Below are 119,602 nucleotides of genomic sequence, written 5' to 3'. Positions count from 1 at the left end.
TAGTTTGTAAGCATAAAAGTTTCAGTTTAAACTTTAAGAAATCTGAGAATCTGAGAAAATAAAGGTTAGGTTCATTTTATGGGTTTTTTTGATCCCCGGAGGGCTAGGTGTTGGCGGCAGGGGGGTAGCTTTACTTTAACAAAATTTTTCATTCACAAAGTAGAAATTTAAGCTAAAGTATATTTCTTAGGGGGTTTTTGAGCCCAGGGTGGCTATGGGGTGGGTGACTTCTAAAATAAAATTTAGTTTATAACCATATATCTGCCAAACAAAGTAGTTTATAGTCTAGGGTTGGGCCGGATACTTTTTTGGCCGGATATCGGATACCGGATATCCGGCTGATTTCAAATGCCGGATATCCGGTAACCGGCCAGATATCCGGCCGGATAACCGGCCAAATTACCAGATATTAAAGTAGTAAAAAAAAATTTCTTCAGAAATCTTATATAAATTTACATAAAGTTAAACTTATTCAGAAAAAATGTTCTTCTAGCTTCAATAATAAGAAAATTATAGCCATTTAAGATTTTAAAAAGCAGAGATTTTTGGTGTAAAGTATAAAAAATTATAGAGCCGGATATCCGGCCGGATAGTTTCAATATCCGGTATCCGGCCACACCGGATATCCGGCCCAACCCTAGTTTATACACATAAAAAATCATCTCCATTGATCAAATGGTTTCTGAGAAATTAAGGTTAGGTTCATTATTAGGGTTTTTGAGCCCCGTAGGGCTAAGGGTTGGCGGCAGGGGGGTGACTTCTAAACCAAAAGTTAGTTTATAACCATAAAAGCTTAAGTTTGAAAAATCATCTCTATTGATCAAATGGTTTCTGAGAAAATTAAGGTTAGGTTCATTTATAGGTTTTTTTTGGAGCCCTGCAGGGCTAGGGGTTGGCGGCAGTGGGGTGACTTCTAAACTAGAAGTTAGTTTATTAGCTTTTTAAATTAAGTTTAAGCAATTATCTCTATTGATCAAATGGTTTCTGAGAAAATTAAGGTTAGGTTCATTTTTAGGGTTTTTTTGGAGCCCCAGAGGGCTAAGGGTTGGCGGCAGTGGGATGACTTCTAAACTAGAAGTTAGTTTATTAGCTTTTTAAATTAAGTTTAAGCAATTATCTCTATTGATCAAATGGTTTCTGAGAAAATTAAAGTTAGGTTCAATTTAGGGTTTTTTGGAGCCCCGGAGAGCTAGGGGAGTGACCTATTAACTATAAGTTAGTTTATAAGCAAAAAAGCTTAAGTTTAAGAAATCATCTCTATTGATCAAATAGTTTCTGAGAAAATAAAGGTTAGGTTCATTTTATAGGTTTTTTTTGATCCCCGGAGGGCTAGGGGTTGGCGGCAGGGGGGTGACTTCTAGACCAAAATTTAGTTTATAACCATAAAAGCTTAAGTTTAAGAAATCATCTCAATTGGTCGAATGGTTTCTGAGAAAATTAAGGTTAGGTTAATTTTCAGGTTTTTTTTGAGTCACTTAGGGCTAGTGGTTGGCGGGTTTAGGGTTTTTTTGGAGCCCCGGAGGGCTAGGGGTTGGCGGCAGGGGGGTGACTTCTAGACCAAAAGCTAGTTTGTACCCATAAAAGCTTAAGTTAAAGAAATCATCTCTATTGGTCAAATGGTTTCTGAGAAAATAAAGGTTAGGTTCATTTTATAGGTTTTTTTATCCCCAGAGGGCTAGGGGTTGGCGGCAGAGGGGTGACTTCTAAACCAAAATTTAGTTTATAACCATAAAAGCTTAAGTTTAAGACATCATCTCAATTGGTCGAACGGTTTCAGAGAAAATTAAGGTTAGGTTAATTTTCAGGTTTTTTTTGAGTCACTTAGGGCTAGGGGTTGGCGGCATGGGAGTAACTTTTAAACTAGAAGTTAGTTTATAACCATAAGAGCCTAAGTTTAAGATATCATCTCTATTGGTTGAATGCTTTCTGAGAAAAATAAGGTTAGGTCAATTTCTAGGGTTTTTTTGATTCCCGGAGGGCAAGGGGTTAGCGCAGGAGGGGTGACTTCTATACATAAAGTTAGTTTATAAGCATAAAAGCTTAAGTTTAAGAAATCATCTCTATTGATTAAATGGTTTCTGAGAAAATAAAGGTTAGGTTCATTTTTATGGGTTTTTTTGATCCCGGGAGGCCTAGTGGTTGGCGGCAGGGGGGTAACTACAAAACTAGAAGAAGACTTTGAAACCATTAGATGATCATACCCATAAAAGCTTAACCCCTCTAGTTTTTTCAATCTCATTTTTTTTGTAGGTAAGATGAAGTGCTGTGACTTCATGACTTTTTAAGTTTAGTAATTATACGTCGGCAAGAGTTGATTTTATTAGGATATCTGGTCTGTGTCGGTCGTGGTGTCCGGTCAAAGTCGGTTGGGTAGCACCAAAATTAGAAAAAAAATTCTAAATAAATCTTAATTTCTACATTTTGACTTTTGTGTATAAGGAGAAACCTAAAATTTTTTTGGTGAATACTTAGATATCAATGACCTTCTGTGAAAAGTTGTGTTATGACCGTTTGACCGCTTCCTGACTGACTTTATGACCGATTTTTGTCCGGCTTTTACTACAGACATATATCATGAATATCGTGGCTTCTATTACAGCTAGAGACCTATACTTTTTTTTGGTAAATCCTTGAGCAACAACAAACTGATAAAAATATTAATTGGCGCCGCCAACCGCCGTTTTACCGCCGTAACCGCCGAAAATGGCGGTTTCCGTTATTTGCCGTTTTTCGGCGATGATCAGAAAAAGTAATTTTTTTGTTATGAAAAATCATAGTTCGTCCTAAAATTTGGTCAACCTAGCTGCAAAATTGGCCTCTCTACAGCTGTTTTAAAATTTAGCAGCTGGCCGTTAAAAAGCGGCTAAGGAGCGGCCTGGCCGCTATGACTAGTAAAAGTAATTTTCTCTAAAAATACACATGAACCACCAGAATAAAAATTTACGTCTTTATCTGTAACAGGAGCCGAGATAGAGGGGGGGTCTTGGAGCCCCCCCCCCCCCCCCCCCGATCTATTAGGGTGGGAATTGGGGCCCGAGCTGTAAGGGTTAAGTCCAAAAAATTTACACGGTTCATCAAGTGGTTACTGAGAAACCCCCCCCCCCTGCATCAAAAAAGCTTCAGTTACGTCCCCCTTTTACTCATATTAGCAACTATTGAAGCTTTATGAAGAAATATGTAAAAAAAAATCGTAAAAAGTTAGCTTTTTTGTGTAACACAAGAGAAATAAATTGTTAAAAGTTAGCTTTTTTGTTTAACACAAGAGAGAAAAAATACATGATGTCAAGTTCTTATTTCTGTATACAAACTTTAAATGAAGATAGCTAGACTTTGAATAAAGGTAATAACACAAAATCAAAAGTTTTTTTGAAAATTAGGTTATTGTTGTTTATATCTGTAAAAAAAGGGGGGAGGCGGATGTGCCACTTTTTGAAACCAAAAGTAAAACATGCATGATCTCAGCCCATAAAAGAGTTACAGCTCTAAAATTCAGCTCAGCAGTTGCTTTTGTGGAGAACAATATTGAATTGTGAAGAAACGGCGACAGAACCGCCGCTCCCGCCAAATTTTTTTTGCATTTTTTCGCCAAATTAGTCAGTTCTCAATCAACTGAGATAAACTTTTTTCTCATTAAGTGTAAAATCTTATAAGTGTCAAGGCAAAAGAAATTTCGGCGGGAAACAGCGGTTTTCGAAGGGAGCGGCTGTTCCGCCGCCGTTTCTTCACAGTTCCATTTTGTTCTCCACAAAAGCAACTGCTGTGCCGAATTTTAGAGCTGTAACTCTTTTATGGGCTGAGATAATGCACGTTTTACTTTTGGTTTCAAAAAGTGTCACATCCGCCTCCCCCCTTTAAAACATGCATTTTAAGTGTCCTATTTTACTTATACTAGGCCTACCTAAAAATACCGGGACTCGAACTGGGCGCACCTGACGCTATATTCTTTAACACAAACTTTGTTTGCATATAAGAAATATTTACATAGACGTTGATTTTGCTAAAATATTCCTACGTTGATTTTGCTAAAATATTCCTATCCTAACTAAAATTATGATAATTTATAGATTTTTTAAAAATAGGGTAGCTTCGCTCCTCCAAAACAGCCAGACGTGCTTACCAAATGCACATTAGAAGTTAACAGAAGCAAATTTAAGTTATTTCCGAGCTTAAGCAAAAAAATTACATCATTTCTTCAAATACAAGCCTAGATATTGAAGTTTACTTTTGTCTAAATATCGCAATGTGTAGTATAGAGAACTAAAATCAAAGAGGTTTCTCCTCTTTTTTAGAGGTTGGCCCCTCCTTTTTAATGTGGTGGCCCCTCCTTTTCAAGGTTATAACACCTTAAAATAGAACATAATTCTAATCTATAATACAAATTAGAACGATGTCTGTCTGTCTGTTTGTTTGTAGAGAAGGATCTCGTTAACCGCTGAACCGATCGGGTATTCCTTTACAGGGTAGCTTCTCATAGGTCCCGGGAAGGTTTATAACTATTTTCTTGTGGGGTAGGACACCCCCAACCCCTCCAAAAATAGTGGGGTCGACTACCCCCCCCCCAAAAAAAAAAGCCTCCCCCCCAAAAAAAAGTCTCCCCCCCCAAAAAAATTTTTTTTTTTTTAATTTCCTTTAAATCTAAAATACGAAAAATTAGTTTGATCTAACCGCTTGGGGCAAAGCCCCTAGAGGCTAGGGGTGAAGCCGCTACTTATTTAATAAAGAATCATAATATAAAGAACTAAAATAAGAGGTTGCTCCTCTTTTTTAGAGGTTGGCCCCTCATTTTAGGGGGGTGGCCCCTCCTTTTTAATGGAGTGGCCCTACCTTTTCAGGGTTAAAACACCTCAAAATAGAACATAATTCTGATTATTTAATAAAGAATCATAATATAAAGAACTAAAATAAGAGGTTGCTCCTCTTTTTTAGAGGTTGGCCCCTCATTTTAGGGGGGTGGCCCCTCCTTTTTAGGGAATTGCCCCACCTTTTTAGGGGGGTTGCCCCTCCTTTGTAATGGGGTTGCCCCTCGTTTTCAGGGTTATAACACCTTAAAATAGAACATAATTCTGATTATTTAATTAGGAATCATAAAAAGAAGTAAAATAAGAGGTTGCTCCTCTTTTTTAGAGGTTGTTCAGGGTTAAAACACCTCAAAATAGAACATAATTCTGATTATTTAATAAAGCATCATAATATAAAGAACTAAAATAAGAGGTTGCTCCTCTTTTTTAGAGGTTGGCCCCTCATTTTAGGGGGGGTGGCCCCTCCTTTTTAGGGGATGGCCCCTCTTTTTTTGGGGGGTGGCCCCTCCTTTTTGGGGTTGGCCCCTCCTTGCGAGGAGGGTGGCCCCTCATTTTACTAGGATGGCCCTTCATAAGGAGGAGAAAAGTTGGGTTCCAGTTGGGTTCCAAGAACCCAACTACTGCATGTATGCTTTTAATCAATATAAATAAAGTCTTAAACCATTTATAATATCATACTTCCAGTTTGTCAAGGGGCTGTCTGTTTGTTACTTAAAATATTATTTTTTTAATGGAAAAAATCAAACTTAACCTTAAAAGATAAAATTCCCTAGTGAAAAAAGTCCACAGGCATTATTAAGAAAAATACACGAAATAGTTATTTCTCGCATCGTATTATAAACAGCTTTCCGCGGATGTAAAATGAACAATTATAAAATCAAAACCAGTTTTTATAGCCCCGAGATGCCGAAGGCACAGGCTAGAAAAACAGGTTTTAATATTATGATTGTAGATTTTTATATTCTGAGAAAGCTGAATATAATACGATGCTAGACATAGCTTTTTCGTATGGATGAGAACTGGTTCCTATCCACCGGATTCGAATGAATACGAGAAAAATTCTTACCGTAACCAGATTGAGTTAAGAAGGTGTTAGAATTGTTGACACCCAATGGTCTTGGCACTTGTTGTTTGTTATCATCAGTCAGGTATGATTGGTACTGCGCATCTGTCCACTGCAGAACTCCTTCGGAACTCACTCCATGCTCTACCTTTAGAACAATAACAGCATTTTATTCATGAATATTTTAAATTTATGTGACTGTGAGAATTACATTAATATTTGAAACGCAATGCTGTTTAATATTTATTAAAAAAGAAAGTATATATATTGAAAGATCAATTATTTCTCAACCAAAATTATTTGAAGATACAAAAGACGAAACATTGTACAGGGGATATTTATTTTCAATTTACAAATTCTTCTATTTCACTACAAAATGGTTTAATTGGAAATCTGAACGGATGCATAACTTACTTTCAATCGTGCGATGATAAGTTTTAGTTCATCGTAGGTGATATCTCCTAGGCCTGCCAGTTCCAATTCGTGCTTTATTGGGCTCAACCTGTATTAGAAATATGAAGTGATTATAAATAGCAAAGAAAAACTGAGTCTTCTGACGCTCAAAAAGTGTTAATAAATCCCTCTATGAACCCAATATTCACCCCCCCCCCCCTTCATAAAAGTAATAGTCGAATTGTCAAATTTGTTCACCATAATCGGTTTAATAGTAAAAAATAATTTTGCCTTGAAACGTCTGAGTTCACTGCCTCATGGTGAATGATTCTGGCCACCTTGGCAACTACGTCTGGGGTGACACCAAGGACGGCAATATCCACGTCAACCCCCTTCTCAATAGCCATTGCTAGGTGGGCGGCTATAGTGCCTGGTTTAACGCCTCTTTCGACAGCTACGAGTTCAAGCGACAATTTCTCCTTAAAAAAAACAATTGAATCAAATACATATATAACCTTATGTATTAGGGGAATAGTAAAAGAAACTTAATAAATATATACCTACCTTTTATTATTTGTACATTCTCATAAAAAAAACTCTTCATTAGATTTCCCTTTTTTTATGAGATATTTTACAACGGCTGCGAATAGTGTTTGGGACCATATGGATAATGTGGAAAAAGACGCAAAAAAATAGTTACCTTGTAAAGAGCATATGATATTTTAACTGTTTCTGACAACATATGAACTCCAGGATCATCATCCACTGTACTTGATGCATCCACAAAGTTATCCATCCTATTTTTATGCATACATTATAACAAAAAATACTATTTGAATAATAAAACTACCTAACAATTTTAATGAAAATCACATGACATTGTGGAGTTTTCCCAAGAAATACATACCTTGCGTTTGGATTATTTTTGGCAAAATTAGAAATGGCTTGCAGAAATCTTTGACCATATTTAGCAATCTTGGCTTCTGTGAAACCTTGCACACGCCTAAAAGAGTTAATAAAGATTGTTAGTTTCACTTTTAGTCGCATATAAAAATATCTTTTTTAGACCAACAGCGTGTCTTGGACACTTTTTATTAGAAGATGTTATAAAATGGGACGTCATATCTCATAGCTTAATCAACTACAACTTCAGTAATCAACATTCCAATATATACAATCGAAATCGATTAATATCCGCTAGATTAAAACTGGTTCTTAGCCATACTGAAAAATCATGTGTAACATCGTATAACAGCCGATTTTTTTTATAAATAATAAACATAATTCATAAAATTAATACCAATCTTGTTAGCCCGGGACTTCTATTACAATCCGCGGAAAGTTGTCTATAATACGATGCGATAAATAACAATTATCAGACATTTGGGTAGTTAAAACTTGCATCATATCATGAACGGTTGACAAAATTGCTTAACTTTAACCACCCTGTTGTCAATTTTTGGTTAAACATCTTTTATGGAACTTCCTCTGTGAGGCATACAAAAATAGAACTCAATTAATTGCAAACCTTAAAGAATCATCATTAGATGGAAGAGTGGCCGCTAGTTGCATGACAGTCTGTTCCGTCATGACCATGTACGGTGGGAGAGAATGTTCAGCGGCCAACTGACTACGCAAGGTCATCAGCTTGTCGTACAGCTGATTACGCAGGGTGTCCAACACAGAGATTTGTGCTCCAAACCGGGGTGTGATCACTACAGGTTTCACAATTGCCTTCTTTTCCACGAGATCACCTTTAATAGAAAAGTATGCATATAAAGAACCTTTCTAATTAATGATAATAATTTCATAAGTGAAATATTAAGTTCTTATTAACTTTAAAATTAATTTATTTTCATAATTATGCAAATCCTAAATCGGCCCTACTAACTCTTACTTAACGTAAATTAACCTGAAATAAGCACCATAAAGCTTGTTTGTGGTTTTTTTCAGTTTGGGGGAAATAAGGGCGCAATTTAATTTACCTGTTGCTGCAAGAATAAGTTTCTCAGAGCTTTTAAGGAACTGTGCTCCCTTGACAGGCACTGTGCACGCCATGTAAGATCTTCTTCCAGCGAACCCACTACCAAACTGTTCCATGACTTCCTAGTTTAAAAGGCAAGAAATGAAAAACATAGTTTAGCACGACGACATTTTATGAAATGAAAACAGAAACGCGGCTTTTTACAATAATCAATATATGATAACTAACAGCTTCGCTTCTAGAGGTCTCTAGGGGCACTTGAGGAGGGGAAAGTTAAATCCCAAAACCCATTTTTAATTCAGATTTTTTTTTTTTTTTGGGGGGGGGGCGTAATTTATTTCTAGGGGGCAATTTCTTTCGGGAGGGTGGTCGTAACCTCCCCCAAAATAGCTATAAACCTTTCCGGGACCTATGAGAAGCATCCCTGTTAAGGAGAACCCGATCAGTTCAGCAGTTAGCGAGATCCTTAGGAACAAACAAACAGACACAGAAATACATCGTTCTACTTTGTATTATAGTTATACCTGAACATAACCTTTGGATATGAGTGTCCTTCCAAGTGCAGTCCAGTATTTGTCACTCTTTCCCTTGCCCTGTCCATACAATTTGTGTTTCATCCATCTTTCTGCCATTTTAGAATCCTTCAAACCACGCACGACCTGTTTAAAAGAAATTTCAAAGACTGTCAAAACATTTCGATATAATATTAAATAGGTTACGGGACCATAGATATGAACGGATCAACAAGATTTTATGATAGCAGTATTGCAACTAGGGTTGGAAATCCGCCCAATTTTTTGGTCGGAATCCTAACCTAAAAAATAGCATGAAAAGCAACTGTGAATATGAAATAGGTACTAAAAAACTCCCACCCACCATTTTACCTGAAATTAATATACAATAAAATACTTTTTTATAGCCACAATTTAAATTTTTAGAGTGCTACAAAAGTCATAAAAATTAAAAATCCAAATCCGCAATTTCAACGTACCTTTACAATAGTCCCAAGGCCCCTTTTATCACCGATAAGTTGTAGGGCACCAATAAATAATCTGGCATCTTCACTGAAATCTTTATGGTCATCGGTGGTCTCGGCAGATGAACCTACTTTTCCTCCCTATGAAACAAAAAGTAAATAAAAATATTTAATACCACCGTAATTTTATAGAAAAGTAGTAGGTAAACAATTTTTGTCTGAAGCAAATAATTTTAACTTCATACCATTGCATTGGGATTAAATTGGTCTTTTCAATAAAACTTCATTGTGTTTTTGGGATGATTATGCTTTTTTCTTACTCAGAGATAAACTGCGTTTTCTTCATATTTTATTATATTATTAAGTATAAAATTCAACATAACTAGGTAGTTAAACAAAAAAATGGTTTTGACTGCACCTTTAGAATATGGTTTGTACAGCTATCACAACAGTTCTTAGTCCTGGATATACCCAAGCTGCTTCCTGTCTGTCCTAGGAAATAAAACATCATGAACAATAATCTAATCCTTGAAATGTGGAATCCCCATGGAAAAAGCCAGTTAGGAAAAAATACAACCTGAGGTAGATTCTAAAAAAAATAAGGTCGCTGCATCGCTTGTAAGGCAAATTTGTTTTTGTGAAGAATCCTCCAAAATCACATAAAAAATCTAAAAAACTAATTAGAATCTTATGTTATTATATGCCGCTTCCAAAAACTATTGAAGTAACATTGCCCGTGGCCTGCGCTTTTATAAGAGATAAATTGTAATGATGATGACAGATAATTTTTAATTTTCTGGTGAAGAAGGAAAAACTTACCAGGTTCAAAATGAGACAGCAGAGCGAGACGCCTGCATTTTTCTGAGTTATTAAGGAAAAGCTCCATTTGATAAATCATCTCTGATCTATGCGCCCTCCATTCCTCGCCCTGTAAAAATTGAAATTATATTTCATATGAGAGAGGGGGGGATTCATTTTATTCTTTATTTTATTCATTTTTGTTATCCCTCTCATAGGTATATTTTTCTGCTTTTTCCCCATGGAAATATAAGATTATATATTATTTTTTGACTAATAATATTGGAATGTGCACGCCACTGATGTAATATGAAGTTTTTACCTGTGTTTCAAGTAGAAAATGTCGATGCGTCGCAAAATCTGAAAAAAAAGATAACATAAACTAGGATGATTGACAACATTCATAAAAGCAGAGCTCTAAAATATGAGGGTAAAACAAACATTAATACTTGTAGAGCGTTATAACTTGTTAGCAAAATATTTTAATTTACAAGTTGAAACAAAATTGTATAGGTATTAAAAGTTGCAAAAATGTGTAGGTAAATACAGGATACTGTTAAAGGACATACTGCAATTTTCGGTCTTGATTATAGAGATATTAACATAAAATAAAATAAGAACTAATATTGTACATACCTGGCTGTGCCCAATAAATTCTACAAGTAGAGTTTAGACCATCTCTTCCTGCTCTACCAATTTCCTGGGGTTTTAATTGCATTAAATTACTTTGAAACCTAATGAAGGAGAAGCTCCATACAAGGGAGTGGATATACTTTATGTAAAAAATTAAGATCTACTGCAGTTCACGGTAAAATATTGCTGGTAACGAATATTGCCAAAAATCTATGAATTTTAAAGGCTGCTAGCTGCCAAACGGCTAAATGTACAGATCATGCCCGCACACTGTTTTCAGCGGCATAAGAAGGCCTTCAAATAATCTGGAATAGCCATAAATCAATAATACATAACTATCTCGCAGTGCAGAGAAATGCGCAAAAAAGAACTATTTTAAGCGGTTTTTCTTCAATATTCGTTACCAGCAATATTTTACCATGAACTGCAGTAGATCCAAAAATTATAAAAATTGGAAGATTTTCTTTTAAAATTTGGAACATTTTTTTAATTTCTAAATGAAGATTTTAGGTCCTATTTTAGTATATTTATATAACATTGGGTAAAATCACATTTTCTAGGTAGAAATGAAAGATATATATACTCTGAATAAACTTCTGATTAACTGAGGAAAAATGAGATTACTAATGTTTGGTTTAATCCATTCCATATTTAACTTTGTTAAATAGTAGTAACGCATTTATTCCTGATAATACGACTCCATATCTTTAGGAGCTCCCCAGTGGACTACACAACGAACATCTGGCTTGTCGATGCCCATTCCAAAGGCGATGGTGGCAACCACAACCTGCACTTCGTCGTAAAGGAATGCTTTGTGGGCATCCTAGTAATAAAAATAACATATTCAGTCTTAATTTAAATAATTTTCTCGTATTCATTCGAAACCGATTAATATCCAGTGGACTAGAACCAGCTCTCATCCATACGAAAAAAAAACTATGTCTAGTATCGTATTATATCCAGTTTTCTACAAATATAAAAATGTACAATCATAAGATTAAGCCATTTTTTTTAGTCCGTGCCTTTTATATCCGCGGAAAGCTGTTTATAATATGATGCGAGAAATAACTATTCTATTTATTTATTTACTTAAAATATTTCCATTTTTTCAATTTTTTACATGAGATTAAATCATGCTTGTTTATCTCATTAATTTGAATTGCTGTTTTTCATGAGTTTATTATTACTCTTGACTCTTGTTAATTTTTTTAATTTGTGTTGTCTTTCCTTATACCTACCTTTCTTTGTTTTAGTGATCTTCCAGCATGGTAAATAACGCAGGATACGCCATGAGCGGTCAACTCTTCATATACTTTTTCTACATCCTAAAAACTATAATTATATATTTTGAAAGGGTGGTAGGATGTATGTCTATCTGGTTTGTCTCTGATTTTCAAATTATATTATTTAAGATCAAACTAAAACTGAATGCAAGATTATTTTTATTCTTTTTTTATTGAAATATGAAGCTATTTGTTTCTAAAATACTGCAATTTTTGAATTAAATGGTGGAAAATTCCATACCTTTTTAGTGGGACAGTACACTATGGTGGGGCCAGGAAATTTCTTAGCCTCTCCAGGTTCCTTAGCAGGCTCCATCATTTGCTCCAGGTCTCTCCATGGACTAGACTTAGGGCGGACCTTTAAAGATAAGGGTTAGGATAAAACTTATTTCTTAATCTATAATACAAAGTCCGTCTGTTCCTTAAGATCTCGGTAACCACTGAACCGATTGGATTCTACTCTTCAGGGAATATATCTACTGGTCCTGTGGTGGTTTTAATCTATTTTTTGGGGGGGTTAGGACCTCTCCCCAAATATGAAAATTTCCCCACTCCCAAAAAAATTGTTTTCTGCGGAACATTAAACTACGGGCAGCACCAGTATTACTGTAACTTTTTTTTATTTTATTTTTTTATAATTTTTTTAATTACCTCTTTGGGCAAAGCCCCTAGAGGCCCTGGGCGAAGCCGCTAGTATTATATAAACTATATAGCAGATGAGCCCCTAGCAATAAGAGGCTCTATTTTATACGAAGGAATTTTGAAGGACAGAAAAAAGCCTAAAACCATCTTAGGACCTATAAGAAGCCTTACTGTAAAGGAGAACAATATCGGTTCAGCGGTTATCGAGATCCTTCGCTACAGACAATAAAAGCTTACTACTTTGAATAAAAGAATAATTGTTAATAATATTTACCTCTAAATACAGGTTTGGTCTGTTGAAGGAAGTTCTTGTCATTTGAGGGTTTTTAAGATTCAAAGACTAAAAAAAAATTTATACAGTTATATAAAATTTCATTAAAAACAACAATATTTTGAGGAAAACAACTATATTTTACTAACCACAAATACGTACGTTCATAATTTTTTTATAGAACGTTTGTCTCTGTCTTTAAGATGTGTGTTTGTCTGTGAGGTCTTTTTAATGTCCTTTTTAAGACAAAGATAAAATGTTCAACACACCTATAGTTCGATTTTGAGTCCTGTCCTTTTAAATGTCTGAATACCATGTAAAAAACTACTGACATTCTATCAATGTATAAGTTTAATAGTTTATGCCGACAACATAACTTTGATTAAAAGATCGTTGCTGACACAATATCGACAAGATATTTTTGAAATAAATAATTGACATTATTAAAGTTTTAAAAAAAAATTAAGTATAATTTTGTCAAAACTTATATATTAAAATTTAGTATATTCAGTTCTGACATTCTACAAGAGTTAATGTTCGGCTGTCATACCGTTTCAAAGCTTCGCTTTTATGGATGTCATCCTTTTCATTGACATAGAGCCTTACGGTAAAATAGTTTCCATATCTCTATTAATACAAAAAATAAAAACATAAGAGCAAATAAAAACCAACCTTGCAAATATCAGCTTGGATGTGAGGAGTGGCAGTGGCTGTTAAAGCTATCACAGGTACACCAGGGAAATATTTCTTCACAGAACTTTACAAGGGGATAGTTGCATGAAGTGAATTTCAGAATATGGTTACAAGCATAAGTTACAAGAATACCATCTAACACATATTGTTTTGTATTGCAATAAATACCAAAAAAAATACATAAAAATAACTTATATAAAAAAATACGCTTTTCAAGTCTTGATATTTTTAAAACTACGTGGTAGAAAATTTAAATTTCTATAGATACAGTTTTTTACCATTGAACAGGAAAAAATATGAGGTTAACTAAATTCAAGTTTAAATACATTTCGTGCAACTAACCCTTAACAGTATTTGTGCATGTAATAATTTCAAATGAATTTTCCTATTTGATAATAACTATACAATTGACTATCTGAATAGTAGTAGTGTTTTACTTCTAAAAGCCCGATGTTATAAAATAAGGATGACAACATCAATAAAACCGAAAATAAATAAATCCATACTCCATATAAATTGTACATAATCGCTAAAGGAATCATCAAGCCTAGTTTGAAATAAATTCTAGCATGCTAAAATCTTCTATGATATAAGAGCTATCCATTATGGACGTACATACTGACCCTAAACGTAGAAAAACTTTGATTTTAAAAATTCTACCTCAGTGCTCTGTATGAAGTTCTGAAATCATGACCCCACTGTGACACACAATGAGCCTCGTCCACCGCTATGGCAGAAATGGCGGACAAGTCAGGAACATTTTGGGTTATTAGCTCAGGATTTAGGGTCATAAACTCAGGAGTAACATACAGAAGGTTCAGTTTTCCTCGTGAGAGATCACTTAAAACCTTAAAAATAAACAATATTTTATAAATCAAGGTATTTTTTTATTAGGTACCTGCCTATAAACGAAAAGGTGAAATTTTTATATATAAGTTAATCAAAGAAAAAGAAATTAAATTGTATTATTTCTCATCATTTTTATAATTTATCTAGAACTTGGCTAGGACCTACCCAAGAAATCCTTGAAAGTTGTAAACGTAGCTGCACGCGGTTTACAACACCCATAAAAACACCCTCCTAATACTTAAGTATATACAATAAAATGTAGAGTTCTTACTTTTGCCGTTTGTGTTTGTGCAGAACCTAGAAACTCCGCTGCAATTCCAGAAGAATTTAAGCCCAGAACCTGGTCCTCCATTAGAGATATCAACGGTGATATTACTATGCACACTTTATGCTGAAAAAAAAATTCTAGTTTATTTAAAGATAGGTAAAAAATTTTTTTTTTGAATTAACCTCTAACATTTCTTACAGGTCTAATAGAAAATTATTCCCATGTATCACTATCCACACTAAACAGTATTTCTAAGAAGTCAAGGTGTGCCCCGAGTTTTTTTTGTTTAGATTTATGAAAGTATATTGGTGTGGAACACCTGACATATAATTAATTTTACTGAAAGTATAATAACTGGGCGGGTATAGAGTCTTAAATGAAATATATCATGTCTCCCTATGGTTGTGTATATTATCCGTGTACATAAGATTTATTTACATTACTTAATTTCTAACCTGATAAACAGGCTGAAACTGGAAGCACAAAGATTTTCCATAACCTGTGGGCATAACCACACACTGATCTCTTCTGTCTTTCATAACAGATCGAATAATTCGCCACTGCAAAGGCTTGAAGCTAAATAATATAAGTATTACATTAATTTTTAAAAATGAATTAAAATAAATTTTATACACAATTATTGTTACGCCAGCAAAAATTTTAAAGGAGTTTTAAGCAGGGTTCTGGAGCCGGAGCCGGGAGCAGCAACATTTTTGGTGGATCCGGAGCCGGATCCGTATTTTTCGTTAAAAACGGCTCCGGCTCCGGACTAGCTAAAAATAATTTTTTAAAGTAATATTATAATTTGGCAACGGTCTATTTCCATATAATAAACTGAAAAACTATTGTTACTTAACAAATAGACACACATCCTTCTACTTTTATATAGCTTTAATCAAATAAAAGCAAAATATTTTATATTATTTATTTTATTTTATCAAATTCAATAATGAAAAAAAAATTTATATATTAATTTTAAGGTAGGAGCCGGAGCCGGAGCCGTATTTCCAAATACGGCTCCGCGGAGCCGGAGCCGCATCAAAATTATACGGCTCCGGCACCCTGGTTTTAAGTTCTGGTATTATACCTGGAATGTCCAAAATTAGCAGAAAGTGCTGCCTCCTCTTCTGGAGAAGGTGGCTCCAAGTTGAGAGATTCAAAATCATCTGAATCTGCTTTGGATTTTACCTCCACTTCGCCTTATTAAAATAAAACAGTTGAGCTATTTTAAGTATTTTGATCTAAAATTGTGACATTTTAAAGTAATTTTGTTTTTAAAAAGTAGATTTAACTTTATTTAAAACTAGCGGCTACGCCTCTAGGGGCACGTAAAATGTTTTCTTTTCAATCTATGTTAAGATCAGTTGTTTACCAAAAAAATAGCTATAAACCTTCCATGGACTTATGAGAAGCTACTCAGCAAATGAGAACCATATGGGTTCAGCGGTTGGTGAAATCAATAAGGAAATTAGGGCGATTTTTTTGCAATATTAAAATACTATATCGAGAGATACCATGATCTATTGATAATTTGACAACTATACCTTGATCTTGACTGACACAATCATCAAGAGTATTGAAACAGTCATCCTCGCCATCATCTAGAAGACTTTGGTCTACTTTTAGTTCAGTTACTAACAAATTAAAATAAGTCATCAATAATTTTAACAAGAGCGAAAGTATGTTTTAATGTTGTTGGTAAAGCTTGATGTTAGAATAGTCGTATTGATTCCAAACCTTGCATAAAAATTCTGTGACAATTCGTTAACAGAGGGTTTATGTTAAATATATCTCTTGTTATTCAAGTACATTGATTTAAAAAGCTTAGTATCACTGAATTATCATATTTAAGTTATCAATTACCTGAATTATTTAGCGAAGAATCAGCTTGATCTGCTATAGCACAAAGTTCATTATCATCAAGAAGATCGTCATCAAACGCTGTAGAAGCATCAGCTTCGTCACCTAGAGCAGCTGTAGAAGTATCAGCCTCGTCGGCTAGGGCACATAGCTCATTTTCGTCAATATCATCACCCCACTCATCCATTATCACATTATTATAGTACACGTTTCTGAAATCAACTACTAAAGATGCTTATTTGTCATTCAAATACAATTTGAACGAGTGTAGGTTGGAAAGCTTCCTTTATTCTATAATTTTATCATTTTGTGATCAAAAGGGGGGGGGGGGGGGGGTTAATGCAACCATCTCGTAATCAATGTATAAATGGCACTTGGAATTCGAATTTCGATCTGAAATTTTGCATGAGTAATTCTTGGTAGGTCTATTTTCCCTAAATCGAACAAAAAGTTGGAAAAGTAACGGCTAACGGCTGCCGGCTCAGACGTTTAGCCGTTTTGCGTTTTCCAACTTTTTATTCGATTTAGGGAAAATAGACCTACCAAGGATTACTCATGCAAAATTTCAGATCGAAATTCGAATTCTAAGTGCCATTTATGGACTGTAAACGATATTATTTTCGAATTTAATAAAGAGCTTTCGACCTTAAAATTACCAAAATTAACCCATAGATGTATTTTCAGCCTAAATTCTCATATTCCATATTAATATTATCTGAAAATTACAAAGAACAATGAGTTTGTATTCACAATCATTTTATTATTTTTAATAACTATTTTAAACACAAATAAAAGTTGATTTATTTGATATTGTACACAAAGAAGAAGAAAATAAAAAACAATACAGATGTCATTATTCACAAAGTTTTTAAATGATACAAATGTTGTATGAGTTTGTATGTCTCTCTACTTGGGTGTGCAATGCGCTATGGTGCAGCGCTCTCATGTAGCTGAGACAGTATTACAGTATTTATAAGGTACTATAATTATGTCCCCCGTAAGTGCAATGCATTTATATATATGCTTTTATTGGGAGACCTGGAGAGGTTTCGAGATTTAACATTGTAGCTTACTAACAATCATTTTATAAAATAAAGTTGAAAAAAAAATACGCGGGAAACACAAAATGAGAAATAGGAAGCCACAATATTTTATAAATGTACAAAAAATGTCTCCAGAGTGCAATGCATAACAATAATGCTAGGAGAGAGATAACAGAGAGACAACAACAAATTTCAGAGATTTTTTTTCTTTCTTATTTCTTGGCAAAAGAAATCTTCATGGCGGTGGTGGGCGTGATCTTGAACCCTTGCAGGGCGTCACGGGCAGCAGCGGACTGCATCTCGTTCTCGAACTCGACGAAGGCAATGTCATGTCGACCAGGCACAAGACGAACCTAAAGTATATTTGTTGAGTATTTTGGTAAATACAATTTACATTCAAGACATGACCAAAAAAATAACCATATTGCAGTAAACTGATTAAATAATATCTAATAAGATTTGTCTATAGGGAATAAATTAAAACCTAATTCTCAGGATGATTACATGTAGATAGTTTCAACTTCCCCACAAAAAAGCCAAAAACTACCCTGAATCAACACTAAAACGATCTATCAGCCGGTTGCATGATATTACTGGATAAACAGACATGCAGCAGCAAAAAAACTACCAACCTCCTTGAATCCAGGGAACTGGTTGAACAACATGCTCAACATCATCTCATTGGTCTCCTGTGGCAGGTTGGTCAAGAACAGAATCTGGTTGGGCGGAGCGTTATCCACGCCCTGCACAGACGGCGCGCCTCCAATAGGTCCGCCCATGGGGGCAACAGCGCCCTTGCCCTTCTTACCCTTCTTGCGGTCAACAACGGCCCTCTTGGGCCTCTCTGTAAAGGTACCCTTGATCTTGGCAATGAGGTCGGAGTCAGTCTTGCTGTACGCGATTCTCATGGGTTTGTCGTAGAAGGGAAAACCTTTAAAAATAAGGAATTGAAAATTATATGATTAACAAGTACATTCATGTTGAAAGATTGTACAAAAAAGTAAACTGAACCAAAATGTAAAAAGTAAACTGAACCAAAAAATATAAATCTAATCAAGTCATATTTAGTAATTGGAACGACGAAAAAAAATAAGGTAAACTCTTTGAATCTTAAGTACACTTTAATTTTCGTCATGTTAATGAGAAAATGCGCAGATAAACTGTGCACAGAAAATATTAAAAGTTAAACTTCACTCTTTGCGAACTGACGTATCTCAAATGCAGAAAAGCTACGCTAATAACAATACTAACCTTGCATGGATCTGAGGGCGTTCGTAGCACTGTTAATCTCCTTAAAGATAACAAAAGCCTGTCCTCTCATCTTCAATGTTTTTAGTGCCACAATGTCCAGAATCTGGCCAAACTGTGAGAAGATGGCGTACAGAGACTTCTTCAGGTCCTCCTTCTTGATCTTCTCGTTCAGGTTGTTGATGTAGATGGTGTGGTTAGGTCTGTTGTCCATTTTTGGTACGTTTATAATTATCTGCAACATATTTTTTTGTATTATAATGAATATAAAAATTTACCTATACAACAATGTTAAACTTCACAACAAAAGCAACATAAAAAAATTTATAGTTCTTAATAGTAAACAAGAGTATCACAGCTTTATGAAAAGTTGATATACAACAACTTTATAATCATTACTATAAAATTAATCTTATAGCAAATGATTTAAGCTTTGTTCAAATATCTTTCTTAGAACATCAAAACCTCAAAAAATGGCATAAGGCATTGAGGTAAAGGACATTAGGAGTTAAACAATTTTTTACTCCCAACTATGTTTTCTGGTAAAAACAATAGTTTATCAGCCAACAGATGTCCCGTTTTTATTTATTACATTACAGCTAAAAAGCATTTGATGCCTTTTCTTTGGCAATTAAAATCATGGAAGCAGATCAATACCAAACTCCTCCATTTCATCATTATCAATCTCGATGTCCCAGTCATCGTTGAAGTTGTTGTAGAGCTCGAACTGGTGCCCAGTGTCCGCCTGGACCCAGCCCTCAGAGTCAAAGTCAATGGTGTACAGGGCAGATCTGGAGGTTTTGTTGGCCCATGCAGTTTTTAGTCCAAGTCTTTCAGCCTATAAAGCACATTTTTTATTTCAATAGTGGTTACTTTCCTATCTTCAATATAGGGGCTCTGTATTAAAAGGGGTAGGTTGAGGCAAAAATACTGCCTAATGCCATGCCGAAATGAAATAGCCTAAAAGCTTTTCTAAAATTGGAAAAACAAAAAAAACTTTCCTTCTTTATAAAATAGAAAAACAAGGAACATTTATCATTTCAATTAGCGGCTTTAAGGAGAGGTTTTACCAAACACTTAGAATAACATAAAACACCCGGCCCTTTACCAGGAAAGGAAAGCCTACTTACATTACAAGCCAATTACAAATATGCTGCCATTTCCAGTAGTCTTGCTTTAAACAAAGATATCCTTACCATAAGACAACATAAAGATAAAAACTAAAAAGATTATCATTTGATTTCTGTAGTGGTTTAAAATTGCGTTGGTTAGCGGTAGGGGGTTGTCAACATCACCCTTAAAATCGAAATTGAGAAGGCCTGCCTTCTCCCTTTTCACATCCACGTGGTGAATACAATATATCGCTATACACGCCACTGCACTGGTCACTTAATAATGGAACCCACCTTGACAGCAATGTTTGCCCAAGCTTCATCAGACCCTGCCCAGCTAGCAACATCACGCAGTATCTTAACAAATGTAAATAAAGTAAAAAAACAATGGTAGAGTTTTTAAGTTAGTTATTATTTATCATACTTTTAATTAAAGGGGTAGTTGCACTTATTTAGGTTAGTCAACTCATTATTTTTTCTATTCTATGACGTCATCTGAATTATAAAGCATAAAATGAAAAAATCAAATTTTTCTTTTAAATACCTGTATTGCTAACCACCTGATTAATATTATCATAATCTATAAAGAATATTTTAAGGTTTACTAATCCGATTATCTCAATTCGGTAAATGCACTTCATTCAACTATCCCTTTAGATTAATCTATACCTATTCATTGTTTCAGAGCCTACAAAATCTTATTTTAATTAGGTAATAGTAATATAAATAATAAGTTTCTTACCTCTAAATTTGGACAACTGGAAAGGAAAAATTCTGCAAGCTTGGATGTCAACCCACTAAAATTTAAAATATATTTTATACCAGCGACACCTTATCCAATCCATAAAGGGACTGAATATTCAGGGTTTATGTTTCATAAAAATAGCTTTAAACTTTCTAAATGCATGATTAAAGCTTTAATTAAAAGATCAAACCAATCGGCCTCGCTGTTTTGAAATCTGGTATTTAAAATCAGTTAGGTAAGCATTTTATGTTCAAGAAAAATATAAAATTTTCTTCAAAATAAAAAAGAAATTTCTTGAAACAAAACAGACCTGTTAGACATACAGAAAGGAGATAGGAATTCAATACATTTGAGGTGGCTCATGTGAGATCTAACTTGGTTTAATTTGACTAGAAGACTTGCTTCAGAAACCTTGATTCCAGATTGGCTAGAGTGGATCTAAAATAAAAAAAAATTATTATATATGAATGTTTGTAATCCAAAAAGAAAGTTTTACGAAATGCAATTAAGTGAGCCAAATGTTATTTTTTATAAAAAGAACTAAAATCAAAAAGTAATATGTTAAAAAGAGATTCAAATTTCTACAACCTAATTATTTTTCAAAATATCAACACTTGAAAATCGTTATCATATGATAAACTTCATAATAATTCAAAAGACACATTTGTACATAATATCCGAGAAGAAAAATAATTCTACCTTCAAAGTTTCTAATTGATTTGTGTATGTGAAAATATCTCCAAGAACATGGATCAACAATCCTTCCACGGTTAACGAAGAAAATCCAGGATCAACCTCCAATGCAAAATCCTTTAGATTCTTCCAAGGCCGCTCAATAAACCTGGTGTCTACCGGCACCTTCCTGCTGGCTCTGGCAGACAGCTCCAGGTATTCCAGATTAGGAAACTGGTACATAAAGTATTCAGGCCGGATGTCGGTTTCCGCCGAAAGCCTTTTCACTTTGGCACCAAATTCTGACATGAGCTTGTAAAAATCACCCTTTAATTCTTGTGCTTCAAAAGTTCTTGTTGAAATGGACACAGTGTTCTCCCCACCACCCAACACGGAATGATTGCTGAAGAACGAATGCTTGTGGTTATCAATGTCCACGTAGGTGTCGTAGAACAGGTCGATGTCCACGTCAGAGTTGAAGCAACGGTTGATGTTGCGTATCACAGTTCTGTAGTTGTCGCTGCGTCGCAAGGACATTATCAACTTCTTGGTTTTTACACGGTACCTGGGAAAAACAACAGTAATAACTATTTGTCCTAGAATGGGTATTAAATAATAAGAACAATTTTATTGTTTTTTTTAGTACATTAAAAAAATTCTCAGGAGTCAATGGATCTAAAGGGATAAGACAATAGCCGATAAATTGAGATACATCTCCACGATAGTACAAAATTACACCTTCTGTAGATTACAATTAGTGGTTGAAACGTTAGGACACTCAACTCAGGTAACCAATTAGAAATTAATATAAGACGCCAAAGTTGTTAAGCTAACGAATAAGAAAACGTAATTGTTGAACTTTGCGGACTAGTGTAAGATAGAGCCCAATGTCCCCTCCCTTACTGCAGAAATTTTAAAAACATACCTACACATTTTAAAAGGACTACCGTTCTCACCTGGAATTACACCAATGTAAGTACGGACTCTCACAGGATTCTATTTTTAAACATTCCAGGTTTTCACATTTTGATATGGCACGTTGTATATCCTAAATATTAAAATATTTTGTTATATTCTATTTTATTTTTAAAACAACATTTTATAGAAGGAGAATTTAAGTTTTTTTTCAGGGGAAAAAAAGTTATGTTACCTTTGAAAGTTTTTCAGAGAATGGTTGGTCTTTGCTATCCAGAATAAATATTCGCAGAGAAGACTTAAATTTTGTGATGATTCTAAAATAAAAATTATAAAAACAACAAGGGCATGAAAATGAAAGAAAAAAAATATGAGAACATTTATGATTTACCTACACAATAAACTTAATACTTATCTATTTATCTTGAGTACTTACTTGGGAATAAGATCAATATCTTTTGTCAACATTGACTTTCTTTGTCGACATAATATCAATTCTTTCAGTTCAACATCGAGATCCTAAAAAAGTGAATGTTGTTTTTTATTTTATCTTGTAATGAATTTAGCCTTTTTTTGGGGCAAGGCTTTCTCAAATCTTACAATAAATGTCGCGCACTTGACTTACATCAATATTAACAATTTAATGCCTTTCCATTATGACAAACTTTTGCCTTCCAGTCTACTAATGCATTCATTTAATATTTAAGCAGGTAAAAATGGAGGTATATATCATATGCTAAGATAAATAAAATCATGTATACATTCTCTTGATTTACATGAATGGATGTATGCAATTGTAGAAAATAAGGGATATTATGACAGGCAAAAAATTTGTCAATTTAGGTTGCCAACATGGAACTCGTTTATTGGTCAGTTCGTTCATCCATTAGGGGGAAGGGGGGAATGTGGTAAAGGAAGTTGAAGGGGACATCGTTATTTTAGCCCGCTACGAGTCCAGGTAATAATATATCCATTCTTACATGAATAATTTTGAAGAAATGTTCAGCTGCCCAGAAATGAAGTTCAATAGACTGGAGGTAGTGCATGGTTGGTAACAGTTTCGCCCACAGCGGGGCATTTAACTCCCTGTGGTTATTTGTTTATCACTTTATATCAAGAGTATGAAGTTTCTTTTCCCTCATACATTTGCAGCTACCTTCTTAAATACAACACTTGGATTTGATATTTCACGAGTCCTTATGTTAAACCCCTGAAAAGCCATGACTATTGTTCTAATATATTTTTGTGATCAAGGGGTCAAATCATTCCCCCATACGATTAACCCACAGGTAAGACAGAAGCAATAAAGACCATATCAATGTAACGTCTTTAGTGTGACGCGTTGTTATGGAGACTTAAACCTAGCAACTAGCACTTATGTCTTAATTATTTAACAAGTGGCCATTTTCAGTGGAGATTTCTGTTTGGAGATGCCCTACCAAAATATTAAAAAAAACTTTCCTGGACTTGTAAGTATATTACACATATATACAGCCAACCATCTTATTACTTTTATACAAGGATAGCATTACTATGTGATAACAAATTCCTGAATGTTCCAATGAGAAGGACCTTCTGAATGTTTGCAAGGATTTTCTGTGATTGTGCTAAGGAAGATTCAATAGCTCTAAAAAAAAATTAAAATAAACCTTTATTTTAGAAAAGTTAAACTACTTAGGCAGTATAATGACCAAGGGGGGGGGGAGAAGTTTTGACACATTTGCGTAAACCTGGCACCTAGGCTTTATCTTTGGACTGAGAGGATAGATTATTAATGATAAAATCATTCTTATAAGATGAATTTCACGAAGTTTTAAGATTTTATGGATAGGCCTCCAGGATTCGGAGCTCCAGGCCTCCAGGTGGTCTCTGTACAGGTAAGAATGAAAAAAAAAATTAAAAGTTACAAATCAACTTATAAAACAAAATAGGCATCTTTTTTCTTCAAATATGTGAATAATATTAAAAAAGATGCATATTTTGTTTTATAAGTTGACATGTAACTTTAAAAAAAATTTTTTTTCATTTTTACCTGTACAGAGACCACCTGGAGGCCTGGAGCTCCAGAACCTGGAGGCCTATCCAAAAAATCTTAAAACTTCGTGAAATTCATCATATAAAAATGATTTTATCACTAATAACTTATCCTCTCAGTTGAAAGATAAAGCCTAGGTGCCAGGTTTACGCAAATGTGTCAAAACTCCCCCCCCCCCCCCCCTTAACTTATTTAGGGCCTTAATCATTCTAAGTTTATGTTAATTTTATAATACTGATACAATAGGTAAAAAAAAATCTTAAAGCATTTTTTTCATAAATGTTCATTATCAACTAGCCCAATGTTTTGAGTTGAAACTGGCAATTAAAAATCGGAAAAAATTGAAAAAGTGTAAATAACAATTTTTATATCGTTACCTTAATTGATTATTTCTAAAAATATCTCTGGAAGTGGTAGAAAGATTGAACATGTTATCCTCCCACAAATAACTTTCATTATAATTCTCCATGAATGGAAGAAGGTCTAATGTTGTTGAATGTGTGCCCTAAATAAGTGTTAGTTTTACATTAAGGATCATTTTACTAGATTTTTTTTACATTTTTTTTAGTAATAGTGGCATTTTAAATTAGTACACTATTTAAGTGAAACTCTGAAACATACCCCTATGGGAATAAAAGATGGGGAAATTGTTTCCAATTTTCATTATTTAACAAATATTGACCTGTAAAATCCTCCAAATAGGCACCAGATCCTCTTTATTAACTCTGAATGCAGATTCATGTAGGCCAGGGCATTCCTCCGGATATGTGCAGCATAAGTTGTTATCAAACATTTGCCTAGGAAATTATAATAAGATGCATATTTTATGACAGAGAGGGTTCCCTTATGAAAGATACCAAAAGTTTGGGTAATTGTGGTTTTTTTTTTATTACCCAATTATCTCTTACTAGCGGCTTCGCCCCTAGCCTCTAGGCACTTTACCCAAAAAGTAATTTTTAAAAAATTAAGTATTTCTGGTGCTGCCATTTATTTTGAAGTAGTTTCCCCAGAATTTTTTTTTTTTTTTGGGGGGGGGGGTGAGGGAATCCCACCCCCAAGAAAATAGCTTAAAACCACCACAGGACCAATAGGTATATACCCTGAAGAGTAAAATCCGATCGGTTTAGTTGTTACGAAGATCTTTAGCTTCAGACGGACAGAAATCAAGCTACTTTGTATTATAGATAGTAAAGTATTAGCACCAAAAATAAAAAATGCTGTTATATCACGACACAGAACGCAACAATACCCCCCCCCCCCCCCCCTAAGGTATTTAATTAATGTACCTGTCTATCATGGTTTTTTGTGCCTGTCTGTATGAATACCAGTTTCCACCAGAAAATAAATGTTTCAATATATCTGACTTTAGGTGACTTGGTAACACACTTAAATACCTAAAAAAGTAAATTATTAGATACTAGATTAGCCATTTTTCGCATTTTATTTGGACAGCTTTCCGCGGAAATTAAAATGAACATAACAATTATATTAAAACCTGTTTTGTTAGACCGAAGGCCCATGATATTTTATGATTTTTATTTTAATATTCGTGGGAAATTATCTGTAATGCGATGATATAAATAATTTTTTCAGTCGACTAGGAACCGGTTCTAATCCTGCGGATATTAATTGGTTTTGAAGTCATTCTTGAAACATTACTTAAATTCTAATTTAAATATAAAAAATCTTACTTTTCCATTTGTTTTTTAGTAGATTTGTTTCTTAAAGTTGGAAAATTGAGCGGCTTTTTTATTGTTTCCTACAAAAATATAAGAGTTTTTGTTAATATTACACAATTCGCATGTAGTAATGTCATTAGAAAAATATTTAAGCCGTGAAAACTTTGATATTATGCCGAAAAGAATATAAAAAAGTCATAAATAGACTTGTAAGGAAACTAGAACGGTAAAATTGTCAATAAATCATAACAAATGAGGATAATATAGTCAGATGTATTTGAAAAATAAATTTACCTCCGTATGAAGATATCTTCTGAGTACCACCCTCATACTCAGCATATACAGCGTTGTGGGCGGTTCTCTGCATTTACGAAAACAATATGGCCGACTTAGAACAGGCTTACTAACTCCACCCCCTTCTTGCGCAACTTCTTCCCCACCCCCTCCTTCATCTTGTCCCCCTTCTACAAACCCCTCCCCCGGATTATCCATCCCTTCTGCACCATCAGCCTGACCTTCCTCTTGTTCTCCGAGCTGACCGTCTCCAGCGACATTTTGTTGTTCCATCTCTGTAAGAATATTTTGTTTTTATCACGCGTATCAAGAAAAGAATACAATTCTATAATTGTACAATAGCATTTCAATACAAATATTAAATTCCCCAAAACGTTCATTGGAAGATAATTACCTAACCTTTCATTTAAAACTAATTTTGAGATTTTAATAAAAACACCGATTAAGTTTATCTACATACATATTTTTGCAAAGCAAAACCAATAACAACAATAATTAAAGAAAATTTCGATTTGTTGGGGGGTAAGGGTTTAACTTCGATTGATCTTACCCTAGAATGTTTTTGTTTTGTAAAAAAAATAAAGATTTATAAAATACTTTCAACCCTCTGAAATTTAGATTAATAGCATAAATACAATATTTATAATTTTGAAATTGCTTCTTAGTTGACAACCACAGGTACCGAAGAGGCATCGCCTCCCAATTCATCCTTCGCCTTTCCCCTGCCTTTCGGCATTTTCTTCATAGTTGAATCCTCCAACTCCCTGGCCTTGTAGTAGTGTGGAGCAACCTCCAGCAACCATTTGTTCTCAATCTCAATTGTGTTTCGCATGTACTCTTTTGTAGTAAACACCAACTCATGGTAGATCACCCATCGCGGCAGATCTTCAAATAGGGACGAGTTTGGATGGATCATGACGTGTTGATTGTGCTTCACAGTTTTGTAATTACCCCCCTTGCTCAGCCTAGCCGTGTGGTAGAAATAACCAGCAGTAATGGCTTTTCTAATATTTTGAGTGTCAAGTGGATTTGATGATATTTCAATTTCAACACGTTCCATTAGGGCTTCAATTTGATCTCGAATATCACGGGCTCGTTTCATACTCCTAAAAAATATATTGTTAAAAACAAACGGATGAATCTTGACAATTAGGTAGGGAAGAAAGTTAATATATAATATAAAAAATGGGGTAGTTTCCATCACACAGCATCTGGGCCACAAATGAATTTTTGACAATAGCGTACATTTGATGCTTATTTTAGGTTAAGGTTATAAAAAAGGGAGAGGGTTTAAGTGGTCAAAGAAAAGATTTGAAGGAAAGCATCCATATTCAATTCATCCTATTTTATTTAATGTTTATGTATAAGTTTTTTATCTATGACAGCAACATGACTTCGTCAAAATAACAATGAAAATTTGTTCAACGGTAGCGCAGCAACAAACAAGCAGGGACAAGGGAAGGTTTCTCTGACCAAAAAGTCTATTAAAATCATGCAATCTAATCACGAAACCTTTATGAGTGTGTAATATTATCGATGATTCAACTATTATTAAAAGGGGCGTTGCTACAAAAGACCAACTCTACAAAAGACCAACTCTACAAAAGACCAACTAGTCGGTTCTACAAAAGACCAACCCTACAAAAGACCAATGCCTACAAAAGACCAACGACTACAAAAAATCGTAGAGCTGGAAGGTCTATAGCTGCAACTGGTGTAGCATCTAGGGATGGGAATCCGTCGAATTTTTGGGCCGGATTCGGATTCCGGATTCTGAAGGAATCCGTCAAAAAAAGTGACGGATTCTTGCGGATTTCGGATTCTTATTTTTGGCGGATTCCGGATTCGGATTCCGGATTCTAGCAGTATTTTAAAGGGCCGTCCGTCACAGAGGGATGGCTTTTTTCGTTAATTTATCACTATGTTACTTGGTTGAAGCCTTGATTTGTTTAAAGTGTTGACTTCCAGCATTACTAAAACATTTACATCACATTAGTAAATTTAAAAATTTAAGTGCTACGTATGTCCTAAAAATGTGCTTGGTATTTTCTAACCTATTTAAATTAAATTTAGCCTACCAATTTAGAATCCGGAATCCGCTATAAAAAAACGGATTCCGGATCCGGATTCGGATTCCAAAATTGGCCGAAAATTGGGCGGATTCCAGATTCCGGATTCGGATTCCGGATCCGGATTCCCATCACTAGTAGCATCATATTTGTATTTATCAAATTAATAAATATAATGTATGCTTTAAATAGGAGATTTTAAGCAACACAATTACAAGAAAAAAATTGTAAGGGGGGGGAAGTTTTGACACTTTCGCTTACTCCGTGATTATTGGGCTAGGTATTAAAGTTAGACTATAGGTTATTTGGGATAAAAGTTTACTTTTGGTTAGTACTTCACGGATTTTTAATCATTTTTTGGATAACCCCACCCCCTAGCCCCCCGGGGCTCAAAATCCCCCTAAAAATTAACCTAACCTTAATTTTCTCAGGAACCATTTGACCAAAAGAGATGATTTCTTTAACTTAAGCTTTTATGCTTATAAACTAACTTCTGATTTAGAAGTCACCCCCCTGCCACCAACCCCTAGCCCTCCGGGGCTCAAAAAACCCTAAAAATGAACCTAACTTTAATTTTCTCAGGAACCATTTGACCAACAGAGATGATTTCTTAAACTTAAGCTTTTATGCTTATAAACTAACTTCTAGTTTAGAAGTCAGCCCCCTGCCATCAACCCCTAGCCCTCCGGGGCTCAAAAAAACCCTAACAATGAACCTAACCTTAATTTTCTCAGGAACCATTTGACCAACAGAGATGATTTCTTAAACTTAAGCTTTTATGCTTATAAACTAACTTCTAGTTTACAAGTCAGCCCCCTGCCGCCAACCATTTGCCCTCCGGGGCTCAAAAAAAACCTAAAAATGAACCTAACCTTACTTTTCTCAGCAACCATTTGACCAACAAAGATGATTTCTTAAACTTAAGCTTTTATGCTTATAAACTGACTTCTAGTTTAGAAGTCTCACCCCCCTACCGCCAACCCCTAGCCCTCTGGGGCTCAAAAAAACTCTAAAAATGAACCTAACCTTAATTTTCTCAGGAACCATTTGACCAACAGAGATGATTTCTTAAACTTAAGCTTTTATGCTTATAAACTAACTTCTAGTTTAGAAGTCAACCCCCTGCTGCCAACCCCTAGCCCTCCGGGGCTCAAAAAAACCCTAAAAATGAACCTAACCTTAATTTTCTCAGGAACCATTTGACCAACAGAAATGATTTCTTAAACTTAAGCTTTTATGCTTATAAACTAACTTCTAGTTTACAAGTCAGCCCCCTGCCACCAACCCCTAGCCCCCTGGGGCTCAAAAAAACCCTAAAAATGAACCTAACCTTAATTTAAATTTCTTATTTGTAGAGTTAGAGGTACACTTATTAGACCAAATATGCTTATTTTTGGATGTTATTGACATATTTCCAGTTATTAGAATCCGCCTCCAGGTTCAGGTGCTGCAGGCCTCCAGGTCCACTCAGGAGACAGGTAAAAATTTTATTTTCTTATTTGATGGTTTAGAGGTACACTTATTAAACCAAATATGCATCTTTTTGGATGTTATTGACATATCTGCTGAAAAAATTAGAATCAGCCTCCAGGTTCAGGTGCTGCAGACCTCCAGGTCCACTCTGGAGACAGGTAAAAATTAAAATTTCTTTTTTGAAGAATTAGAGGTAAACTTATTAAACCAAATATGCATCTTTTTGGATGTTATTGACATATTTTTGAAAAAATTAGAATTGGCCTCCAGGTTCAGGTGCTGCAGGCCTCCAGTTCAAAACAGTTTTCAGATCTGTAATCAGCATTTCAATGCGGTCATTTTGATATGCAACATGCGTGTGTTTGAAGGAATTTCAATTTTTGGTTTTATAAGGGGGCGGGCACATTTTAAACCCTTCGTGCGCCCGTTGTTTTTGGATTTAAAAACCTCTTTCAAGTTTCTCAGGGTTTTATATTGGCCTAGTAACCCTTACCAATGTCTACTAATGTGAAATTCCAAAATCGACCCACCTTAAGTAAGTTGTATTTTTTGTATTTTTTAACAAATAATTTAATCTGCAAGGTATTTTTTTCAGAGTTCTAAAATGGCGACAATATTGCTCACTGGAAATAAGTAGCTATCATATAGGATAAATTTAGATTTTTTATACCTTGATTAAGTTTCTTGTTGTACATATTTTTTATTTCTATTTAGTAACCTTTCATCTTAATTCAAACATTACACATAAGGATTTTTACCTGTTAAGCAGGCTCCTGGAGCCTGTCGGAAACACATATTGAAGCCATAAACAATAAATTTGACTATATTATTTACTTTAACCTTATTCTATTTAAATACCTTTCCTCTAAATTCCAAACTAACCATTTTTAGATATTCACCTGAACCTGGAGGCCGATTCTAATTTTTTCAGCAGACATATGTCAATAACATCCAAAAAGAAGCATATTTGGTTAAATAAGTGTACCTCTAACTCTTTAAATAAGAAATTTTAATTTTCACCTGTCGAGAGTGGACCTGCAGCACCTGAACCTGGAGGCCGATTCTAATTTTTTCAGGAGATATGTCAATAACATCCAAAAAGATGCATATTTGGTTTAATAAGTGTACCTCTAACTCTTCAAATAAGAAATTTTAATTAAAGTTAGGTTCCTTTTTGGGTTTTTTTTGAGCCCCGGGGGGCAAGGGGTTGGCGGCAGGGGGGCTATTTCTAAACTTAAACTTAGTTCATAAGCATAAAAGCTTAAGTTTAAAAAATCATCTCTATTGGACAAATAGTTCCTGAGAAAATTAAGGTTAGGTTCATTTTTAGGGTTTTTTGAGCCCCGGGGGGCTAGGGGTTGGCGGCAAAGGGGTGACTTCTTAACTTAAACTCAATTTATAAGCATAAAAGCATAAGTTTAAGAAATCATCTCTGTTGGTCAAATGGTTCCTGAGAAAATTAAGGCTAGGTTCATTTTTAGTTTTTTTTTGAGCCCCAGAGGGCGAGGGGTTGGCGGCAGGGTGGTGACTTCTAAACAAGAAGTTAGTTTATAAGCATAAAAGCTTAAGTTTAAGAAATCATCTCTGTTGGTCAAATGGTTCCTGAGAAAATTAAGGTTAGGTTCATTTTTAGAATTTTTTTGAGCCCCGGAGGGCTAGGGGTTGGCGGCAGGGGGGCGACTTCTAAACTTAAACTTAGTTTATAAGCATAAAAGCTTAAGTTTAAGAAATCATCTCTATTGGTAAAATGGTTCCTGAGAAAATTAAGGTTAGGTTCATTTTTAGAGTTTTTTTGAGCCCCGGAGGGCTAGGGGTTGGTGGCAGGGGGCTGACTTGTAAACTAGAAGTTAGTTTATAAGCATAAAAGCTTAAGTTTAAGAAATCATCTCTGTTGGTCAAATGGTTCCTGAGAAAATTAAGGTTAGGTTCATTTTTAGGGTTTTTTTGAGGCCCGGAGGGCTATGGGTTGGTGGCAGGGGGTTGACTTCTAAATCAGAAGTTAGTTTATAAGCATAAAAGCTTAAGTTTAAGAAATCATCTCTGTTGGTCAAATGGTTCCTGAGAAAATTAAGGTTAGGTTCATTTTTAGGATTTTTTTGAGCCCCGGAGGGCTAGGGGTTGACGGCAGGGGGGTGACTTCTAAACTAGAAGTTAGTTTATAAGCATAAAAGCTTAAGTTTAAGAAATCATCTCTGTTGGTCAAATGGTTCCTGAGAAAATTAAGGTTAGGTTCATTTTTAGGGTTTTTTTGAGCCCCGGAGGGCTAGGGGTTGGTGGCAGGGGGGTGACTTCTAAATCAGAAGTTACTTTATAAGCATAAAAGCTTAAGTTTAAGAAATCATCTCTTTTGGTCAAATGGTTCCTGAGAAAATTAAGGTTAGGTTCATTTTTAGGGGGATTTTGAGCCCCGGGGGGCTAGGGGGTGGGGTTATCCAAAAAATGATTAAAAATCCGTGAAGTACTAACCAAAAGTAAACTTTTATCCCAAATAACCTATAGTCTAACTTTAATACCTAGCCCAATAATCACGGAGTAAGCGAAAGTGTCAAAACTTCCCCCCCCCTTATTTTTTTGTATCAATGTAATCAAATAATGGCTTGAAAATCTTCTAAAAGAAAAAATCTTCCAATTTTAATGATATCCAATATGGTGATTAAAACACAAGGACAAAATTCAAAACCGAAATTTCTTTCTTGAATAACTTTGTCCACAGGCTGAATTTTAAAATTCCGTCCGACAGTTTGTCCAGAGTCTGTGTTTGCTACGTAACAGAATAGTTTTGAACCCGATACAACCTTGCTTTTAAAAAATTGACCCTTTTGTAGTTGTTGGTCTTAAGTAGGTGTTGGTCTTTTGTAGGCGTTGGTCTTTTGTAGGCGTTGGTCTTTTGTAGAGTTGGTTTTTTGTAGGCGTTGGTCTTTTGTAGAGTTGGTCTTTTATAGGCGTTGGTCTTTTGTAGAGTTGGTCTTTTGTAGCAACGCCTTAAAAGGGGCTTGTAGTAGATTATGTAAGAGTATAAATTCGCTAATCTAAATTCACTAAACCTCATCAAAAGTGTGTAGATTATTAACAGGGGTCGGCAGCCGCACGTAAGCCGCGTGTAAGCCTCAGTGATATCGTCATTTTATTACTATAATATTCAGCTGTATGTATAAAACTGCTCTTTAGCAGACAATCCTTCTTTCTGAAATTTCTTTTTCTGCTCACAAGCAGGTTTAAAAGTGAGGCTGAGGCGCGGCTGCCAAACCCTGATTATTAATGTTATTAGCAGACCGATTTATAAAAAATAACACAGTAGGGAGATTAAAAAACATTTTTAAATACTTCCTAAAAATAAAATCTTTAAATATTTTTCCTACCCATAAAATTTGTAGGGTAAAGCGGGGCGAACTCTGTGTTTTATTCGGTTTTTTGAACCTGCAAATCGTAAAAATTATTTTTTTTAAATGGGACCAAGACCAGTAGAAAGATCTCGGAAAAGTCGATCAGGTCCTAAAAGGACGTAAACCTAGGTCTTTGGGAAGTTTGTCAAAATTGATCTATAAACGGCACCGACTTCGCCCCGCCTTGAGGCGAAGTCGGTAGGGCATTTTTCAAGTATTGATTTTATTACAGCATGCCCGAAAGGTAAAAGTTGCTAAATGTAATAAAGAGTATGCACAAAAAATTTTATTAAGATAGGTCAACTTTTTCTACCAAAAAAAAATAATTTTTCCGAAGTACGCGAAATTTGACTTTTTTTCAAAATCTTTTTTGATAAAAAACATAAAAATACTACTAGAAAAAATAACTTTTTGTGACTTTAAAGGCCTGATCCTTAAAATTCAGGCAATTTTGAATAGATTTGGCCCAAAAAAAATTTGTTCTATTAGCAAAATTTCCTTAAAAAATCAAGTTGAAAAAAAGAGAAAAGTTTGGCAAAATCTGTGGTCGATTTTCCAGCTTCAAAAAACCTATGACATTTTGATTTAATTACAGCATGCCCTAAAGGTTAAAGTTGCTAAATGTAATAAAGAGCATTCACAAAAAAAATTATGAAGATCGGACAATTTTTTCTACAAAAAAAAAGTACGAGAAATTTGACTTTTTTTCTCGAAAATTTCACTTTTTTATATAAAATTGAAAAAGTTAGTATAAAAAGGGAAAAAACCGAATTCGCCCCGCTTCACTTTTAGTCGATTTAAGAAAAAACTATACAAGCTTTTTTAAAGTTTTAAACGGAAATGGATAGCCTATTAGATTCTTAATAAGTCCCCTGAAGACGTCTAAGCTCTAGCTCTTACTAGTTTTTGTCCAACTTACCGTTTTTCCGACCGAAGCAAAAAAATCGAAAAAAAAATTTTTTTCGTCCGACTTTAAGACCCAATAAGTACCCTAAAAATTCATCTCACAAAAATTTTTGTAGGCAATTTAATAAGGAACAAATTTGATTTTATGTTTTTTTCTGTCAGTCGATTAGAACATGAAAAAAATGTCATTTAATGAAGGTGGTCAAAAAAATACCGACTTCGCCTCAAAACCGAGATCGCCCCGCTTTACCCTAACTGTTTAAAGACGAAAAACAAAATATTTTGACAAATTTTTACTTCGGCTCATTTTCAAACACTTCCTAATTAACCCTTTAGAGCAAGTTAAAGTAAAAGTTTCAAATTGATTCAATAACTTAAAAACATCTTACTTTAAAGCTCAAAAATAAAAACCTTTGCTCATTACTTATTAAAACAAGGATGACAACATCTATAAAAGCGAAGCTCTGAATTGGAAGGAAATCGAACATTAACACTTATAGAGTGACAGAACTGAATAAACTGAACATATGTCTATGCAAAATTGTAAGTAAAGGGGGGAGGCGGATGTGCCACTTTTTGAAACCAAAACTAAAAGTCAAAGGAACTCAACTAAAAAAAAGAGTTACAGGTCTGACATTTTGCATGGCATTTGCTTTATAGGGGTACAATATGGAACTGTGAAGAAACGGCGGCGCAACCGCCGAAAACCGCCGAGAAAAGGCAAAAAAAATTTCGGCGGGAAACGGCGGTTTTCGGCGGTTGCGCCGCCGTTTCTTCACAGTTCCATATTGTACCCCTATAAAGCAAATGCCATGCAAAATCTCAGACCTGTAATTTTTTTTTAGTTGAGTTCCTTTGTTGACTTTTACTTTTGGTTTCAAAAAGTGGCACATCCGCCTCCCCCCTTTGTTGCAAAACTTATTAAATACATGTTACTGTTTAAGGACATACTAACGTTTTTAAGACTAGTTATAGAGAAGCTTCGCTTTTAACACTATACCTTGTTGTAATAGGAATCAGTATTAAAAAAATCAGATGACTAGGATAATTTGAACATATAAAAATTTGTTGTAAAAAAAGTAAAAAATCAGCTCGTTTTAAATAGACGTACGGACTTTCTAGTAATGATAATAGAGTTGCTGCGCTATCAATTTGTACCTAACTGCTATAGGAATTAGCATGTGAAGTTTGAAATCGAAAGGACAATTCTAACCTTTTTAGATTAACGAAAAAAGCTAACTGTAACGGATGGATGTACGGACGGACTTACGGACTGACCCTAATTATAGAAAAGCTTCTTTTAAATAGACGTACGGACTTTCTAGTAATTATTATAGAGTTGCTGCGCTTTCGAATTTGTACCTAACTGCTATAGGAATTAGCATATAAAGTTTGAAATCGAAAGGACAATCCTAACCTTTTTAGATTAACGAAAAAAGCTAACTGTAACGGATGGACGTACGGACGGACTTACGGACCGACCCTAATTATAGAAAAGCCTCGCTTTTAAAAAATAAATGACCTAGAAACATAAAGAACTAAATTATATTTGACGGTCAACTTAATTTAAAATAAGCATAAAAAACATATATTGGTGCCTTACCACAAAGTTGCCTATCAAGCACTGATCCCCCTCCTTATTTGAATTATATCTTTTAGTTTCTTTAATGCTATACCAAGACTCCCTCCCCTTTGGTCGTTTACAATTTGTTTTAAATTAATGGTCGGGAAAGTGGGGATTCTGTGCTCTACAAGGCACTATGGGGGAAATTACCCATATTTTAAATTCTGTAAAAAGTTTGTAAATGTTAATATTAGGAGAAGATTAGTTGTTTTTAGTATTGCAGTACATAATAAATCATGATTTCAGGGAAGCTTCTAATTTACATTACCCATTTCGCCACTTCCCTCCAACTTGTTTCACAATTAGAGGCAAGAAGCTGTCAAGAAATGCCAAATTAAACCACAACATATATTATAAAATTTAGGATTTGGAAAAGAATAGTTATGTAGTTCAGAATTTTATTGATAGGTGTCGTAAAAACTTTTTTTATGTAAAATTTTTAGATGAGATAAATATCTAAACAATCTTAAATATTTTTGAAAATATTACAGCTATCCACTCTTTGGGATTTTCAATAAATTTTATTCACTACCTATTAAACATATAATTTACGAGTAGTCTATGATTTAGATAAAATATATCAAATATGTAAAAAGCATTATTCAACTCGTTCATCTCAAAACTGAACATAGAACTAATCTCTGACAATCATTTTTGCATGGCTTGTAGTAAAGTGAGCAAAAACTAATAAAATAATGCTTGAGATTCTTATCAAATTCTGCCAAAAGTTGCATAATCTCATCATCTAGTTTTAACTGGAAATCTATGAAATCAGCTCTAAGGCATTGTTTGCCAGAATAGCCTTCCCTTGTCCCTGCAAACAATAAAGTAAGCTGTAATAGGTAAATAAAAGTAGAATAATTCTTACCTGTGTTGAATATAATTTTCAAAGCACCACTGGCTGCTGTAGTCAGTTTCTGCCCACTGGTTGTAAACATTCATCAGAGTGATATGATCTCCTCCGGGGGCAAAGAAATTTTTCCTAGCTGTGTCCGCGTGGATGATCTTGTCCTATAAACATATTTATGTTATTCAAACAATAGCAAAAATGATTGATTTGCAGTAATATTCTTAAAAATGGAAATGTTAATTTTTCATAGCATTAAAATCTTGAAGTAAATGTAATCAAATAAACAATGTTAAATATATTATTACAATATATCTCTCTTCTAATGGATTCTAAGGCAAGAATTTCAAACAGATAACTTTTATGAACATTATATAACGTTCAGTTAGCTATCCCTGTATCCCTTATTGTATAATAAAATAATCATATTGTTTTGAAAAGTTAAAGCGAAATAAATAGTCATGTTTACTAAATAGCTGCGTATTCAAAGTAGATCAATTAAACTTTTCTTAGTCATCTTGTAGTTGCGGACAGAAAAACAGACAAAGTAAGACTTGAAGACATGAAATATTTACAGAGGAGGTGTTCTAGAAAAAAAATGAATACCTTAGGTCTATAGAAAATAGAAGCATTATTTGACAACATAGCAGAGATGGTGAGACACTCTGCCACACACTTGTACTTCTCACTGGCCAACAACATCTTGGACATCATGGGGTCACAGGGAAACTCGGCCATCCGCCTACCTAGCTTTGTCAGCTCACCCATATGATTTAGAGCTCCTTAAATATAGAATATTAATGATTAAAACTCTATGAGTACAAAGTAAATCTCAGGTTTTACATTTTATTAAAATTCTGTGACTTTTTAAGAACACACTTTAATTACTATAGTATTGACATAAAGAGAATAATAGACTTGACCCAAAAAGTATGAATTAACAAGAATTGTTTTCATGAAAACTTATGCCTCGTGAAACGTTTCTTATTTATATAAACGTAACAAACAAACGAACGGCCAGGCAAACTTTTTGATGACCATCGTTTTATAGGTCCCAAAGGCCATACAAATGACGAACAATGTTGAATCTTTTTTTTTGAATAGGTGGAAGAAGTGAAAACTTTTTCAAAACAGACATAAAAATTTACCCAGAGCATAAAGCTGTTCCAGGGCCAAGACTAAAGTTTCATGCGGCGGAGGATCCAGGAAATCAAAATGGATGAGGTCGTTAATGCCGAGAGATTTCAACAACAGGACAACATTGCCAAGATTGACCCTCTGAATTTCAGGTACAGGATTCTCTTCCAGCTCGTTCTGGTACGCCCAGGCAGTGTACAGTCTAAAATTATATAAAAAACGATTAGTTTCATAAAAACAGACGCACAAGAACACTTAGTACGCACATAAAATAACAATCGTAAACTATTACATGAGTCAAAACAATAACTCTCTTATTGCACAACCTATGACTGGAAGACTGAACTGTGCATGAAAATGATTTGCAACAAATGCAGTTAATCTCAATATTCATACTTTTGATGTAACTTGCTTTGCATAACAGCAGTTGAAGGTATTTATAACGTCTCTAATGGCCCATAATTGGTTTACACACTAATCCACACCACCCCCTTCCATTTCAAAATCTCACCTGAAGCATTTGCCAGCCGCAACTCTGCCCGCCCTACCGGCCCGCTGATTAGCACTGGCCTTGGACACCGGCGTTACTATCAAACTTTCCATCCCTGTCCGGGCATTGTATGAATTCTGTTTGTTAAATCCTGGATCTATCACATATATAATATTGTCTATTGTTAAACTGGTTTCGGCAATGTTCGTTGCTAACACAACTTTCCTGAAATTAAAAATAAAATATAAGAGAAAGGGATCGTTGCACGAAATGCATTTAAACTTTTTAGTAAACCGCATACTTTCTCCTGGTCAATGAATTATAATACATGTATAGGGCATATATTTACAACGTTAAATATGTTTGATGTCATACATGTAACTTATGCTTGGAATTATTTTTCTGAAATTTACTTCATGCAACTATCCCGTTGAAAACTAATAAAGGTGGATTATAGCCAACAAATATGGAGTAATACTTCAATACTTAAATCACTAGTGTACTTATATATTAGGAAACCTGCGAAATAAGTAAACTATAGTTATGAACATGCGTCTTAAAGGGATTTTAAAGGATAAGATAACGAACGATAAATTTATGTACATATTCCCCAATAAGGAAAACTTTTCTTTGTAGAGATTAAAAATGTATGTTGCAAAGATTGGATTGGACATTGGTCGTTGAAACCAACCAATCAGTATCTAATAAAAGTACCTAAACGATTGAGAAAACGTGTTTATTTATAAAACTTTGAGTACTACAATAATTTACAGTGCAATATCCCATCCCTAAAATCTTGTGTTTAATCTCTCTGATATTAGGACATGAAGCCAGTCCAAAAAGTATCTTATCCATATGCTAGGTACATTGTAGTCAATGCAACAACAACAACAAAAGTCTCACCTTGCACCAAAAGGAGTTGGTTCAAAGACTTTAGCCTGTAAATCACTTGGTAAATTGGCGTAAATAGGAACAACCAATAATTCCTTTATTTTAGAGCCAAACTTTCGTGTCCTTTCTATTAATAACTCTTGGCATGTTTCAATTTCTTCTTGACCCGTAAGAAAAACTAGGATGTCTCCCAGTGGTTGTGTCACGTGGATTTGTAAAACTGTCACCACACAAGCATCGATATAATCAGCTTCGGGTGCCTGAAAAATAAATGGTGAAATTTCAGGAATATGGGAATAAAAAATAGATATTAAACTAATTTTTTTTGTTTTACTTAAGTTATTATTAATACCTAGGAAAAATGGAGTTTAGATTTACTATTTAAGTGCTATTGACCTATCCCTCTCTAAAATTAAATTCGTTAGTCCTTAGGCGAAAAGTGGGTTTCTTTGATTTCTTATTGTGTTTAAGTTTTTTTTAACTGATTGAATAAAAAAGTTTCATGTAAAAACGTAAAATACCTACCTATAGCCTTAGAAAATTATATTTTTGTGTTTTTTGCTTCAAGATAAATTCTTACCTTTGTATAGTAAATATGTACAGGAAATCTTCTGCCGGGAATACGGAAAATTGGCGCATTATCAAAAAATTCTGAAAACTTTTCAGCGTCCAGGGTGGCGCTGGAGATAAGGAGCTTTAGGTCTGGTCTGAATCTGGCGATATCCTTGATCAGACCGAACAGGATGTCTGTGTGCAAAGTTCTCTCGTGAGCCTAAAATCAACAAGTATGAAATTTTCATAAACACGAGAAATTCATACCTACACAAACAAGATTGTTTTTTTTCTATGAAAAGCGAAATAAATCTAAAATAATATTAAAGGGGGGAGGGGTTCAGGGGATGATATTCTGACAAACAATTCTAAAGGAAAATTTCTCCACAACCCCCTTCCCCTTTCCTCCCCTTCTTACCCACCCCTCTTCAGTTCAATGAAAAACAAAATATACTTCCACGATACTTTAAAAGGTTTCGTGATTTTTTTTGTAGAATTTATTCTTAGAATAGCTACCGCTGCTCTTAACAAAAGTGTTTATTACCTCGTCAATGATCATAACATTGTAGGATGAAAGATCAGGTTCTCCAAGAAATTCTCTGAGAAGCATACCATCAGTCATGTACTTGATAACTGTCCTCTCACTTGTACAGTCCTCGAACCTGATACTGTAGCCCACTTGGTTACCTAAAAGTTCATTACAGAAAATGTCAATTTATTTTTTATAATTTCGACATTATCCCTAAACTTTTCTTCTTTCAAGTTTTCAAAAAAGGAGTGCAACAAAATCGAGATAAACATTTTAGGTATCAAGTTTTAAGAATCAAGGTATATTTTTAGCAAATGTGTAAAGAAAAAAAAGAAAAAAGTAAATGTTTTAATATAGTGTGCACAGAGGTGAAAATGGGAATTGAAGGTAGACATTTCCAATTTTAATTTTAAAAAGGGTGTTGACACCTCCTCCTACACCTCCCTTCCCAACGCTGATGACTTCAAGTTAATTTACACTTTCATTTGCGGATGAGTGTACTCTATTAATACGAAAGCTGAAATTAAAATTTCCAAAAAGACAAATTCATAACTTACCAAGCTTAACACTCATTTCTTCTGCTACCCTAGCAGCTACGGACATGGCGGCTACACGACGCGGCTGGGTACAGCCAATCTTTTTTCCTCCCTCACAAAAACCTGCCTCGTAAAGGTACTGTGGCACCTGCGTGGTTTTTCCACTGCCAGTTTCTCCCTCAATAATCAAGACCTAAAAAAGATGATTTACAATAATGAATAAAGAATATGTACTAGGGATTTATTTTTCAATTTTTAGATCTGTAATTTGTAAATAAGAACAAAATTAATAAAATGATCGTAACTTATCTAAAATTTTGATATACATTGAAAGGTACCTAGTCCTAAGCAATAAGATTTTGCATTTTTTTGGAGGGTAAATACTTGGGGGGAGGAGGAAAATAACCACAAGTTTTCACTCCCTCTAAAATTTTTACATTGATGGGGTCGGGTGTGGGAGGGGGGCATGGGTGTTTATTAGGGTGGGTCGATTTTGGACATTTTTTTTTTGAATCCAAAGCGGGGATCTGCAAATGATTTGTATGAGTATAATACACCTCTGGAAGATTTAAAATTTATCCTAAGTCTTAAAACCGCTGACGACCAGACATTCAATTGTATAGCTATTTGTAAATGGGAGTCAAAAATTTATTGAATCAGAACTATGGCTTCATGGTGCTCCCAGGAAAGGCATTAAGAAGTAGAATCAGGAACTTTTGCCCGTTTCAAAAAATCTCGATCCTAGCCTGAGAAAATCAAAAAAACCTCTACAAATTGGACAATTCTCAATAAACCTTTAAAAAATGTGGTTTTTAGTGATTTCTAAGGCTAGGAACGAGATATTTTGAAACGGACAAAAGTTCCTGATTCAGCTCCTCAAGGCCTTTCTAGGGAGCACCATGAAGCCATAGTTATGAGTCAAAAAAAATTGAATGTCGTCTTTGCATATTAATAACTAATCAAAAATATTTTTCAGTGGTCGCGTTCTAAAACTCAATGTTTTAAAATTCCTTTTCGGTCAGAAATGTTTTAACGGTTAATTTTATCTGTTGCATATCCCCTCTTTGTCTAATTCCGATATGAACCCGCCCTAGTGTTCATTGTGCACAAGATTTATTTTTCCCCATGCTGCAAATTAAATATTTCATTTTTTTCTCCCAAGGAGAGTAAAAAATGGAATAATGTTTTCATTTCTTTTACTCCCCTCCCACAATTTTTTTTTGTTTTTTCGGGACTGTTTTCCCCTATATATTTTATTCCCCCCCTTTAGTAGGGGATCTCGTGCAGAATATACACTCCTGGGGGAGAATTCTGTTAATTTAAAATCATACCTGATGTTCTCTAACGGCCGCAATCAAATCCTCCCTAAACGGATACACAGGCAAACTCCGCTTAGTTTCAGCAATGGACATCTTTTTCTTCTCAAACTCCGACATTTCCTTCTCCCCATCATCCTTTTTAGTGCCCGGCATCTTCAGTGCTTGCACAAATTCAATTTCATCGTCCAGAATGTACTCGTACTCTTTCTCCTTTTTCTTGTGCCGTTCCTTCGCGTCCTTGGCACCGAATGAAAGTGTGGCCTGCGACAAATGCTCCTCCTCCCATTTACGTTGCTCATAACCAGCGTGCTGAAAATTAAAATCTTGTATGTTTCAGAACCTTTGTTTAAGTTTTAAATATTTCATTCTTAACAAAAGAAATAAATTACAGGTTTTTTGCTTTGATTAAAATAACAAAATTATTGGGGTAAAAAGTTATGATCATGTTCATGTATTTAGAGGTTAAAAACAAACAATGCACATTCTACCAAGCTTTCTTCCCTCACTTTGTCTGTAACTGCATGCCATGCACGTTTTGTATTGTAAAAAAAATCTTTTATCTATCGACAAAATGTTAACCACTAGGTATACAAAAATAAATAAGAGATTCATTTAGTACTATACAACGTAGAGGTATGTGTTATCAATAAACTTCTCCGTTGCAACGTCTGAATGTTAAACTTTGCTTTTATGGATGTGATTATCTTATTAGATTAACAGAGCAGCAAAGACACGTTATTCACTTCCAAACAATGTGAAAACTGCATGGCAAAAAAAAGACTAGATAGTTATTTGAATAGATGATTCTGTAAACCTCTGACAATGATCCTACCTGGCCTCTACAACTACAACAATTTATTTACTTCCAAACAATGTGAAAACTGCATGGCAAAAAAAAAAGACTAGATAGTTATTTGAATAGATGATTCTGTAAACAATGGTCCTACCTGGCCTCTACAACTACAACAATTAAATATACCTTTTCTTTGTTATCCTCCTCTAAATAAGTTTGAAGTTCTCCTTTTTCACTCGGCATCTGGTACCTCTGCACTTTCTCAATTTCACTGGCCTTGTCGTGCTGCTTAGCAAGTTCCAGGATTTTCTTCTTATATCTATACATAGGTGATTTAGGGTACATTTTTAGGAATAAGATAATCAAAGTGCATGAGGACGAAGAAAGAAACCTTCACCATTAACCCAAAAAATAAATGTTATGTACTTCATTTACATTTTTACAGGGGAAAAGGGAGTTTCCGAATTGTACCCAAGGTTCAAAAGACACAAACCACTAAAATGGTGCTTCTGAAAGTTTACTTGCTCTTTAGCTTAAAAAACTTCTGTGTCTTGTACATTTTAGTAAATAAACCTTTATAAATACATTTGTAAACTCAAGAACACCATATATTTTTGAAAATATGCGAGCCCTGATTACCCTCCTCCCGCCCTCCCTCCAACAAAAAAAATCTTACAACATCTCACGCTTCTACAAATATATAATTGGCATAATTGTTCTTGTTAGATAATACCTTGAAATAAAACGTACCTTCTCTCCTCTTTCTCCCGTTCTGTAAGTTCTGACTCATCAAAGAGAAACTCATCATCTCTGACGTCCTGCTCCAACTCTATGAGTTTGTCCACCTTCCTCTTGGCGAGATAGTTTCGTCTACTCTCCTTTCTCAAGTCCGGCAATACTTTCTCACGGTCTTCTTGTTCCTGGAAGAATTATATACATTGACAATCATTAGGTTGTAGCAGCAGACGCTGATAAATTCTATAAAACAGATTTGTTGTATTCTGACATGTATTCATTAAAATATGTCGAGTAAACAGCATTCCAGTATAGCTTAGAACCGGTTCTCACCCATACTGAAAAATCATGTATAGCACCGTATTAGAGACAATTTTCCACGAATATTAAAATAAAAATCATAAAATTAATACTAGTTTTGTTAGCCCTGCCCTTAGGCACCTCGTGGCTAACAAAACTGGTTATAATCTCAAAATTTTTATTTTATTTTCCGTGGAAGGCTGTCTATAACAAGATGCGATAAAGAACTATTCCAGTATGGCTTCAAAAACTGGTACTTAGTGATACTGGAAAAAAAATGTGTAGCAATATATAACAGACAATTTTTCACGAAAGAATAAAATGAAAATAAGCTCAACTCTACCTGTTCTAATCTTTTTGCGGCTTCCTCATACGCCTTCTTATCTGATTTCGTGACAATATTCCTTTGCTTTTCCTTGTCCTTGGCAACCATTCTCTGGTGGAAGGCATCTCTGTCTTTTAAATCTTCTTGCCTAAAACATTAAAGTATTTGAAACTTCGTACACTCAATACAAACATAGGACAAAAGAAAATATATTTATCATACCTACCAACAATTTCAAAGAGATAAATCAGTCTCATTAAATATTTACAGACAAGGAAAAATTGAGTTTAATTTCATGAATCAAGAACAGAAAGTTGATTCATTAGTTGCATTGCTAATGTTATGTTACGTTGAATCCTAATAATTGGCAAAATTAAGAAAGTTGTATTTATTTTAACATAGTCAGTAGGACGTTCTAGTTATGTAGTAGCTGCTTTACTAAAAAGTAAGAAAACTCTTACCTTTCTCTCTCCATCTTATCGAACTCATCTTCACTCTCACTCTTGTCTCTCTCCTTTTTCTTTTCTTTCTTCTTTTTCTTCTTTGGCTTAATGGCTAGTTCATCTTCATGATCTGATTCAACCAGTGCGAAGGTTTTGTTCTTCTTGGCCATTTCTTTTGCTGCCTCCTCTTTCCTCCTAAAATATTATTTGACATATAAATCATATATAGGTACATCAATAAAAGTTCAAAATCTAGGTAATATTATTACTTACCTATTTAAGAAAGAAAAAAACTACTTTTGCAATATACAAATTACCCAAACAAGATTTTACTTATCTATTATTCATTCCAAATATAATCAATTGACACTGAAAGATTGTTTGTCTAGCAGTAAGAATAAGATACATTTCCCAACTTAGTAACTAGCTATACTTAAAAATACTTAAAACTACTAGATTTCAGTAGATAATGGGTATTGACTTTCTTTCTTTAACTATAAAATTGCATTTTGCTGTACTACCCAAAATGATTTTCATAGGTATTTGTTTTTTCCAACTTTATTTCTAATCTTACCTATTTTCTAACTTTCTTTTCTCTCCTGCTGACATTTCCCTGGGCAATTTATTCCACAATTCACTTGCAAATGCTTTCACAGAATCATTGATATCAATAGTTTCTGTGTCCTTTATCTTATCCAGAAAAGCTTCTGGTGAATTGGACTTTCTGCATAGACCAAGCAGAAATTCTGCAATGTTTCTGTCTGATATGTTAACTATGTCGTGCAGGCGATCACTGACCCACGTAACGTGATCTCCCATTCTGATCTGAAATAGATTTTCATGTAATAAATATAGGTGGATAAAAATGTAAATTTTGACTAGAATAAAATTTTATGCGATTTTAATATGAATAGATTTTTAGTATTTTTTCTACTTAGGTATCATTTTAATAATTGATATCTTTGAAAACTTTAGAAGAAAAATACAAACAAAATTTTATATTAAAATTGCTGTCCCGAAACCGATAATTAAATCTTATTTCATATCACAGATGATTAAGGATACAATATAAATGTATGTTTATTCTTTTTCTCTGAACACAAATACACCATTATTGTGTTCATCTAAAATATTTTGACTTGAGTTATCCAAAGGTCCGGGCTCAAACAATGATTCCATCTCAACAATTGCAGCGAATCCATCAGTATCGCCGCCAGGAAACTGAAACCCAATTCTAGATATTTCTGCATAATCTGTAATAAACTGTTGTTTTAGCGGAGCAGTTGTGGCCTGTTGGTTGTGTTTGAAACCTGTTGATTTGTTGTACTGTGGACCTGGCAGATATATCTGGCTAGAGGCAGTCATCTCTTTAGGTTTGGCAACAACCATGCTGGCATCATCTATCAACGGCTGGTCAGGTATTGAATCAATATAAGAATGTACACCACGAGAACTTTTACTTGGGGTTATTAAAACTGTTCTATCATTTTTTCTTTCGTGCATTTTCTGGTGCTGACGCAGGGACTTGAATTGAAGAAAGTTTTTATTGCATGGTTTACAAATATATGGCTTTTGTCCCAGATGTTTTCTAACATGAACTGTATATGTGCTACGATGCACAAATGATTTAAAGCAGAGTTCACAGGTATGTTTATTTTCACCTTTATGTGAAGCTAAATGTCTATCAAGATCTTGTTTGGTAGCACAACGCTTAGGACAATACATACACGGATGTTGACCCACAGGATTATGACGAGCCATGTGCTCTTCAAGATGGGAAGGTCGTAGAAATCTTTTATCACACACCGAGCAAACATGTTTCAAAACACCTTCAAGGTCGTTATGAACCACCCTTAAATGCGCAATAAGATTCTTTTTAGTTCTAAACTTTGATGAACAATGAAAGCAAGAATGGTTTATCACTACTTTATGATTTGCATCAATATGTTTGTTTCTTTCTAAGGCTTTGGTAAATATCATTCCACATTCTTTGCAAGGATAATTTTTATCAATTTTAACAACTTCATTTTCACCCGTCTTTTTCCATTTTTGTTGGATTAGTCCTTTTTGATGATCTTTTTCATGTGAATTCAATTTATATTTATTTTTAAACCCCTTTCCACAATCTGAGCAAATAAAGGGAAAGCTTGTTTGATGAATAAGCATGTGATTTTTAAGTTTATATAATTTAGGGAAAACTTTAAAGCAAACATCACATGTAAGATCACTGACATCAAGATTTGCTGTGAATATTCTTTTCTTTCTGTTAGGTTTAACCTCTGCTTTGCGTGAAGAGAGATTTTTCTCTTGTTTGAATATCAAATTTTGCTTCTCGCTTTCCTCATAGTTCTTAGATATACCTAGAATTATATACAATTTAAATCTTTTTTTTAAATAATAAAACAACGTTTTTTTTAGGGTTGGCAATCTAAATCCGGAATCCACACATTTTTTGGACAATGTTTGTATCCAAAGCCGAATCCGCAATTCAAATTTATTTAGTTACATATGTGCTAAATGCAAAACTAATTGAGAGTTAACTATTCTTATTCAGTTACCACCTACCTTTTACCAATTTGTATTTAAGAGGGGAAAAAATCACAAATAGTCTACAAATTTTTTCTAAAATAGCATCGCAATTTAGACCGCAGCAATAGTATACGATTAAAGTATATTATATTTTAAGTCAACATAATTAATAACGTTGTATATAAAATGTTTTGTTTAATTTAAGCGTTTATATTCGATACCTAATGTTAGTTAAAAACTTAAAATATAGTGTTTTATTCGATAATGTTAGTTAAAATAAATTAATGAGCTAAAACTAAATATCAAGAACACTAAAAGAGTTCAATAGCGATAAAAATCTTACCAAGCAAATCACAGAGCTCACCGATAACTCGTGTCTCTTCTTCGATAACTTCTATTTTGCCCAAATACAGTAACGATAACAAATAACCAAAGGATTTGGTACTGAAATCTAGGGCAAAGATGACAATATCTTCATCAGAATTGAATGAAGCATATCTGAACAAGCTGGAGTATAAGGCAAGAACAACACTATGACCATAAACATCGCCGTCACAACATCTTACGATAACATCACCGTTTTCAAGCCGGCTTTCCGACACAAAATTGGCGATTTCATTGTAAAGTTGAAATTTTTGGTTTTGTATAATAAATTCCGACATTTTTAATGTAATTTTCACTTTTATAACATAATAAACAATATATAAAATTTAATAATATTCACTTGAAACGTGTATAAACAAACGATCGAGCGCTTGTGCGCTTGATGCCATGGGATGCCGCGTAAACCTACATAAATAAAATGTCGTCTTTGTTGTTTTCTCATTAAAAAATTTTCAATCTTTCTAATCTATACCAGTTATTTTTCATTGGTGAATTCTCTTGGGAGGATGGATGTACCCTCCCCTTAAATTGATATCAACCTTCCCTAACCCATTGAACAAATGATTCATATTGGTCCAGTGGTTAGCGAGAACCTTCGGACAGACTCGAGACGCCCTCCTGTTATATACTTTTATCTATAATAAAAGTAGCTTGATGTCTGTCCGTCTGTCTATCCGTCTGTCTGTCTGTCCTGTCTGTCCGTCTGTCTGTCCGTATGTCTGTCCTTCTGTCTGTCTGTTTGTCTGTCCGTCTGTCTGTCCGTCTGTCTGTCCGTCTGTCTGTCCGTCTGTCTGTCCGTCTGTCTGTCCGTCTGTCTGTCCCAATTAAGATCTCGGTAACCACTGAACCGATCGGATTCTACTCTTCAGGGTATATACATATTGGACCTGTGGTGGTTTTAAGCTATTTTTTTGGGGTGTGACACCCTAAACCCCCCAAAAATAAAATCCCCCCCCCCCCAAGTTTTTTATATTTTTTTTAATTACCTCATGGGGCAAAGCCCCTATAGAGGCTAAAGGCGAAGCCGCTAGTATAAAGATAATGCAGGGAGGGAAGGGACATTTGACTGTTAATTCTTTAAGAACCCAAAGCATTGTAAACACGTTTTCTTATTCATTGCATGTCTAAACGTTTCAACCAATAGTTTTTTTCTATAAATAAAAGAGGTGTTTTTGTTTTTTCACAATTGGGGTAATACTTCAATATATCTTCTATTGTCTTTTTCCTTAAAAAAAAAACTGGTCACATTGTATAGCTTATCTTATATTGCTTATATTATTACTAGCAACTGTGCTTCTAGGAGCTCTGTTAGGAGTAAGGAAAGTAGAAAAATGGCATAAAACCAAACTTAAAAATGAAAACCAGATAGCCTAAAACCACCTGAAGGGACCTTAAGAATCTTTTATAAAATGGAGAACTCAATCGTTCAGTATCTATCTAAATCCTTGATCTTTCTATACATACAAGATAATTCTTTGGAGTAAAAAAATCCATTACTTTTTCTATACAAATTTCATATAATATTCTCATGTTATGACCGTATGCAGCCTTTATTCAATGTTTTTATTAGGCTCTAGTTCTAGTCATAAAAAAATTGAAAAAATCACAAAACCTCTCATCTAAATCTAAAAATTAAAGAAGGTCTAAATGGATTTTTTTTATTTTCATTACAATTTCTTAAGTTAGTAGCGAGGCTATTCTATAATTCAATTTGTTTTTCTGTCTGTCCGACTGTCTTTACGGCTAGGGAAAACGTGATTTTCCCGTGGCTCCTATTTAAGATGTTAACCTGAATTTAACTGGAACCTTAAAGATTCCAGTTTGGGATAAAGCTAACACTTTTTGTAAATATTCATTTGCCATATACTAAACTAGTTTATTTATTGCTTTATGCATCGGTCTGGCAGTAACGAGTCGGAAATATAAACGCAGCCGAGTCCCTACAAAAGAACAGAAAGCAATATGCTAATATACGAAAAGGGTCTTCACCACTTGGGCTAGCTAGGTAGTTGTCTCGATTACTCATCCAAACTTATACATTTATTGTCAGAACTAAGCAGAATATGAAGGTATTCGGAATAATGTTGTACACCAATTTGTTACACTTTTAGGCATTAATTGTAAAGATGCTTCGCTTAAAACATTTTAAATTGGAATTATTATTTTTAAAAAGAGCTGAATAGAGGATCATAACATTATCTTAGAAAAAAAAAATTAAAAATGAGATTCACCATGTTCTAAATGGACCTACAGACTTTTAGGTAACGATTATAGAGTTGCTACGGGTATTAAACCCTGTCGGAATCATCCAAGTTTGAAATCAGTAGGACTTACGGACCTATCATAATTATAAACAAGGATGACAACATCCATAAAAGAGAAGCTCTGAAACGGTAGGACAAACGGACATTAACACTTGTAGAGTGTCGAAACTCAATGATCAGAATATAAATGTTTAATAGTCGAAGTAAAATTGTAAGTGAATTTGTTAAAAAACTGCTTCATACAGGATAATGCTTCTGAACATACTTACATTTTTAGGACTTGATTATCATAAAGTTGCTTCGCTTATAATATTGTACTTTGTTGTCCCAGGAATCAGTATACCAAAAATCAGATCAATCGGATAATTAAATCACATAGAATTTTGTTGTTAAAAAAGTAAAAAAAAATCAACATGTTTAAAATGGACGAACGGACATTCTGGTAACGATTATTGAGTTGCTACGCTTTCTAAATCGTACCTAATTACTTCAGGAATCACCACGCAAAGTTTTAATTGATAAGACAATTCTAACATGTCTATATTAATGAAAAAAGGCTACCGCTCCGAACGGACGGACCGACCCTATTTATAGAAAAGCTTCGCTTGTAAGAACAATTTTTAAAAATTAGGAGTAAAGATTTATTTCAATATTTAATCAAAATTACAACAAAACTAACGTTTCATACATGGTTCACAAAAAAAAATAATAAATAACTAAATAATCTATTTTTTTTATCTAATATCAGAAAACTAATATTTTTGGTCTATTGAGTATTTAAATTTCTTTTTTTCGTTTGATTTCAAAAAGGTCCTAGATTTTGAGCATCTGAATTTTAAAAAATGTACTGAATAGCCTACTTTAACTCAAATGTTGAAATGACTAGAGAAAAAAATTTACTTTATTACGTTCCTAATTTATTGAAAGCTGAAAAAATATTTTTCATCTATAATTACTAAAAACATTTAACTAAATTTAGATTAAACTTAAATTGAAATAATGAGTATAAAAATTAGAACAAAAACCCCCTACATATCATATTACATATTCGTTCCCTTTTAATATTATATATTTTTATGTATAGTTTATAGAAATAAATACATAATATCATTGGTATTTTATTTTAACATTTTATAATGTTCATATTAGATTTACATAAGTTAATTGGAATTAATTCCTAATTTATTTTTCAGATCTTTTAGATTTTTGGCTTGGTATTAATATTTTTCTATCATATTTCACTTTGAACCATTTACAAATTTTTATATTTTTTAGAAAAATCTTTTACTCCAAGCCAAGAATCTTTTATAATGCCTATAACTTTTTCAATACATTACTTTTCTAAACTTGATCATAATTTAAAGAATTTATATTCAAGTAATGTTATTGAAGTTTTAGGACTTTTCACCACGGTTTCCACAGGGATCTAAAGGGATAAGACAATGGTCTATAAATTAATGTACATCCCCAATGATGATACACAAAATTACCCCTTCTGTAGATCAAAATCAGTAGTTGAAACCCATCAAAATTCACTAAATTACTAAAAGTTTTAAGCCAACGAATAAGAAAACGTTGTATAAAACTTTGGGGAATAGTGTAATAAATCAGCCCATTGTCCCCTCTCTCTCTGAATTTCCGGGTGTATAATTTTTTTTATAAACTGTAATACATTTTATCGCACTGTAACAGGCAAGTTTTACATAATATGGCACAAAACTTTAATAATTATCATCATAGTATCAATTTCAAATTATCACCTCTTTATTAGATTCTAAATTGTTGTACACCATGTCTTTGTCATGTTTCATCACTTTTCTCTTGTGAAGATATGATTTTTTTGATTTTTAACTTTGTAGGTATTATAATTATATACATGAAAGTCTGTCTGTCCAGATTGGAACCCTGAAGCGCCGCAAGGTAGAATGCAAATAGTAATTGAGAAAATCTCCTCAAAAATATTCCTTCCCCAATTTTCACTCTTAAAATATTTGCCGCTGAATAAGATTTTCATAAGAAAGGAGAGAGTAATCTTCTTCCTATTCTCTCTCCGGCTGCGTGGCGGCAAGCTCTAGCCGCCAGTCCTCGGACTATATGACCGTGCGGTCCGCTTCCCCGCCGGCCGTGTACTGGCACGCGGACAGGGAGGACGACCGCGGGGAGAGCGGCAGCTGGACGGAGCCGATGCCAGAGTTGACACCGACTGATCCGACGCCGACGCCGGGTGCTGGCGGTGAATAGGAACCAAAGCCGGACTGGTGCTGCTTGGCCTAAACAAAAAAGTAAATGGTTATAAATTATTCTTGGCTTCTAACATAAATAAGTTCTAAAAGAAGTTCTTTCTAGTCAGCAAACATTAATTTTAGACTTTTCTATGTAGAGCAAGGAAAAAAATATTGTTTTGTAAATATGTATAAAGAAAGGTTACTAACTTTAAAAAGATGTTTGTCCGGATCATGATATAGAAAAACGTTCCCATCCTAATAGTAAACACAAAAATATACATTTCTTAAATTTAAAGTTTTTTATGTTCACTAAACTTTTTGAAAAACATGATGGTTTATTGAGGTAGCTGGACAAAGTGTCTCAAAAATCAGCCGTGTGACGCCATAAAAATGAGGTAGATGAGTCGAGAAGTGGGAAAGAAAACCTCTAAAAAAGAGATGGATAACCCTCATTTTATGACGTCACAAGGCTGATTTTTGAGACACTTTGTCTTGCTACGTTATTGAGTTTATATTTTAGTTTTTAGTTGCGTAGCTTCTCTATATCCAATGTTTGAATGCATGTTTAATTCCATTCTTTTTAAAAACTAATAAACAGCAAAAACACACACAAAAAAAAATATTTGTCATTATGTGTCATTAGTATGCTATTACAGCACATAGATATAAAAAATTTTTGTTCTTTAAATATTGATAACATTTGTTGCGCTACTTAAGAATAGAATTCTCTTTTTTTTTTAAAAATTAAAGTTAATATTTACCTTTAATCTGAGGGAGGCGATAGACGACGACATTCCCGGGTAACCATTATCCTTGTAATCCTTGTACATATTATAATGGGAAGTTGTGGAGCTAGGCGAGGGGTTGGGGTAAGGTGTGGTGGGGGCGGAGATACCCGAGCTCAGGGAGGAGGACACGCTGGGCATTATGCTGGAGCCGTTCATCCCCGCCCCGGCCGCGGACTGCAGACACGCCATCGAGTTGAAGCCCATTGTAGACATACTAAAAAAATAATTAATCAAGTTGTTTAGAATATTTTCAGGTTCAAATTTTTATTTCATCAGTAAAAAAGAGTTATTTTTATGAAAAAAAAACATTTTAAAAAAAATGAAAAAAAATCTACCTGGATTGATTGTGCATAAGCGGCGTGTTGAGCCCCCAGGCAAATCCTTTGGTCAACGACGGCGACGGAACTTTGGCCGCCCAATTATTATAGGCCGGATACCCGTAGCCGGCCAGTCCGTCGTCGGGGAACGGCTGCATTAGTCCGTTGAACTGGGAGCCGAACCCGCCCTTGCTGAAGTCTGAGCTGGCGTTCAGTAGGTGGCGCTCACGTTTTCTCCACTTGGCACGACGATTCTTGAACCATACCTGGAAAAAAATAAAGTTTTTTTTAATGTTAAGATCTCTGAAATGTAAAGGAGAAGAAGATTTACAACTTTTAGGAAAGTTTGGTCTTGTACGGTTTTAGGCTATATCACACAAGATTTAATGGCGCAGCCACTAGTATCTTTTTACATTTATTGAACTATATTTCACTGAAGAAAAAGTAAAGAATGATGAAGTGTGGCGAAGTTTTCCTTTTGAGTGTGATAAATGAATTGTAAAACATACTTGTGAATATTTGATGATATTATTGTGTTGAGATACAGGAATAAAGAGAAGGGTTAGAGAGTGATAAATGTATCATTCTATTGTATTAAATTAGTAAAGTTTATTGGTCTAAAGCTTATAATTTCAATAATTTTTCTCATAGTTGTCTATACAAGGAAAGCTAGCATTGGTTCTGGGATGGTTTCAGGCTATTTTATTTTTAGATATAAGTAATACGATGGTTTAAGGCTATTCTGTTCTCTCCCTAACCCTTAAAATACAAAGATCCTAAGTGTAAAGCGCAACTGCAAGTACAATATATAGCAGTATGTCTAAATAGTCTTTTTGGACTAAAGAAAAAATTTTATAACAAGATATTTTGAATTGATTTGTTATTTACTTATTTCATAACCCCTGGCAGTTATGAATATGATGATTATATTGAGCCCTGTCTATCTAGATCACCTGTTAAATTCACAACACTGCACCATAATACACATAAGTAAATATATCAAAAATACACATAAAAACATCTTAAACACCACACCAGGGAAAGATGAAATATTCAGCTATTTGAATCTATTTAAATCATGTGATATTTGTGTTATATTTTACTAGAGAATACCCTTTAAAAGGCTAGAAGTATAGAAAAGTAACTGTAATCAGAAAATACAATAAAATCGTTTTTACAACCAAAAAGCTGGGATTTTGTTAAACGCTTTGTTTAAGTTAAAAAGACATGAAACCTAACACAACTTTTTTCATTTCTCATATTCTAATGTATTTTTTCTTTTATATGTGTTTCATAATTTTACATGCCCTATCAAATCTAAACCCAAGCTCACGAAAATGAATACTAATAACTCGTAAAATGTAATATATTACATAATCTGTGTATAAAGTTTGAAACCATCTGTTCTTGATGTCAAATAAACTCAACTAATTTACATGATTACTTCTTTATCCCTTCTAGCAGGGATTCAGGGATAGAAAAATGAATGATAATTAAATCTACATATGTTTTCGCTATAATATTCTAAGCTTTACATAATCATAAATAATATATTTTATTTAGGAAATTTCATTTAACTTTTTGTGAACTTTCCCTATATTCCTGATAATGCTCATAATTATAGAGAAAGAAAACAAAAAAAAGAATGATGGATATTTATGAAAAAGAAAGAAAAAATAAATTGAAAACCTTCTCAACCTAAATTTTACTTATGATTAAAATTTCTTTAAAACTTCTTTTGTGCTTTTCTAGAAACTTAAATTGAAACCGCACACATTTTTAGTGATGCATTTGTTGTTAATAAGGCTTCCCATATGAATACAAATGAATCTGTAGAAAGATATGAGTACATATATTATAAATACAAACATACATATATGAGTAGCACAACAATTATTTGCTTTGCTAATTCGGATTAGTAAGGCAAATATAAGCAAGGATACAAACTGCATGTTGGTCATGTTGTATTTATACAAATAATCTGAGGCCAATTCTTTAACAAATTTGTTAAAAATCTTTGAATTTTTCCCAAAAAATCTTCGAAATTTTTAATTCTTAATCATTTTATTCTATGTATTAAAGAACTTCTCTAAAATCAATGAAAAACTTCTACAAAATATTTTGTTTGACACGGCAGATTTTTTAAGGATTGGTCTAAACTGGGGGTTTACAAAAACTTTTTATATTACTCATAATTTTACAATAGTAGTTTAAACTAAGGATTTAAGTATTAAAATGTATTCATTATTCTTTTATGTTTTTAATGCCTGTTAATTTTTTAATCTACCTAGATTATGATTAATTCTTGTATAAACTTATCAACACAATTACATATGCAATATATACCTAAGCCTATTTTTTTTATTTGAATTTCTATTAAATCTTAATTTAAAAGGCTGTAAAAAGTCTTGTACGGTTAAACGTTTGTACCTTAAGATGTCCGATATTCTTGTTGGGAGAAAATTTTTCTTCTGTAAAACGTGAAAAACAATGATTTTTTACCTTATTGTGATATGACGTCCAAGAAAAAGGAGTGTTTAACTCCCGCAAATTTGAAACCCGACATTTTACACCATCTAAAATTTAAAGAAATTTGTAACTCCTCATTTTACCCCCCTCAAAATAAAAGCTTGAGAATCATTGCTCAAAGAAAATAAATTTATGCAAAGACTGTTAACCTTTGTCTTTTAAATTTGGTCTTTTTGATTTACAATAAAAATACAGATTTCTAGTTGTAAGTGGCACTGAGAATAAACAATTATAAAGATAAGAAACACTCTAATCTCTACACGACAAATTTACGGAAGATAGAAGAAATTATAAATATTAAAGATAGGATTTTATTGTTCTGCAATGTTATAATAGAGTTTTGGATTGCAAATAAATATTTTACGTCTTCTCTTGTGCTAATATTGTTCTGGCTCCAAGATCGGCGACTTGAAACGCCAGGCTTGAGGTAGCCAGACGTGTAAATAAATAACTTTTTTTTAGTAGCAAAGCTACTCTGTAATTAACTTTATAAATGATACTGGCGGCTGCGCGCCTAGCTTCAAGGAGAACGATTGAAAGAAAAAAAACATTAGTCTATTTTAAGACTTAAATCTAAATAGAAAATAGCCTAAAACCTTCCGGGACCTATCCGGGAATCTTCCATAAAAAAAAGAACATAAGCCGTATGGTATTTATTGAAATCTTAAGCTTCAGACAAAAAAACCATTACTGCGCTATATAATAGGATTTTTCTTTAAAAAATGGGGATATTTTAAAACATTAAATAGATTGAAGAAAACAATAAAAATACTCTTCAAATTCACGATGTATTGCTTCTCATAATATCATTTTCGTTTTTATTTATTGTCTCATTTTTTTGATAGATTTGACATAAGACTGGCGCTACTACGACAATTTGTAAATATAATTTCTATGTATTATTATATTTAGAAATGATATCATTATTATAATTAGAAATATCCGCGATGAATTGTTTGACATTGTGTACATTTTTATAGAAAAAATCAATAAATGACTAAAGAGCTTTAAAATGAAAAAAGACTCTTTCGCAAAAATTATAGAAGCCAAAAGTATTAATGGCTCAAAAATGATTTGGAATTTCTTTGCTTAAAACAATTTCAGCACACTAATCAAAAACATTTTATTCTAATGAGCATTTAAATATTTATTCAAGTAAGTTTTATAAATAAGTTAAAATATTAAAATTACAGATTGTCCTTTTTTTCAGAAAATTTAAGATTTAGGGCAAAATTTATTATGAATATAGTTAATCCGCCAAAAATTTTGTTAAAACAAAATGTTCCACTAAATTCACACGATGCTAAGGATTCTAACAACTGAAATAATATCCTTTAACTGAAACTTGGAAACTGTTACAAATTAGTTATATTAATTTCTAATTTTCTGTCCCATTTTTCAAAGGTCCTTATATTTTAATAGTTATTCATCGCATCGTATTATAGACAGTGCCCGGATTTTAAAGTGAAAAATTGTAAGATTAAAACCAGTTTTGTTAGAAACGAGGGGTCGAAGGTCCAGACTAGCAAAACTGGTATTAGTTTTTTATCTCATTTTTATCAGTGGAAAATTGTCTGTAATACTATGCTATACCTGATTTTTCAGTATGATTGAGAACTTGTTCTAATCCAACGGACATTAATCAGTTTTGAATCCATTCTTTTGATTCTTCTAATCTTTTCTTTTCTTTCAATTAATATATCCCTCTTTTTTATATCTTGTACCTTTTTTCTAAATCCATCTATTTTGATATTTGTATTTTGTTCTTTCCTAATTTATTTGTATGTCTCTTGGGAAAAACGTGGGTAACGCCTTGTCGCGTGTTCAAGAAGGGCCAATAATTTTATAAAAGGAAAAACAATATTACCTCTCAATTTATCATAAACTAATCATACGTCATTTTACAATTAAATTCAATGAAAAAACAAGGACAATTTTGATTATAAGCAAAGCAGTAAAAAAGATAAAATTTTAGAGAAAAAACATAAAATCTGCTATTACTAGTAGATAGTTTAAGCAGTCCTAAGCTGTTGAAGACAGACATCAAAGTGGCATGACAGAAAGTGTTCAAATAAATTGACTCTAATTTTATGGTAGCTACGCTACTTCTAAAACTAAGGTACTAACAACTTGATTCCCTTGATGGTCTTTTATCTCTAGTTACAGAAATAATCACACATACAGAGAGAGAGAGAGAGAGAGAGATAGAGAGAGGGAGGGAGGGAGGGAGAGAGAGAGAGAGAGATGGGGGGGGGGGGGGGGTAGAGGAAGAGGAAGAGAGAGAAAGATGATTATCCTTTTATCTAAAATTATTACATTACAAATGACAGAGGTAATCCAATTGTAAAGTAATCAAAAAGTTGACTCGCGCCCACCCCAAATATCAAAGCACATTTAATCCTCATTTAGAAAGAAAAACGTAGAAATTATATTTCATCTTTTTGTAATTGCTTTTAGATACTTTATTAGGTAACTAGAAGCTGCGCCCTTAGAATCTATTGGCATGAATTTTGAGGGGCTAGAAAAATAGCCTAAAACCGTCAGAAGAACTTTGTGAAGCTTGCCTAAATTATAGAACCAAATAGGTTCAGCAGTTATTGAGTTTTTCAGCATCAGACAAAAAACTCTTGCTACTTTATATTATAGGATATTTAAAAAAAGGAAGAACCTTTTTTGCCAATCGAAAACGTTTTCAAAATATTTTTTTTAAATTGATAAAATATGTTTCTTTTAGTGTGGTTGCTAACTAGTTTTGTTCAGATGGAATATCTCTCCCTAGCATTTCAAAAGTCAAGTAAAGGTGACAAATAATTCTTTTACTATTTAGTATAATCCCCCCCTTTAAAAGTCCACCTGCCTACAGACATGTTTAGGAGAGGTTTTACTGCCTTAATTGCCATAAAAAGGGGTTCATTTTTCAACAGATTTACAAATTCTTGTTGACACCTTAACACGATATCCAGGGACGTCAAAGGGGGGGCGGGGGAGGGGGGGTTGAAGGTGTGAACCCCCCCTCCTAATGAATTATGAATTTAGGTGTGCCCCAAATTTTTGATTTTTAGTTTTTATCCCCCTTCTCCCCCCCAAATAAAAAAGCTTGGATGTCCTTGCCTCTATAATATAAAGATTACCCCCCACCCCCGTCCAAATGAACCTGACGATATATCCACCATTAAAAACTTTTGTACTGTTCTTATATTAATACATGACTATGATCTAGTGTCATTATTAGAATAGCTTTAAATTATAGCTTTTCTGCAATGCCGTTTGGCAAATAGCTTAATATTTTCTTTACTAAGATATGAAAAATGAAAGACATGTACTTTTAAGTTAGAATATATTTACATAAACCTTTAATTTTATTATGCTATTATCATTACGTTTTTCACTACAAGGTGCCAAAACAAAACAAAAAAGTTGTGTCAATGTTCAAAGTTCTGATATGTAAGTTTTGTTTCTGGAAGGAAAAAAAATTGAAATCCTACATTTTGGACTGTAAGGCGGTAGGTAAACTATTCCTTCAAAAAAAGGATAAGCTCAACCATTAAAACTTCTAATTTTATAGAAAAACGAAAAGCATGTTTTCAAAAAACTTCTACTTGTACTTTAAATACTTTGATAGAAAGGTAATAAATATATTTTTTATCAAAATTTTGATATAAAATTTTCTATTTACTTAAAGTTGTAATAAAAAGCCTTGACCTATTTATGCAAATTTCAGGGGCATATATGAGTAAAAAAGGAAAATACACAAAATTGGACATTGATTATAATTATAGAAATTATTGAAAAGTAATCCTATTATATAAAGTAGTAAGGTTTTTGTCTGAAGCTTAAGGTTTTTTTGTAAGAAAAGCTTCACATAGCTCCTGTGATTTATTTAGACCATTCTATTTTAAGAATTAAGTCTTGGGATGGTTTTAGGCTATTTTTCTAGATTATTTCTTCCACTTTGAATACAGAGCCCTTAGATACTAGGGGCTTATCCGCTTGTAAGATAGATTTTAAGACATACATATGTAAGAAACTGAATGTCTTTGTGAGAAAGAATATCACATGCGTGTGAATTTTCTGATCAAATTGTGTTAAATAAATAAAAAATTACATCTTAATCAATTGTTACAGATCCCCCTCCCCCACCCCCCTCACTCCAAGTAATGTAATATGTTATGAGTCACAATATATATAATTATGCAGGGATCTAAAGGGATAAGACAATGGCCGATAAATTGATGTGTATCTCCAATGATAATACACAAAATTACCCCTTCTGTAGATTACAATTAGTGGTTGAAACGTTTGGACACTCAACTTATTGAACCAATCAAACAAAATTCTATGAACTTCCCCAAAGTTCTTAGGCCAACGAATAAGAAAACGTTATTATGAAACTTTGGGGACAAGTGAATAGACAGCCCATTGTCCCCTTCCTTCCTGATAATTATGTGCTACCCCTAATATTTTGTGTGAGCTGTGTAATTGAATTAGGATTGATTGATACATGAGTTGAGAAACATTTCTTATAAAAACAAGAGAAATACTATAAGTGTGCAGCATCCTTCTTTATTCAAATACTAGCGGTTGTACCCATAGCCTCTAAAGGCACAATAATTTTAGAAAATAATAACTTGAACTTGTTCAAGACTTATATAAAGCTTCTCTTATATTATGTACTCAATAGATCAGATCATAAGTGATATCTTAACAAAAAACCCTTTCTTCTTTATATTACAGGATATTAAGTGTTAGCTTTTTGATTAGAATTTTTAATTGCATATTAAGTCACCATAGACGAATTAATCTATTATTACAATTGTAATCTAACCTAATCCTTAATCAAGAACAGTGGTGCCTGTATCCCCCCCCCCCCCCCACTGACAGAAGGGTTAACTCATTGTATTGTAAGTTGACATGCTCTAGATCGATTAGGGTTAATTACTCATCAATTTAATTGTTGTGTGATCGCTTCTGATCATTCAATAAACATTCATCGATCTTTATTTGTCTAAACTATTTAGTGAAAGCATTATAAGTCATTTCAAATCTAGTTTAGGTATAAAATCAAACGGATATGGCTCAATTAATTTTCAAATGTTAAAATCAATTCCTGTAGAAAATTTGTCATTAGAGTGTTCTTGTGTTCTTTTAAACATTTTGATATTAAATCTATTTTATACTGAATTCTTATATGAATTAAATACCCTTTTAAATTATGTTCTAATTGGGGAATCCTGGGACAATAAAGAATGAGCATTTTTGCAAGAGATACTATTTAAACTATTTTATTGATAAAATAATCTTTTAATTAATTTTCTAAAAATTAATTTCTATCGTAATTGTGTTTGAATGACAGAAATAATTAATCAATGTTTGGTTTTGTTGATAGGTTTTAAGATTATATCTGTATAAATGATTGTATAGCTAAAGTCAGGGCAGGTGCTTCATTTTATATTCAAATTGTTTCATCATAAAAAGCAGGGTTGTAAAGGGATAAGACAATAGTCGATGATTTTTTTATATACCTCCAATTAGATTACACAAAATTACCCCTTCTGCAGATTACAATTAGTGGTTGAAACGATTGGACTATCAAAATAATGAACTAACCAATCAAAATTCCGTAAAAGTCCCCAAAGTTGTTAAGCAAACAAAAAAACACATTATTTTAAAGCTTTGTGGACTAGAGTAATAAACAGCCCAATGTCCCCTCCCTCACTGATATAAAGTCAGTTGTATAAACCGATAACTTTAACTTGACTTTTAGATGGATTGTCATTTAAACTTTATCGAATTATTATGTCTATTCATAGCTGTATGATTCCTATTTTTTCTCCTTTCCATTTTTATTGCACAATCATTACATGATTAAAATAGATTAAATCCTTGGGAATCCTTTTTCCATGATTTTCAAATGAAGTCGATCGCGCATTACTTATTTTGGACAAATTACAATACATGATTCTAATCAATCTGATTTGTTTTTAACATAAAATAGATTTGTTCATTTTCAATAAAGCCAAATTGGAGGGGGGGGGGGGGTACATTGGACTGTAAATTACACTGGTACCATCTTATTCCTATTTTCAATCTACAGAAGGGGCAATATTGTTTATTAAAATTTAATGTATATCAACATAGTAGAGTATAAATGAACACTTTTTTTCATACCATAATTATTCAATTATCGATTTTTTAACCAACGGAGAAAGAAATGTATTTCCCATATCTAAGTTTGAACCTCCGAGAGATGTAAGTTTAAATCTCCCAGAGAAAATCGGTTAAACTAACAAAAATTCAATTTGTAACTTGAAATTGGATTTTGTGTGTGTTTATGTTTGGATGTGAAATTATTCGTTGGGTGCGTATGAGAATTGAGAATGACCCACTTAGGATAATTAACTTTTGTCCCCGTGCGAAATTGAATAACATTTTAAGGAGCGTATCTACTTTAAACTTACTTTCTGTAGGTATGCCTTCATTTAAGTGCATGCAATATTTTAATTTGCATAACATTGTTCTTAATCATAATCATTTGTTATCTTAGCTAAGTTTAAATGTTAAACAATGTTTTATCACATACTAATGTTGTTGTTTTTCCCAGATGCGATTGATAATGAGTATTTTTTACTTGAAATATATTTCGGAATGATTAAATAGACTTCTACTTTTAAAATTGAGTTAAGAAAGATTTCTAACTGAATGGTTATTTGCTTAATATTGTTTTTGTCTTTTCACAGGAGTTTGATCGAATTACAAAAGCAAAATTGTAAATAAAATACTTTTTTATATAGATATAACAAATCAACGTCTAATTTTATATGAAAAACAAAATCTGCAGCAGAGGAGAGGGGTTAAAATTGGAGGCACTTATTTCTCACACAATCTTGTAAAACAAACAAAAGTTTGTGTTTGAACTTTATATTCTATATTCATGTATCAACTACATATATAATGTTGTGTTTGTTAACCAGAAGTGGTTAAACAATCCCAGACAAATTTATGATAAGCAAAGGAAAATTTTAGAGGGGGGGGGGGGTCGTATCACCCCCTCTTATCTTATCTGAATATATTTAGGGAGAGGGGGCATTGTTAAGTACATAAAAATGTGAGAAAATCGTTATCAGAATGAGGCCATGTTTTTCCAAACTTCAAAATTAGATTGTAAATGAAAATAAAAGTTGTAACCTTCAAATCTAGTTTTACAATTAATTTTTTGATCATGGAAAGAAAAAGAAGTAGTGGGTTTCTTCTATTTCTAGCCCCTGCGAGTTGCTCTAACCCTGCTGGGCAAACATTAACATTTACCTAACCTAACCAAAAAAAAACATATCTAAAGCTACTGTGAAAATACGACCCGCTACTACGTTTTCTTTTCATGATCCATTTTTTTATATTTACGTCAACTCTATGATCAACTTTATTTAAACACATATCTGCTATGAATTACTATAGACATTAAAGGAAATTCTTTATGAGGTTTCATCTTGATAAAACAATTCTAACAATTAACCAACTAGACTTACCCGTACTCTAGGTTCCGTAAGATTAGTCCACATAGAAATTTCCTCTCTGGTGGACATATCTGGATACCGGTTTCGTGAAAACAATGCTTCTAACTCCTGAAAAAGTAGTAATGAGTAAAAATATTTAATAATATTTGCTTTTTATGAATAGCGGATAAGTTAAGCAATATTTTATATTAGGATGTCACTGTTTATACTTCTGATTAATTTTAGTGAAATTACAAATTTTACTTTAATTCAGATAACAGATCTATAGTATAGATGTATATACAGATAACTACCTACCCCCTTTTTCAATGACCTTTTTCGTCTGCTAGTAAATCATTTTCTGCTACTTGGCTGTAATTATATTCCCGTTACCATTGGTTGATTTTCCCAAGACCCAATTGAGAGTCGGCACAAGGTCATTGCGATAGGGAAATACTGTTATTTCTACACTTATTCAACCCTTTTACTATAATATTCAGATACAATAAATGTTGATTTGGAAAAAATTTGCAAAAATATTTAACCTGCAACTGCTGTGAGGTAAAGTGTGTCCGCTGTCTGCGCTGCCTCTTCTTTTTACCATCCTTGTCCTGCGCGTCTGTCAGGCTGTCCACCGCGTCAGAACTCTGACTGGGGATCTCTCCAGGGTCTGCAAAAAAAGAGACATGAATTAATAGTATAAAACATTTATTCAAAAGAGATTATAAAAGTCAAACAATAGTTATTTCTTCTTTAAATTTTGATAATTCTCTTGATTTTTAACAATCAATGCATAAAAAAAACAAGACATTCTGCCTAAAAAAGATGATCAAACATGAAAAAAACATTTTTTAATAATAGTCAATTCCATTGTATAAAATTACTAATATTTCCTGGGTTTAGTGGCACGTACCAAAATTTATTCAAATGTATAGAATATTAATAACATAAAACCCCAATATTAACCAAACCCATCTAGCACACGCCCCCCCCCCCCATCCTTTATTGTTGGAAAAATCAATCGCATCAAATTTGTCATATAAATATCAATCGCGATGATAATGTTTGTCATCCAGCTTATTTATCTATCCATTGTTGTCTTTCTTTGTGGTTTGTCATGAATTATGTACAAAATGGATAAATATACAAAAATCAGGGAGAAGTGAAGTGCATCTGAAAACTAAGTCAGTTAAAATTATCCATAATTTGCAATATTCAGAGATTCTAATCTATATGAATCATGTATACTTTTTCAACCATTTCCTATTTTGTTTTTAACCAACTTCCCATTGTTCATAACATTTTTTCATTTTTTTATATAACTTTTAAATTGAAATATAAAAATTACTTATCTAAATTCGATTTATAAAGACATAGGAACGTTTTTACTTATAAAATGTAAGGATGCACGCGCCTGACACAACAGAGATACACATAACACATACACAAAATGTGTTTGCTTTGTGTCATAAATATATACAATAGATGGGTTACTAAAAAAAGTTTTTTTATATACAAAATATTATAGAGAAATACTTTATAATGATACTATTTATGTCATTTGATATGCTTACATACAGAAATTTTAAAGTGAATATAATTTTGGATATTGATAATAAAAACATACCAAAATATATTCTTTTTTCTTCAAAAAATTATGTATATAATTTTTTTCTACCTCTATTATAAATGGGTAATTTTCCCCTATCTTTTCAACAGAACAATTTCCCCCTCCCCAAACCTTTATTTATTATATTATGCGCATCTTTAACAGGTTCAACCCCCCAACCCAATATAATAGAGTTAAGATATGATTTTTTTGTTAGATTTTAATTTTTCTAAATAGTTACAGGTTCTAATAATTGCTTTTGATCTTCATGTTATTTTCATTCAAAAAGGTAAAAATAGGTTGATTGTAAAAAAAACACTCTTTAACATTCGAAAATACAAGCTTTGGTTAGTCTAAAAACAGTCTATTGTTGATAGATATAATATGGAAGGCGGGATCAAACATGACAATATATAAAAACTTTTATTCTATACATATTTATGTAGAATATATTTATACATAATGTATATAAGACAGGTGTAGAAATCATCCTTTTTTGGGGGGGAGGGGGAGGTGAAGGGTGGGCTTGAAAAAGTTGCTATCTGACTCATTTGCTCAAAATGTTTTCTAAAGCTATCTTTTCAAGTCATAAAAGTCTCTTCATACATTTTAAGTGAAAAATCCACTTTTCAAAAATTTGAATTCAGTTTATTTAGAATCAAATTTCTTCAACCAATAGAAATTGACCTCTGAAACATTAGAAAAAATACTTATTCTAAACCCAACCCCAAATTATAAAATACCTAATGTACTTTGCTAAGGATGGTTATAATTGTCCTTGTTTTTTTTGTGTGTAATTTATACATATTTAACAATAAAAAGTGACAATGGCAAAAACTGACTAATGGGTGTCGTGTGTTTCATAATTTGGGGTTATAAGCCAGGGAGGGATAGGCCGCATGAAGAATAAATATTTAGCTACTAACTTTTCCACCTGTCAAAAATGATTATTTTGGATCTTATTTTGCATCAAATTTATTATCTAAGACCCTCTAGCTAACTTTTGGACAAGAGTTGTTTTAATGACCCAACGCATAAAAACAATTAGTAATCAATCTCTCTTTTTTGGGGTATAATATAAAATTAAACATTTTTAATCTACCCCACATCAGAATTTATTACGTTGATATTGATCCCCCCCCCCCCTCCATCTCCATTATTGAGCAGGGAAAGGGATAGGGCACCTAAAGAAAAACTATTTAGCTTACAACTTTTCTGCCAGTCTAGAATTGTACTAATCATATTATTTAAACTTTATATTTAGCTAATGGAGGCAAATTGGTTTTCAGCAGCTGTATCCCTATCCACCATTTGTATCAAATAACAGTGATGACAAAATGATGAAGATTAACTGAACTCAGGACACATCAAAAAAACAGTTTCAATGTTTGAAAAGTTAGAACTATTAGTCAACCTAATGGGCCGGCACATCTGGACTTGTATTTAAAAGGCAATTTATACCAGATTTTATGCGTGTTTTATTTAATAAAACAAGGATGACAACATCCAAAAGTAGCGAAGCACTAAAAATTTATAGAAGGACAAACAGACAAAATTAATTATACAGAAGATGTCCAGTTGATAAATGTGCAATAATTTTTAGAAATTACGAAACCTTTCTGATAAATTAATAAGAAATATTTTATATGCCTTTTATGCCTGACAGACAGACTGACGGACAAAGTAAATGATACACTTGATGCTCATTGTTACAGAGAGTCTTCACAAAAAAAATCATCCATTTATCTTCAATGGCAGTCGAAAAAATCGCATTTCTCCCATAGCGTCAGGAGCAAAAGGACGGATAGACAAAGTGATTATAGAGTAGCTTTGCTACTAAAAAATGAGTCGAAAAAAGGGGAGAGTAGGAGTGATTTTTATAATTTGGGTGACGATAAAAAAGGAATTTTGGGGTAGAGGATGCAAGATTGATTGTTTAATGTTTTGATTTCTTGAATGATTACCATTTGTTCTTTTTATTGAATAATTCATAAATCATACATTATTTGTCATTTGATAGATCTTAATCTTTTATAACTAGAGATATTTCAAAATCAAATAGAAAATAGGGTATGGAAAACCTACCTAAAATTTGATAATTCAAATCAAAGTTTTAAAATTCTAAGCTTACTTTAGGGATTAGTTACGTTTATAGTATTATGACAGGAATATGGCTTGTAAGAACTTAACAATACTTTGGAACAGTGACTTATTCACATTCAGTAGAGGGACAAAGTGGCTGAAAAATCAGCCATGTAACGTCATAAAAATGAGGGAGATGAGAGGAGAAGTGGGAATGAAAACCCTTAAAAAAGAGATGGATAATCACTTAGTTTTGTGACGTCGCATGGCTGATTTTTCAGTCACTTTGTCCCTCTGCAACGTTTAAATAAAATTTTGTCATATATCTTGAATATCAACTGTGTTAGTAAAGTCAAAACCACAAAAATAAACAAAAACTTTAAATCTTTTATCTCATTAATCATTAAGAAAACTGGGGGATGTTTTTCTAATAACATTAAGATATCTAATCCCTTTAATCATACTGGCATATGTCATATTATTCATATAATAACAAACTCTGTGTAATAACATTGTGATCGAGTGTCTTATATAAATATAAAGATGAATTATGATAACAAAAAGATAACACATTGTTTTTGTAAGTGATCATAGGAAGTACTTTAATAATTGTTACTTTTATGAGTCTAAACACTTTTGATTTTCCTTTTATAATGGTTGCAACGAATATTCAAAACAAAATAATAAATTTAAAGAAAGGATTTAGAATAATAATTATAAATGAGTTAAAAATATAGAAGGTAGTAAAAGTGGCTGACTCAGATTATGACATAAAAAAATTAACCAATGAGAGGCCAGTATACATTGTAATTGACCAATGGTAAAATTTATAGTGGCCTCTCATTGGTTAATTTCTTTTTGACGTCATAATCTGAGTCAGCCACTTTTACTGGCTTCAAAATATAAAGCAACCAGAAAATGTTTATTCTTAAGTAGTGTAGGCTTGACTAAAATCATCAATGGGTAAAAACAATAAAACAAAAGAATAGTCTAAAGTTCTTTTAATTTGCTTTTTGACATACTGGATAAAGATCTAGTTATAGAGTATCTACGCTACTAAAAACAATGAAGAACATATTTTTGACAAGATATGATAACACTTATTATATTTTTATAATTACTTCTTATGATATTTTGGGTGGGGGAATATAAAATGGTTGTATTTGTTATAAGTTATATTAACACCATATGTGATTACATACTTCAATTCTTCTATATCATATTGTCTTTTCATAAACTTTTATCCCTATGTAAAAAATGGGTGTTTGTTTGTTTGTGCCAAAAAATCTTTCAAAGTTACAGGTAACCTTCTCAAAGAAATACACTTTTTGTGATAAGTAAAAGTTATTTTTACACATCAATTTTATGAAAAAAACTAAAAAGAATGACCACATCCAATGTAGGAACAGCTTTTAAAAACAACGAAACATAGAATAATTATACAACTTTCAATTTTAAAAATCTTCTAAATATTGAATAATTATGTAAATATAAATTACGTTAAAAGAAAAAAGAAGAGATTAAATAGTAATTATGACAATGTAAAAAAATTATGCAGAAGAAAAAGTAGAAACTGGAAATAAATTCAACAACCTTAAGAGTATTACAGACAATCTGACAGACAAGAATAGATGAATAATAGAGAAGAAGCGCAAACTAGGGAATGATCAGTCGACCAAGAAATGATAGTAACCCCACCCACCACTCTCCATTCCTCTTCCCATTCTGTCAAGAAATATTATTTACAATGAAACAATGAAATTGATCAACCTCTTGGAAAATTAACATGTCTAAAAATGTACTCTACAGCTCAAATGTGCAATTCAGTGTGTTCGTTTTATCTATAGATAAAGGATCAAGTAGAGAATAGCTCCACACTATTAAAAGGTACTATTCTTTACTTAAAGTTTAGAAAATATTATCGCTTTTTTCAGTACTTTTCTATGGTACAAAAAATAAGATCTTTAATATCATAAAGAAAACTGTGGAAGGAAGGATCTCGCTAACAGCTGAACCGATATGGTTCTCCGGATCATGGAAAGAAAACAAAGTCATTCCTAATTAGGACAGAAGTCACTGAAAATTGGTCTAAGGAAGGCTACTTATGTCCTTCATCTAACAAAATCTAACTTAAGGGAGGTGACTTATGTCCTTTGTCTGACAAATTCTTACATTAGGAAGGCTGCTTATGTCCTTCAAGTTGCAAAACTTAGCTTTTCTGTCCTTTACATAGCAAAACCTCACAAAACATAGCATTTCTGTCATTCACATAGCAAATTCTTGCAAAACATAGCATTTATGTCCTTCACATAGCAAATTCTTGCAAAACATAGCAAATTCTTGCAAAACATAGCATTTATGTCCTTCACATAGCAAATTCTTGCAAAACATAGCATTTATGTCCTTCACATAGCAAATTCTTGCAAAACATAGCAAATTCTTGCAAAACATAGCATTTATGTCCTTCACATAGCAAATTCTTGCAAAACATAGCAAATTCTTGCAAAACATAGCAAATTCTTGCAAAACATAGCAAATTCTTGCAAAACATAGCATTTATGTCCTTCACATAGCAAATTCTTGCAAAACATAGCAAATTCTTGCAAAACATAGCATTTATGTCCTTCACATAGCAAATTCTTGCAAAACATAGCATTTATGTCCTTCACATAGCAAATTCTTGCAAAACATAGCAAATTCTTGCAAAACATAGCATTTATGTCCTTCACATAGCAAATTCTTGCAAAACATAGCAAATTCTTGCAAAACATAGCAAATTCTTGCAAAACATAGCAAATTCTTGCAAAACATAGCATTTATGTCCTTCACATAGCAAATTCTTGCAAAACATAGCAAATTCTTGCAAAACATAGCAAATTCTTGCAAAACATAGCATTTATGTCCTTCACATAGCAAATTCTTGCAAAACATAGCAAATTCTTGCAAAACATAGCAAATTCTTGCAAAACATAGCAAATTCTTGCAAAACATAGCATTTATGTCCTTCACATAGCAAATTCTTGCAAAACATAGCAAATTCTTGGAAAACTTAGCATTTATGTCCTTAACATAGCATTTTGGTCCTTCACATAGCAAAATCTCACAAAACATAGGTTTTTCTGACCTTTTTCTACCAGGAGATCAGAACTAAATCAGAACACACATAACAAGAGTTTTACATAATTTAACTCTGCATAAATTATGATAATTCATTATTATTACCCCTCCCCCCCCCCCCCTATTTAAAATTTACCCCTGCATAAATTATGATAATTCTTTATTATTACCCCTCCCCCCCCCCTATTTAAAATTTACCCCTGCATAAATTATGATAATTTATGCTGAGTTAAATGTACTGTTTGAACTTCTATCTAACAGGATATGAGAACTTAATCAGAACACACATAACAAGAGTGTTTACATAGTACATTCAGATTAACAATTATTCAATTGGCCCCTTTCCAGTCCATCATATGACATGGGAAGGAGGTTGAGGAACATTTTATGCAGCCTAAATTCCACTATGCTATGCCACTTTTCCTAAAAGGCGTCATAGCTGGCCTCTTTTGTGTCCATCATATGACATGGGAGGTGGTGCCATGTAGGAAAAGTGGCATTGCATTCTTGGGAATTTAGACTGCATAAAATGCTCCTCAACCTCCTTCCCATGTCATATGATGGACTGAAAAGGGGCCAGCTATGACGCCTTTTAGGCCCTAGAATGCAATGCCACTTTTCCTGCATGGCACCATAGCTGGCCTCTTTTGTGTCACAACCTCCCAGTTCTCATATCCTGTTAGATAGAAGTTCAAACAGTACATTTAACTCAGCATAAATTATCATAATTTATGCAGGGGTAAATTTTAAATAGGGGGGGGGGAGGGGTAATAATAAAGAATTATCATAATTTATGCAGGGGTAAATTTTAAATAGGGGGGGGGGGGGAGGGGTAATAATAATGAATTATCATAATTTATGCAGAGTTAAATTATGTAAAACTCTTGTTATGTGTGTTCTGATTTAGTTCTGATCTCCTGGTAGAAAAAGGTCAGAAAAACCTATGTTTTGTGAGATTTTGCTATGTGAAGGACCAAAATGCTATGTTAAGGACATAAATGCTAAGTTTTCCAAGAATTTGCTATGTGAAGGACATAAATGCTATGTTTTGCAAGAATTTGCTATGTTTTGCAAGAATTTGCTATGTGAAGGACATAAATGCTATGTTTTGCAAGAATTTGCCATGTTTTGCAAGAATTTGCTATGTTTTGCAAGAATTTGCTATGTGAAGGACATAAATGCTATGTTTTGCAAGAATTTGCTATGTTTTGCAAGAATTTGCTATGTTTTGCAAGAATTTGCTATGTTTTGCAAGAATTTGCTATGTGAAGGACATAAATGCTATGTTTTGCAAGAATTTGCTATGTTTTGCAAGAATTTGCTATGTGAAGGACATAAATGCTATGTTTTGCAAGAATTACCTATGTTTTGCAAGAATTTGCTATGTGAAGGACATAAATGCTATGTTTTGCAAGAATTTGCTATGATTTGCAAGAATTTGCTATGTTTTGCAAGAATTTGCTATGTGAAGGACATAAATGCTATGTTTTGCAAGAATTTGCTATGTGAAGGACAGATAAACTATTTTATGCAAGATTTTGCTATGTGAAGGACCAAAAAGCTAGGTTTTGTGTGGTGAAGGGAGGCTACTTATGTCCTTCATCTTGCAAAATCTTTGTTAAGGGAGACAAGTTATGCCCTTCATCTAACAAATTCTCACATAAGGGATGCTACTTATGTCCTTCCTAGGAAGGTGACTTCTGTCCTAATTAAGGAATGACTTTGTTTTCTTTCCATGATCCGGTTCTCCTTTACAGTGTAGTCTTTTTTATAGTTCCTAGGACTCTAGGGGCGTAGCCGCGAGTAGTAAAAATAGTAATAGTAATGCTAAAATAGTTAAGAAAGTTTTGTAGTGCGACAAATTAAAATTATTCATAATGTGTGGATTATAGACGAATTTATTCCATACGGACAATATTGGGGAAAAAGAACATAAGGGAATATCACACATACATACATATATCTTTGTTTTATCAGATTTTTATAAAATTGGATAAATTTTCATACAACAAAAATTTAATAAAGATGATTTGATTTGTGGATTTTTTTACTTCTATATATACTTCTTTAAAATGCTAATTTTGAAAAAAAAATGAATGGGCATGAAATAAACAAGGATGACAACATCCATAAAAGCGAAGCTCTGAAATGGTATGACAGACGATGCTGTACGTATTGGTGCAAAAAATGGGGACAATTTTTAAATTGATTTGACGGGGCTGTTTATTTACGTCACAAGTGAGGGGAAAAAAAGGGAAGGAGGAAAGAAACCCCCTAGAAAAGAGATGGGGGTATGACGTCACACGCCAAAACAATTTGAAATTTGTCCCCATTTTATGCACCAATACGTACAGCATCTCTGAAACGGTATGACAGACGAACATAACTCTTTTAGATATTGTACCTTATTGTAAAATGAATCCGTACTCCAAAAATAAGATCAATCGGAATATTATATCACATAAAAAATTGCCGTTAAAAAAGTTTAAAAATCAACATGTTTAAAATGGACGTACGGACATTCTGGTAACGATTGTAGAGTTGATACGATTTCTAAATCGTACCTTCCTACTACAGGAATTATCATGCAAAGTTTGAAATCGAGAGGACAATTCTAACATGACTAAATTAACGAAAAAAGCTATCCGTGACGTACGGGCCGACCCTTATTATAGAAAAGCTTCGCTTTTAAAAAGGGAAGAAAAGAACATGGGTTCAGCAATCATACCATGACCAATCTAATTTATTCACAACATCAAACATAAAAAAAACAAATCTCCCCCCCCCCCCCAAAAAAAAAAGAAATGTAAAAACGAGACCATATTGTCCGTAAAATGGATTGGAGGACAGTCCTCTTGAACCTGTTAATATTATGCAGTTTCTTTTTACATTTGTTGGTTGTTATGGTTATTAAGATTCAAGAAAAAATTGTTGATTAGTTAACCAATATGTTTTTTTTTTATTTTGTTTGAATTCTACCCATAATTGAGTGTTTTTTATTCTTTATGTGCATTCATTTCGAAATTTAGAAAAAGATGAAGCTCTTTATAATATCTATAAAAATGACGTCATACAATACAAGTAACCAATGATTGTCTTATAGGTACACAGACTAAATTACCAACGGAATGCCAGTATATGTACATTTTAATTGACTAAAGATAGGCAAGTATTACGTCATTTTTATAGCCACTATAAAAAGCTTCGAAAAGATAAATAATGAATGACATTTTAATGAAAGAGAAGATTTATAAATACTTCAGCTGTTTCAAATGCCTCACGAATACCAGCTTTTTAAGGGGGAAAATATTTAATTTTTCATTGATCTATCACTGTATTCCAAATATTTCTAGATAGAATAGCATAGAATGAATCAATGGCTGGATAAAGGATTAACTTTAGGATTTACAATTGATCCAACTATAGGCGGACACACACACACATACATTCATACCTTTTATAATGTAGCCTAGGATAGTTTTATTGATATCACATAGAGAATTATCTACTCCCAATTCAGGAGCTGGACACAGTTTCTAAAAAATCAGCCTTGTGACGTCATAAAATGAGGGATTATCCACCTCTTTTTCAGGGTTTTTCTTTCCCAATTCTCCTCTCAGCTTCCTCATTTTTATGACGACACATGGCTGATTTTTGAGACACTTTGTCCAGCTACAAAATTAGGATCTATCAATATTATAGCAGATGGTCTTCTTTATGTATTAGTACAAATTTCATAGGCTACACTGTTTAGCACCAAAGTATTTATATCATTACATATGAAATCTGTGTTATTGTATTGAATTATAAATATATATATATTTATTGATAGAGGGAAATATATAAATTCCTATCTATCTGTATGTTTACTGTTATCTAACATATTGAGTAACCACATATGGTTGCCTAGCAACCCAAGACCCGCAGATAACTTTCTGAACAACTAAACGCTTGTAATATTTTTATAAAACTTTATTTGTATATGAAAAAATGATAACTTGCAAGTTCCTTTTGTATATATAAAACAATAAAAAAGATAAATTGGTATAATTTCAACCAAATTTGCATCTTTTCCCCCGCCTCTTTTCCCCCCATGTTATCGTAACCATTCATTAACTAATTGCGGGAATAACATTTCAACCATCCAACTAACATAATGCAAAGTTTTTAGAAAATCTGCAAAAAATAAATATAGCTAATTTTTATATTAATCTTTAAAACATTAATCACTATTGGACTAAAACTTTTTTTGTAGTGCAGCTACTTATAATAATGGTAATTCCGTTTGTCATCGTCTGTTTGGTTAGTGCGTCATTAAAATGGAATTTCACTTGCAAATTGTTGTGTTACTGTCATAATCTTAACACAAAATTTGGTAATAGTTTTTATTATTTCAGATCCTACCCTGGCAAAATATCGAAGGCATTTTATAGGTCCGCTAAAAATTTATCATTAATTTTCCTTGAATGTTTTAACACCCCCATTTCTACATTTGTAATCCCACCAAACTGTTATGGCTGCCATTTAATGACCAATTAGTTGAAACAAAATATCAGAGCACAGCTTTTTTCTCAGAAATTTTTCCCTTTAATTCTTTTGTAATTGTTATTTCCATTAAAATGGTTGTAAACCAAGAAATAAAAAAAATCTTCCAAATTAAACAAATAGACTAATCTTAATGGTGCATTTAAAACATGTTTTATTTCACACAAAAAATACCGAATTGGAATAGATTTTCTCGTATTCATTCGAATCCGGTGGATAGGAACCGGTTTTCATCCATACGAAAAAACTATGTCTAGCATCGTATTATATCCAGTTTTCTACGAATATAGAAATGTACAATCATAAGATTAAAACCAGTTTTTTTAGCCGGTGCCTTCGGCACCACGGGGGTTAAAAAAACTAGTTTTAATCTTATAATTGTACATTCTATATCCGCGGAAAGCCGTTTATAATACGATACGAGAAATAACTATTCTCGTATTCATTCGAATCCGGTGGATAGGAACCGGTTCTCATCCATACGAAAAAACTATGTCTAGCATCGTATTATATCCGCGGAAAGCGGTTTATAATACGATGAAAGAAATAACTATTCTCGTATTCATTCGAAACCAGTGGATCAGAACCGGTTCTCATCAAACTAGTATGTCTATGTCTAGTATTGTATTATATCGAGTTTTCTACGAATATAAAAATGTACAATCAACAGATCAAAACCAGTTTTTTTAGCCCGTGCCTTCTGCATCTCAGGGCAATTTTTTTATTTTTTCGTGTACATGGAATAGAATAGTAAATTTCACAAAAAGGACTCAGAAGGAATGTTAACAACTATGAAAATATCACGAAATTCACACAAATAATGCATAATTAAAATTGGTAAATAAATAACTGTATGACTGTAGTAGACACGTGCCTAAATATAACCCGGCAAATAATAAAGTTATCTAGCAGAACTAACTCAAATTACACGGATAAACTATATTAGGTTCACTCTATAGTTGGGAGGTTGAAAACAGTTCTCTTGTTGTTGTTGTTGTAGCCATGATTCTCTGAAGTTAGGACTCAGATGCACACGGAGACTGGAAGTGAGAATCCTTCGGCCAATCTTAGATTGGAAAGCTTCGCGCACAGCTGATTGTATTCCATGTTACATAATGTAACTTACATTACAAGCTGACCCGCAATTCTCGTGGAAGCTACTCAATTATTACATCACCCTGGCCTAGAGTTTTGGCAGGTGTTCCATATTAAGCCACCCTAATTAATGTAACAGTTCTTTTGTCTTACTCCGCCCCCATTATGAGGAGTATAAAAAATAGCATAAAACAATCCAAAGGATTAAATCTAAAAGTAAAAGAGCCTAAATCCAGCCTGGGACCTATGGGAAGCTCATAAAAAGGAGAACTCAATCATTACAATAGTTAATGCTTAAGCTACAAACAAAAAAATTACTTCTTTATATAACTGGATAATGAATAATGATTGCTTATTACTTCATGTTTTTTTAACTTGTAAAAAGTGTTTAAATGCCTATAAAGGGATTAGATATTTCCATGCACGATTTGAAAATGACTAGCTCCTTAGTTTTTAAGGAAAAGTAAATGTTTGCACCTCCCAACTGGGACACACATTACCCATATTACCCTCATTTCTCGGTTGTTACCAATATAAATACATTACTCCTATTATTCTTATATTCTACAACTCAATCAAGTTAAAAACAATTTAGCTGGTCGTGAGAATTTCTGTGGGTTGAAGATACTCTGTGACTTTTAACAAAGTATTGGAAGTTGGGGTTGAAAAAATGTTTTTATCTTATCACGTTTTTCAGATACTTAATTTTAGTGAAAATTGCTTGGCAAAAAGTTAGTTTTCTAGATGTAAAAAAGTTTTAAATTTTTGATCTAAAGTTTTCTGTACTGTTTTTGAAATTTTTTAACTACCTAAAATTTGATTGTATTTGTAGATTTTTTTAGATTTTATGCTACAACTATAAAGAAATTTCTTATGATCTATATAAGAATTAAACAGAAAAGAAAGTTCTTTGAAAATGAGAAAAATGCTAAATCCTTTATTTAGAAAGAGTTTATATTTTGTAAGAAGTTCTCATTACAAGTAATAAAGTGTTCTCTAGAGGTGGATTCTTAAAAAAAAAGTTAGGCTCGCTACTCGCTGGCGAGGCAAAATTAAATCCTCCAAAATCGCATAAAAAATCTACAAAAATGAAATAAAATCATAAAAAGGGTTATTAACATATGATTTTGCTTAATTTTTGTAGATTTTTAATGTGCTTTTGGATGATTTTTCACAAAAATAATTTTTCCTCACCATCGAGTAGCGAGTCTTTCTTTTTTTAAGAATCCACCTTAGGTGACAGCATCCAAGATTTAAGACCTGCACAAAACTAGGTAGGGCCAGCGGGGGGCATAGTTCCCAGGAGACACACAGTTACAACAGGGCTGTGTCTCTAGTACAAGCAATTTAAAATAAGTTATAGCCATAAATTATTAAGAAAAATAAGAGAAAGAATGTTGTAATGAGGATTTTGGATAATTTTAATATTTAATAGAAGGTAATAATGACTTGTTAACGGTGTGAAATCATTTCTGTACATTTATCACATTATCAATTCATCCAACCGCATTTTTTGTTTTACAATATCATATCAGAGAGAGAGAGAGGGCAATGGGCTGTTTATTACACTAGTCTCCAAAGTTTTATAATAAAGTTTTCTTGTTCGTTTGCTAACAACTTTTATAAAATTTTATTGATTGGCTCATTAAATTTAGCGTCCAAATGTTCCAACCAATAATTTTAACCTACAAAAGGGGTAATTTTTTGCACCATCAATGGAAATGTACATCAACTTATAGGCCATTGTCTTATCCCTTTAGATCCCTTACATCAGTTTGGTTCCAATTGTGTCTCTTTTGAATTATGCGGAATTGAATACACACCCTACCCATGTTAACAAGTAATGTGGTGATGACAAGCTCTGCAGGGGGGTGCACATTATTACTTGCGGAGGTGAATACACACCCTACCCATGTTAACAAGTAATGTGGTGATGACAAGCTCTGCAGGGGGGTGAACATTATTACTTGCGGGGGCGGAAACTGAAAGGGATAGACAAACCAACTCATAAGCATCAATTTTAATTTATAGACTCTTTTCACAATCTTCTCATCGCTGGGGGAATGCTTTAGGCAAAGAATGGACATTATTGCTTTTTTTTCAAACTACAAACGGCTATATCCCTCATTTTTTATTTTCATATAAAAATAGTTATATTCTATTTCCAGGACCAATGAGAAGCTACTTTGTAAAGGAGAACTATGTCGGTTCAGCGGTTAGTGAGGTCCTATGGTAGAAACAGACAGACATCATGTTACTTTTATAAAAACTTTTAACTTAGGATTTTTAGGGTGACTTAATTTAACGTATCCCCTTATTAAATTAATATTAGAGAAAAATATTTTTGTGTTATTTTTAAATATTAGTGTACATTTTGATTCTAAAATGCAAAAAATTGCAAGAAAAGTAAAGTTTATACGTTCACCATCTGCAAATTTCTTATTTGTGTACTGACAAAATAATAAATAAAACTATAGAATGTAGCTTTGGTAAATTGCATTCCCCCCCCCCCCCCAAAAAAAAAGAAAGAAATGAAGATAGAATATAATGCATAAAATTAGGATAAACTGGACCTCAATGTCAGTTCTAATCACCAATACTCTAACTCCCCCTACACCCACCCACCATCCCATCTATCTAATTCTTCTTTTAGCCTAGGGAAATTTTCACATGTGCCAAATTAGGATGAAAAAGCGCAACTCTTTAGCATTTAGTGTCACATTTTTAGCCTTTCACACTGGCTCAAAAAGTGCAAAACGGTTCATCAATACTTTTTTTATATATTAAAAATTTAAAAGAAAGCCAAGTTCCAAAATATTTTTATGTTAAGAAATATTCAACAACCCTTAAACCCGCATACTTTTTAGTTAGCTAAGACCGGTAGAATTTTTGTCCTCCAATATCCTATTCCTGTATACTGCTTTGTTGTAAGTGTGAGTTATGGACAGATGCAAACAGAAAAAAAGATGGAAGGAAAAAAGTAGTGGGAGGGGGGGGGGGGGTAAAAAAACAATATTTGGATGACACCTAGGATTATGAGCTTATAAAGACAAGCCAAAAAAATGGTGGATTTTTTTTTGCTTTTTAATCTACTTCATTAAACAGTTCATTTTTGTTTACAAAATACAATGAAAAACGCAAAGTATATTAAACAAATTGATGTAGAATATATGTGGATAGCAGCAAGGGGAGGGGATGGGGTAAAGGTGGTGGAAGGTGGAATCGTTATTTTAGCCCGCTGCAAGTTTCACTTTATTAGAGAACATGAAAATCTGGTACAAGATCCAAGTAATAATATATCCATTATTAAAAAACCTTTAACTAAAATTCAATATTTATAAAGAATATGATAAAATGTAAGTTTGAAGAACTCAGAATTGAAGATGTACGAGTTTGAGCAAATAATGTTTTCCAATTTCTCATAATAAGTTCAATGTCATGTGAAATATTACAGGTCAAAGTAACTAAAACAAGTATGACACCATCAAGAAATGCGCGACAAATAAAAAATTCACCAACGAATAAAAAAATATTATATTTGCTGCTATATCAATAGTAGAACAATAAAATAGTTTTAGAAACTGTTGTTTTGCTGTTAAAATTGCGTATTATGCAAGATTCCTACTTGTAATGTATTTAAATTTTATAGATCTTACAATCTGATGCCTTATTGTCCAAGCAATCATTTTTTATCATTCTGAATTATTTTTACCTAATTTATACATTTTCTTATTTGGAAACAATAAGTTTTAATTTAAAAATAATTACTTAAATGTAAAAACTTTGATATCTTTGTATACGCCTAGCCTGACCTAACTATAACATGTATACAAAATCTGGGAGGGAGGGGACATTGAGCTGTTTATTAAACTAGTCCCCAAAGTTTTAAATAACGTTTTCTTACTGTTTGGCTTAACAACGTGTCATCCACTAATTGTAAATTACAGGAGGGATAATTCATTGGGGATGTACATTAATTTATCATCCATTGTCTTTTCGCTGATACAAAGTTACTGATAGGGTGGCCTCTGGGAGCAACATGGGAAAACATGATGATAAAGAAAATTATAATTATTTATATTTGTGTAATATAACAAGTTTATGTTTGCTTAAAGAAGCCGACACTCTCTCTCTCTCTCATCTCATGATAAGACATCAGTAATATTTCCCATTCCGCCCCCCCCCCAAATTTTCCTCTGCAATATACCCACCCCTATTTTTTTTGGTTCCTCCTATCTTATTTTCAGATTTTTTCTCAGGATAATAATGTCCTGAAAACATCTTGCTTTTTTTTTTTGCTCTTTATATTGCCTATAAAAAAAAATAACGCCATACAATACAAATGACCAATGAGATGCCAATACACAGACTATTCCCAATTGCAAGCCAGTATACATTATAATTGACCAATGGTAGGCCAATATGACGTCATTTTTATGGGCGCTATAAAAAGCTTCTTGAAAATCAATCTTTTTGTCAATCTAAATAATCTATTTTTAAATGACAAACTAAAAACGCAAAGGGTGAGAAATAAATGTAAAATAATTTTTATTTCTCCAAAATGAAAAATAATTGCCAAATACAGTTTTAGAAAGTTATAGAGATACTTTTTCTATATACTATTGTTTACATACAGCGTGTGTGATAAATTATATGTTATTATGACAATGGATTTTTATGCAAATTAGGAAGATAAACATCCATAAAAAGGTTGAAAAGTGTTAAATAAATATAAAAATAATAGTTGTGGTTACACACACACACAGCAAACAATATGGTAGGTAAATACAACAATAGGATGAGCGGGTAAGGGAGACGGGGAGGGGGGGAGTGATGGTTTGAGCTATTTTTAGATACATCGGAAGATTGCCAGGAGGGTGGGGAAGGGGGTGCGTCAGAGGTAGGGGGAGTAAATGGAATAATGGCGTTTAGAATCAATCAGGGATGGGGGATAGGTGGATAAGAATATGAACTAGGAAAAGATATCTTGCAATTGAAATTTCAATTTGAATCATTCAATATACAGTATAAATACATGAAGAAATATAACATATCACATTGTAAAGTTTTAAAACAATCTAAAATTTGATTCAAAATTGTTTAAATCATAAAATAAAAGAGAAAAAACTAAAAGACAATTTTAGTTCAAATATATCCCTTATCCGCATTCGTATGGGACGTAATCCTTGCATTACTGGGAGACCGACCAAAATAATTCCCCTAAATAGTAAAAATAATATCAAAAGAACAGAGATACATTTATATATCCAGAGAGAAAGAGAGAAAAGAGTAAAAATGAGACAAAAAAAGAGAAATTGTGGGGGTAAATTGAGCCACTATAATCCAATATTTATTCTAACTGGTTTTGTATTTGTACGGCACGTGTTGTGTGTGTGTGCGTGTGTGTGTGTGTGTGTGTGTGTGTTGTGTGTGTGTGTGTGTGTGTGTGTGTGTGTGTGTGTGTGTGTGTGTACGTGTGTGTGTGTGTGTGTGTGTGCGTGTGTGTGTGTGTGTGCGTGTGTGTGTGTGTGTGTGTGTGCGTGTGTGTGTGTGTGTACGTATTTCTGTGGCAAGATGGATGGATTATTGCAAATGCTAAATATATTTAACCAGATTACACTTACTTATAACCAGGGGGAAAGGGTAGAGTTTCAGTTATTTAATCATGTAATACTAAAGGATATGCCCTTAGAGGCCTCTAGGGGCACTTGAAGGGGGGGATTTGAATGTGATAACCCAATATTTATTCTAGATTCAAAATGAAGAATTGAAAAAAAAATTTTTTTAAGGGGGTGGGGGGTTGGGTAGGTGGGGTGAAACCCTCTTCAAAAATATTTATAAACCTTCCAAGGACCTTTGAGAAGCTACCCTGTAAAGGAGAACTACATCGTTTTAGCAGTTAGCGAGATCCTACGGTACAAATCAATTTATCAAGAAAGCTAAAAATTGGACAAGAAAAGATAATAATAATAAAATTAGAATTTAGCGGCTACGCCCCTTGCCCCAAGAGGCTCTGTATTCGAAGAGGCAGGAAGGCTAGTAAAAAGCTTTAAACTATCTCAAGACTTAAAACTCCAAAACAATCACAGAAGCTATGTAAAGCTTACCCAAAAAGGAGAACTTAATCAGTACAGTAATTATTGAGATCTTAAGCTTCGTACCAAAAACCTTAGTACTTTTTATAATAGGATAATCTCTGGAAGCATTATCTGTCAAAGTTAGAAAGTGAATCAATGAGGATAGATTTAGACAAATATCACATGATAAATTTGACTAAAATTCAATAAAAAACAAGGAAGACAACATCCATAAAAGCGAAGCTCTGAACAGTAGGACAAACGGACAATAACAACTTATATAGTGTAAGAACTGAATAATCAAAATACAAATGTATAAGAGTCGAAGCAAAATTGTAAGTAAATTTGTTGAAAAACTGTTTGATACAGGATAATGATTATGTACATACTTACATTTTTAGGATTTGATTATAGAGTTGCTTCGCTTCTAACATTATACTTTATTGTCCCAGAAATCAATATACCAAACATCAGATCAATCGGATGATTAGATCACATAGAAATTTGTTGTTAAAAAAGTAAAAAATGTTTAAAATGGACTACCCTAATTATAGAAAAGCTTCGCTTTTAAAAAGTCCCATAAACACACTCCCTTCAAATTCTTCAATCAATTAATCTTTCTAATGTCAGCTAACTGCAGAAAAATGTGCGCAAAGAAAATAATATTAAGCTCCTCCAAGCTATTACTTAGGCAAAAGTGCAGTTTTAGAGGAAAAACAAGAGGATAGTTTTATATTTGATGTTTATTTAAGGAGTGTAAATGATAGAGGTCAGGACAGGATGGAAAAAGTTGTAAAACATTAATCTGAAAAAATATCCTTAAACAAAAACAGATCATTTTAAAGATTATATTATATTACGTTTATTAGACTTTTGAACATGAAGTCATAATCAGTTTTGTTCTTGTTCTTTTACTAATTAGTCTTTTTTAAAATAAAAACTCAAAAAAATAGCCTAAAACAATCCCAAGGCCTCAATCTATATATAAATAGCCTAAAACCATTCTGCGACCTTTGTGAAGCTTTCCTTAATTGGTGAACCTAATCGACTCAGTAGTCATTGAAAACTTAGGCTTCAGACATAAACAACCTTACTTGCTTTATAATATAGGATGAAAAATTTTAGCAAGTGATAAAATTTTACAATTGGCTATCTTTGAATAATGTAATTACACAGCTTTGAATGGACACTAATAGCAGTTGTAATGCTTGGCTAATAGTTCTTATGGATTAGGTCAGATTTACTTTATTTGTCTGTTTCCTTATTAATGAACTAACTCAGTGTCCTAATGTCTTACATTTTTTAATGGATCGCATCATTCATTAGCAAATTTTTCCTTGTTTTTAACACATTTATATTTTTCCAGTCAAAATAATTCAATATTGATATCAAATGTTCGGGTCATGGAAAGAAAACGAAGTTGCGGGATTCGTCGCATTTTCACAATAGGTTTTGAAAGGTTATTTTAGGTTAGGTTAGGTAAGTGTTAATGATTGCACCGCAGGGTTAGAGCCCCGCGCAGAGGCTAGAAAAAGGAGAAAAGCTGCTGTTAATATGCGACGAAATCCGAAACTTAGCTGTCTTTCCAAATATTCTGTAAAATTCAATATCTTTCATATAGCTGTCTCCACAAAAAAATGATAAAAAATCAATAAACCCGACAAAAAAGGATTTAAAAAAATCTAAAACTTTTATTTGGTTTATTTAATTTATCCTTTGGTTTGGTAAGATTATTTTAAGTTTTATAATGATATGATTTACAACTTTAAAGATGGTTGATTTACAATCCTACAGATATGCATCATTAGAAAAGGTTTGGGGCCTGGGGCCCACAGGGTTAGTTTTACAACCCAAACTCATAATTTTATAACTATCAACTGTTATTATTTTTTTAATATTTAGCAAAGAAATGTTTCAAAAATATATTTTCATATTTAATCACTTAACATTATATTTGCTATAAAAAAAACAAGCAACTGAAAAATAAAGAATAAATAAGTTGGTCTTATTAATGTTTGTATGATGTCATCACCTGGAGGGACCACCCTGCCTGCCTGCCTGCCCGGTCAACCTTCCCTGTTATACCTATAAGCTTTGTATTGACATATGTTTTACTTAGTTTGTGGCATCTATTATTAACAATTGTCTTATTTTGTATGTAACCTAATTTTCTTGCTTATTATGTGAAGCTCTACAAAGTGTCCGAAAAAATGAGCCGTGTGACGTCAATGGATCCATCTCTTTTTAAGGGGTTTCCTTTCACACTTCTGCTCTCATCCCTGATTGTTATGACGTCATACGGCTAATTTTTTCGGACACTTTGTAGAGCTTCTTATTATGTGACTCAATTTAAGCGCAACCAAAGAAACGTCGTTCGAAAAATGATATAATACCGATAGTCTTATGTTGATATAATAACAGAACCAAAGTTTAACATGTAATATCTCTCCAGAAGCCACCCAGGTCTACAACGACCACTGTCCAATAAATAATACCAACAATACGCCAATAAACTGCTTCCGTAGTTAATTAATCACTGCTAGGGCCGGTCAGTCCTTACATCACCCTTCACCACCCTTTCCAACCATTATGTGGCTATTTATAGTAATGATCTTATATTTTTACATAATATCAATTAAAAAAAAAATATTCAGAATTTTTTTTTTTTTAATTTTAGCCAGATTACTTACAGCATAGGTTCTCTACAATTTCAAAATATTCAAAAGATTTTTGATAATAAAAATTAATCTAAAATATTGCTAGTTTGCTGTTGCTGCACTCTATAGGACAACAAATTACAATGGGAAGAAAGAGGGGGGGGGGGGGTAATTCAAAGACAATAAACTTTAAAATATCAAGCAATAAAAAATCTGATAAATTTATGACAAATAGATCAGATATATGGGAAACCATAATTCACTAGCAATAAAATTATATTATCTTATGTGGGACAATCATACATACACCAGCCATAAATACCTATATTTAGAATATTTAGCCGCCTATACTGGAAAATTATCATACCATATCGTAAACAATCAAACATTTTATGACCTTGAGAAAGGGTCGTAAAAATATTATTTTTTATTTTGAATTCCAGGTGTAATGATATTGTTACCACAGAAACAAGGGTTTGAGAAATATTTAAAAAATTGCTTCAATTAGTCTTGGGATGCGATATTTTTAACCTAGCATAAAATGTGTCTTTTTATAATGTCTGTGTATTACGTAATGATTTTAAAATAAAAACTTTCGTTGAATAAAATTTTCATAAATTTAATGAAATAATGCCAAGAAAATCTTTTAATTTGTTGTATAATTAGTTAATTGTAGTCCCTTGATAACAAATGAAATGCAATTTTGTTAAGGATAGGGCATCCGGAAAAGAATATTTCTTTTAAGTATTCGAAAGTATTAAAAATTACTCTGAATTGTTAATTTTAGTTACTGAAAAAATTGAAGGCAAGATAATTTTTTTAGTTGTCATATCTTTTTTCCTTTTCTTTTTAAGCAAAGCAGATCCCGGAGAATTTTTTTTGGGGAAAGAATGAAAAGTATTTAAATATTAAGAAACTAGGGAGAGAAGGGGGGGGGGAAGACGCCCCATAAGGAAGGGGCGGAGATTGTGAACAAAATTGGGATGACTAAACATTGGAGGGGTGAGGTGGGATTAAACAGCAATAAATTGTAACCTAGTTACAACAATTACAACTAATACCTCCCCCATTCTAGTAAACACCCCTAGCTGCTATATTTACACCCCCCACACCCCCCTCCCCAGGCGTGCAATTTCACTAATGGTAGTTTCAAACAAATTAGTCAAAAAAGGATTTATTTGAAAAATTGTTCAAATTTTAAATACTCACACTTTACTGACATCTTGGAACAATTTAAATATTAGAGGAAATCATTTAGCATAAAAATTATGGACAAAGTTTTAGCACCCAAGGAAAAACTCTTTCCACTATCGTAAACCGATTAATTTCCGGTTGATTAGAACCGGTTCTCATCGATACTAAAGAAATATGTATAACATTGTATTATATCCAGTTTTCTACGAATATAAAAATGATGATAATATTGAATCCCATTTTTTAGCCCGTGCCTTCGGCATCTCGCGGCTAAAAAATAATGGTTTAAATCTTATAATTGTACATTTTTATATCCGCGGAAAGCTGTTTATAATATGATGCGATAAATAACTATTTTAACTACAAGTTACTTAAATTACCAAAAGTATTTATTGTTTCATTTTTATAAAGTAATGAATTTGTAGTATTTTTTAAAAAGGAGTAATTTTTTTCTCTCTTTACATTAAAATTATTCTAAATTGAAGGAAAAAAGTCGTAATATGTTTATATAACGCATTCAATTTAATAAAACTTATTAAATCTCAAGAAAAAATCACTTTTTGCTCAATATGCATTTTTTCTTTGTGAAAGAACTGAATATGTAAATGATGAAAATTCTCTATGGGGAAAAAGTATCTAAACATAGCTCATATACATATGGAGTATATGAAATAAATGTTTGTTTAATAATGCCCACCCCCCCCCCCCCATTACACATAGTAATGTTGCAAATATACATTTATATTCCTACATCATGAGGCTAAAGCCACCAGCTTATATTATGTTTACAGAGTTCAAATAATTTCGGGTCTTTAAGAAATCTGCAAAATAAGTTTTTTTTTAGAACAGACCCTAAAACCCATATTCTTAAATTGTTGTAATGGAGATAGGGGACATTGGCTGTTTATTACACTAGTCCCCAAAGTTTTATAATATCATTTTTTTATTCGCTGGCTTAACAACTTTGGGGACTTTCATTGAATTTTGATTGGTTGGTTAAGTTCAGTGTTCAATCAATAGTTTTAATCTACAGAAGGGGTAATCTAGTGTAACATCATTGAGGATTTACATCCCTTTAGATCCCTTCATCTTTACAGTAACTTTTGAATAAAAAAGACATTAATTTCTTTGAACATATAATCCCTTTAAAAAATGTAAATTATTTCTTTAATTTCCTAATCATATTTTTAATTTTTTTTGTCAAAAAATCCGGAAAGTAAGGAATTCTCCGATATTATCTTTTAATACAAGAAGAAAAGTTGCCGCTGGAAGATGTAAAATTTGGCGGCAAAGTAGGGGGGAGACTACTCTAGTGGCGGCAAATGGGGAAGATACACTAAAAACTAACAAAAAGGGAAGGAAATAGATAACGAAAAAAGGGGGGGGGGGAAGTAGTAGCATTCATTCTCCTCCCCCCTCAGCTGCGCTCTTTCACATACTTCAAAGTTTTTTTTTTAAATAGCGAAGTAACTCTATAATAAAAATTCTATCCGTATTTTTTAAAGTGTAAATATTGCTTAATCTACATGAAAAATCGCTTTGCTCAAATGCAACTTAATGCTTCTAAATAGAAAAATAGCTTTCCTCTATCCTTTCCGCCAATCAAAATAACAAATTCATTGAAAAAATGCAATGTATCCTATTCTAATAACAGAAATAAAACTCGCCTCAAAAACAGCAAATTATGGATGTTTTCATCCTCTTATCAAATCCGCCAGTCAGTGACGGTTAGCTCTTTTAGTTAATTTAGGCATGTTAGAATTGTCCTAACGATTAAAAACTTTTCATGGTAATTCCTGTGGTTATTATGTACGATTTAGAAAGTGTTGCAACTCTATAATCGTTACCAGAATGTCCGTACGTCCATTTAAACATGTTAACTTTTTAAACATCAACTTTTGATGTGATATAAATATTCGATTGATCTGATTTTTGGAATACTGATTTCTAGGACAACAAAGTACAATGTTTGAGCGAAGCATCTCTATAATTAAGTCTTAAAAATGTAAGTATGTCTTTAAACATTATCCTATATTTAGGCTTTTTTTTAACAAATTTACTTAAAATTTTGTTTGACTTTTATAGATTTATATTCTGATTATTCAGTTCTGACACTCTACAAGTGCTAATGTTCGTTTGTCCAACCGTTTTAGAGCTTTGCTTTTATGGATGTTGTCATGATTGTATTTGTAAAATATTGCTTGAGTTGTGTCCTATCCTAATCTTTACAAACTAATTTATTGCTATTCTTTCCACGACTAAACATGCGCTAAAAATATTAATAAATGTGCATAAGTAGCGCAACAATAGTAAGCTAACATCAAAAAAAGAACAATTAAAAGACCTTTTTTGTTTAATTGCTTATTGTATATTTTAAAGTTTTCAAGACAGACATAGTTTTAAAAGCTATTGATCCATCTCAACATTAGATTAAAACACTAGAGGGAGAAATGGTTAATAACTGTATCTCCCAATCGCAACTGCCTTGTGCAACCTTTCTATTGGGTCATTAAAAATCAACCAATGGTGTCGCTTATATTAATACAGCCAATTAGCAAAAAATAATTTAGAAGCAGACGAAAGAGGTCTTTGAAAAAGGAAGAGAGGTAGTTGTCTGTATCAGTGTATATACATCTATTCTATAGATCTGTTATCTCAACTCTTCTGTAAAGACAGACAGACGCTAGTTAGAGAAAAGCTGCACTTTAAGAAATTAGTAATAAATACCCTACGTTATGTTTAAAATGCCCTATACCCTATAGACCAAGAATGTATGCAAATAAAAACGTACAAAGACAAATACAGCTCCTTAAAGCTGAATTAATGCAATTGGTCAAAAATATCTTAGATTTGGACATTTAAATAAAAACAATATTTTCACAAATATTTGCAATACTCGCAAAAAAAAAATGTACAAAATATTCATTGTACAAAATCGTACCTTGCATTAACTCGCAAGTTGTTTAACTGCCTTGGCAAATTATAACGGTAAATTTTAAGAGAAACGACAAAATATTAGCAATATTTTAAGATAATTATTGCTTATTGGATTAACTTTAAGATAAATCACTTAACAGTTTTGATTTGGTCATATTATGAATAAAATATATGAATTTTATTTATTTTTTAATGATATACTAATATTTGTCAAAATAGAAGAGAAATGGCATATAAATGAAACAATCATTGCTAAACCACAACAAGCAAATCTATATGATTTACTATCATATGAAGTGGTAAGCTTTTTAGAAAATCCCCAATTTATTTCAAAAGTAATTTTACTTTTGTTTCACGTTTTTTTGCGCTATAAATCCATTAGAATCGTGTAAGTTTTGTGCAACCATATTTTTTAATTAAATTTCACTGTTTGTTTCAGCAAAGAATATGGAAAATAGAACAGAAAAGGTTCAAAACTAATAAAAAGCACACGAAACATATGATTCAAACTAATCTAAAGTGCAAAATATGTATTTTTTTTCAAACGTAAAAATTCTTACCTGGTTTTATCTTGACCGTTGAGGAAGGCAAATGTGACGAGGATGGGGAGAATGATGACTCCACCGAGTGGGGTGGTGGCGGGTGCAGGATGGGGGGTGACAGGGGTCTGTGTGGTGGCAGAGGCTGGTGGGGGTGGTGGTGCTCGTGACCCCCATGACTGTGAACATCTAGGCCGAGGTCATGCAGGGAGGTGTGACCCAGTCCTGTTCCTAGCATATCCATCCCTAAAACAAGACAGGTATAGATCAATGCAGGGAGGTGTGACCCAGTCCTGTTCCTAGCATATCCATCCCTAAAACAAGACAGTGATAGATCAATGGCTGAAAATATAATCTATCAGCGATGCAATTTACTAAAATAAAATTAATGAATATTTACATCCCAAGGTATTAAATGATATTTACTCAAACAAAATATCGCGTTTTTTTTGCAATGGAATAAAAAAAGTCATAATAGTTATTTCTTGCATCGTATTATAAACGGCTTTCCGCGGATATAGAATGTACAATTATGAGATTAAAACTAGTTTTTTAGCCCCGAGGTACCGAAGGCACCGGCTAAAAAACAGGTTTTAATCTTATGATGGTACATTTTTATATTCGTAGAAAGCTGGATATAATACGATGCTAGACATAGTTTTTTCGTATGGATGAGAACCGGTTCCTATCCACCGGATTCGAATGAATATGAGAAAATTGTTTATGAATCTTAGGGTTGAATTAAGTGTAAAATTCCTAAAATAGTTTGGTTAAAAAATTAAACTGATTTAACAGACAGACAGACATTATTTTAGAAGAAGATATTTGCAAAGTGGAAGAATTATTTTATTATGGTTTATAATTAATTACAATTTTATGATTCCTTTAATACTGTCAAAAAACGTTGCCGTTGCTGAGATAGGCTTTTGGTTCGAGACACAAAAAAGTTCCTTGGGGCTGAAATATCAAACTATAATTTGGATTATGCAATCTAAATTTTAAAAGTTAAATGTCTATAATTTAATATAAATATCTCTCTTTTTCGCATATGGATCCATTATAAAAAAAATGGCTAAAACTTTTAATCTTAACTTGAAAATTCTAAAGTTTCATATGCTTTTCATTGTCCCAAGTATTTTGGCTCTTTTAAAAACTACAGAGAGTATTCTTTAAACAATTAGGCATAATAATTCTTGTCTTAACTTACTTTATTTTACTGAAAATTACTAAATACTAAGTTTTTGCTTTGTTTTAGTCAAATTTGATAATGTTTTCAAAACCTAATTTAAATCATTTTTAATATTCTTTGAATTATATAATTTTTGAAAAATATATTTGATTGGGATTTATTTATCGAGCACGAGGTTTTTTTTATTAATATTCACTTTTATGGATTAATAATATAAAGTCATATTGATTTCTTAAATCATAAAGGTCTTTTGGTTTTATGCTTAATGATTTCGCAATTTCTTAATGCTATGTTATTTCAATGACAAAAAATGAATTAATGACAACAAATAAATAAGAAATATACCAAATAAAAGTGAAGTGTATATTGCATTTGAAGTATTAAATATAATTTCATACCTGTAAAAATTTTGGGGGATATCCCAACAGTAAAACTTAGGAAGGATTAACACAAAATTATATTTTTATTTTACTTGCAGCAACTAATCTATGTCACTAATCCTCACTGATTATATAAAAATCATCACTTCAAATATACTGCTAAGTCTTTTTTTTCAAGTCATTTATTCCCTCTTAAATTGACACAAATTTATTTGGTATGCACTGTCACACAATCTTTGATTTCCAGGTGCAGCAAAAGTGATTATGGAGACAATCCAGGTATAAAATTGTGTGTGTGTCTATTATAATAACAACAAGGCATTCGCCTCTAATAATGTCAAGGTATATTGTTCTACCTTAATCCCTGGTCTATGAATCCGGACACGAGAGATATTAAGATACGGTTTTAAAAGTATTATCCTAGTAGTTGAGGTAGGGCGGCCCTGGGGCTTTCGCTCGGATCAACACTAATCTCACAAACAGTCGGGGCTAAATGACTGTGTAGCTAGCTGTGTGTAGCCTGCAGGGTTCAGTCAAGGAGAGCGATACACAATTCATGCACCTTCCCCTTCTATGCCCACCAGCCATTAAGAACCCTTTTTCCCCCCACCACACTTAAATAACCTTCTCTTTCCTTATATTTACCCCTTAAGCATCCCCTAATACTTTGATGCACTCCCCATCCCTTTTTAACCCCCGTCCCGCTTGAGTAGAGTTGTTTATCCTTTAAGCTCCGCCTTTTACACCCCCCCCCCCATTCATCTTCCTCTAAAGCATTATTCCCTTACTCTAGCACTGCGCGGCTATGTCTTACCCCAAATTTCTTCAAAACTAAGATTACACCAATTTAAGAAAACAATTATTCCCCAATAAAAATAAATCAGCAATCTAAAAAACCATAAATATGATTGTAAATCATATTTTTAAGATTTTATCACACTAGCTAAATAAGGGTTTGGGGTGCCAAGCTCAGACCCCTCTCTTATTTTTTGAAATAAATTAAAATAATGGTCGTGGTGAGTTTTTTCCTAATGTCTAATCTAGGAACCTAACCCTGCGAGGTTGCCCAGTAACAAATAACCTATCCCAACCTAACCTAAAGTAAAAAGTACCACCCTTTATTTTCAATTTATTTTAAAATAAGGGGACCCTTTCTGTACTCGACTAAGCACTTTGAGGGAAACCCCCTTGTTTGGTATGGCTTCTTAAATTCTAGGATAAAACTTTTGGTCTTGCAAATGGTCAGAATAAGATTTAGTTTCGGATATAGGTGTTATTTTGTAATTTTGTATAAGAGTCTAGAGGTTTTTCTTCTCTACCCTCCCTTCCATTACCCTTTTAAAAAGTCACGACTCTAGGAAAATCTATTTTGTATATTCTTCCCTGTTAAAATTATTAATATATTAATTACAGCCCCTCGACCAAAAAGTGGACCAAGCATTCCCTTTCCCCATTAATATCTTTAAATTTTGACATTGTACGTGTTTTATCCAATGCAATGCAAATAGCTGAACAATCATATATGCATTAAAAAACCTTTTTTTAAAGGCTACTAGTAGTCGTTTTTGATTGCAGATATTTTTGTTAAAAAAATCGGATGAAATGGCGCACAGTGTCTCTGTCTCTCGGAGATTATGCGTCTTTTTATCTCTCTCCTTTATTGCACCCCCCCTCTCACTCCTGGCACTCCCGGGGAGTGTATATACACCCCTCCATGCATGTTGTTGACTCTGGAAATGTAAAGGCATTTTAGCTAAGCCATCCGGATCCCAGGCTTATACGAAACTATTTTTTCTTCACATATTCCAAAGTCAGCTTTTGTTTTTTATTTGAAAGTATTATATGCTAAGTTAGTTTGTATTTATATTTCATAATTTTAGATTTTTATAATCAAGATGAATAAATTTACTGACTCTGCAAGTTGCAAAAATGTCTTGGGGCATACCCCGAGCTCTACACACTTGGATTCAGCCAATAGAGAATCCATATCTCATCTCAAAACATTGCCCCCCTTCAACCTTATATTTACAAAAATAACACTCCCCCCCCCCCTCCTAAATACTGGAAGCCTTATTGTGCATACTATTAAAAGCGAAGCTTTTCTATAATTAGGGTCTGTCAGTCCGTTACAGTTAGCTCTTGTTAAATTTAAACAGGCTAGAATTGTCCAATCGATTTCAAACTTTGCATGCTGATTCCCATAACAGTTAGGTACGACTCAGAAAGCGCAGCAGCTCTATAATTGTTACCAGAAAGTCCGTACGTCCATTTAAAACATGCTGATTTTTTACTTTTTTGACAACAAATTTTTGTATGTTAAAATTATCCAATTCATCTGATTTTTGGTATACTGATTCCTTTTTCAACATGGTACAATGTTATAAGCAAAGCATCTCTATCAAGTCCTAATAATGTAAGTATGTCCTTGAACAGTAGCATACATTTAAGCAGTTTTGCAACAAATTTATTTACAATATTGTGTAGGCTAGGCTTATGCATTAATATTCTGCTAATTCAGTTCTGGCAATTTACAAGTGTTAATATTCGTTTGTACTTCCATTCCAGAGCTACGCTTTAATGGATGTTGTCATCCTTGTTACCTACTATACCTGCATTGAGAACCTAAATATGTATAAGTTGAACAAATCGAGCTAAATCCTAAAAATCCTGCTTAATCCATAGAAAATATAGACATTGAAAATAAAAGTTAATGAAGGAAGGTATTACTACAGAGTTGAGGGGCATTACTTTCACTTTCTTTACATTTTATTATCTTTATACAATTATGTTTGTGTGTTTTACAATTTGTAGATTTCTACAACTTTGCTCATCTTTTAGAATGTTGCATAATAGAAAAATAAACAAATACTTAGCTATTCTTGTTTATTTATATGATACGAGAAGCTAAATTGTAAAGGAGAACCGTATTGGTCCAGCGGTTGGCGAGATCCTTCTGTACAAACTTACAAACAACCAGTTATTTTATTATAAGGATATCTACCTTTTAAACCAAATAAGAAAGGCATTGGTTTATCTAAATTTTTAAAATTATCTAATAAGAATCACCTATGGCTTAAATATATAAAGAAGATGATTAAAGTACCTCAACAGATTATGACGTCATAAGATAAAATAACCAATGAGAGGCCAGCATTAATTTTACAACTGGTCAATTACAGCGTATACTGGCCTCTCATTGGCTATTCTATCGTATGACGTCATAATCTGTTGAGGGACTTTAATCATCTTCTTATATGAAATCAGGGTAATGGAATATCATACAAGTAAGGTTTATCTATATATTAGCTTTATAACCCGCGACCGTGGCTCTACACGTAGCGCATCCGCTCGTCGTCGGGAAGGTGATAGGTTCGAATCTCGGTCCGACACCGCATCATAACTAAAGACGTTAAAAATGGTTCCTACTGCTGCTATGTCAGATACGCGATATAAATAGTTAGAGTAGGGGGAATGCCTTGGCCCAAAACAGGCGCAACTCGTTACCATGCACAGTTGAGATTTTTCAGACAAAGGTTGTGCATCACAGAGAGTTGGTTATCTGTTGGATGTTACTTAACCTAATATCCTTGGGTGTTTGGACAGAGAAGGGTGCGTAACAGTCATCCTTAGTTCTTCTGGATTGCTGGACCAGGACCTGGACAGTACATCAAGTCGATAAGGTCCTTGACTGCAATCCCGCCCGTACGAGGTATTAGCTTAATAATAAATAGGCTCACCTTTACATATTTTGATTTCTAAAGCGTTTGTCGTTATTTGAAAAGAAATCAGCATTTTTGACGGCAAAGACTGAGTCACTTTACCTTACTTGTCCTGGCGCTTACAAGCAAATCATCTTATGGAATGGTCACGCTCTTAAAAGTATGATTGACTATTAATCAGAAGAAGTAAATAGGGAACTAAAGGGATAAGACAATGGCCGATGAATGTACAAACCAATGATGATACATAAAATCACCCCTTCTGCAGATTACAATAAGTGGTTGAAACGTTTGGACAACTCAATGAACTAACTAATTAAAATTTAATCAAGGTCAAGGACTAGTGTAATAAACAGCCCAATGTTCTCTACCTCCATGAAAAGTAAACCACGAGAAAAAGTTAAATGTTATAGATATTTTTGACGATAAAATCTAAAAATCAACTTTGTTCGTTTATTAAGAAACAGTTTTTATCAATATTAAAATTGAAATATAATTTACGTTATGTATGAATTTAAATATCCTCAAAATATCTTCAAAGAATCTCGCTAACCGCTGAACTGATTACAGTGTAGCCTCTCAGAGGACCAGGAAAGGTTTATTTTTTGGGAGGCTACCGCCACCCTCCGGAGAGAAATAGCCCATAGAAAAAATTACCTCCCAAAAATATTTTTCCTTTTTAAAACTAAAATAGAAAGTTGAGTGTCTACTTAACTTAAGTGCCTCTAGAGGCCTTTAGGGACTAAACCGCTACAATAAAAAAGAAAAGAAATAACATTTATTATAGAGTATTAGTATTACACAACATCCATTTACAATTTTACAATTTTACATGGTATTATCCAATTTTGGAAACAATTTAACTTTGTCCATAAAGTTAACTTTGGCCAGTTCCTATTTCACATTCTCTGTTAGCTTCTCCTTTTTTTGTTCTCCGCCATTGGCTGGGTAACATATCTCATTTTAGCGCCCAGTTATAAGACTCCCTCCCCTTCTTTACCATTTTCGCAAATATATTTTTGAGAGTCAATGCAATTAGATGTATTAGTCAATGGAAAGCTCCAAAAAGATATTAACTCAATGTCAAAAAAAAGGATTCTTTCAAGAGATTTTTAGGTGCATTTAAAACTACCAATACTTTTTGTGTTATAAACCTTCCCAGGACAATTGAGAAGCTACCCTGTAAAGGAGAACTAAATCGGTTCAGCGGTTAGCGAGATCCTTTGGTACAAACAGAAAGACAGAGAAACATCCTGTTACTTTACTTAAAGAGTTAGAATAATTAAATGGTTTTAAAAAAGGCTTCGTATTGGTCTTTTACCATATAAAGATCCTTAAACAGCACATACAATTTTATTCCTGTCTTTAGCATTGCAGATTTTTGCTAGGAGCTAAACATCTCGCAAAAGACCTGTGTAATCTGAGAGTTCTTTTCAGAGAAGATGTCTCTTTTATTTTATATGAGTTTGGTCAATTTTCAAAAGTTTTAGGGCGAAACTAATACTAAAATTATTTAATCATTATAATAGTAAAATGATACCGAGCCTAACACTAAACCACCCCTTTCTTCTCTCTTACCCTTTTGATATTTTGGCGGCAACTTGCAAATATTTAGCCAATCAGAGGACAGGACGCGTGTGTATCAGCCAATGAGAACACTCTATATAAACATAAATACAGTTTTCAACGCAAAACTTTTTTACATATAAGGTTTGTCTGTTATTTGCCTTTTTGGTATAAGAAAAAAATAGTTGTGCCTCAATTATCTTAAGATCTCTGAAACGATTGGGTTTCAGACTAATATATTTCCTTGGTATTTTTAAAAGCGACGCTTTTCTAAAATTATTAAAAGCGAAGCTTTTAAATATTCAAGGTCGGCCCTTCCGTGCGTCGATATCTCCGTACGTCCGTAACGGTTAGCTCTTTTCGTTAATTTGGACATATTAGAAGTGTACTGTCGATTTTAAATTTTTCTTGACATTTTTTTGCATGCTATAATTATTAAAATAAACATGTTAGAATTTTCCTAATGATTCATAAAACAGCAACTCTATAATCATTACCAGAAAGTCAGTACGTCCATTTCAAACATGCGGATTTAATAATACTTGGACACCATTTTTTGGATGCTGTGAGAATTGGTGCAAGAAATATGACGTAACAAAAAAAATTAGCCAATGAGAGGCCGTTATTGACCAATGGCGGCAATGGTAGTGGCAATGGTAATGGTTCGTTTGTCCTTTCTTCTGATTTTATAGCTTCGCTTTTATTCCTGTTTACCCTGTGCTTACTTTTAGATTTCTCTCTTTGATTTTAAGCCTCGCATTTATGGATATTGTCATCATTGATAGTTTACATTTTAACAACGTTTTGATACATTTATGACATAATGATCTTTTGATATTAAAATTCTGCTTCATATATATTTATTTATACACATTGTATATCATCCAGTCATAAAACATATCATATGTGTAATAAAAAATATTATTTTTAACAAATTTTGGGTTTGTTCCCATCATGCGTTTATCTAACGACAAATAAAACTAAATAGGCTGGTTTAGGGCCATAAATAAAAATATTCCTTTTATAATCATTAGTAATTTTGTTATTTTCCCCTAACGACACGATACATGATTTTCCGTATGGCTGAAAACCGGTTGTAATCCAGCGGATATTAATCGATTTTGAAGCCATGCTGGAAAATAATATATAAGTTTACTATTTTGATAAGATTTAAAGTTTTTTGTCTAAGAAATCATAGATGCTCTAATTTCGGACAAAATCCTATTTATGTCTAAAACATAAGAGGTTTAGTGATTTTTCACAAGTTTTTGATAAAAACAAGTATTTATACTAATTTTACCAATTTTCAAGACGCATATGAAACTTAGATTACCTTCTTTTGTGTATTAAAATATTGCTGGTGGTTTTTAGATGCTTGTAGATTATTCAGTAAAAATTCGTTTATAGTAAAAATAGTAAAGTAGCTACTATAACACAAGGACAAATATCTTGCTATATTTTTCGACTTAGAAAAAATTATATCTTAAACAAAATGCAATATATTTTCTGTAGATAAACGTTTATATTGTCGGGTGGAATGACATTATTCCGTACTCGGCTTTATCATCATTGGTTGTAGGGATTATTAGCCTCCTGCTAGACTAAGCAATCTTACAACCAACATGGGGAATCATAGAGTAGTCGAACAAGAATAGGAATATAAACAAGGCTATACTTTGGATATAAACGATTGCTTGTCAGAAGCTATCACATTACTCTCTTTGTATAGTTACTCTGTGGTAGCAGGGATTTCCCCAATATTCCCTGGGTTATTATATCCACCTCTTTGTATAGTTACTCTGTGGTACCCTGGGTTTCCCTAATATTCCCTGGGCTATTATATCCACCTCTTTGTATAGTTACTCTTTGGTAGCATGGGTTTTCCCAAAAATACCCTAGGTTATTATATCCACCTCTTTGTATAGTTACTCTGTGGTAGCAGGGGGTTTTCCTAATATTCCCTGGGCTATTATATCCACCTCTTTGTATAGTTACTCTGTGGTACCAGGGGTTTCCCCAATATTCCCTGGGCTATTATATCCATCTCTTTGTATAGTTACTCTGTGGTAGCAGAGGTTTCCACAATATTCCCTGGGCTATTATATCCATCTCTTTGTATAGTTACTCTGTGGTAGCAGAGGTTTCCCCAAAATACCCTAGGTTATTATATCCATCACTTTGTATAGTTACTCTGTGGTAGCAGGGGTTTCCCCAATATTCCCTGGGCTATTATATCCATCTCTTTGTATAGTTACTCTGTGGTAGCAGAGGTTTCCCCAATATTCCCTCGGCTATTATATCCATCTCTTTGTAAAGTTACTATGTGGTAGCAGGGGTTTCTCCATTATTCCCTCGGCTATTATATCCACATCTTTTTAAAGTTACTCTGTGGTAGCATTGGTTTTCCCAATATTCCCTAGGATATTATATCCATCTCTTTGTATAGTTACTCTGTGGAAGCAGAGGGTTCCCCAATAATCCCTTGGTTATTATATTCATCTCTTTGTATAGTTACTCTGTGGTAGCAGGGGTTTCCCCAATATTCCCTCGGCTATTATATCCATCTCTTTGTAAAGTTACTATGTGTTAGCAGGGGTTTCTCCATTATTCCCTCGGCTATTATATCCATCTCTTTGTATAGTTACTCTGTGGTAGCAGGGGTTTCTCCATTATTCCCTCGGCTATTATATCCATCTCTTTTTAAAGTTACTCTGTGGTAGCATTGGTTTTCCCAATATTCCCTGGGATATTATATCCATCTCTTTGTATAGTTACTCTGTGGTAGCAGGGGTTTCCTCAATATTCCTTGGGCTATTATATCCATATCTTTGTATAGTTACTCTGTGGTAGCAGGGGTTTCCCCAATATTCCCTGGGCTATTATCACAATCTCTTTGTATAGTTACTCTGTGGAAGCAGAGGTTTCCCCAATATTCCCTGGGCTATTATATCCATCTCTTTGTATAGTTACTCTGTGGTGGCAGGGGTTTCCCCAATATTCCCTGGGCTATTATATCCATCTCTTTTTATAGTTACTCTGTGGTGGCAGGGGTTTCCCCAATATTCCCTGGGCTATTATATCCATCTCTTTGTATAGTTACTTTGTGGTAGCAGGGGTTTCCCCAATATTCCCTGGGCTATTATATCCATCTCTTTGTATAGTTACTCTGTGGTGGCAGGGGTTTCCCCAATATTCCCTGGGCTATTATATCCATCTCTTTGTATAGTTACTCTGTGGTAGCAGGGGTTTCCCCAATATTCCCTGGGCTATTATATCTATCTCTTTGTATAGTTACTCTGTGGTGGCAGGGGTTTTCCCAATATTCCCCGGACTATTATATCCATCTCTTTGTATAGTTACTTTGTGGTAGCAGGGGTTTCCCTAATATTCCCTGGGCAATTATATCCATATCTTTGTATAGTTACTCTGTGGTAGCAGGGGTTTCCTCAATATTCCTTGGGCTATTATATCCATCTCTTTTTATAGTTACTCTGAGGTAGCAGGGGTTTCCCCAATATTCCCCGGACTATTATATCCATCTCTTTGTATAGTTACTTTGTGGTAGCAGGGGTTTCCCTAATATTCCCTGGGCAATTATATCCATCTCTTTGTATAGTTACTCTGTGGTAGCAGGGCTTTTCCCAATATTCCCTGGGCTATTATATCCATCTCTTTGTATAGTTACCCTGTGGTAGCAGGGGTTTCCCCAATATTCCCTGGGCAATTATATCCATCTCTTTGTATAGTTACTCTGTGGTAGCAGGGGTTTCCCCAATATTCCCTGGGCTATTATATCCAGCTCAGATTGGAAAATGATCCCACTATTATTGAAGGGTGCTAGCCATATCATCCTTATGGGACAGGGATATGGCTCTCAAAGACAATTTTTACTAAAACTTTTCTTTGATCACAAATTGAATAGGGATTTAAAAAACATTTTACAATAATTTAATCTGATTTTCAGTGTTTTCAAGAAACTAAAGATATAAGTGGATATATTAAAATTGGATGATATCTAAATAATCTTTCATTTTCCTAAACATCCTCTATCAATTTATGACAAAAAGAATTGTATTATTTTCTTTATTACTGATAATTACAGCATTCTCTTGAATAATGGAATAATAAAAGAAAGTAAATTTTCTTTACTAACATAAGGTTATTTTATAGAGAAATTGTTTAACACTGTCCCTAAAAACTAGGTGTTTCTTTAAAAAAGCTAGGGGTTCTTTAGAGTTATATGTTGTTTTAAAAAGAAAAATAAAACAATTTAGAGGTGGATATTTTCTCAGGGGGCGATTTCTCTTGGGAGGGTGTAGGTACCATCCACCAAATAGGTAAATCTTACTTTGACCCATGATAACCTTTACTGTAAAGAAGAACCATATCAGTTCAGTGGTTAGTGAGATTCCTCGATGTATTCAGACATAAGAAATCATTAACTAACTTAATATTTGCACCGAAAAAAACAATATAAAAAAACACGGCATCAAACGCTTTGCTAATTTCAAAGATACAAATATTTTGAAAGATGTAGCTTATCAAATTAAAAATATTCATGGAATTTGTTCAGAAAAGTTTAGGAGCAATTCTACACTAAAAGAATTATATAATAACGTTACAGAAAACCTTTTGTTCGTTTTTGTTGTTATTTTATCAATGTTCCCAATGCTATTTTTGATAGTTTTAATGTTTATGATGACTACAAAAGTAGTTCTGAGATAAGGCTACTTACAAATTTATTACTATGGTTTACACCTCATTATTTGATTAGTCCCTCATCTGTAATACAAAGTAGCTTGATGTCTGTCTGTCCATCGGTCTCTCCGTCCGTCTGTCCCTTAGGATCTCGGTAACCACTGAACCGATTGGATTCTACTCTATAATATATCTTTTATTACTGTGGTGGTTTTAAGCTATTTTCTTTGGGGGGTTTGACACCCCCAACTCCCCAAAAAAACAAAAAATCCCCCTCATTTTTTTAGGCAGTTTATTTGAATTTAGTGGTTTCATAACCAGAGGTACTTAATTTTATTTTTTAATTATCTCTTAGGGCAAAGCTCCTAGAGGCCACTTTAAGTAAGTATAGGAAAATCAAATCTTTAAAATCATGATATTTTTTACAACGATTGAAGAATAATTTTGATAATTAATGTATTGTAATTTACTTTCCTTTTCAGCTTAACCCTAACCTTAACCTGTTACCCTGTTAATGCTGCGCTACAAATACAGAATTTAGCTCAGCTCGTTGCACGTTGAATGTTCTTGTTTGTAATACGTCCCAAGAGATATAAACATTAGCATTATTATGATTATATAAAATCAAAGCAACCAGGGAGAGAGAGAGGGAGAGAGAGAGAGAGAGAGAAGAGAGAGAGAGAGAGGGAGAGAGATAGAGAAAGAGAGAGAGAGAGAGAGAGAGAGAGAGAGAGAGAGAGAGAGAGAGAGAGAGAGAGAGAGAGAGAGAGAGAGAGAGAGAGAGAGAGAGATAGATAGATAGATAGAGAGAGAGAGAGAGAGAGAGATAGAGAGAAAGAGAGAGATAGAAAGAGAGAGAGAGAGAGAGAGAGAGAGAGAGAAAGAGAGATAGAGATATATATATATATATATATAGAGAGAGAGAGAGATAGAGAGAGAGAGAGAGAGAGAGAGAGAGAGAGAGAGAGAGAAAGAGAGATAGAGAGAGAGATAGAGAGAGAGAGAGAGAGGAGGGGGGTTAATTTATGGATCTTAAGGGATAAGGCAATGATTGATAAATTAATATACTTTACCAATGATAATAAACAAAATTACTCCTTCTGCATATTAAATTGTTAAAAGGGTGGACAATGACATTATCAATTTTTTGAGCTATAGAGTAAGGTTAGCTATAAAACTTTGGGTACTAGTTTAATTATTATCCAATGTCCCCTCCCTCCCTTCTGGTGGGTAATTGGTAGGAGGATAGTAATAAATAAACCACATGATCATTTGAGGACAAATTGTTGATTTAACCCGGTAATATTATTCTCGTATCAAACATCTGTTATCTAAACATAAGTTAAGCAGATAAGAATGTTAGTCTTTACTTAAAGCAACAATCCTACTATGAAGTAGTAAGGTATTTCTTTGTATGTAACTTAAGATTTCGATTTCTTGATCGATTGGGTTCTCCATTTAATGGAAGCCTCTTATAAGCTATTTAGCCTATTTTCTTACTTTGCCTACTCCTTCGAATATATAAATAGCTCCTAGATGCTAGGAGCGCAGCCGCTAGTCCTACTATAAAGTAGTAAGGTTGTTTTTGTATATAGGTCAAGTATATATTTCAATACTTACTGATATGATTGTGTTATTCTTTTAACGGATGCTTAAAATAGGTCCCGTGATGGTTTTAGACTATTTCATTTTCATATAAGCAGTTTTAGACTATTTTTTACCTCTTCTTATCCCTATAAATATAGAACCCATAAATGCTAGTGGCACAGCCACTAATAAGCATTAACAATATTGATTTTTTGACTGATTAAACTGTAAGAATGTAATTTTTTAACTAGATCTCGATTAATTTTTCATTATTTTATGAAATATAAAATCTGTCAACCTCCCAACTTATTGATAATTTACTTGATAAAGATTAAACTAAATTGTAATACACACCAAAGCTGTTGGTAAAAGTTTTTATAATATTTCTTAGTCATCATCCTATTATATAAAGTAGTAAGGATTTTTTGTCTAAATCTTAATAACTACTGCGCTGATTGGGTTCTCTATTTTAGTGAAGCATTACATAGGTCCCTGGATGGTTTTGGATTTTGTATAGGCTGTTATTTAAGATACTAGAGTTGGCTCGATATAACTATCTCCCTATTGGCTAGTTTTCTATATGCATATATATTTCTCAATAAATCTATTTTCCTCACCCGGCATTACTATTTAAACGGAAGTAAATATTTAATAATTTAAATGATCCTAAAAAGATCTTTTAAATTATGTTTTTTTTCTTTACATTACCATCACCAAAGGGTTTATTATATGATTACAATTTTAGTTCAATATTTGAACACACAAAGTGTCGCCTCAATCGAATTCTTTTAAAACAGAGTTTTCTTAAATTTATTATATCATAAATTTAAATTTTCTTTTTTATGATTAAAAATTAAATACTTCATTATAATGTAAATAGCAACATGAAATGAAAAAAATGAATTTGTTTTTAATAAAGTAAAATAATGGGTCTTATAGTTCTGGGCAATGAGAGTTTATTATGGATTATTGGAGCACTATGAGTTTTCAACGAATAGTCCTTGGAAAACTTGAGCTCGTTTATAGACATTTATTTCCTATATAGATCTGACATGGATCTTGAAGCAATTAAGCAGGCCGTTTTGTACAGGTTAAAAATTGGAAGATTTCATTAAATAAAAGTTATCGCAAATATTTTAAGATATAAAGCTAATATTTTTTTAAATAAAGATTTCCATTCCAATGTGAATTAAGTATACATATATTTTATATTTTCTCGGCTTCTATTTCAGGGAGATGGCTGTTTTTTTGAAGATCTTCTGACCAATGAATATCTGCTATATAACTTTGTGTTCAGCTGCTATTTAAAACAGTTGGCTAAAATATTGTATCAAGATTCAAATAACCAAAAAGCATCAATACAGCATGTCATATCCGTTTACCTGTCTTTTATACCTTCTTTGGCTTCCATTTGCTTGGCTGTTCTTACTTATGCTTAGCTGCTTATGGATGTTGTAATCCTTGTTTGTTGTGTGTTTCCACAATCGGATCTACTGCAGTTCACGGTAAAATATTGCTGGTAACGAATATTGCTAAAAATCTATGAATTTAAAAGGCTGCTAGCTGCCAAACGGCTGAACGTACAGATCATGCCCGCACACTGTTTTAAGCAGCATAAGAAGGTCTACAAATAATCTGGAATAGCAATAAATCAATAATGCATAATTATCTCGCAGTGCAGAGAAATGCGCGAAAAAGGCCTAATTTACGCGTTTTTTCTTCAGTGAAGCTTTCCCTCTGCATCATTGGATCTTGGCTATTCCAGATTATTTGTAGGCCTTCTTATACCGCTTAAAATGGTGTGCTGGTATGATCACTACGTTCAGCCGTTTGGCAGCTAGCAGCCTTTAAAATTCATAGATTTTCAGTAATATTTGTTACCAGCAATATTTTACTGTTAACTGCAGTAGATCCCCACAATCTTATTTATCACCTGAAATAATCCTTAACTTGAAGCTCTTATTAGTGCCTATAAAAAATGACGTCATGCAATACAAATGAACAATGATAGGCCAATACAAAGACTAAATTACAAATGGCATGCCAGTAAACATTTTAATTGACCAATAGTAGGCAAGTATGACGTCATTTTTTATAGTCACTATGAAAAGCTTTTCAGCAGATAGCAGTAACTTTATTTTCTTTACTTTCTGCTTGCATATTAAATGCGATATATCATTGGTTATTCCATTCACACTTCTCGTATATTTACCTCTCGCCCCATATAAATAATAATAATGAAAAATCCTCTAATATGCCAAAGGAGAAAATAAACTTCCATTCCCCTCCTTTCTATATATTATTGAATCAAATAGAAGATTTGATGATTTTTATTAGTATTTTATAAGCTCAAGTTAGGTTAGGTTAATTGGGGCTATATAACATTAAGTAATCTCTCTCGACAGGGGTTAGGTAAAAAAAGTGTTCCTCTATAGTAATTACGTTTTCATTTTTAACTTTGACTTCTTTAGAACAATTAGACATTTTTTATAGAGCACTATTAAAGATTAGCATTAACATTATTGGAAATTTTCATTGGAGGATTTATCTTTTTCAATGTTTTTCAGTTTGAAGATTTTTTCTCTGACAATATTATTAAATATATATTTGTCGATTTTTTTGATTTTTTAGATTTTTTTCTATTAAAAAACACGAAGATTTTTTCTTGAGACTCTACAAAGTGTCCGAAAAAAATGATCCGTGTGACTTCAATAGATCCATCTCTTTTTAAAAGGACTCTCAACAAGAAAATCAACTTTGGAGTTTTGAAAATCTAACCTGAAACTATTATTCTCTGTTAAATTTTAGGCATTTTTTGTTTTTGTGGCATCGCGATCGAAGCCCTTTGAAAAGTTTGTCCGCAATATATACTACACTTTACCTCAACTTAATATATGTTCACCGCTAAAGAATTCTTGCTCCATTCCAGAGATTTTCTCTCGCCGCCTCCTATTCATTCTAATATGCAATATTCTCTCCCCGCGTTACAATTCATGAAATTGTATAAAAATTTCAAACATTTTTTCTCCCCTCATTACAATTCATGCTCCAAATGAAAAATAAGACAACGTAAGAAGATTCACTTCAAAGGGTAGCCATATTGGTTTAATTATTAGTAAGATACTGTATTACACATGCACAGACAAACAACCTTCTACTTTTATATAAGGATAGAAGTTTACAATGCTATAAAATCTATAAACTCATCATATCAAGGATGACAACATCCATAAAAGTGAAGATCTGAAAGCAAAAGGATGGAAGGACAAAAGAGCAATTTACTCTTGTAGAGTGTTAGAACTTGAACAGCAGGACATTGATTTCTAAGTCTAAACACAATTGTACATAAATTTAGAACAAAACTGCATAAATATTGGATACAGTATGGACATTCTTTCATTCATAGGATTTGATTATAGAGATACTTATCTTATAATACTGTGCCTTGTTGTCATTATTCCAAAAATCAGATGAATAGGATAATCTTACCATATAAAAAATGACAAAATGTTAAAAATCAGCAGATTTTAAATGGACTTTCTGATTATTGAGTTTCTATGCATTCTAAATCAAATGGTACCCAACTGTTAGAGGAATCAATAATGACTAAACAATAATAATTTTTTTTGTATAAATAAATTGAAGAGTTTGAACAGGCATCTAATTATTATTTTATAAAATAAACCAAACTTTTTCATTACATTTTAAAGAAAGTTCGAAGACAAATATTAATAGAGGTTTATTACAAAATTATTTTCTAAGTATTGATTTTTTTGTTTTTATCTGCAAGTGAAGAAATGGCTTATTTTCTTATAGTTTAATTGTTTCTCAAATTTTAACTTTAACTTCGTGTGGAATTGAACTTGGAATTTTAATCTAATTTTTTTCTAACTTACTGGAACTTTTAAGAAATTATTCTATGAAAATTACTTAAAAAATAAGGAAAGGTAAATAAAAATGAATTCTGAAAAAACTAATTCTTGATCTCTTTAAATAAATATATATATATATATATTATATTATTAAGACATACTTTTAAAAGAGAATTTATTTGATACTTTAAAGTCTTGCAAATTGTAATTTTTAATTAATGAAATATTTACAAATTATGAAAGCCCCAAAAATGTGTTTATATTTAAATTGAGCAAACGAACACACACGAACGCACACACTCGAATGCACACACACGAACACATAGTTTCGACCAATCAGAGGAAAGAGGTTTTATTTAATCGTCCAATGAGAACTCAGGATTTTGGCTTCGACCAATAAGAGACAAGGACCTTTGTTTCGACCAATCAGAGGCAAGATTGGCTAGAATCGAGATTATCTAGGATTCTATGTATATTTTATGACATAAATGTTATTTTTTTATTATTACACACAAAACGAACAATTTCGGAAGCTGGATTTTCGTGATAATGTAGCCAATTAAAATACCAACAAATTCTCTTAAATAAACATATACGTTTACTCAGGTTATATTCATTAATAAAATTTTGCTAAACTTACCCTATGTTAAAAACTGATTTTAAAAACCCACATTTTTGCATTTTGTACCATTTTTTGTGTTATAAAAATTTTTTGAACTTATATAGGACTTATTTTAGTTGGACAATTTCCAACATGCAGATATTTGATTTTATCAGATTTAAGCAAGTATAGCCAATTTATCAATGTCAATAATACGTTCTTGGATTTTAGAGTTCTGCAACTGTGGCCCCAAATTATTTCAAAAAACATATTATCAACATGGGTTGATATTTAAAATAAAGGTGGCCCAGGATGTCTTTGAAGACTGGCAGGTCAACTTTTGTCTAAATTGATGGGTAGGAAAAATTGAATTGTTGACCCCTCCAGACCAGTGTGCAATGTAAATATGTTATTTTTTTTTTGGGGGGGGGGGGTGTAAATTAGGGCGGGTTCATATAGGAATAAGACAAAGAGGGGATATGCAACAGATAAAAATAACCTTTTAAAACATTTCTGACCAAAAAAGAATTTTAAAAAATTGAGTTTTAGAAGGTGACCACTAAAAAATATATTTGATAATATTTTATTACTTATTAGTATGCAAAGATGACATTCAAAATTTTTTTAAAATCAGAACTATGGCTTCATGGTGCTCCCTGGAAAGGCCTTGACGAGCTGAATCAGGAACTTTTGTCCGTTTCAAAATATCTCCTTCCTAGCCTTAGAAATCACTAAAAAACCACATTTAATAAAGGTTTAATAATAATAGTCCAATTTGTAGAGGTTTTTTAGATTTTCTCAGGCTAGGAACGAGATTTTTTGAAATGGTCAAAAGTTCCTGATTCTACTCCTCAATGCCTTTCCTGGGAGCACCATGAAGCCATAGTTCTGATTCAATAAATTTTTGACTCCCATTTACAAATAGCTATACAATTAAATGTCTGGTCGTCAGTGGTTTTAAGACTTAGGATAAATTTTAAATCATCCAGATGTGTATTATACTCATACAAATCATTTGCAGATCCCCGCTTTGGCCTCAGAAAAAAAATGTCCAAAAACAACCCACCCTAGTGTAAATGCACCTTCTCCCTCACACCTTGGACATCCCTGAGTGTAAATGTTTTTCTTCTCATTTGAGCCAAACCTAGGTATTGTTTGAAAACAAAAAATTAAAAAAAACTTGCCTATTTCATCAAGCATAGGGTTTCTATTAGACTTCCAGTTGGATCAATTAAAATGAAAAATAAACATTGTTTGATTGAAAAATCTCTTTTCTAACCATATGAACAAGGATGGTTGGAACTTGTCATTCACAGAATGTGTAGTGCAAAGTATGTTAAGGCAGGGTTAAAAAAAAACAGTTTTAAAAAAATTGTTTTTTTTAAAAATAAACCCTAGGTTTTATGTTTTATTTGGGGGTGTTTTACCTTTTTCCTAAAGATAATTTGTGAATTTCAAAAATATCATGAAATCTATAATACAAAGTAGCTTGATGTCTGTCTGTCCGTCTGAAGCTTAAGATCTTGGTAACCACTGAAATGATTAGATTCTACTCTTTAGGGTATATACCTATCGGTCCTGTGGTGGTTTTAAGCTATTTTCTTGGGGGGTGGGACACCCCCAACCCCCCCAAAAATAAAAATTTCCTGCCCCCATTTTTTTTTGCAGAAGATATCCTTGGTCATATTTTTGCAGAAGATTTCCTTAGTCCTTTTTTTTTCTTCTGAAGATTTCCCTGGTCCTTTTACGAATTTCACCTTAATTTTTTTTTAACACCTCTTGGTTCATATGTAATTTGGGAGTGGGTACCGCCACCCTTCCAAGAGAAAACACCCCCCCCCCCCACCAAATTTTTTTTTTCTTATTAAATCTAACATAAAATTTAGGTTGTCAAATTTTTCTCCCCCCTCTTCATGTGTCTCAAAAGGCCTCCAGAGGAGTACCTGCTTGTAATACACAATGCAGGTGTTTGGGGGGGGGGGGGGGGGAGCTGGAGGGTATTTTCTCTAGGGGCCATTATAGAATTTAGAATTATTTTCTTACATTCAGCTGGATGTATGAGTTTTACCGCCATTGTGCAGTCTGAAAAATAAAGAATATTGTGGCTGAAAAGAAATGTTATTATAAAAAACTTTGGGGACTAGCAATAACAATAATAATAAATTGTCCCCTTTCTAACTAATTTTAAATGTATTTTCAATTTTTATGGAAAGATAAGCCAAATAATATTTTAAAACTTGGATTACACATATTTCACATCATACATATACATTGATATTTTTATTATATTTTTGATTAAATTTATAAAAATTTTCAATTAGTAGTTGATTGACATATCTAGAAGTGGTTTTTTTGTATAATAAGTCATGATTTAATATTGATTGATTTGTTCAAACTAGCAGTACAATCTATTCAACCAATAATTTATCATTATTGGGGTTGTATATCCATTCAAACATCTTATCCATTAAAATCCCTGATATACATTTATATTAGAGCACTTATAACTTATAATCTTATAAGATCAACTCTTGCCGGCATTTTATTACTAAACTTAAAAAGTCATGAAGTCACAACTCTCTATCTTACCTACAAAAAAATGACATTAAAAAAAACTTTGAGGGGGGGGGTCAATATGAACTCCCCCCCCCCCTTCCCAATCTGTAAGGTTTAAAAAAAATTTGGATTTGGCCTCCAGGTTCTGGACCTGCAGGCCTTCAGGTTGTCTCTGGACAGGTAAAAATGAAAAAAAAATTATTTGAAGAGTTATAGTTCAACTTATAAAACAAAATATGCATCTTTTATCTTCAAATGTGTTTATAACATTCAAAATGAAGCATATTTTATTTTATAAGTTGAACTCTAACTCTTCAAATAATTTTTTTTTCTCACTGTATTAAAGAATATTTCCACAATGAAAAGATTTTTTTTCAATTAATCGCAGATGCGCCCATAGCATTTAGGGACACTGAATTTGAAATGGGCTGGGAATGGCCTAAAAACGTTAAAAAAATTTGCTAAAAGCCATTCTGGATCCTATGTAAATCTGTTATAAAGTGTCGAACTGATTGGTTTAGTACTAACCAAAGTAGACAAAAAAACATTCCTAACAAATTTATATATTTATTATAGAAATATGTGTCATGGTATAATGGTATAATTGGTATTATTTGTTGAATATGCTAAATATTGAACTTTAAGGTTTGATTTTGCATATATTTTGATATTTAGATTGTATATGGCAGATAAAGCTATTAATATAATTCATTATACCTAAGCAAGATAATTTTCGCAACATGTAATGTAAATATTAATATGTAATAATGTAATATTATTGGACATTCTCATTTTTCTATGTTTCACTTGTGTTTATATATTTTTGTTTATTTCTTATACTGCACTTGTTGTTATTATGAATATGAGCTGGCCCAGATAGCCTTACAGGCCTACAATTTTACACACCTTCCCAAAATTATACTAAATGGTTTCAGCCCCTTGCCTCCTCCGCCTTAGCCTCCACAAAATCCTAAGCCAGCCAGTCAGAAACAGCTGAAAATACATGGTGCCCCCCTCCCCTTCCCCCCCACCTATTACATTCCCGCCTTCCCTTTACTCCAAAATTCCTACACACACACACACAGAGTATATCCTAAAATGCGCTAATCTATGTCGCTTGCACAACACCCCCAGCCTCCATTTAATTTCTGAACAAGGAGGAGAGGAGCATGTATTAAAAAGTGATGAATAGCGGAGTAGCAGCCGTGAAAGGTGACGACGGCGGCCAAAATAGCAGCTAAAACTTACTAAAGGAGCACAAATTAAATGGTGGGAGGTCAAAAATTTCAAAGGGCTTTGATCGCGATGCCACAAGAACAAAACATGTCTAAAATTGAACAGAGAATAATAGTTTCAGGTTAGATTTAAAACAAGGATGACAACATCCATAAGTAGCGAAGCACAAAATCTATAATAAAATAGACAAACAGACAAAGTAATTTATAGAGCTGATTAACTGTTATCATAACAAAGAAAAGAAGGAGATAAATATGCAAAAACTTAAAATCATGAAACTTAGAGTTTATATCTGAAAGTTTTAAAAACAAAAAGCAGCTTAAAAGCAATCAGACTACCAAAGATAGGAGCCGAGAAAATCTGTTGCAAAAAGTAAAAGCAGTTAAAGAGCTGTTTAGAAGCAGTCTGGCCGCTATTGATGAGGAATACTTAATTATGGTTCATATTGTTGGGAATGTTGACAAGAAGTTTCAGCCTTCTATCTTTTACAGAAGCCGAGAAAATCAGTTTTTAAAAATAAAAGCGGCTCTAAGCGGCTTAAAAGCAGTCCGACCGCTATTGATGTTTCATACTTAATTATGCTCCATATTAATAGGAATGTTGACAAAAAGTTTCAGCATTTTATCTTTTACAGGAGCCGAGCAAATCAGTTTTGAAAAATAAAAGCGGCTAAAAAGCTGCTTAAAAGCAGTCTGACCGCTATTGATGTTTTATACTTAATAATGCTTCATATCAATAAGATTGTTGACAAGAAGTTTCAGCCTTCTCTCTTTTACAAGTGCCGACTTAATCAGTTTTGAAAAATAAAAGCGGCCAAAAAGCTGCTTAAAAGCAGTCCAACCGCTATTGATGTTTTATACATAATTATGCTCCATGTTGATGGAAATGTTGACAAGAAGTTTCAGCCTTTTCTCATTTACAGGTGCCAAGAAAATCAGTTTTGAAAATTAAAAGCGGCTAAAAAGCTGCTTAAAAGCAGTCCGACCGCTAACGATGTTTTATACTTAATTATGCTCCTTATTGATGGGAATGTTGACAAAAAATTTCAGCCTTCTAACTTTTGTAGGAGCTGAGAAAATCACGTTTCCCCCAAAACGTTTCAGACAGACATACATACATACAGACAAAACTAATTTCAATTTTCCTGTGGGAGTCCTTTTAAGGGGTTTTCTTTAACACTCATCCTCTCATCTCTCCCTTTTATGACGTCACATGGCTAATTTTTTCGGCCACTTTGTCGAGTATCATTTTAGTAGCGAAGCTACTCTATAATTTGAAATGTCCGTCTGTTTGTCTGTATGTATGTCTGAAACGTTTTGGGGGAAACGTGATTTTCTCAGCTCCTACAAAAGATAGATGGCTAAAACCATTTGTCAACATTCCCATCAATAAGGAGCATAATTAAGTATAATACATTGTTAGCGGTCGGACTGCTTTTAAGCAGCTTTTTAGCCGCTTTTAATTTTAAAAACTGATTTTCTTGTTTCCTGTAAAGGAGAGAAGGCTGAAACTTGTTATCAACATTTCCATCAATATGGAGCATAATTATGTATAAAACATCAATAGCGGTTGGACTGCTTTTAAGCAGCTTTTTGAACGCTTTTATTTTTCAAAACTGATTTGCTCGGCTCCTGTAAAATATATAAGGCTGAAACTTCTTGTCAACATTTCTATTAATATGGAGCATAATTAAGTATGAAACATCAATAGCGGTTGGACTGCTTTTAAGCAGCTTAGAGCCGCTTTTATTTTTTAAAACTGATTATCTCGGCTCCTGTAAAAGATAGAAGGCTGAAACTTCTTGTCAACATTCCCAACAATATGAAGCATAACTAAGTATTTATCATCAATAGTGGCCAGACTGCTTCTAAACAGCTCTTTAACCGCTTTTACATTTTGCAACAGATTTTCTCGGTTCCTATCTTTGGTAGTCTGATTGCTTTTAAGCTGATTTTCTTTTTAAAACTTTCAGAAACCTTAATTTTTCAAAGTTTCATGATTTTAAGTTTTTGCATATTTATCTCTTTCTTTTCTTTGTTATGATAACAGTTAATCAGCTCTATAAATTACTTTGTCTGTTTGTCTATTTTATTATAGATTTTGTGCTTCGCTACTTATGGATGTTGTCATCCTTGTTTTATTTTTATGGAATTTCTTGGTATTATAGGTATAGTAGGTTTAGGTCAGATTCAAATTGGTTTTAGCGTCCGCTATCAAAATACTGGAATAATAATATTACTGAATGTAATAATTATATGCAAATGTACCATTTGCTAAACATCTACAGTTTTATAATTACATGAGCAAATATATAAGATACACTATTTTTCCCAAAATCATTAAATATATTTTGTCAACACTTAGTAAAAGTATTTTATATGTTTTTTTTTTAACAGGAAAGAAACTGTAATCATATAATTTTTTTTGTATACTTTCTTTAAACATATACCAATAGAGCCTAGAGGATGAAATCATTTTAGGTTAGATTCAATAGTTATAGAAAATAATTGAAAAATTCCTCTTTTCTATTTACTCAAAGTCTAATATATGTTAGGTATGGTATACATTTACTTACGCATACATAGTGTTAGTTTCATATCTAGTTGATAATAAGTAAAAGGGGTTGTTTACTGAATAAATGTATAAGTATAGATGTATAACCCCAGTGGTGTGGACCTTTATCGTCTTCTAGCAAAAATTACTTTCTGCTCTTTTGCAGCGACTTTGCTGAAGTAATAATTCCGACGCTATTGGCGAATATTCAAAGACCCAATTGAAAGTCGACACAGGGTCCCCCACCCCATTACTTACATATAGCTCGTGCCTCCTCTATTCTTTAATTTAGAAGAAAGTTACCAATGAGGTGGTAAATTTTGTGAAATTGTAATCATTCGGTTTTGATATTTTGATGCATTTGCGGGAGTGAACGCACACCAGAAATGATACTTCCCCAAAAGTTTGTTATTTGTATACAAAATAAAAGCACACTACCACCAGTAAACTCATTAATTGTGGGCGGTTTGGGGGTTAGTAACTAAAGCAGCAAATTAACATTTTTGATGGCAAAGCTTTTCTATAATTAGGGTCGGTCCGTCCGTCCGTTTGAAACGGATAGCTTTTTTCGTTAATTTAGACATATGTCCTATCGATATCAAACTTTGCATGGTGATTCCTGTTGTAATTGGTACGATTTAGAAAGCGTAACACCTCTATAATCTTTACCAGAATTTTTTAACATATTGTTATTTATCTTTTTAACAACAAATTTTTATGTGGTTTAATCATCCGATTGATCTGATTTTTGGAATGCTGATTCATAGGACGACAAATTTCAATGATATAAGCGAAGCATCTCTATAATCAAGTACAAGACAAATAAGTAAGTCCTTAAACATTATTCTGTATTCAGCAGTTTTTCGACATATTTACTTACAATTTGTTTTCGATTATTAAACATTAATATTCTGAATAATCAGATCTTTCGAAATGAATTATTACATGTTTTTCTATGCTGTTCAATTTAATTATCAAAACCAATAGTATTAAATGTATATTAACATTAATACCATCGAGAATTTATACAAAAAATAACTGTTTCATACCTAACTAAAATGTAGGGGTAATGTTATGCTTTGTTAAACTTTGCTAAAATGAGGACACACCCGTTTATCAGTGAAGGGGGCGTGGTTGACTATATCACATCTAGCTCCATAACTCTATATGATGGGGTGTTGACTAGGGGTTGGTAGGGGGTGGTCTAACAAATTAGTTACGCCTCTCTAATTTGCATGCGAAATGTTTTATGGTTGGTTCTATTGTGCGAAAAGGTATTTGGAACATATGGCAGGTTACTTATTCTTTTCTTCATTTTAATGGTTGTTTTTTTTTGGGGGGGGGGGGGAAAGCTACTCTACATTTCTTTTTGTCTGTTCGTCCGAGTGTATGCATTTATTGGACATTTCACTGACATAGTTCTTTTTTATTTGATGGCTTAAAACTTTTGGGACTTTTATTTGATTTTTATTGGTTGGTTTCATACTTGTAGTGCCCAAACTTTTGAACCAATAATTTCAAATTACAGCAGGGGTAATAATATTAATAATAATTGAGGGTGTAAATCCAATGTCATATCCCCTAAAATAAACTAAAATAAGAACAGATCTTTCATAAATCTTACAATTTACATTTTAAAATTAAATTTGGAATAGGTTTCGTGAATATATAGATTTAAGAGGTTTTGTGACTTTTTAACAATTTATAATAAAGATAAAAAATATAAATATATTAATTAATAATTAATATATTTATATTTTTTAATATATTAATAATATAATTAATAAGATTAATAATTTTGATGAAAAATCATAGAACAATCGTAATGAATTGGAAAATAAACAGAATATATTAAATAAGAAATAAAATTCAATGGTAATATTAAATAAAAAAACAAGCAAAAAATAAAATCAAGTTTGATAAAGTGAATGCTTATTATATGTATTTTACAGTTTTTACTAGCAATGCTACATTTAATATAGAAACTGTCCGTTAGTCTGACTCTCTTAAAATAAAATAAAGGAGCATTTTTTTTATTTATATGATATTTATGATATTTCTTACGAATCTTATTGAGATACATCCAGGGGCGTCCAAGCTTTTTATTTTGGGGGGGGTAAAATTTTTTTAAGAGGGGGGTAATTCGGTTTTGGGGGGGGTAAAATGGCGCGCGAAGCGCGCCGCAAATTTATTTTACCCTCCCCAAAATTTTTACCCCGGGGGTAAAATTTGCTTGGGGGGGGGGGGTAATTACCCCCCCTGAAATCTGTTGGCGGGGGTAAATTTTGGGGGGGGTAATTTTAATTTTATCAAAAATTTAGTATTAAAAATGCGCGCGAAGCGCGCAAAAATTTTTTTTGTTAGAGATTTTCTATTTTGGGGGGGGGGGGGGGTATTTACCCACCCAAAATTGTTTGGAGGGGGTAAATACCCCCTCCTAAATGGTAGGGGTAAATTCTAAATGGGGGGGGGGGGGGGGGTAATCGCCCAATTACCCCCCCCCCCTTGGACGCCTATGGATACATCACTAAGTTTTGTAAATTATAAAGGAGAACCTTTTCCGTTTAGCAGTTAGCGAGATACTAAGCTATAGACAGACAGACTTTTATATAAAATTGTTTAATAATGAATGTAGATACCCGTGTTTGTTTTAATTAAACTTTTTATGGGGTGGGGGGCGATATTTACGCTTATTATTCTTTTATAATAATTCTTAAATACCTATCATCTATAATACAAAGTAGAATGATGTCTGTCCGTCCGTCTGAAGCTTAAGATCGGTAACCACTGAACCGATCGGATTCTACTCTTCAGGGTACATACATATTGGTCCTGTGGTGGTTTTAAGCTATTTTCTTGGGGGGTGGGACACCCCCCCCCCAAAATAAAAAATCCCCCCTCCGATTTTTTTTTCTTGCGGAGAAGTTAGATTTTTTTTCTTATGGAGATGGAGAGGTTAGATTTTTTTCTTATGAAGAGGTAGATTTTATTCTTATGGAGAAGTTAGTTCACATAAAACTACTGGCGGCAGCACCAGTAGTACTTAATCTTTTTTTCTCTCTTGGGGCAAAGCCCCTAAAGGCTAGGGGCGAAGCCGCTAGTATTTCTAAAAAGCACTAGGCTTTAACTAACTCAGCTCTTTGTTAAAAACAAGAATTATTGAGTAACAATTAAATTTCAAAGATTTTTATCTCTGACTTTGCCTTAATTTTTAATTAAAACATACTATTTTTAATTAGACCATCAAATCTGAACAGAAAATTTATTTTAGTAATCCGTTTCGTATGATTATACTTGCGGCTACACCCCCTAGAGGCCACTTGTGGCCCTTGAGAGGGGAAAGGGTGTTGATCCCCACCCCACTTTCAATAATAATTTGGAAAAGAAAAAGTTTTGAAAAATCTATTGGGGGCGATTTCTCTTGAGAGGATGGTGAAACCCTTCCCCAAAATAGTTTTAAACCTTCCCAGTACCCATGAGAAGCTACCCTGTAAAGGAGAACGACGAAGCATAATCTGCTCCACTTTTGTACTATTTTTGATTCCTTTGACGTCAGAAAAATGAGGGATTCTCCGTCACTTTTTTAGGGGTTTTCTTTCCCACTTCTCCTTTCATCTCCCTCATTTTTATGATGACACAGGAATCAAAAGTGGTACAAAGTGGTGCAGATTGGGCTTCGTCAAGGAGAACCATATCGGTTCTCTGGTTAAAAAGATCCTTTGGTAAACACACACAGACAGATTCTGTTACTTTATTATAAGGATTACCATTTTTGTAATAAAATGTTAAAAGAAATAACTTTAAAATACTGTTGGCTGTTTTAGTGGTTTTAAAGTCTAGTTGCTACATTAACGAAAGATAATATTAAAGTCTTTAGTAGGGGGGGACAAAATGTCTCAAAAATCAGCCGTGTGACGTCATAAAAATGAGGGAGATGAGAGTAGAAAGAAAACCCATAAAAAAGAGATCGATAATCCCTCATTTTTATGACGTCACACGGCTGATTTTTGAGTCCGTTTGTCCCCCCTACCATTTCTTACTTCGCTACTTTGATGGTGTCCTTACTTGTGAAGGTCGATGTCAAATCCCATTCGCATACAGTTGGATGAATATTATGGAAACACGCGCAATCAAAAACAAGAAATACAGGGACGCCCATTCAAATTGGCACAGAGGGGTCAAAATTGATAAATGTATCAATAATGTGCTTTGTGTCAATGGATATAGGATATACGTGGATATATTGTCAGGGGAAAATTTGTCGTACATTTAGCTTGCTAATATGAACATCATTTATTAGCTAGTTCGTTCATCCAGTAAGTGGGGAGGGAATAGGGTAATGTAGGAGGATGGTGGTATCATTATTTTAGCTAGCTGCTAGCATCACTTTAAAAGAGTACATTAAAATCTTGTGTAACATCCAAGTAATAATGTATCGATTTAGCAATAATGTTGACAATATTCTAACAATTGCAATGACACTGTTAGGTTCTACTATGACCAATTGGCGCGCTTTCTGTAAAGTTGTGTTAAAAGACAAATTCTTATAATGTCGTCAACACTATTTAATAAGCTAATGGCTGTATCAGGTTCAAACTCTCTTAATAGTATCTCAACAAGACATGTACCATGCTTCTAAAAAATGTTATTTTATGAAAGTTATGATTATGTATGTATAGTTTAGTTTTAAGAATTGAAAAAATCAATCAAGTTACTCGGGCGACCCTGTAATAGGATTAAAAAAACTCTCACTTTACACATCAGCCAGACCTATAAGTCAGTCAGTGATGAAATTCAACACATCAAACATTTTTTTTTAACTAATATCTAAATGAAATTTATTTTATATCTATAATGTTAAATAAGTTATTTATATAGTGCGCTTATTAATTTATTCATATATTTATTTACACTAATGTAAACAAGTCTAATATTTTAGAGCTTTTGTAGTGATTAGGTCAACCCCGTTTTTGTAGGGACTAAAGATACTAGGGGCGCAGCCACTAGTAGACGAAAAAGCAATAAATTAAAATATAATTTTGTAATATATATTAGATTATATATTGAGTGCAATCATAATTTAAAAAAAAAAACTAAACTGAACCACTTTTATCTATAAATTTTTTATTTTTTGACCTGTAGTATTCATATAAACAAGGATGACTACATCCATAAAAGCGAAGCACTAAAACGGTAGGACAAACGAACATTAACACAAGTAGAGTGTCAAAGCTGAATAATCTGATTAATATAAAAGTCAAAACAAAATATTAAGTAGATTAAATGAAAAACTGCATAAATACAGTATAATGTTTAAGGACATACTTACATTTTTAGGACTTGAATATAGAGTTGCTTCGCTTATAACATTGTATTTTGTTGTCCTAGAAATTAGAAAACCAAAAATCAGGTTATTCGAATAATTCTATCACATAAAAATTTGCCGTTAAACTGTTTTTAAACTATTTTTGAATGGGGGGTCAAAAATATACTAGGACACCTATAGAATCAGACTGCAGAGCCCAAATTTGAATTAAGTCCCCAATAAACTTTTTTTGGGGGATTTAAAAATTAATTTTTACTGTTGCTCTGGTCATTTTTACCAGATCAAAGGGTCTTTTTTTACTTCGTGTAATATTGTAACTTAGTGAACAATTTTATATAATTCACTTTATACTGATACAATAAAAAAAACATTACTCTGTTCAATGGAAATAATTTTTTTTCTAAAACAATTAATTTCATTGAAAAATCTGACATAATACAATAACAAGGATGACAACATCCATAAGTAGCGAAGCACAAAAAATCGTCGATGGGAATACGTATAGGTAGATTTAAAAAGTTTTTACTAAAATCAAGAATAGATTTATTGAATAAAATAAACATGAAACCTTGTTTTATTTTGCATGATGACGATGGTCAAAGTAAATTATATTTAAGATGCTCATAACAATGGGAAAAATTATTTTGATACTGATATCCCTTAAAAGTTTGAAAATTGCATGAAAATAAACAAAGATATGGGGAAATATGTAAAACATATAAAAATAGCCAAAAACCTGATAAAAGGCAGTCTGGCCGTCATGGTTGTTTTATTAAAACGACAAAAAAATTAATTTTTAGATCCTTAACTTAAAAAATTTGGAAAATCGGACCATATACACTGAAGATATGGAAAAAAGTGTTAAAAATATAAAAATAGCCTAAAACCTGCCAAAAGGCAGTCTGGCCGTCATGGTTATTTTGTTTAAAAGACGGGAAATTTAATTTTGATATCTATAACTGAAAAATTTTGAAAATCGGACTATAAACACTGAAGATATGGAGAAAAATGTTAAATATATAAAAAAAACAGCCTAAAACCTGCTAAAGAGGCAGTCTGGCCGTCAAGATTGATTTCTTTAAAAGACGGGAAATTAAATTTTGATATCTATAACTGAAAAAATTTTGAAAATCGGATCATAAACACTGAAGATATGGAGAAAAATGTTAAATATATAAAAAAAACAGCCTAAAACCTGCTAAAAAGGCAGTCTGGCCGTCAAGATTGTTTTCTTTAAAAGACGGGAAATTAAATTTTGATATCTATAACTGAAAAAATTTTGAAAATCGGATCATAAACACTGAAGATATGGAGAAAAATGTTAAATATATAAA

General features: G+C 33.0%; 6 protein-coding genes across 7 annotated transcripts; all 6 read right to left on the bottom strand.

Annotated features, from left to right (window-relative positions):
- Positions 1–5,933: 5,933 nt before the first annotated feature.
- Positions 5,934–16,759, bottom strand: LOC145324853 (ATP-dependent DNA helicase RecQ-like; the record flags this gene model as incomplete). Its single annotated transcript, XM_080167546.1, is given in 24 exon segments — positions 5,934–6,010; positions 6,277–6,364; positions 6,547–6,734; positions 6,956–7,052; positions 7,163–7,258; positions 7,784–8,009; positions 8,241–8,361; positions 8,764–8,898; positions 9,231–9,356; positions 9,634–9,707; positions 10,035–10,143; positions 10,336–10,373; positions 10,650–10,716; positions 11,335–11,469; positions 11,885–11,971; positions 12,171–12,287; positions 12,846–12,911; positions 13,515–13,599; positions 14,196–14,383; positions 14,656–14,775; positions 15,108–15,228; positions 15,740–15,851; positions 16,197–16,286; positions 16,516–16,759. Coding segments are annotated over 24 exon segments (2,747 nt in total), but the record flags the coding sequence as incomplete, so codon positions are not given.
- A 464-nt stretch (positions 16,760–17,223) lies between these two features.
- snf (U1 small nuclear ribonucleoprotein A snf) lies at positions 17,224–19,069 on the bottom strand. The gene is made up of 3 exons (XM_080167597.1): positions 18,807–19,069; positions 18,188–18,486; positions 17,224–17,908 (listed from the first exon to the last, which is right to left on the bottom strand). Exons 1-3 carry the CDS (start codon positions 19,045–19,047, stop codon positions 17,768–17,770), a joined length of 681 nt encoding a protein of 226 aa, XP_080023723.1. The 5' UTR covers positions 19,048–19,069; the 3' UTR covers positions 17,224–17,767.
- Positions 19,038–26,528, bottom strand: LOC145324871 (uncharacterized). The gene is made up of 15 exons (XM_080167570.1): positions 26,256–26,528; positions 25,974–26,041; positions 25,569–25,676; positions 24,965–25,079; positions 24,660–24,787; positions 23,800–23,874; positions 23,228–23,336; positions 22,684–22,766; positions 22,483–22,564; positions 22,289–22,380; positions 21,360–21,897; positions 20,971–21,098; positions 20,658–20,712; positions 20,210–20,272; positions 19,038–19,641 (listed from the first exon to the last, which is right to left on the bottom strand). Exons 1-15 carry the CDS (start codon positions 26,526–26,528, stop codon positions 19,441–19,443), a joined length of 2,118 nt encoding a protein of 705 aa, XP_080023696.1. The 3' UTR covers positions 19,038–19,440.
- Position 26,529: 1 nt separating this feature from the next.
- l(2)37Cb (DEAH-box helicase 16 lethal (2) 37Cb) lies at positions 26,530–45,437 on the bottom strand. The gene is made up of 15 exons (XM_080167557.1): positions 45,182–45,437; positions 44,626–44,802; positions 44,183–44,312; positions 43,555–43,724; positions 42,991–43,123; positions 42,024–42,320; positions 40,714–40,885; positions 40,172–40,314; positions 39,656–39,847; positions 39,088–39,335; positions 38,206–38,409; positions 37,706–37,896; positions 37,164–37,339; positions 36,579–36,721; positions 26,530–27,361 (listed from the first exon to the last, which is right to left on the bottom strand). The coding sequence occupies exons 1-15, from the start codon at positions 45,424–45,426 to the stop codon at positions 26,917–26,919; spliced, it is 3,066 nt and encodes a 1,021-aa protein (XP_080023683.1). The 5' UTR covers positions 45,427–45,437; the 3' UTR covers positions 26,530–26,916.
- On the bottom strand, positions 45,432–47,939 carry LOC145324877 (uncharacterized). The gene is made up of 2 exons (XM_080167585.1): positions 47,480–47,939; positions 45,432–46,967 (listed from the first exon to the last, which is right to left on the bottom strand). Exons 1-2 carry the CDS (start codon positions 47,796–47,798, stop codon positions 45,688–45,690), a joined length of 1,599 nt encoding a protein of 532 aa, XP_080023711.1. The 5' UTR covers positions 47,799–47,939; the 3' UTR covers positions 45,432–45,687.
- Positions 47,940–50,411: 2,472 nt separating this feature from the next.
- LOC145324838 (pituitary homeobox x-like) lies at positions 50,412–91,055 on the bottom strand. 2 transcript variants are annotated; one of them, XM_080167528.1, is made up of 8 exons: positions 90,573–91,055; positions 89,007–89,231; positions 63,679–63,803; positions 63,167–63,262; positions 53,133–53,380; positions 52,771–53,011; positions 52,217–52,264; positions 50,412–52,054 (listed from the first exon to the last, which is right to left on the bottom strand). In XM_080167528.1, the coding sequence occupies exons 2-8, from the start codon at positions 89,227–89,229 to the stop codon at positions 51,875–51,877; spliced, it is 1,161 nt and encodes a 386-aa protein (XP_080023654.1). In that variant the 5' UTR covers positions 89,230–89,231; positions 90,573–91,055; the 3' UTR covers positions 50,412–51,874. The 2 variants fall into 2 exon arrangements, with proteins under 2 accessions (XP_080023654.1, XP_080023662.1); XM_080167536.1 differs by lacking the exon at positions 52,217–52,264 and having other exon boundaries at positions 90,573–91,048.
- Positions 91,056–119,602: the final 28,547 nt, after the last annotated feature.

This window comes from Acartia tonsa, chromosome 1, assembly GCF_053477335.1.
Source record: "Acartia tonsa isolate MP-2025a chromosome 1, ASM5347733v1, whole genome shotgun sequence".
Lineage (NCBI taxonomy): Eukaryota > Metazoa > Arthropoda > Copepoda > Calanoida > Acartiidae > Acartia > Acartia tonsa.
The sequence above is the reverse complement of the archived record's forward strand: the minus strand, read 5'-3'. Positions and strand labels throughout refer to the sequence as shown.

What these genes read in the sequence shown, in the direction of transcription:
- snf (XM_080167597.1), bottom strand. Translation starts at nt 19,047, where the DNA reads ATGTTGCAGATAATTATAAACGTACCAAAAATGGACAACAGACCTAAC. An exon ending in CGCCCTCAGATCCATGCAAG is followed by an intron (nt 18,487 to 18,806) that starts GTTAGTATTGTT and finishes TTATTTTTAAAG; the next exon opens with GTTTTCCCTTCTACGACAAA. An exon ending in AGTTCCCTGGATTCAAGGAG is followed by an intron (nt 17,909 to 18,187) that starts GTTGGTAGTTTT and finishes AATATACTTTAG; the next exon opens with GTTCGTCTTGTGCCTGGTCG.
- LOC145324838 (XM_080167528.1), bottom strand. Translation starts at nt 89,229, where the DNA reads ATGGATATGCTAGGAACAGGACTGGGTCACACCTCCCTGCATGACCTC. An exon ending in AACGGTCAAGATAAAACCAG is followed by an intron (nt 63,804 to 89,006) that starts GTAAGAATTTTT and finishes CTTTTTTTGCAG; the next exon opens with ACCCTGGAGAGATCCCCAGT. An exon ending in CGGACAAACATCTTTTTAAA is followed by an intron (nt 52,055 to 52,216) that starts GTTAGTAACCTT and finishes TTTTTTGTTTAG; the next exon opens with GCCAAGCAGCACCAGTCCGG.
- LOC145324871 (XM_080167570.1), bottom strand. Translation starts at nt 26,528, where the DNA reads ATGGAACAACAAAATGTCGCTGGAGACGGTCAGCTCGGAGAACAAGAG. An exon ending in GATATTGATCTTATTCCCAA is followed by an intron (nt 22,565 to 22,683) that starts GTAAGTACTCAA and finishes TTTTTATTTTAG; the next exon opens with AATCATCACAAAATTTAAGT. An exon ending in ATCAATTAGAAACTTTGAAG is followed by an intron (nt 21,099 to 21,359) that starts GTAGAATTATTT and finishes TTTTTATTTTAG; the next exon opens with ATCCACTCTAGCCAATCTGG.
- LOC145324877 (XM_080167585.1), bottom strand. Translation starts at nt 47,798, where the DNA reads ATGTCGGAATTTATTATACAAAACCAAAAATTTCAACTTTACAATGAA. An exon ending in TGAGCTCTGTGATTTGCTTG is followed by an intron (nt 46,968 to 47,479) that starts GTAAGATTTTTA and finishes ATATAATTCTAG; the next exon opens with GTATATCTAAGAACTATGAG.